Source organism: Mustela nigripes, chromosome 1 (genome assembly GCF_022355385.1).
Source record: "Mustela nigripes isolate SB6536 chromosome 1, MUSNIG.SB6536, whole genome shotgun sequence".
Taxonomy (NCBI): Eukaryota; Metazoa; Chordata; class Mammalia; order Carnivora; family Mustelidae; genus Mustela; species Mustela nigripes.
The window spans coordinates 85285177-85394760 of NC_081557.1; the positions used below are offsets into that span (position 1 = coordinate 85285177).

Here is a 109584-nt window from a genome sequence, read left to right on the forward strand (position 1 = left end):
CACTTAGCATCTATATGCATACCTCGGGCCATCTATTTGCATACTTTTACAGTACTGTGCTCTGACGTGGTTTATTAAATTGTTTTACCTTCTTGAGGAGACTGAAGGCAGATAGCCAAGACCAAGACAAAGAGAGCAATATTTTCTGTAAAGGCAAGTGCAAGAGAAGAGAAGGGCCTGATGCAAAACTCGTGCAAAACCGTTCAAACCCGATAAAGGTTGTCCTTCCAATGCGGAGCAGTGGGGAGAAACCGCGATCCCCTCTTCTCCATCCAGCATGCTTCTGAGTTTTCTGCAGTTCTTTTTACCTGAAAATCTCTTCGTCCCCCACCACCCACTCACTTGCTCACTTTCCTAGGCTGGAGATAGCATTGGGGTGTCAAGGAGAGCTAGAGACCTTGGCCTATCTATCTGGGCAAAGCCATGTTGATGGCTGAGTGGTGGGGTTCTAGTCCAGTCTTCAGGCTCTGGATGATGAGACCACCTTCCTGGGGTGGCTGCTTCTGACCCAGGAGGGGCTGGTGAACAAGCCTGGATCCAGAGAGGTGGATGCCACCGGGTCACAGAGCCCACAGTAAACACAATCCCCGAGTTCAAAGTATCAGGCAGGCAGTGCTCAAGTGAAGCAGACACTTTGTCAAAGAGGGGGAGGCTTGCCCCAGAACTCCACCCCCAATCTACACCTATGAGCTCTGCGCTGGACTGAGTTCCCAAAGCCGGAAACAAAAGTGCTAGGGGGTTGGGGTGCTGAGATGGTCCTGTTGGGAGGCAGCGCCCTGGGAGCTGTTCTTTCAGCACCCTCTGCCTGTGCTGAACTTGGGATCTGGTGCCCCACAAATGGCTTAAATCCGACCTGACCTTGAGGCTGAGATGAGTCAGTGTAGACAGGGGCTAGCAACACATTTTCTCTGATGCACCAGGGTACTAAAATATGGGATTTGGCACTGTCCCTTGCTCCAGGGCCAGGCAGCATTCAGGTAAGAGACTGTAAGAGATAGGTTTCCCTCACCAGAAAATCAATCAGTTCAGGAATGATGCACCCAGAAGGGCTTTCCAATCCCTTATTTGCCAAATGAAAGACATCCCCTCTGTGGACTTCAATTTCCTCTTCTGATAAGGAGATATTGTACTACCTTCTCTCCTCTGATGCTTCAGATTTCCGGTTCTGGGACCCTGTGTTTTGTCTCCTGCTGACTGGGGTCACCCAGCTTCCATTACACCAGAGGCTAAGCCTGGACAGATATCCAGGGTCCTGGCACCTGGCCCTGCTGCAGGACACGGAGAGCAGACAGGAAACTGCATCCCACCATGTGGCTCCTGCCCCATCCTAATCCCCTGATTTGCTCCCAATCGGCCTCTCAGCAAACACAGGGCCTGCCAGCGTCTAGGGGCTTGTCACCCTGTTAGCGGATTTGTTCCCAGAGACAGCGCAGTTAATTGGCCCTTTATGTGGGGATCAGGGCGTATTTGCTCAGGGTTCCCTGAGCGGAGGCTGCAATTCAGCCCACAGGCAAGGCTGTTTCCGAATCCCTCTCATCCTGGTTTGAAGGTCGGACAAATAGTGCGGCCACTCTCCTTCCCTAGACTCTCCTGGTCTGGATCTCTTTTTCCCCCTCTACACCTCCCACCTTCTTGGCATGTTCTTTTTCCTGTCCCTACCTTTCTTCTTTTTTTTTTTTTTTTAAGATTTTATTTATTTATTTGACAGACAGAGAGATCACAAATAGGCAGAGAGACAGACAGAGAGAGAGAGATGAGGAGAAGCAGGCTCCCTGCTGAGCAGAGGAGGATGCGGGGCTGGATCCCAGGCCCCTGGGATCATGACCTGAGCCGAAGGCAGAGGCTTAACCCACTGAGCCACCCAGGCGCCCCCCTACCTTTCTTCTTGTTTCTCTCTGGTCTTTCCTTCTCGGTACTCCTCTGTATCTCTAGAATACTCTCCCTTTAAACCTACTCAGACTGAATGCCAAAAGGAGGTGTGTACTCAATTGGGGGTACACTGGGAAATAAATACCTCCCAAGTTCCCTTCCCCTGCCCTAGTGTTCTGAGAGCCCTGGGCCTAGAAGGAGGTGGAACAGAGAGAAAACAGAGGGGTCACCCCTTCCAGTTCTTCTGCAGCCCTCTCTTTCCCTTCCTTTCTTAAGGTCAGATGGGCAGCCGAGAAGTTGGCCCTGCACCTTTCCAAGTCCAGCCTTTCTCTGGACTGTTTCCATAAGCCATTTTAGAAGCAGTCTGCCTCCTATTTGTCTCCTCACCAGCCTTGCCTCCCCTCCCACAGAATAACAACTCTGGAGTCTCTCTCTTGCATAGACAGAGTAAGTAACTCCCTGCATCTACCTCCACTTCCTTACCTGTCGACGGTAGGTGCTCCTATAAGACATACAACACTCCGAGTGTATGCACTGAAATCGGGAAGCCCTTGTCTGGGGGTCCACTCAATTTATAAGTTTCTACCTTGGGCTGAAGGAAGAATCAGAGTTGAGTTCAGGGCCCCTCCCTTCTACTACTTCAGGAGACTCTTTTCCAGAGTCTCATCAATAGTAACGTCTGTACTTTAAAAAGGGTAAGGAGGGGTGGTTCAGTGGGTTAAGGCCTCTCCCTTCAGCTCAGGTCATGATCCCAGGGTCCTGGGATCGAGCCCTGTATTGGGCTGTCTGCTTGGCAGGGAGCCTGCTTCCCCCTCTCTCTCTGTCTGCCTCTCTGCCTACTTGTGATCTCTCTCTGTCAGATAAATAAATAAAATCTTAAAAATAAATAAATAAAAAGGGTAAGGAAGAGAAGAGGAGGTTGGGAAGTTGGCAGAAAGTAGCAGCAGGCAGAGAGGATGGAGATAGTTTGTTCTGAGAGGGTTATGGCATCTAGAGGGAAGAAGTGTGTGTGTGTGTGTGTGTGTGTGTGTGTGTGTGTGTGTGTTGAGGGAGAGAATAGTCACCCCAGGCCGACTTCCTTGGCCTAGTGCCAGCAAACAGGCCAGAGGATGTGATGGGGAGTTTTCAGGGACTAAGCTGGGGGCTATATGGGAGGTCTTGGTGGTCCCAAGCCTGAGTGCCAGCTGGTGGATGAAGTTGCTGGCATGTAATTGCCCAGGAGGGCAGTCTGAGGACAAACCCCCCATCTCACACTGAATACTGCGACTGTCTGTCTCCCCAGTGTGCATGCGTGCACACACATACCCCCCACCCCGCCCAGCCCATTTACATCCCCCTGGAGCCTGCAGCCTCCCATCACTCTCTCTGCCTGGACCCCTTCCCAGGGCGCTGGTACACATTGAGCAAATGTGTGTGTTTTGGGGGTGGGGGGGGCAAGGAACTAACATCTGTCCCCCACCCCCACTAGGCTTTGCCTGTGAATGGCCCAGCAGGGTTGCTGGCTTCAGAGTGGTGATGCCAGGGGGGGCAGTGACCCAGCCAGCAGGGGCCAGAGGGCCAAACGGGAGGGGGGCTCTGAGAGCAAAGAGCAGACACCCGGCTGGAAGGCGGACAGCAGGAGCCTGCCCCTGGCAGGAGCCAGGGTTTGTTGGCCCAAGCCCTACAGCTGCTGAGATAATAAGCCAGGCCCCCTGCCCAAGAGTACCCCTTGCCCCACAGGGTTCCAGTGGAAGAACCTGCGGGGAGACACTTTGCAACACACTCCACCAAGTATGGAAATCCAGAGGCAACTGGGTAGAAATATCCAGACCCCAGTACGGATGGAACAAGGTCTGGAAGAGAAAGAGATTTCCTGGGTCCCTTTATGAATGGTACACAGCAAGCACTGCATAAAGATCAGTTTTGTGAATACATCTAATGAACTAGCCAGACCTCACGAGTGCCCGAGAGCCGACTAGCTTCTCTGCCTCCCCCTCCCCTCCTTCTTATATTTGTTTCCTAGGGCTATTGTTACAAAGCACCACAAACTAGCTGGTCTCACACAGCAGAAATATATTCCCTCCAAGATCTGGAGGCTAGAAGTCTGAAGCCAGTGTGTCCGCAGGGCCCTGTGCTGGCTGTCAGAAGACTTAGGGGAAATCCTTCCTTGCCTCTTCCGGCCTCTGGTGGGTACTGGCCCTCCTTGACATTGCTTGGTTTCTCATGCAACACTCTAATCCCTGCTTCTGTCCTCACGAGGCATTCTTCCCTGTGAGTGTGTGTGTGTGGATGTCTTATAAGGACAGAGGTCACTGGGTTAGGACTCATACCAATATGGTATGATCTCTTCTTAACTAATTCTGTCTCCAAAGATCCTATTTCCTTTTTTTTTTTTTTAAATATTTTATTTATTCATTTGAGACACAGAGCACAAGCTGGGGGAGCGACAGTGGGAGAGGCAGAGAGAGAATCTCCAAATCAGCTCTGCACCAAGCATGGAGCCTGACGCCATGCTTGTGCATGTGCACAAAGATCATGATCGGAGCCAAAATCAAGAATTGGATCCTCAACCAAAGCATCCTCTAAAGCCACCCAGGTGCTCCAGAATTCCCCACCATTCTTAAGTCCTTCATCCTTAGACCCATTTGCCTGGGGGTAGCTACTAAAGGTTTCCTGTGTATCCTTCCAGACTGAAAAAGCATACATAGCTCTATCCTTTTTTTTTTTTTAAGATTTTATTTGTTTATTTGATAGACAGAGATCACAAGTAGGCAGACAGGCAGGCATCGAGGGGAAAGTAGGCACCCTGCAGAGTAGAGAGCCCAATGAGAGGCTCCATCCCAAGACCCTGAGACCATGACCTGAGCTGAAGGCAGAGGCTTAACCCACTGAGCCACCCAGGCGCCCCATATCTCTATCCTTTTAAAAACACAAATATGATCAAACTATGTACACTGCTTTGAACCTTGTTTTTTTTTTAACTTATCAATATTTTCAGGGCATAGTTTCATATCAGTATATATATCTCCATCTTTTTTACTTTAATGACTGCTTAATATTCCATATGTATATATGTATGTATGTATGTATAATATACTTGTAATCCGTCCCCTATTTATGGAAATTTGGATTGTATCTTTTTTGAAAATAAACAGTGTTACAAATAAACATACAGGGTGCCTAGGTGGCTCAGTGGGTTAAAGCTCTCTGCTTTCAGCTCAGGTCATGATCTCAGGATCCTGGGATCAAGCACCGCATCGGGCTTTCTGCTCAGCGGGGAGCCTGCATCCCCTCTCTCTCTGCCTGCCTCTCTGCCTACTTGTGATCTCTGTCTGTCAAATAAATAAATAAAATCTTTTAAAGAAGACAAATAAACACACAGATATCTTTGTGCACATGGATAACTGCAGGATAAGTTCTTAGAAGTGAAACTATAGAGACAAATAATAGCTGAGAACAGCTAATGTTTATTGAGAAGTTCTATTCATTCACGTAGTCAGCAGACATTCATCAGGTACCAACTGTGTGCCAGACACAGTTCGGTAGGTAGGGGCTACCTGTCTGAGAAAGACAGACAAGGAATCTGGTGTGAGCCCTCTGAAGACGTAATCTTGTATACTTCCCACAGGAGCCTATGACGTAGTACTGCTATCTCCGTTTTTCAAATGAGAAAATTGGGCATAAGAAAGGATAGTAAGTGAAGTAATTTTACTTAAGTAAACTCCCCAAAATCACACAGCAAGACTTTTGAGTAGAGGAGTGACATAGCCTGACTTATTTTTATTTTTTTAAAGATTTTATTTATTTAATTGATGGACAGAGATCACAAGTAGGCAGAGAGGCAGGCAGAGAGAGAGAGGAGGAAGCAGGCTCCCTGCTGAACAGAGAGCCTGATGCGGGGCTCCATGCCAGGACCTTGAGATCGTGACCTGAGCCGAAGGCAGAGCTTTAACCCACTGAGCCACCCAGGGGCCCCTGACTTATTTTTAATAGGATTTCTCTGGCTGCTGTGATGGGAACAGACAGAAGATAAGGCAAGGGTAGAGAAGGGAAAACAGCTGGAAACTTTTTGCTATAACACAGGCAAGTGATGACGGTAATAGGACCAGGGAGGTACCAGTAGGAAGGGTGACAGCCAGATTCTGGATATATTTTGCAATTAATGCTGACAAGATTTTCCTGAGATGGGGAAGCTCAGATTCGATGGAAAGTATTAGGAAATTAGGTTTGGGGCATGTTAGGTTTGAGATGATTATTAGGAATCTTGGTTGTGTCATCACGTGGACAGTTGGATGAACTCGTCCGAAGCTCGAAGGAGCAGACGAGGTCAGAGCCATGAGTTTGAGAGTCCTCGTCACGTAAATGGTACATAAAGCCACAAAAGTAAGTGAGATCATCAAGGGAGATAGAATAAAATGGACAGGCCCGAGGACTGGGCCTTTAGCTACTCTACCTTTAGAATGGAGGAAGCTGAGGGTGAAGCAAAAGAAAACTAAGAAGGGGCCAGAGAGATGAGAGGGAATCTGGAAGCGCGTGATGTCCTGGAACCCAATTTAAGAAAGGAAATACCAAGTGACAGAGGAGGGGGTCCACGGTAAGTGTAGTAAGATCAATTAGGATTAGGATGAGGACAAAGATTAACACTGGATTTAGTAATGTAGATGCCACTGTTGGCCATGCGGAAAGCAGTTTTGGTGCACTGGCGGAGGCACAATCTGATTGGAGAGGGTCCAAGAGTCAATGGAAGGAAAGGAATTAGTTTTGCCAAAATGGGAAGATTTGTAGGGAAACAGTTAAAAAAATATGTTAATATATATTTATAAACAAATGGGAGAAATATGTTTATGTGCTGACTGACATTATCTAACAGAGAAAGGAAATCCATGATACACAGATGAGAGGGGGAGAGTGCTGGCGCAATGTCCTTACGGGGGAGACACGATGCAGTCTGGTCCATAAGTGAACAGGTTCATTTAGAAACCACAGTAACAGCCACAGTGACAGACAAAGGGTAGGGTGTCTGGGCACATACAAATAGGTGATAAGAGCCAGTGGGCGTTCTCTTCTGATCGTTCCTCGATTTCCCATGAAATAGGAAGCAAAAATATCAGCTAGAACGGAGATGGGGGAAGAAGTGTTGATAGTTTGAGAAGAGAGGAGAGTGTGTAACAGTCGTGTGGGACAGCAGGAGACTTAACACACAAGGAAACACAGTGTAATTGCTAGGCAGCATTAGAGGACCGCTTGAGGTTAGCAGTCATGAATTAAAAGTGAGACAACTGGGGCACCAGGGTGGCTCAGTCGGCTCAGTTAAGTGTCCAACTCTTGATTTCAGCTCAGGTCATGCTCTCAGGACCCTGAGATTGAACTCCCACTGTGGGCTCCATGCGGGGGGTGGAGCCGGCTTGAGATTCTCTCTCTCCCTCTGCCCCTCCCCCATTCGCTCTTTCGCGTGTCAACAAATAAAATAAAAATAAAAGTGAGACAATGGTGCATGGTTTTGCATTTTTTTCCCATGTCCATTCAGCTGCGTGGGTGCAGGCACAGAAGAGGTAGAGAGTTGAATTCTCCCATTTTTGTGGGTTAGCCAGAAAAGCTTAAAGAAATGAGAGTCGGGTAGGGAAGTTGAGAATGTATGCCAGAAACTGATTCTGATGATTGAGTTAAAAGGGAAGTAGAGCCTAGAGTTGATAAATTGAAAAAAGTGACACTGAAAAGAAGCTAAGATCAATGGAAAGAATCGATCAAGGGATTGTCCTCATGGGATCTAGAGTTGGTGGGAATTAGAATATCAGAAGAGGTAATAAATAGGGAAAAAAACAGGAGATGGTGGTTGGAAATGAGAATGCCCGAAATTAAGAGCAAGAAGTGGTTTGGCTATTGATTAACCAATAACCAGTCCTGATTCCTACAGGATTATGACAAGGTCTGCAGGGTATGAGTGCAGGAACAAAGACCTAGGGTAGAGCGGACAAGATTGTGGTAGGAAAAGTAAATAAACTGAGCACAAAGGATACTGGATGGACCATCTAAGTGGTCATTAAAACCACCAAGAATTAAAGCAGAGGAAGAGTGGGTGAGAGACGGCTACGCAGCAGCTAAAACCCTCCAGGAACAAGGAGGAACAAGGTGACATGATCCTGGAGTAGCTAGTGGGTGGTCCTTAGATGGTGGTCAGTAGAGTCTTATGACAGACTGAAAGTTGGGGAGTATTTTTGGGAGGTGGCAGAGAGGGTGGTTCAGATTCAACAATAAAGAGGAAGGAGTAGACTTATCCCCCTTTAGGACCAGTGGTATAGTTTTGTGGAGGAAAATCCAGCCTCGTTTTTAGGTCCTCTAGTAATTTTAAAGTTTTCATCATGTAGATCACAAATGCTCCTTGTTTGTTGATTCCAATGTTTGTTATCGTCGTGTTACAAATGTACACAGGGTCTTTCTTTCGGACCCCTCCCTTCTCATATCCCCCTTGAACTCTGAGCTGAGTGCGCCTCTCCTGTGAGTTTCTGAGAGGGATAGCCTCAGCTCTGTACCTCCTGCCCCGCTTGCACGCCACTACCTTATCATCTCTCATTCTGACAATGGCAAACTAATTCCTGCATCCGGTCTTGCACTGAGAATCCATTCTCCACACTGCTGCACACTCCTATGGTTGTTCAACCTCCATTTAATAAGTGCCTACAAAGTACTGAGTTACATGCTCAACTCTAATGTTCAAATCTGATCATGTCCCTCACTCACTCACAGATTATAATGGCCCCTCAATTCCTGCAGGATAGATCCCACACAAGTGGCACTGAGGTATGGCCATAGACTGGATGCTGTCTGCCTTTCCAAGATCTGCTCCATCACCCCAACACTTAGCCCCTCCCTACTGGCCATCCATATCCCACCACCAACTTACCTTACTTCTGTCAGGGGTGGTGTTTCCCATCGCCTATTCCTGAAAAGGCCTCTCCCCTCCATTCTCCACCTGCTGGGTTCCTTTCATCCCAGCCACCCAGCTTTAGTCACCGGATTAATGAAGTCTTCTCGGCTCTCCCATATAGATTGCAGTGTCCTCCCAAACCACTTGATTTATTCCCCTACTGTATCACTTAACCTACAATGTTTTAATTATTTGCTTATATTCCCACAAGGTCCAAGTTCCCCTTAGAGAGAAGAGACTCTGTCTTATTTATTTTTGTATCACTGGTGTCTAACTTAATGGGCAGTGTGTAGTCAATGCTCATCTAATGTTAAGGAAAACATGAATTACTGTAGATAGCATTTACTGTAAACGTACCATCGCCAGGGCTGTTCTAAGTGCTTAATTCGTGCAGTTCTTCTAAAACTCTATGAACAGGTACTGTTGTTACCCTCATTTTACAGATGGGGAGACTTAGGCACAGAGTGATCAGATAACTTGCCTAAAGTTACTTGGTTAGTAGAGGATCCAGTATTCCAACTTGGGCCAAACCTACACCTGTCTGCTTAGTCCATCACATTTCTATAAAAGACCTGCCTCTGGGGTGCCTGGGTGACTCAGTGGGTTAAAGCCTCTGCCTTCGGCTCAGGTCATGATCCCAGGGTCCTGGGATCGAGCCCAGCATCGGGCTCTCTGCTCGGCGGGGAGCCCACTTCCCCACCTCTCTACCTGCCTCTCTGCCTGCTTGTGATCTCTATCTGTCTGTCAAATAAATAAAGTCTTTAAAAAAAAAAAAAAAGACCTGCATCTGAGGACAGCAGAAGGAAAACTCCCCCTGTTCCTCCCTGCAAAATTCTACTCTTCTATATAATTCTAGTAACAGAATAACTTCTACAGTCACATTGTTGAGTATAATCCATTAAGGCATCCAGGTCTTTTTCTCCCACTGTTTTTAGTTCCTAAATTTCTTAGTTCCTGGTACCTGCCATTATCAAACCCACCACTCTTCATATTTACTCACTTCTCTAATTTCTTTTTTAAAAAATATATTTATTTATTTGAGAGAGGGAAGGAGAGCACAGAGGGAGAGGGAGAAGCAGGCTCCCCGCTGAGCAGAGACCCTGCCCTGGGGCTCAATCCCAGGACCCTGAGATCATGACCTGAGCTGAAGGCTGACACTGAAACACTTAACAGACTGAGCCACTCAGGAGTTCATTTCTGTAATTCCTGATACTTTTACAATTCCAGGGAAGTCAGAAATGGACTCTGTTCTTTATGTCTCAATCTGTACATTGAATTTATGTTCATTAATGTATGAAATTCATAAAGGAAAAGACTAATTAAGATCTTCAAATCCCCTGCACCCAACAGAGGATGTTCCATTTTTCAATTAAAGAGGACTGTTCCCTTGCCTCTAATGATTTACATTCAGAGGGAAATACTTTTGCGTTAAATATACATGTGAACGGTTTCCCACCTTACTTTACCAAGTCTTTATTTTTCATGTTTCTTTGGTTGCATTCATAGACTAGTCTATGTTTACCTTGAATACTAGACCCATCTCCTTTACTTGCAGGGATCCCTCTGCTCTGGAGTCCTTCCTTCCACTGTTCTATACTGATCCTTGGTTGTCCGTACCATAAGGGGTGCCTTTTCGTAACATATCCTGGAGCTCAATTCCTTGGAGGGGAATGACCAAGATCTCTTTGGGCTTCCACAGAAGGACAGTCTGACCTAGAAAAATTCAACCTCTTCGTGACCTCATTCCCCATCTAGATGATGAGTAGAGATTTGACTAGATTTTAAGAAGCAGCAGAAAAGTCACCATTCTTTCTTTTAATAAGATTTTATTTATTTATTTGACAGACAGAGATCACAAGTAGGCAGAGAGGCAGGCAGAGAGAGAGAGAGGAGGAAGCCGGCTCCCCGCAGAGCAGAGAGCCCAGTGTGGGCTCCATCCCAGGACCCTGGGACCATGACCTGAGCTGAAGGCAGCGGCTTTAACCCACTGAGCCACTCAGGTGCCCCGAGAAGTCACCATTCTGACCAGTAATAGGAACCGAGGCTGCCTTTCCTTCCTTCTTTTCATGTGGCCCTCTCCTTTTCCCATGTTTCTCTCCCCTTCAGTCCTCCCTACCCCCCTCCTACTGCCTGTTTATTTTTAAACCTTACCTCCTAGGTCCTGATTGCATAGCTCATAAATATTCAACATTTCCTAGAAGCAACCTCTGAATGATATTTCACTGCTCAGTGTTATTCCTTCATCTAATCAGAAATGGGGCTAGACTTTCCATAGGGTCACTTGCCTCTGCCCCTGAGCCCCGCTTATCAGAATGGGGGGCCTTATTTTCCTCTCCATGATCTTAATCATAAAGAGATTGCCCACTGTAACTTTGGAGCCCCTCATGGGTTCCAACCTTGATAGGCCCTGAGACTCCTACGTCTAAATGTGAGAATTCTCAAATATTCCATGATGAGAAGTTTTGCCTATTCTAGGGCAATAGAAGAGGAGAAGAGAACTGGAGTTATGACCAGGGTAGAAAAATTAAAAGCACTGTGCTTGGCAAATATTTTCATTGTGTTGAATGATTTCCTATATGCATATAAAAATGGAAAGAAAAATAAGCCAAAATATAAGGAATGTTTGGTTAGGTGTGAAGGGCATTTATATGATTTTTCCATCTTTTCTCCTTTTAAAAATATTTTGTTCGCTAACAGTGGAAAATATAAAATTATCATTTCAAAGGTGCTAAGTAGAGGAAGGAGGCAGGCAGATTATGGTCCAGGACTGTCCTCAGGACAAAAACTCCCACTTCCGGGGGCCCTCAAGAGCAGCCCAAGCCCAAGGCAGAAGCCAGTCTCACCTTTCCTCCACTGGTTTGGAAAAAGGATCAGCAAAGCCACCACTCTTTGCATTGGGGCGAAGGAGGGAACAGAGACACAGAAATAGGAAATAAATGCAGGGAATCAAAGAATGGTAGGTCCTTTTGCAAATATCCTCCCCAAACCTCCCTTTATGACATCTTAACCAAATCTCATCCAGTCCTGGCTTCAATCCTTCCAGAGACACAGGGCTCAAAACCTGATGGGGAAGCGGAGTCTGAGTGGAAACAGCTCCAACAAAGAAAAGAGGTCTTGTCTGTGGGTATCTGCCACAGTTCTAGCTCCCAAAATAATTGGTTGGGAAGTGGTTCAGAAGACAAATAGGATCGAGAAACAGATGGAATCAACCCAAGAATCAAGGAAAAGAAATCTCTAGCTAAGGTTCTAATAGTTGAGACATTGGAGACTCAGGGCCAAGCTCACCTTTTTTTAATTCCTCCAAAGATTTTATTTATCTATTTGACAGATATCACAAGTAGGCAGAAAGGCAGGCAGAGAGAGGGAGAAGTAGGGTCACTGCTGAGCAGAGACACCGAAGTGAGGGCTCGATCCCAGGACCCCAAGATCATGACTGGAGCTGAAGGCAGAGGCTTAACACACTGAGCCACCCAGGTGCCCCATTCAAGCCCACCTTTTAATGCTCTGCCCAAAACACGCAAGAGGACCTATGTTGGCAGAGGTTGGGGCTAGCGTGGACAGCAATGTCCAAAAAAGCAGCTTCATGGCCCCCAGTTTGGTCCTATTTTGGCACGGCTTAGGTTGGAGAAGGGAGTGGGAAATATTCTAGGGCTATTTCAAAAGGCTAGGGCTGCTGTCAGAGGAGAGCCGTAAAAAAAGTGTGTGTGTGTGAGGGGGGAGGGTCGGTGTGGGGACAGGGCCCATGTGTTTTGGGCTCTATTAACTAACTCCCTTCCATCCATCACAGCCTCCCCCCAGGGCCGCTGCAGCCCTGGCAGCTGGGTCACCCCGGGGAGGCTGGGCTGGGGGTCCCTAAAGGGAGCCAGGCTTCAGGCAGAGCAGCGGAGACACATGTGTGCCTGGCTGGGTTGGGGCTGGCGCCTCATTGAGAAGGGGGCTCTCCAAGCTGGGCTTCATTAGGGCAGTGGCACTAATAGGGGAGGGGGTACAGGGGGCTGGGCTGACAGCCAATTACTTGCTCGTCTGCATTATGGATTAACCCATCTGGGCCTGGGAGATTGGCTCTGAAAGGGGCACAAAAGGGGGGGCGTGACCACAATCACACACTGAATTATCCCGTCTGAGCGCAATTGTCCACCAACAAACGGGGCCTCAGGATGGGTGACCCCCTTGGGTTCTCTCCATCTCCCACCCCTCGCCCCACAGGAAGAGCCAGAGATAAACCACTGCCTGGTTAAAAGGCAGGGTCTGGGACAAGGAGAAAAGGGACGCCATTCCAGAGAAGCAGGGAATTTAGGGGAGGAGGCTGGGTTTGAGATGAAGTCAGAGAAGCCAGGAGCCAAGCAAAAGTTCCCTCAACAGACTTTTCTACTTCACTCCTGGGCCTCAGAGGGAAAGCCTGACAGAAGAAACTCACCTATCTGAAATACTGAGCAGAATCAGAGGGCCTCAGTAGAGGCTAGGGGCCAGGGATGAAAGCAAGAACCCTCAGAATCAGGTGTTTTACACTCACCCGTCACCCCTTCTAAGGCTAATTGATTCCAGACATAAGGGGCCCTCAGATGGGGTCTTGGAGGACCCCTGCCCTGCTCTGGCATCTCTGATGCTCTCCCAGTGGGAGTGCCCGCACCCTCCCCCACGCCCCCTTTTTCCAGGAATAAGCACGCTTGCTGGGTGATGGAGAGAAGAATGGGAGGGGGCAGCAGGCAGGGGGCTCTCTCTGGCTAATCCCCTCATTACCATCTCATAATCAGAATCACGCTTTCAATGTAAATGGGGATGTTAAATATTGGTTTCTCTAGACACAAGCTCCTTTGGAGAAAATTACTGATGCTCCCCCTTTTGCCAGTGCTGGCCCATTCCCACTCCCACAGTGAGGGGGGTGGCGTGAAGTATGAGTGAGGGCTGGGGGCTTAAGAGTCCAGGGGTTGGTGGGGAAGGTGGAGGGGTCTGACAAGAGGGGACAGAGTGATTGGTTTTTGGTTGGCCTGACCAGCCTCCATTTTCCCGACTCTGTAGAAGAAACTCATCCGGAGGAAACTGCTTGTTTCAAGCTCACCAAGACCTTGTTGGAGCTGACTGGCTTCCGGTCTCAAATCACTCTTGACTGGAGATCAGTATGGAGTTGTAGAGCCCAAAGTCATATTACTGGGGTAAGGGAGTGGTATTCATTAGGGAGCTCGGGCGCTGTTGTCCGTTACTGGAAACTCCTGGCAAACCCCTGGGAAGGGACGTGGACTTTCCTTCCAACCATTTCCAGATACAGAGCACATCAAGTTACAAGGGCTCTTCAAGGCAGAGCTTCATGACTGTCCTTTCCCATCAGCCCCATGAAATACGTATGGCAGTTATCATTCCCAGTGGGCAGGCCTGGAGTCCTCAAGCAACCCAGCCAGGTCCACATGACTAGTCAAGGGCAAATCCATGCTGGAACATGGTTCTTCTGAGTCCAGCCCCCTCTGCTCTGTGCTCTACCCTTGAAAAGTGAGGCCATTACTCCTATGCCACTCATGGGGACACAGAGAACACTTGGTGTGGGGACACAGAGAGCACTTCTGGTGACCACAGAAGGGTGTGCATGGAGGGTAGGTATGGGGGGTTCAGGCAGAGGTCATTTTCTGCTCTTCTCTATCTGTGTATGTTAGAACACAAGGCCTCAGATTGCTGGGGAGATCATCATACTGTCTGTTCTCTCTCTCTCTGTCAGGGGCTCCATCCCTCACTGCTTCCTCTCCACCCTGGGTTCAAAACTGGGAACGAAAAAATTCATATCATAGTGGCTTCTTCTCAGTTTTGCTTAGCATTTTACAGTTTTCAAAGTCCTTCCCGGAGTCAGAGGATTAGATCCTTACAACCACCCTGTGAACTTGCACCATCACTTCCTGCTTCAGGACACGGGTTCCCACGTCCCACGATAGATTTACTTGCCAGCCCTACTGTTCAGTAGGACGGTGACCTTGGGCCAGTGGTGCCGTATTACCTGCCTTGGTGTCCTTATCTGTGGAACACAGATGATTATAACAGAGCCTACTTCCTAGAGTTGCTGGGAACCGTAAATGGGATTAGGCATGCCTAACGCTTAGACTAGGGTCTAGCTTATACTAAGTTCTCAGTCGAGGTTAGCGATTGGGGGGGAGGGGGAGGTAAGGAGCGTGACCCAATTTGACAGACACAGCAACTGAGGCCCAAATGACTAGGAATTCGTTTAAGGTTGGTAAGGGCAAAGCTGGCTCTTCGTGCGGTGGGAACGAAGTCTGCAGGTGGTCTGGGACTTCTGCCCGACGACGTTCCTCAACGTGAAAAGAAAAGGTTGATCTCCCGAGGTCCTCTGTTGTGCTGTAGACGGCGAAGGCAGGCTCTCTTTCTGCTTAGCCAGGGTAGGCCCACGCAGAGGAAGGAGAAGCGAGCTCCCCACTGAGGCCAGCACGCGGCGGCGGCGGCGACCCCTCCTCTCCCCGGGCCGGAGGCGCTGGCGGGAGCCAGGGGCACCATGTGGTTTGCGCTAAGCCTCTCCCGAAAAGAGAGGGCGGGAGATGCCTTCGGAGAGCCCCCTCCAGGGCCTCCGAGACGGCTTCCGCTGCTCCGCTCTCTCCGTTTAGCTTTCTCCTCATTAACTCCCCGGCCTCATTAATCAGCCCCGATGAAATGCGCCCCCGGGAACGCTGCCCGCCAGCTTCACCGTTTGGCGCTTTAATTATCCTCCCAGCGGGAGGAGGCGGGGTGGGCGACGTGCGCGCGGAGGCACGCGCGCTCTCGCACACACACTGCCCCGCGGTGTGCGCACACACACCAGCCCGAGGATGGCCAAGCCCAGGTAGGTCCTGGGTCGTGACCCAGCCAGGGCAGCAGATACCGGGCTCGGTGCCTAGGATGCTGCATGGGCCCCAGGTAGCGGCCAGCGTCTCCGCGGCATCTGTCCAGTGAGTCTACTACGGACCTGTCATTTGCATGAAGTCTCCTCCCTCCGAGGGAAGGGGTAACTTCTGTCCCCCAAACCCCACCAACCTTCATCTCTCTCGTTTAATTTCATTTACTCATCACATCCTCGCTGAGCGCCCGCAGTGTGCTGTGGTTTGGGACGTTGGACACATAGACGCAGTGACTTCAGGGACTTCCCAAACCATCCAGGAGGGACAAAAGAAAAAAATCCAGTCCAACTTGAAAAAGCAACACCAAAAACCCACCATGGCAAGGGGAGGTTCTTAAAGGGAGCACAGAACACCGCATTAGAGCAGATCGGGACAATGGAATGCAGCTGTGGCCTGCCTGGAAAGGTTTTCCTAAGAGGATCAAAGCTTGAAGCGGGACTTCAGCTCTAAGTGGGAGTTAACTGGTGAAGGAGTGGTGCCTAAAGAATCAAACGGCAAATACAGAGGACCAAAGCTAGACTGCACTGTGTGTGTGCAGAGCTCTGTGTGTGGGTAATTTGATCCCGTTGAAGGACAGGGTCCAGACCAGGGGACAGCAGGAGGAAAGGAGGCAGATGTGCTAAGACCCAGGTCAATAGGGGCCTTGTACGCTATGGAGAGAAGGTAGATTAGTTTTAACCTAAAGGCAATGAGGAGTTACAGAAGCATTTTACAGCCAGCCGGGGACATGGTTAGACTCCTGTTTTGGAAAACCTCTTTTCCAGCGAGGAAGATGATTTGGAGGGAGACAGGAATGGAGGGAGGAAGGCCAATTAGCAAGCAAGGGGACTGAGTGGGTGTGGGAGCGGAAAGGGGGGGGGGATGTTTCAAATATTTCCCAAGTTTCCTCTGCAAAGGTTTTGGGAATTGGGAGGAATATGATACTGAGGTATTCCAAGGTGTCTGACTCATTTCAGATTGGAGGGAAGTCAGAGTCCAGATACTTCTCCCCTCATGGGAAGTTTATCTGCTAGTCCCAGGTAAATAATTTACTTCATCAGTTCTCTCATCTGTAAGATGAAACATGGGTTTAATCAGGCTTACAAACTCAAACCTACAGGGTCCAGGAAGATTAAAAAAAAAAAAACAAGATCTAAGCAGACCAGGGCGAGAACAAATGCCCACTGAGGGCAGTCCCTTCAACCTGAGGCTACTCCAGCCAGGCCAGAAAGGGTCTCGGGCTTGACAGATCATCTACAGGACAAGCCAGAGCTCAGTATTTTTAATATGGTATCTCCTAATTTAAAAACACCCATGCAATCAAAACATGTTGGTGTAAAACACATCACATGTATTGAAATCCATGAAATTATATATATATATATATATAAATTTTAAGTCATTGTTCCCCTTCAGAGCACGCTAAGTAATCAACTACTTCTCTAAAGTATTCCAGATAATAAATGAAGAAGGAATCACAGAATTAGAATGTCACAATTTGGCAAAGTCTAATGAAATAATGGGTCTAGGCAATGATCATTGTTGGTTGTTAATATAACAACAGCAACAACACCACGACACAAGGAGCCATTTGCTCTGGGGACAAACAGTATTGCCTATGAAGAATTCGTGCAAAAAAAAATCAGACATTAATTGATCTAGCTTCTATATCTAGCAACCTATTTACAGAAAATATAGGGGCAGAAGAACATGTTAAATGGCACCATGGGGATACATTCAACAAAATCCAGACTGTGGAAAATTCTACAGAACAAATGACCCAGTTTTTCAACAAACAAATTGCAAGGGGGGGAAAAGAGATTAAGCAGTGAACATCAGGTTAAAAGAGTCATTGACCTGGACAGATTCACTTGGATTCTAATCTGAAAAACAATACCAAGAAGACAAATAATTGAGACAGTTGAGGGAGTTTGAACATTGATTATATATAATGATACATGGTTGATAATGGTATCATCATTATACTACTAAACAAGTCCTTACCTTTTAGAACTACATTGAAATATTTACAGAAGAAATATGATTTCCAAGATTTGCTTCCAAATCCTGAGTGGAGAATGGGGGTATAAATGACAGGAGATTGCCTTTGAATGTTAAGTGCTCAGTCTGGGTGATAGATACACAGGGCTTCATTCTATTATTCTAATTTTGAATGTGTTTATTATCCACAATATACTCTTATCCACAATAAAATGTTATATATCTATAAAATAGACTATATATATGTGCATATATATATACATACATACACACGCACATGCATGCATATATATATACATATATATACACACTGATTTTAAAAAATACTTTCTGGGCCAAAAGGTGCTGTTGCCTCCCCTGGGTTCGTGGGCAGCCAGGTTGTGGTTCCATTCACCTGTAAATTGCCCATGATCTAAACCATCAGTGGTGAGAACCTTTATTACTAGACCTCATTTTCCCAAACCTTTTTCTGGTCCCTTTTCAGCTCCTTTCCCAGAGGTGCCCATCTCCCAGAGAAGACGTGATGGTGTGTAGAGAGGAACATTAAAAAGAGCCATAAACACTAGGACCAGTTCCCTGGGACCAAAGACACACAGGATGATGATGTGTGGAGCTGGAAGTTAGGAGCGGTCACACCCTAGCAGGCTTCCTTAAAACCCCTGCCTGCGCCCTTCTATCCTGGCCTCTTCCCACTGTTTCACCTCAACCTTAAAGGTGCACACAACATCTGGCCGACCTCCCACCTTCTACCTCTGCGTTCCAGAACCCAGACAAAGGCATCCACTGCCCAGGAAAAAATAAAAATAAAAGGCGGGAGTCTCCTCGGGGCAGTTTGCCTTAGAGAAGACGGCTGTTAATGTGGGGAGTGAGGGAAGACCTCTTATCCACAGACACGCGTGAGGGACAGTGTTGGACCCAGGCCGTGTGTGTGTGCGCGTGCAGTCTCTTCTGGCTGCATTCCCTCCTGCCTCCACCCCCACTTTTCCCTCCGCAGTGGACGACCCTTCCCCCCGCACGTGTGTGCGGCGCTAACTGCTCATTTAGAGCCGAAGGGGCGGGCTGGGAGAATGAATTACGCGAGCCCCGAGCAAGTGGAGGCTGCGGGGCCGGGACGCTGGGCGCCGGGCGGGGGTGGAGGGGCGACGGACAATAGGCAATCAGCGGACCCGTGCGCGGCGGGTTGGGGGTCGGGGGAGGAGGGAGACGCCTACAGGGAGGTGCTCCCTGAAGAGTCCCGGCCCTCCCTAGCCCGCGGGCATCTTTTTGTCCCTTGGCTCCTCCTCCTGCCTGGCCCTGGGGGCCCAGCTTGGCACCCTCTGTAGGCGTTTGGCGAGGGTCGCTCCAGGCCGCCGCTAGACCAGCGTCCTCGGTGCAGACCTCGCCCCTCCGCCCTCGCGAGCGCGCAGGGGTCTGCGCGCAGTGTCCTCCCCTGCTCCCACCTCTTTCATCAGCCGCTCCCTGGCCGGTCCCGGTAATGAGCTCCTGGCCCCCGCGCCATTGTGTGCACGTTAGAGTGAGGTCGGGTCTCCGCGGTGCGGTGGAGGGTGACCGCGCGCGCGGCTGCGACCCCCGCTTCACACCTGCTCCCAGCCCCCAGCCCGGGGCCGGCGCGGGTGTGTCCTCTCGCTCCCCGCGGGAGGGGTCTCAGCTGGGGCTGCACTTGGTAAAGAGGCCGTGGAGAGGACGGCGGCGGCCGGAGGAGCAGCTATAAATTTGGAGCAGATGTGGCCTGACAGTCACCCAGCCTGGGGAGGTGGGCGGGGAGGGGTGTGGGGGGCTCCGTGCCCCTCCCAGGCCCCATCTTCCAGTGTGCAGCTGAGTTACCAGCACCTGGCCCGAGGTGACCCGGGACTGCGGACATACGGAGCCTGTCCCCCGACTCACACCGGCACTTGGGCTCTTTGTGTGCCCACGTGTGGGGGAGGAATGGAGGTCAGGAGATGCCCGAATCAGCTTATTCCTTTTCCCCCTTTAAAAGAAAAAGTGTTTTTGTTTTGTTTCGTTTCGTTTTCAGAAGAGACAAGCAAAGTCTGCACCCCTGGCTCTGAGCTGCCACTTTTCTGCCAGCAGCTCCAGGAAAATGAGGAAAAATAGCAGAAGCAGGCTTCAGTTGTTCTTTCTACTCTTTTTAATCAGGTGCTCATTTTGTGCAGGAAATGCCAGGTCAGGAGGCACAGGCAGACAGGATGGTGGGGGAGGGCGGGGGGGGGGGGGGGGGGGGGGGGAGGGGGGCGGCAGCGGCAGGAGACTGGGAAAAGATAGCAACACACACACAGAGTTAGGGACCAAAGCCTGCCCTGAGTACTATATATACAGCAATACTGTACCTTTAAATAGCACTTCCTTTAGTTGGTAGTATTCTCTCCATTCAACATAGGGAGCAGCCTGCAGTGTGTCCCCAGGAGTGTGGTGGAGTTAGCATTCAATGCAGGCATCCCCATACTAGTGTGTCTGTGTGTTGGGGCGGCAGGAGTTGCAGTAGAGGGCTTACCACTATACCACACTGCCACGGAGCTACCCAGTGGGCCTTCCGTGGACCTGGGAGAGTGAAGAGACTTGGAGCTGAGCCTGGGTAGGGGTGGGCACAGCCTTGGGTCAGCCTGCCTGGCCCAACACTGTCTGGGCTCCCTATCTAAAGCAGCACGAATTGAAGGAGGAGTCCGTGAAGTTTCCAGCATGAAGGTCATGGTACCATAACCAATCTGACAGAGTAAATTTGGGGGCTAGTGTCCACAACACAGACTCCAACCTCAGTTGGCAGAAACCTCTACAATGACTCTGTGGTCCCTCCTTGTGGCTGCCCCTCTGCCTTCCCTAACCCTGTGGGGCTCACTCTGAGTGGCTTGTAGGATCCATTGCTCTTTCCCACCCTTCCACTCTCACTGGTCTCCCCGGTCCATGCCCAGATGGTTTACTAGACCAATGGTTCTCAGACTTTAACTTGCATCAGAATGCCCAGAGGGCTCATTAAAACACTCCCAGCTTCTGATTCAGTGGGTTTGTGGTAGGGTATGAGAATCTGCATTTCTAGAAGTTTCCCAGGTGATGACAATGCTGATGCTTGGGACCATACTTTGAGACGAGAAGATGGGAAGCAAAAGTAGGGGCTGAATACTGAAGTATTGTTCTTGTGGTACTGGAAATGGTTACTGGCAGTTCAAGCTCCCAAGGATACTGGGGTCTCCTTTCTCTGTAAGGGAGAGATGGGCTAAGTCCCCAAGGAATTGTGGGCATGGTTTGGAATTAGCGCAGTGCCTGTGACTTTCCTGGGGACTTAGCACTCCCCCTAATGGACTGTAACGATTCTGCGCTTTCTTCCACCTTAAAAATGGAAGCAAGAATGACCCTAATTTATATTCCCAACCTAGTTTGGTCATCTGTTAATCTCTTTGTCATTAGGGTGCTGTCATATATGTTTCTATTTGCAAACTAATTAGCACAGGTTTTTGGTGCTCAGTAGTGAATCAATGAATGTGTATGAATAAATCAATTATGCTTTTTTTTCTCTCTTTAGGAGAAAATTAACACTTATAAGTCCCCTCCTCTTCACTCCCCTCCCCCAGCTGTTCTGAAACAATTTAAAGTTGATTTAAGGTGTTCAAATTCCAGATATTTGCCCAAAAAATTCTCTCTGAGGTGTCAGTATCGTTATCATCCATTAGAAGCCTTTGGCACGTGGCAAGCAAGCAAGATTTAAGCCAGAAACTGAGCGTGGATTTGCAAAAATTGAATTGACAGAGGGAGGGAGGGAAGGATGGACAGAGTGGGAGTAGGGAGGGAAGCAGAGAGGGAAGAAGGGAGTGAAGGAGAGGAAAGGGGAGAAGGAAAGAGGGAGGAAGGAGGAACGGAGGGAGCTCCGAGGAGTCGAGCGAGTGGCATTTCACTTCTTACCACCAGGTGGCAGACCTTTCCTCAGGAATGTGAACAACCCTACATTGATTTGAAGCTGGGCCTAAACAAACTTTTTTCAAATCAGAGCTAGGACAAAAAGGGTGTTTCTCTACTTAGAAGACTTGGGAATTGAGGCAGGAGAGCAGTTGCTTGTAAATACCTTTGTAACTGCTGCCAGGGTACTTGAGCGATTCCCTGAGCTTCCTTAACAGTCAGAAAGGGATCAATGAGACGTTCCAGTTTTTCCTTCTGGGAAAGATGTACACCCTGTTGCAGATGTAAGAAAATGGGTTACTTAACTAAGAAAAACACAAAAAATGTGTTTTTTGGTTTTTTTTTTGTTTTTAGAGGAAATGAGGTTTTTTAGAAGAATGAGGTTTCTGGTACCATAAAGACACGTGGCAGCCCTAAACCACTTTATAGGCACATTGTTTGGCTTCCTTCTCCTGGCCATTGTTAGGGAGGTACTTCTCTCTTTCCTACCATCCGAGAGTGCTTTATTCTGTTGCTCATATTGAACTTTTCTCAAACAAACAAACAGCAAAAAAAAAAAAAACAAGTTTTATTCTAACCCTAGAATCCACTCAGGGGCCTTCTTATGAAATTCCAGCTTGCAATCTAATGGACACTTGCATGGTCTCTCTTACACCCCAAATGATCGTGAGCCTCAGATGATACTCAATAGTCAACAAAACCTAAATCCTACAATAACTAAAGCAAGAGATACACACTTACAACAAGAATATATGTATTGGGGAACCGGGTGGTTCAGTGGATTAAATGTCTACCTTCAGCTCAGGTCATGAACCCAGGGTCTTGGGATGGAGCCCCTCATAGGGCTCGCTGCTCAGTGGGGAGCCTGCTTCTCCCTCTCCCTCTGCCCCTCCCCCTGCTTGTGCTCTCTTTTGCTCTCTCAAATAAATAAATAAAATCTTTTTTTGAAAAGGATGTATGTATGTATCTCTTATAGCAGGACCTAATGAAAGTTTTGGGAGAAAGTAAGGTAAAGATTTCTGTTGTATACATCTCATCTCTGGTGTGGGAACAGCAGATACTGAGAATATAGTATGACCAACGCCAAGGTCAGAGCAGATCTACTCCTTACATAGAAAACAGGAAACTGTATATACCAGTATCAGGCTCTCTAACACAGGTGGGATATTATCCTGTTAGCCTGCAGGGGTCCTTAAGTCTCTCAGTTGATCAACATGAGGACTTCTCCCTCATTTGGGAGTGCTCAGATCCCAGGTGCACACTGAGGGTCTCAAACTAAGCAAAGCTCCCCTGCCCAGAGTTCTTCGCTAGTCAGTTCTCTGCCTCGGGCTCAGCTCCCTTGTTCACCTTCAATATTAATGGATATGGGTGGTAAATACAGAGACTATGGAGAAAAAGTATTATTTAAATAGTACACATTTGTTGTGTGTGTGTATGTGTGTGCGCTCTATGTGGGTGAACAGAGTCACTCAAAACATATTTATGGAATGCCTTTGGGGCACATTGCATAGCACTTCACCCGTCATTGAAAATCCATTAAAACAATTACCAGGTCATGCTTGGAAACTTTTTTCCACAAAGGAATTTGCTTTAGTTGCTCAGTTAGCAGAAACTAATTTGAGATGCAAATTTAACAGCCCCGTTTGCACTAGGAAGGCCTTACGTAAACCATCACACAGTGAAATAATATATGTGAATTTATTCACACTTGTATCTGAGTAGATGGACTTAAAAGCTACAAAACAGGGGCGCCTGGGTGGCTCAGTGGGTTAAGCCTCTGCCTTTGGCTCAGGTCATGATCTCAGGGTCCTGGGATTGAGCCCCGCATGGCATTGGGCTGTCTGCTCAGCAGGGAGCCTGCTTCCTTCCCTCTCTCTGCCTGCCTCTCTGCCTACTCTCTCTGTCAAATAAATAAATAAATAAATCTTTTTTAAAAAGGTGCTACAAATCTAATGGGATAGTGTTCATGTGAGGGAAGAATAACTTTAGAAGTTAGTGAAGCATCTTGTACTAATTCTCCAAAGTTAAATGTTTACCTGGAAGGTTATGCCCTGGTTATAGGCCATCTAAGGCCACCAATAAATGGAAGTGGGTTCACATCTGTAACACTTACGGAATGTCCTATCTTCTTGACTCTCATACCAGGAAACTAGACTCAAAAAAACAAAACAAAACAGACCAAACCCCTAATTTTTACTGAGCTAGTGTTGATCAAGGCAAATATCTAGACTCATTCAAACCAACATTTGGTTTTGAAATTAATTTATAATTGTTTTTTCCCATTGCTCCCTTTAGGAGCCTTTATTAGCATGTGTATGTACACCAACTTGGTTCTGTCTTCTTTCAATTAATCATTTAAAGGAATTTCCATTGCCTACATAAGGGACGAAAATGGAGCTTTCCCCCACATCTTGAAAAGCCTAAGTTATCTAGCAGAGAGATGCAGTTTGAAGGAGTTGTGGGCACTTGTTAACAGTTCCCAGCTGCAGTAGAACCTCCTGCCATTCTATTCCTGTCCCTTGTTTCGTGTCCCAAATCTCTGCAACCAGTGCTTAATCCAGTGTCTAATCCTTTTTAAGGCAGGAGGAGAGACAAAAAGTGGAGGTGGGCAGAGGGTCTTACTCTGCCTTGAAAAGATACATTTTCTAGCAAATGGCGGAACTGACATAAGGGAACTGAAATAAGGAAAGCAGTACAGGCATAAGCTGGCATCAGACAGTCTCGGGTCTAGGGTGGAGATCCACCACTTACCAGTGATAAGATTTGGGGTAAGGAACTTGTCTGAGCATAGGCTAACTTCATTGTAAAGTGAGGCTTTACATTTACATTATTTTTACATTATTACATTTACATTATCTTTGAAAAAGATAATGCATGGGAAATGCTTCATATTCTGTCTACTAGAAAGCATCAGTGAATGAAAGCTCTTCGTATCTCCAGACCCGAAGCTCCATGATGATAGATGCCTGTCTAGTTCACTCCTGTGGCTTCGGGTGGGTTCTGGCAAAGCTTCACCTGACAGAGTATGAAAGGACCAGCAGAACAGCAGAAAGCCCACTGAACCATCAGTAAACCAGGGTCTTGCATCATAGGAACTTTCTATTCTGGAAAAAAGCTCTGTTTCGAGAAAGAGTCAAAGATGTTCTAAATTGTTGGTCCATTAGGTGGGGTCCTTCCAGAGGTGGATACTGAGACAAAGATTAGAGAGCAAGGAGCTCATTTCAGAGAGAGAACACCGGTAGGAAACGAGAAGTGTGGGAGAGAAAGGAAGGACGTCAGTAATCCCATCAGGGAGCTCTGGGAGATGGCACAGGACACATCTCCGAGTTTATACCATGTGAGGAGCAAGGAAGCCAGGATATTTATTTACCAATTCTCTATCCAGCATTGGTTAAGATCTGCTGCTGGGAACATTAAAAAGAATGGAGGTGCAGCAGAGCCCTTAACGGTCTATACGGCAGATTTCCTAATGGAGCTTGCCAGACACTGAGTGGCATGGACACCCATGACAAACAGCACTCTGGAATCTACTAGTCCTGTGACCCAAGCAGCAAGGCCACTTAAACTGCAACCAGAACTTGTTGCAGCGTCTAGTCTTTCTCTGGCTCCCTGTCAAAACTTGTTACTTTATAGACAGATGGGAGCAGTATTCCTAAATGTGTATGTATCACCAAAGTTTGAAGAGGTCTACCCAGTACTGGATCTCTGAGTGGTAGGAAAAGCAAGGTACTTGTCCTCAAACGTGGTGTGGATGTCTTGGGATTCTTCAGACAACTGGTCTCCTAAAACCTTCACTGATATAGTAGACTACCCACCCCCGCTCCCGCCCCAATCATTTAGGATTTATTCTCAAGTCTCCCTCTGGTATTCCAGTGATCCAATTAACATAATGCCATCAAAATAGGGGAGCTTCATGGTGTTCTGTGTTATATATATAGTCTTTTGGGCAATGATTTGAGGCTGCTGTGAGAAAATATCCTTAAGATCTCAAAAGCTCTACTTGAAACAGTCCTTTAGGCATTACTTAAATTATTCAGGGGTCTGAACAAGGGTCCTTACAGCCATACCCCTGGTTTGATTTTTCACTTCGAGAGATTTTTACCAGATGGGAGAACTGGGGCAAGAGTTATATTTTCCAAACCAGCAAATCCTTGGGCTTCTAGATGTCCTCTAGAATCTTCTAAGTTTCATAGTTCCTTCTGTTGCTCCTCTCTCTCTTCTTGTCCATTGTTACGCAGCTAGAAGAAGCCAAAGTGGCACTTTTAACATTCTGTCTGGAAACCTCCTGAATCATATTTTTTAAAAAGGCTATGAGGTACATTTTTTAGCTTTCAAGTTTTCACAGGCAACATTTTGCCAATAATTGCATCACCACATAACATGAGTTGTCTCCCCCTTCGGCCTCTGATAAGGATTTTCTCACTGCATTCCCAGCCTCCAGCAACTGTTTGTCCACCATTCCTCCAGTCTTTGCTAACAGCCTTTTTGGGGTTTTTCCAGCTTCTAACCACCAACTGGTCCAAGGGCAGAATTCCAAGAGCATGAGAGTGGAAGTTACAAGCCTCTTGAGGTTAGGCTCTAGAACAGCATCACTTCTGCAAGCCACAGGACCATCCAGAGGTTAGGCTCTGGAACAGCATCACTTCTGCAAGCCACAGGACCATCCCAGATGTAAGGAGTCCAGGAAAGACTCATCTCTTAGTGGAAAGAGTTATGAAATACTGTGACAACGCCTTTCAGCCTACAGCAGACATCTTCATAGTTAACACGTGGATACATCTTTAGAATTCTTAAAATTGAACTCGCTGAGTCAAATGCAAATACCTATTGGTGAAATATTGCCAAGTCACCCTTCCCAGAGGTGAGACAAATTTTTAACCTCACCAGCACTGTATGATGCCAGATGAGGGTTCTCCAGATCGTACAACACAATGCATTTTCCAAATTATTTTTTTGCCAACCTGACAGGTAAAAATGAAATCTTCTTGTAGTTTTAATTTGTATTTGGCGTATGATGAGTGAGATTGGACATATTTTCCTGAGAGCCAATTGTATTTTCTTGAAAGCAGCTAGTCATATGTTTGCCATTTGGTTTGTAGGCATGACTTATCATGTTTCAAAGCCTTTGAGAACTTGCATATGTTAGTAGTTGGAGACTTGGATACCAACTCTGGGACAGGTTCTCTTAAGTCTCTGAAATAAAAGATTCCTAACATACTCAATTTGGGTCTTTCTGACGGTAACAAATTTTCTCTCTTGGGGAGGGCCATTCATAGGAGGAGATCAATATGTCATTGTTTAACTGGAGAAGACCCAGGTTCCTAGATATTTTCTCCTAAATCTTGCTGTCCCAAAAGGAGAAGATCACATAGGTGGGAGAGAATCCTGAGTCCTGTCTAGAGGGACCCAGTTGCCTTCAGTTTCCTACAAGGTGTTAAAGGAGAACTGATCATAAAGATACCTCCCTGTGCAAGTGATGTAGACCATTTCTGCAGTTTGTGGGTCCCTGTGTGAAGAGCTCTGCAATGAAGCACAACACCTGTGTTTGAGTCTAATGACTTTGGGCGAGTATTTCCCCCTTCACTTCAGTTTCTTCACCTGTAAAAGGAGGGTGACACTACCTGTTTTGAGGCTCAAATATGAAAGCAATTTGCAAAGGTAAGATATAAAAATATATGGTGTTATGTTTACCTAGAGGTTCTAGATGCCATTCAGGATCTAACGCAGGATGTGGAATCTCAGTAAACTAAACCACTGTTGCCTGTAGGACACCACTATCTTTCCCAGCCTGAGATATGGATACTCCTGCCTAAACTCTTCTAACACCACCATGAGTAGTCAAACTTGAGGTTAAGCGAACAGTCCTCCAGGCTGCCAAGTGTGTCTAAGACTCCAGGTACTTGCTGCAACTTTGGGGACACCTAGGTCCACCTTTACTTCAGATTGGCTGGCTACAAATTAGGGGGCTCTCATGACCACCATCAGGTTCAATAATTTGCTAGAATGATTCCCAGAACTCAAGACTTATGATTGTAGTTTTATTATAATGAAAGGATACGAATTAGAGCCAGTCAGAGGAAGAGACGCATATGGCAGAATCTAGAAGTGAGAGCGTTCCAAATACAACCTTTAGTGTCTTCAAGAACGTGCTTCGCTCCTGCCATTAATGTGTGGTAATAGGCAAGCTACTGCCAACCCCAGACACTCACCCACATGCTTTGTATATTCTAGAAACAGCAAGGAAGCCAGTGTGACTGGAGTTGGAGACTGCAAAAAGAGATGAAGTCAGACAGGTAATGGAATGGAAGCAGGAAGACCACACAAACAGTTCTTAAAATCATCTAGGCAAGAGATACTAGTGGCCCAGAACAGTGGTAGAAGCTGCAGGAAGTGATATTTTGAGTAATTTGAAGGTAGACCTAACAAGACTGGCAGATAGCTTGGACACAGAGTGAGAAAGAGTCAATGACAGTACCATCCTTCTGAGGCTGAGCAACGGGGATGAGGAGGAAGCCTGGAAGGAACAGGTTTGTAGGGGACGATCAGGAGCTGTTTTGTACACACAGTGTGAGAAGCCCATCAGGTGACCGCATGGAAATGTCAGTCAGGCAGCACATTACATGAGTGTGTGGCTTGGAAGAGAGGCCTGGCCTGGAGATGCTTTTGAGAGCCACCAGCCTATGGGGAATTACTGAAAACTGTGAGACTGAAGGAGATCACGAAGGAAATGAGTGCAGATAAGAAGGACAAGCGGTCCAAGGACTGGTTCTGAGACACCAGCAAAGGAGACCGAGGAGGAACAATGAAGGTGGTGGGAGGAAAACCGGGAAGCAGGGGAGTGTCGTGTTCTGAACGCAAAGTGATGAAAACAGCCGAAGGTGGGAGACGGGATCGATTGTGTCAAATACTGCTGGCAGGTCAAGTAGGATGAAAATGAGACTCCACCTACAGGATATAGCAACAAGGAGGGCAACGGTGACCTTGACAAGAGTGGTTTCATTGAGTCCATGGAGCGTCAGAGCCTGCATAGAGTTGGTTCAAGAAAGAGGTTGGCAGGGAGCAGGAGGAAGGAGACAGGATTTGAACAGGAAGTACTGACAACACTTTTGAGAGGGAAGGAGAGAGAGGATGGCTTCTGGAATGGTAGTGGAACTCTGTGGTTCTTCTCTCCCACAAAATAGCCATAACAAGTGAAAATTATTTCTTTAAAAAAAAAAACAACTTTCAGTTTCTGGAAATTGTCCTAGGAGCAAATAGCAAAAGAAGAAATATTTATTCAAGAACAGTTTATCAGATCTGTTTGAACGAGAGTCTGTGGCACCTCAGCCACAACCCCCTGCCTCTCTTGACCACTCTCCCATCTCAGCTTGATAGAAACTCAGCATGGCAGCAGTGGCCTTGAAGACAAGGCCCAAACTCCCCAAACCCCAGTTCCCCATCATAGATTGTGTTATTTCCCTGTGCATGGTGGCCACCAGAATGTTCCAGACCTCCCAACTCTGTGTTGCAGACATTAAATGCCAGGGATATGTTGCCAAAAGGTTGGAATCTCTCTTCTTCCCCTGAGCCCCCATTCACAGGTCAGAGGCTTTACCCAGGTATGACAGGCCTAGAATACTGGGAGCCCAATCTCTCTCAGCTCAGTTCACTCGTAGAACAGAGGCTCTACATGGCCAGAGGTAAGCCAAGAAGACCAGATGGTTATGACCCTGACCCTGTGCCCTGGAGAGGCAGGTCACTCTGAGATACTTGGACCTAGATAGTTAGAGCTGTCCCTGCCACCAGCTCTAATGCATAAGTGCAAAGATTTGGCCCAGAGAGAAAGGTAAACCATAAGAGTGCCAAGGCCTTCACCAAGTGAACTGACTTTATATGGAACAGAGTGCAGGAAGTTCAAGCCTAAAGGCACTCTTAAAAACAATGGAGGTTTAGGTGGTAAGCAATGAAAAAGTTGGTAGCTCCATGAGGACAAGAAGCTAAACTCTAGGCTGATAAGTTTATCAGAGAGAAGTAGGGAAAGAGTCAGCTAAGAATAGCACTTCTGGAGTGAGGACAAACCTCCAAAGCTTACCTCAGAAACTACCCCTGCTGGGGTGCTCAGCTGTAGAGGCGCCTGGGTGTAGAGATTACTCAATAAAATCTTAAAAAACAAAACAAACAAACAAAAACCACAAAAAACCAACTAGGCCTGCAGAGGACCAGACTTAACTAGTTCCCGCTGTGGGGCAATGTGGGCCTCACTTCATAATAGAAAACAGAGAGAAATCAGCTGGCAATCAGTGAAGCCTGACTGTCCAGTGTGAATATAGATGTAAAAATCCTAAAACAAACAAACAAACAAAAAAAACCAAAACACACACACACACAAAAAACAAACAAAAAAAGCAAAAAAACAAAAACAAAAACATAAACAAAAAATACTTATAAACTGAATCCAACAACATATAGAAGAAATTACAACTCATAACCAAGGGATTTATTCCCCCAAAGGCAAAGTTGTTTAAAGACCTGAAAGCAATTAACATAATTCATTATATCAATAGAGAAAAGACAAAAATCACATACATGATCATCTCAATAGAGGCTGAAAAAGTTCTCTGACAATATTCAACACTCCAGCATCCTTTCATGATAAAAACACTCAACAAACTAGGAATAGTACAGAATGTCTTTAACTCGATAAAGGACATCTACCAAAACTCAGAGCTAACATCATTATTAATGGTGGAAGACTGAATGCTTTTCCCCTTATGATCACAAATGAGACAAGGATAGCCACTCTAGCCCCTTCCACACTGTACTGGAGGTTCCAGCCAAAGTAATTCAGTGAAAAAATGAAGTAAAAGACATTCAGATTGGAAAGGAAGAAGTGAAAACATCTCTATTTTTTTTTTAAGATTTTATTTATTTATTTGACAGAGATCATAAATGGGCAGAGAAGCAGGCGGTGGGGGGGGGGGGCGGGGAGGGAAGCAGGCTCCCTGTGGAGCACAGTGCCCCATGTGGGGCTCAATCCCAGGACCCTGGGATCATGACCTGAGCTGAAGGCAGCTGCTTAACTGAATGAGCCATTCAGGCGCCCCTAAATATTTTTTTAAAAATAATCTCCACATCCAATGTGGGACTTGAACTCACAGCCTCAAGATCAAAAGTTGAATGTTCCAGTGACCGAGCCAGCTGTGTACCGCCAAATATCTGTTTTTAGATGACACGATCTTGTTTGTGGAAAACCGTAAAGAATTCACTAAAAAATTATCAGACTAAACAAGTTCAACAAGGCTGCCAGCTACAAAATCAATCACATACATCAGTAGAATTTCTAGACACTGGCAATGAACAATTTGAAAATGAAATTAAGAAAACAATCCTATTCAGGGGCACCTGGGTGGCTCAGTGGGTTAAGCTTCTGCCTTCGGCTCGGGTCATGGTCTCAGGGTCCTGGGATTGAGCCCCATGTCTGACTCTCTGCTCAGCGGGGAGCCTACTTCCCTTCCTCTCTCTCTGCCTGCCTCTCTGTCTACTTGTGATCTCTGTCAAATAAATAAATAAAAATCTTATTAAAAAAAAAAAGAAAACAATCCTATTTGGAGTAGAATCAAAAAGAATAAACTACTAGGGTATATTTAACCCCCAAAATGTATAAAACTTATACTCTGAAAACCACAAAAATTGTTGAAAGGAATTAAAGAAGACTTCGAGGGACGCCTGGGTGGCTCAGTTGGTTAAGCGGCTGCCTTCGGCTCAGGTCATGATCCCAGCGTCCTGGGATCGAGTCCCACATCGGGCTCCTTGCTTGGCAGGGAGCCTGCTTCTCCCTCTGCCTCTGCCTGCCACTCTGTCTGCCTGTGCTTGCTCTCGCTTCTCTCTCTATGACAAATAAATAAAATAAAATCTTTAAAAAAAAAAAAAAGAAGACTTCGATAAATGGAAAGATATTCTTTATTCATTGATTGGAAGATTTAATATTGCTAAGATGGCAAACTGATGTACAGACCAATGCAATCCCTATCAAATCTTTGCTGGTTTTTTTGGGGGGGGGAGCGGGGAGCACAAATTAACAAGCTGATGCTAAAAGGACACAAGGGGCCGAGAGTAGCCAAAACAATCTCAAGTGAGACTAAAATTGGAAGACTCACTCTTCACAATTTCAAAACTTATTATAAAGCTACAATAATGAAGACACAGTGCTTATGTCAAAGTGATTGATATGTAGATCAGTGGAGTAGAATTGAGAGTCTAGAAATAAATCTCACATTTACAGTCAATTGATATTCGACAGGGGGTAGGCAAGACAATTCGATTGGGAGCAAATAGTAGTTCCCACAAATAGTACTGAGACAAATGGATATCCAGATGCAAAAAAAAAGGGGGGGGGGCGGAGGGAATTGGATCTCTTCCTCACAAATATTTAATATGAGACAAAGACATTGAATAATGTAGTCATACAGGAGAGTGAGAGAATGAATGAGAGAAATGAAATGATTGCTCAAGCATATCAAGGGGCCACTTGAGGTCAGCAATCAGCATTTGATTGAGAAGCAAACCAGTCAGCCTGATTGGTCTATTTCTCCAACCACAAGCAGTGGTTATATGGTTATATGGTGCAAGGTGCATAGGCAGACAGTTGGATTAAACAGGATTGTAATTTTGACAATGAGTACTATAAAGACAGAAATTAATAAGTGAATGGAAAGGAACAGTCCTCACTTAAAGGGCTGAAGTGGGAAGCTATGGAGAGCCACAGTTGAGTTAGAGCAGGAAGGTATAAAAAAGGCTCAGAGAGGAAACCAAGGACATTAGGGAGTTTTTCTTACCACTGATCACAAACACCAGAGGACACAGGAGCTTGAAGGGGTGCGTAACAAAATCAGAGAAGAGAATTTACAGAATCCCAGCGTTATTAATTTCGAATGCATTTAAGATGCCCTTGTATTCCTGGGCTTCCTATGTGGAGTGACTTAAACAGGGGAAAAGGGCATGAGGTTAGTCCCTATAGTCTCGAGTCAGATAGAGATGGCAAGGCTGTCACTGCTGGTCTGGGTCAGGGCTGGGGACTGAGAGACCTTCCTTAGCAGCTATCTTTCATTAAGGGAACTTCATCATTATCTTACCTATGCTCCAGAATTTCCTAAGAGCTAGGCCTTCTGTCCCCATTTGGAAACAAAATTGACACAGTCCGCCTTCAGTGTTACCATGTCCCACAAGTGCTATAGCAATGGGAGAGAGGGGAAATGGTTGCATTACTTCTTCAAATACTTCTTTTTAAAATAACTGGGTCTTAAAAGGAAGAAAGAACAAAGAACAGCTTGATCATTGCCAGAGGGGAGGAGGGGTAGAAGAATGGGCAAAATGAGGGAAGGGGAATGGGGAATACAGGCTTCTAGGTACGGAATGAGTGAGTTATGGGAATAAGAGACACAGCATAAGGAATATAGTCAATCGTATTGTAACAGTGTTGTTTTGCAACAGATGGTAGCTACACTTGTGGTGAGCAGAGCATAATGCTTAAGCTTGTGGAATTACTCCTTTGTACCTCTAAAACTAATGTAACATTGTGTGTCAACCACACTCAAATAAACAAATTCATTAAAAAATAACAAAGAAAAAATAACTGAATTTTTTTGTTTTCTCAAATATCACAAAACCATCATTTCTTTTTGAGAAGACAAAGATCAACAACAAAATGAAAACCAGAATTAGGTATTACCAGTATTAAAACCTGTTGCGTATGATTTCAGCCCTTTAAAAATTAATATATTACAATGGAAGCTTATTTTTCAACAAATTACTAAGAAACCTTTTTTCTTAAAGCAGTTTTAGGTTCACAGAAAAATTGAACAGAGGGGTGCCTGGGTGGCTCAGTGGGTTAAAGCCTCTGCCTCTGGCTCACGTCATGATCCCAGGGTCCTGGGATTGAGCCCTGCATCGGGCTCTCTACTCTGCAGGGAGCCTGCTTCCTCCTCTCTCTATCTCTGCCTGCTTCTCTGCCTACTTGTGATCTCTGTCTGTCATATAAATAAATAAAATCTTAAAAAAAAAAAAAGAAAAAAATTGAACAGAAAGTATGGAGACCTTCCCACCCTGCAGCTGCTCCTATTACTAACACCTTATTTTCCTGTGGTATATTTGTTACAACTGAGGAACTGCTATTGATACATTATTATTATTATTTAAGATTTTCTTTATTTACTTGAGAGAGAGAGAGGGAATGCACAGGGAGACAGTGAGAAGCATACTCCCCACACCCCAGCAGGAAATCTGCTGGTGGGGGGAGGGCTTGATCCCAGGACCCTGAGATCATAACCTGAGCCGAAGGCAGACGCTTAATGGACTACGTAAGCCACCCAGGCACCTTTCATATGTTATTATTAATTAAAGGCCATAGTTCACATTAGCATCTGCTCTCTTTGTTGTCAAGCTGTAGGGATTTTGACAAATGAGTAAGGTCAGTATCTATCTACATGTATGTCAGTATCATATAGTGTATTTTCATGGCTCTAAAAATCTGTGCTCCACCTCTCTCTTCCTCCATCCCTCCCTCTCTCCTGCCCAGCCTCTGGCAACCGCTCTTCTTTCTGTATGTCTCCATAGCTTTGCCTTTTCCAAAACATCATATAGTTGGAATCATGTAGCTTTTCAGACTGGGTTCTCTCACTTAGCAATATACATTCCTCTGTGTCTTTCCATGGCTTGATAGCTCATTTCCTTTATTCGCTGTGTGGTTGTACCACAGTTGGTTTTTCCATTCCGATGAAGGACTTCTTGGTTGCTTCCTGATTTGGGCAATTATGACTAAGGCTGTCATAAGCATTCATATGACGATTTTTGTTAGATTTTTAAGAGGTTGGAACCATTGTCTTGAAGTCCATTATTTCATATATTTTGTCTAGTTTTCTAGTTATTTAAGATAGGAGGGTATTAGTCTCTGTTACTCCATCTTCATTGATGGTGAAAGCCTGCCTGACACCATTCTATGTGCTGGCTCTATTAGAAGCAAATAAATTGGACACTACTTGGATTCAAACAGTTTACATTTGGGGGAGAACAGACGATAAATACATGAAAGAAAAATGTGCATAAATAAATGATTTTGGAAAATGTGTATTGATAAAATAAAATGGTAATGTCATAAAAGAGGCACTAATGGCTTCTCTGGGGAGGTGACATCTGAGGAGATGGATTATAAGAAGGAGGCTGTCACTTGAAAGGTTAAAATTGTTCTAAGACAAGGATCTATGATAACTCTAAAGGCCCCCAAACAGATATAAGCTTGACTTGTTTGATAGCACACATACAATGCCAGTGTGGCTGGAATGTGCCTGAGGTGGGAGATGACGTTGGTGCAGAAGGTAGGCTGAGCTTCGATTAAAAAGGGCCTTGGAGACCATTGTTCTCATTACCTCTCACTGCCTAACAAATCACTCTAAAAATCAATGGCACAGACCAACAATCATGAATTTTGCCCATGAATCTGGGCATGCTGGGGCCAGCAAGGCAGCTCTTGCTAAAGCTCTCGCATGTGTACACAGTCAGATGGTGGCTGAGACGAGGATTATTTCAAAGCTTCTTCATTCACATATCTGGCTATGTGGACAATCAACTGGAGGCTGGAACATTTCTGGCCCCTTGGCTTTCCCTCTATAGATACATGGTTTCTACATGGGTTAGGGTAGCCAATTTCTTACAAGGCGGCTACAGGTTTTCAGAGCAAGTATATCCAGAGAAACTGGCAGAAGCTTCAGGGTATCTTGAAATCTTGAAAAGCCTTGAAAAATCACACAGTGTCATTCTACCATGTCTGATTCATTGAGGGAGTCACAAAGATTCACCCAGGTCAAAGGGAGGGGACATAGACTCAGCTTCTTCTTGGATGATGTCAAATAATGTGCGAATACGTTTTAAAACCACCATAGTCGCTGCAATGAGTTTGGATTATATTTCTACAGTAGGAAGATATTGGTAAGTTTTTAGCAAAGAAAGGATGTGCAGTCATTTACAATTTTATTAAAATACTGTTTCAGCAAGATTACTAGATACAAAATAAACATGCAAGAATCAGTTATGCTTTTTTATATCAGCAAAAACAATTAGAAAATAAAATGTATGAGATGACACCATTTACAAGAGTGTTAAAAGAATACACCAACTACCTATGGATAAGTGCAATAAAATGTGTAAGATATCTTTGTAGAAAACTATAAAACCTTAAAGAGAAACAAAAGACTAATGAAGGGGTACCTTCCCAAGGAAATGTTCCAAGAGATATCATTTCCAAGGACTGTAAGACTTACAAAGATGTCAGTTTTTCTCACGGTGGCCCACAGATTCAGTGCAATACCAATCAAAATACCCACAGCTTTTTCTGTAGAACCTGACAAGCTAATTCTAAAATATATATGGAAATATTAAGGATCAAGAATAGCAAATCACTCTTGAAAAAGGAGGAGGAGGAGGAAAAGGAAGAGGAGGAGGAAGGACTTTCTCTACTTGACATAAGACTTATTATAAAGCCAGGGTGACTCATTATTGTGCTGCAAGGAACACAGAAAAATAGACAAATAGACCAATGTAACTAAAGAGCCCAGAAACAGACCCATGCACATATGGACACTTGCTTTATGTCAAAGATAGCATTGCAAGAGAAGGAGGGAAAGGATGGTCTTTTCAGAAAATGGAGTTAGAATAATTGGGTATCCACATGGGAAGAAGGAAGACAAGAAGGGAAGGAGGGAGGGAGAGAGAGAGAGGGAGGAAGGCACATCCTCTTGCACATATGCGCTGGGAGACATGTACAAGAATGTTTGTAGCAGCATTATTCATAATATCCTAAATTAGAGACAACCCAAAAATTCAACAGGAGGATGGATAAATAAAATGTGACATAGTCATAAAATAAGAGTATTTTACAACAACAAAGATGAATAAACTGTAGCTTCATATGGAATAGATGAATCTTAATTAAAAACATAATATTGAATGAAAGAAGGGAGATACAGACTACATGCGATTTTGCTTACCAAAAAAAATCAAAACCAGGGAAAACTTTTAGCAAAGCATGATACCGTGATAACACTATAAAGAAAGACAAGTCAGTATAGTGGTTATCATTAAAAGGGAGATAGGAATTAACACAGGGCAGGAATTATGGGGCAGAGCTTCTGGAGTGTTTCTATTTCTCTGACCTGGAGGGTGACTATGTAGTATTTGCTTTCTAAATAAACCATACAATAAATAAACCATATAGTAGTAATTGTACATTATAATAAGACATGTAATAGTTGTACACATATGTTTCATGTACTCCTCTATACTCATGTTATATTTCACAAGCAAAAGGTTGTATAAAACCAAATTCACCTTGTCTACCACGTCAGTGGGCAAGTATGCAAGCAGGAAGTCCAGTTGTCCAGTAAAGACATGATGGAGGCTTGGACTAGAGCTGACAAGTAATCAGATTTAGGAACTATTTCAGAGGTGGAGGTAACAGGACTTGATGTGGAACATGAAGGGGTAAAAAAGCTGAAGCAACAAACACACTGACAGTCATAAAAACACAGCAAGAGAGTGTACAACAGAATTAGCGAAGCTTTGGAAACAGAACACATTAAAGTAGAGTGCTAAATTGTAGGAGTGGGTATTAGACAGAGGGCTTCTGTCCAGCTGGTTAAGAGACGCTTCCTAGAAAAGTTGGCAATGCAAGCACTGGACACAGAAGATACACACAGTCTCTTCAACAAATGGTGCTGGGAAAACAGGACAGCCACATGCAACAGACAGACACGGGACCACTTTCTTTCACCGTATACAAAAATAAACTCAAAATGGATGAAGGACCTAAATGTGAGACCATCAAACTCCTAGAATAGAACACAGGCAGTAATCTCTTTGACATCAGCCATAACATTTTTCTAGATATATCTCCAAAGGTAAGAGAAACAAAAGCAAAAACAAACTCCTGGGACTACATCAAAATAAAAAGCTTTTGCACAGTGAAGGAAACCATCAATAAAATAAAAAGGCAACCTACCCAGTGGGAAAAGATATATGCAAATGATATATCCAATAAAGAGTTAATATCCAGACCATATAAAGAACTTCTACAACTCAACACCAAAAAAACCACAAATAACCCCATTAAAATATGGGCAGAGGAAGGGCTCCTGGGTGGCTCAGTCAGTTGAGTCTCTGACTCTTGATTTTGGCTCTGGTCATGATCTCGGGGTTGTGAGATTGAGCCCTGCTACAGGTTCTGTGTTCAGCAGGTGGCCTGCTTGGGATTCTCTCCTTTCTACTCCCTCTGCCCCTCCCCCTGCTCTGGCATGCTCTCTCTCTCCCTCAGATAAATATATATATTTTTAAATTGCGCAAAGAACCTGAACAGACATTTTTCCAAAGAAGACATACAGATGGCCAACAGACACGTGAAAGGATGTTTAACATCACTCACCATCAGGGAAATGGAAATCAAAACCACGATGAGATAACACCTTACACCTGCCTGGATGGCTAAAACAAAAAAGACAAGAAGTAAGTGTTGGTGGGGATGTGGAGAAAAAGGAACCCTCATACACAACTGGTGGAACATAAATTGGTATAACCACTGTGAAAAACACTGTAGAGTTTCTTCAAATAATTAAAAGTAGAAATACCATAAAATCCAGTAATTCTACATAGGATGTTTACCCAAAGAGAAAAGGAAACACTAATTTGAAGGATATACACCTCTATGTTTATTGAAGCATTATTTACAATAGCCAAGATATGGAAGCAACCTGAGGTACCATCAACAGATGAATGGATAAAGAAGAGGTGGTAAATATATATAAAATGGACATTACTCGGCCAAAAAAAAAAAAAAAAAAGAGATCTTGCCCTTTGTGACAACATGGATGGATCTAGACAGTCTCATGCTAAGTGAAATAAGTCAGACGGAGAAAGACAAATGGCATATGATTTCATATATATGTGGAATCCAAGAAACAAAGCAAGCAAACAAACAAAAAGCAGAAACAGACTTCTCAATACAGAAAACAAAGTGGTTGCCAGAGGGGAGGGAGGTGGGGAAATGGGCAAAACAGGTGAAGGTGGAGTGGAAGAGGCTTCCAGTTATGGGATGAATAAGTCATGGGAATAAAAGATACTGCATGGGGAAGAAAATCAATGAAGGAAAAAAGGGAGAGAAAAGCTGAGAAATTCTGGGCACAGATTGTGGAGGAAGTAGAAAAGGGAGGTATACAATTAAAGGGAGGACTTGACAGGTTTTTGTGTTTTTTTTTAAGATTTTATTTATTTGTCAGAGAGAGCGAGCACAGGCAGACAGAGTGGCAGGCAGAGGCAGAGGGAGAAGCAGGCTCCCTGCTGAGCAAGGAGCCCAATGTGGGACTCCATCCATCCCAGGACGGCGGGATCATGACCTGAGCCGAAGGCAGCCGCCCAACCAACTGAGCCACCCAGGTGTCCTGAGGACTTGACAGTTTATAGGTCAATTACCATGTATTGTTCTGTATTCCTTTGCACATTATTTTGAGACATTGTGCACATTATCTCTCAAGTAGGTTTTAATCTACTTATGCTATCATTTGAATCCACAAAAAAAGGTACAGTACTTCAAACACATTCCATACATTCTGATTGAACTATGAAGCCTTGAACAAGTCCATCACACAGCCCCTGGAAGCCAGAATCAGCCATGGTAAGCCAACAAGACAAGCACGTGATGCAGGTTGCCTATATAGCAATGTCTCCACACTGTGTAGTACATATTAATAGCTTTTATGTTATTGAATTAATTTTAACCTCAGGATATTACTGGAAATTTTATTTTTGATACTTTTTCTCATTGGATAGACTGATGAGTGTGGGAATAAAGGGGGGGGGTATAGAGAAATAATGTCTAGAAACAGAAGTTTGTGGGAAGGGAGACTTTCCAGTCAACCCACTTTATCTAGGAAAGCTTCCTGCATGAGTCAGAGTTGATCTGAGAATCATCCAGAATTAACAATAGGAGGAGGGAGGATCTTTTTCAGGCTTGTGGGAAAATGAGAGCAGGATAAGCAGAGATATTAAAACTCCTCAGAGTCTCTGATCTTATTAAAAAAAAAAAAAAAACTTACTGTTGGGCTGAATGAGAGTGAATTGTGCTTTGACAGGTGTTTGAGATGCCACCAGAGCCCTTAAAAAAGCTGACAGGGAAGACACCGGAAACTAGTGATGGAAAGCGACAAAGGAAAGATTCTCTATTAACTAAAAGTACAATAGTCCTCTTCATCCATAGGGGATTGTTCCAAGACCCCCGCGGATGCCTGAAAGTGCACACAGTCCCTAACTCTACATGTACTATGCTCTGTCCTGTGCATACATAGATATGATAAAATTTAATTTATAAATTAGGCATGTTTAGAGATTAATGACAATAATAGACCACTTAGAGCAATGTGTTGTAATGAAAGTTATATGAATGTGGTTCCTCTCTACCGAAATATATTATTGTACTGTACTCACCCCTCTTGGGATGACATGGGATGATGATAAATTGCCGACATGATGAGATGATGAGAGCCGAATGACAGAGGCATGGTGAAGTAGCCTTAGGCTACTGTTGACCTTCTGGACCGTAGATGAGAGAATTATTTGCTTTCGTGACTGTCTTTGGCACTGGTAATTGAAACCCTGAAAGTGAAACCTCACAGAAGATGGGACTACTGCATAGCCAAAATGAGGTAATAGCGCATACAGTGTTTATTATGAAACAGACACCATTCTAAGAGAATTAACTGTATTAACCCATTTACTCACAACAGTGCTGTCAGGTCATCCTCACTTTATAACTGAAGAAACCAAGGTACTGAGAGATTGCTTAAATAAATTGGCTGAGGTTACTGATCTGGAATTTGAAGCCAGGCATCGACTCTAGAATCCATACTTTCTTTTCTTTTTTTTTTTTTTTTTAAGATTCTATTTATTTATTTGAGAGAGAACGAGAGAGCAGGAGAGGCAGAGAGGGGCTGAGGGTGAAGAAGCAGCAGACTCCTGCTGAGCAGGGAGCCAGATGTGGGACTCCATCCGGGACTCTGGAGCCATTGAGCTGAGCTGAAGGCAGCTGAGTAACCCACTGAGCCACCCAGGCAACCCTAGAATCCATACTCTTAACTAAGGAGCTGACTATATCTTTTTTCTTAGAAAAAGAGGAAACGATGGCATAAATTCTGGAACTTCTTTGATTCCTCATACTGGTAATTTAAAACTATGGTGGCATTGTAATGTGAAATACAGACCCTCTACTTCTTCCCAATTGCTTATTCTTTTTGGCTTTCTAACCATCTTTCTCTCGGGTGATTCTGAGTTTAAACGTAGCCAGTCGATGCCTGGCTTCAAATCTGAGGATCTATTAAAAAAAAAAAAAAAACAGACTAATGTATATTTGCTTTTAAAAAATCGCATGGTTTATTCATATTTGAAAGAAGGTCCACTGAGGCTTTTAAGTTAAGGATCCAAGATAAACAATTAAGAGTTTTGGCTTTCAAGAGTAATGAAATACCTTTCAGCTATGTATTGGATTTGGGGTGCTAATGTTGATTAAATTGCAGCATTTGGAAGAGTATTCAGTAACGGTTAATAAACTAATTAGTAGAGGTCACAAGAGTTGCCAGAGACAGTCTTTTTTTCAATCTCCTTACACTCCAGAGTGTGAAATACAGTAGGAAAATGATGCAACTTCCAAATTAGGAGGTTGGGGAATGGTACCGGAAAGTAACTTTTCTGCCGGGCTCCAGAGTTTGTAACATATTTAAGCTACAAATTAGAAACGCGATAATGACATCTCATTCTTCTACAGACCGTCCGAGTTACCCAGGCTAACCGGAAAACACATCTTAACTGGAGTCAGAGTTGCAGCTCTTCAAATAATGCACTTGGGTTTCTTGAAAAGCCACAGCTACCAACTCTAACCCCGGTCCACAACTGCTTTTTTAAAGCCTCCCCCAGAAATGCACTCCTTCAGCCTTGGCCCTTCCTGGATATACCCTCCGCAGCTTTCCCCAGTCCCCGCCCTGGACGTCAGCCTCTGCACCCCGAGGCCAGCTTGGAGGGAGGAGACGCAGAGAGGAGGGAGAGAGGAACGAGAGCGAGCGAGCGAAATGGTCAAGTCCTCCTTAACTCCTGGCCCCCTCGCGGGCCTCACCCCTCCTCCCGGGGGCTGAGATTGGAGAGGAAGTGGGAAGGCTCCAATCTGTTCCTCACACCAGCGCCCTCATGCCCCCACCCTTCTCCTCCGCTCGGGGCTTCGGCGCGCCTCACCCCCGCCCCTCGCCCCGGGAGAAGAGCGCGCGGCGCGGTAGGGCTCGCGGAGAGAGGCCTGGGGGAGCCGACAGCGCCCGCTCGGCAGCAGGAGCCCGAAGCCGCCCGCCCACAGGCGAGCCAGGCCCGAGGGCAGCCCCGGAGACCGCGGCGGCCGGATGCGCGGGCGCGTCACTTCCGGGCGGTGCAGCGGCGGCCGCTTGGAAGATGGCTGCGCCCTGTGGCTCGGAGCTGCCCGCCAACTCGCCGCTAAAAATCCCGAAGATGGAGGTGCTCTCCCCGGCTTCTCCTGGTGGCCTGAGCGACGGAAATCCATCGCTGTCCGACCCTTCCACGCCTCGGGGTGCCTCCCCGCTCGGGCCGGGCAGTGCAGCGGGCTCGGGGGCAGCGGCGTCCGGGGGTCTCGGGCTGGGGCTGGGGGGCCGCAGCGCCGCCTCGTCCTCGGTCTCCTTTTCCCCTGGTGGCGGCGGTGGCGGGGCTGCGGCAGCCGCCGCCGCCGCCTGCCGGGGCATGTCGTGGACGCCGGCCGAGACGAACGCGCTCATCGCAGTATGGGGCAACGAGCGGCTGGTGGAGGCGCGGTACCAGCAGCTGGAGGGAGCCGGCACGGTGTTCGGCAGCAAGGCCCCTGGGCCAGCCATGTACGAGCGCGTGTCCCGGGCCCTGGCCGAGCTGGGCTACGAGCGGACCCCGTCCCAGTGCCGGGAGCGCATCAAGGTAACCGGCCGCCCGGCCTGGGGCAGCGAACCAGAGGCAGAGAGAAGGCGGGGAAGCGGGCCTCGGGGGCGGGGGCCGGTCTGAGCGCAGGGCTCCCCTCCGGGGCCCGGTGGGCGATTCGCATCTCCTCCGCCTTTTTCTTCTCTCCCTGGGAAGGGGGCTTTTTTCCAGATGGCCGCCAGCCCGTAGGTTTCCTGAGTTTGAAGTTGGGCGTGCCTGCCGCCGCCCCTCTTTCTTGCCAATTGAGGATGTTCCTGCGCTCTGAAGTTGGTAGTTTCTCATTGTGCGCTGTGCGGCAGTCCCCGTGTCGCTGGCGCCTCTCGCCCCCACCGCCGGGGCCCCTCGCTTTGTTCCAGGCCGAGGGGCTCCCAGGCAGAGGCTTACCAGCCGGGGCGGGATTGAGGAAGGGTAGAAGGGGGGGCCGGTGAGCCCCCAGTTTAGGAATTTTCAAATGAGTGGCTGTGCAGAGCCATGCAAAAAGCGCTTTTGGACGACTGGCCTTTGTGTCAGTCGCCTTGCTTCTAACTTGAGCTTCGAAGGACGAATAAGACTTGAGATGCTTTGGAGAATTGGAAGGGCTTGATTGCAGTCAGATAGTGTATTGTTATCGTGGAGTTAGGGGCGCAATTAAAGTTAGCCTGGCTGAGAGTTGGTCTGGAATTTGTGGAGTGTCGATGCCTCCAGAGTTAGATTGGCTTGAGGCCCTGCTATGTTTCTGACTAAGCTCCTTCACGAAAGCCAGTTTTTCCCTGCTTTAGTTATTTTGCCGGATGTGGTGACAAGTACAGCTCTCATTGTGCATCTGGCTATCTTTGTGTATCTGAATGTTTAACTACAGAGGCTTAATTTGGGCTAGAAATTTTTTATCACCAGCCAGGTTATCTTTTCGCTGTTTCTAGTGACTTTTAATCTAGGCTTTCAGATTTGTATTATTGGCAGCTAGGGAGTGGTTTTATAGGTAAGCTAGTTCCCTCATCATAGTGTCTGCTAAAACATTCTGTTAGGACTCTTTCTCCCAGTTTTCAATGAACTACTTCTTGTTAAAAGTCAAAGTTATGTGTGTACTTCTTTTCTGGTAGGGTTGACACTTTTTCAGAGCTCTTTGGGGGTAAAAATCCAGTGAGAACAATCGCAATCACACTAAAATCAGAGATTGCTCCCAAGTTGAGGAGATCTTGGCTCAAGTAGTGTTCATCCTGGGGTAATGTTTCTTAGAAAATTTGGGTCAGAAACAGATATTTCAAACTTACTATTGTTCAAGGAATATGGCACCCATTTCTCAATTACAAAATTGAGTTGGTTTACTTGATAACATGTACCTTTAGGTCTTCTTTTGTCCCCTCTTCCCTGCTCCTCCTCCCCAATTAATAAGATGGCATTAAAATAATTGTTTATAGACAGGACTAAAATAGTACCTAATAGTAGCCACTGTTTCATTTTTCTATTAAAGAATAGTTGTAAGTTCAATTTCAAGGTTATCAGGGTTAAATTTCTGGAAGCGTTTTTGCACTGTGCTGATTAACATCCACCCATCAGCTTTTCTTGACTTTAGAAGTGTACTTAGGCATTTGTAATGGTTTCAGCTTGATCGATTTTGCCCATAGAAACTTCCCAAATGGAAAAATTGTTGTGCTGTCAAAACCTCACTGAATAGAAATCCCTCCATAAAATTGTTTCTCAAGTAGCCAGGAAATATCTAGTTGGGTTGCATCTTTGTCTCGTTATGAGAAGCATAACCTAAAGCAGGAACAGGAGATTAGGCTTATCTGAAGATTTTTAAAAGAGGGTCAGTTGCCTGTTTTCAAACAGGTAAGACCAAATTGACCTCAACCTCTTAGAATTTTTGGAAAATATGTTGATGATAATGGATTCTCTGATCAACAGTTGTAGTTGATGAAGGGGACAGATAACTCTGTGTGTGTGTGTGTGTGTTTTCTCTACTTGTTAAGTGATTTCAACCAAGGAACCGATTACTTCATTATAAGAATGTTGGTCTTTCCTGCCAGAATTATAAGTACCATAAGGCAAGTTCTGGTTTCTCTTATTCAGTAATGTATCTCCAGGGTCTAGCACATAATAGTCACTGGATACGTATTTATTAAATTTACCAAATAAAGTCTAAAAGGAGAATTTTGAAACGTATAGAAATCTAGATTAGTGTTACTCAAGCTTTAATCCAAAGATAGACTTTGAAACCCCGTTTGAAAAATTTTGCATTGAAAACTAAGCTCTGTCCCTCCAGAAGACTTAGGTTAAATGTAATGTTAAGCATAGAAGCAAATGTTGTCACTGAAATCATAGCCTTACCCAGTTATGAGGTGGATGTCCAAGTAATCCAGAATATGTTTATGAAAATAACGCAACCTTAAAAATATCGTCAGGGAATCTCAAATCCCTGAAAACAGATCTTTAGATCCTAGTTTCAAAAATGCCATGTGTGGTTCAGAAATCTCTTCTTTAACTTTATTGTCTTGATGAGAACTGCAAAAACAAATTCAACCATCCTTTTTGCTTTAGATTTTGTAAAATAGAAAAGAAGTGGTACAGAAGATACGGACCATAAGGAACTTACTCAACAGACGAATGTGCTCACTTAAATGTGAGCTCATGTCAAAGGTTCTCAGGGAAGGAATATCATTTGTGTCAATTAAATTTCTGGCTGAATGTATCTGGAATATTTATTAAAACTCAGTTATGAAAACTCCGTAAATGATTTCTTGTAAATTTGAAAGGAGGGAAGAAGAGATATACAGTAACTTCGGTTTTTCCTTGAAACTTTACTTTAATCCTAGTTTCAGCGTGTTAATCTCATCACAAGAAGGCATCAGAAAGCTGAGTGGTAGCCCAGCCTCTTCCCTGGCCATCTTCCTGAATAAACTGAAAGCATATCACTACCCTTTTCTGGACTGTGTTTTAGATTTCCTGTCTATTGAAATTGTAAATTTTGAAATTAATAACTCTTGGATTTTGCTACCAGAGTACTATTTTTCAATACCATCCAAGTGAAAATGTGTATTTCTAAGTGCACAGGATTTTAGCTTAAAGTAACATAGAAACATTGTTTATTGCTGTGAAGGGCTTCAATTTGAAGTCTGACATGTCCAGTTACTGGTATTTATTCAGTCCTTTAGATGAAATGGGTATGTTTGAGACTGTCTTACTCCACAGACTGTTTGGTTCTGAAGTTTTGTTGCTTTTTTTGTTTGCTAGAGGGAAATTTGTCCACTAACAATCCCATTGTCCACTCTAATTTTAGAGTCAGATAAACACATAATAAGGTGGTTTTCTGTCTGGTCCTTGCATGATTTTTCTCTTCCTCTAGAGTATTTTTCTCCCTCTCTCCATCCACAAATACTTAAGTGCTTTCTATGTGCAGGGCTGTATGCTAGAGGTTAGGATAAATTTTAAAAAATTGTAATATACAGCCCAAGAGCTTCCAATGTATTTGAAGTCTGTATACATGCAGCAAAGAGTTAAAAAGCTCTACAACACAAGGGCTGGTATGTGATGCAGTATTTGATTAAGTGTCATATGACTAAAGCAGACAATAAATGCGATGACTTCAAAGGAGGGAGAGATCTCATCACAGTCCATACTGTAGTAGTTGAAAGATCTATCTAGACTTGGCATTCATTAAAGCATTCACTTCGGGGCCAGATGCTGTATTCACACTTCAGTCAGTTAATCTGATGCACTGCAAAACTCATTCTCAAGTCCCATATTTTTGGGTGTTCTCCAAAAATTTGCCTCTTGAGAGTTGGCTTTATGTCTTTGAAACAGATGTGTACTTCTAGCTCTGCCTCAAGATGAAATGCAAGGTGTTGTATGACCTAAAAAGCTTTTTTTTGCTGGATCAGTACGGGTTGCTCATAAGACAAATTTAAAAGTGGTCGGGAGTCTTCTGCCTAGCCAACAAAATGATCAGTTTCTTCAGGGATATTTCTAAGATTTATTCATTAGTCATTGTCATAACCTTTAGAACAAATTTCGTACTTTAGCAGACAAATAACATATAGTACATTTGGTCTTTCACTTCTGGCTCTCAAGCTTTGTCATTATTTGTTTGCCAGAACCACTAGGGTAAAGTGACATGGAGCCAGAAGATATCTTTGTCCCTGTATAAGCATTGTAATAGCCTCCACCCATCTCTGAGGACTTTCCTCTGATGTTTGCAGCCAAGATGGTACCTCTGTACTATCATTGAAAGATTTCCAAGAAATACGGAGTATGGCTCACATAGTTTGTAAGAAGGATTTAGTCAGATTTGTTTGCTTCCATTTTTTGACATATTCCTTTTTTGTTGTTCCCTTGCCCCTGTCACCCAGAAGCTTGTGTGTTCCAGAATGCTTGTCTGCATGTGAATCTGATATAGGCTTGATGCGTATCTTTAGAGAATAGACCATCTTAGACTACTGAACGTACTCTTACAGTCTTTCCGTTTAGGAGGTAAGCATCTAACAAGCACATATTAAAACTTAGGAGGAAGAGGCTTCCAAGCTTATTTCTTGGCATTTTGGGAAATCTAGTGAAGACTGGAGTGAAATTATTATGGATCCTTCATTAAGAGGATGTGTAAAAGGAAAAAAGAACTTTGAAAGCACATAGTACAGTGCTATTTAATAAAACTTTCCATGATGATGGAAATGTTCTATGTCTAACGCAGTTCACTATGATAGCCACCAGTCACTTGTGGCTCTTGAGACATTGGAATGTGATTAGTGTGTCTGAGGAATGGAATTTTAAGTTATATTTTGTTTTAAATAATTTAATCTTTTTAAAAATATTTTATTCATTTTAAAGATCGAGTGAGTGGGGCAGGAACAGAAGGGGATGGACAAACAGGCTCCATGCTGAGCACAGAGCTTGACATGGCCCTCGATCTCATGACCTTGAGATCATGACCCGAGCCGAAATTAAGAGTCAGGTGCTTAACCGACTGAGCCATCCAGGCACCCCTTAAATTATTTTAATTTTAAATTATAAGTGCCACATGCAGTTAGTGGCTACCATATTGAACAGTGTAAGTAAAAAGTTGTTATTTAGAGTCCTAAAGAAGTCTATTTTATGAAACAGTTCTCGTAGCTACATACTCACACTTTTAGGGAAAGCACAAAGTTCGTTTTTCTTGTCCTCCCTGTTACTTTACTTCTGCTCAGAAGTAAAGTAACTTCTATCAAGAAGTCAAGAAAAATGGTCCACTGAATTAGGGAGGAAAAGCGTTTAGTGCAAGGAATAATGTGTTTTAACCTCAGGTGGCTTAGGTAAAGTTTGTCCTATTCTTGGTTCTCTAGGATAATACCGTCTGATAGAACTTTCTGTGATATGAGTGTCTTATTGTCTGCACTGTCCATCAGTCACTATGCAGTAGCCACTACCCACAGCTGGTTATGGAATACTTGAAATGTGGCTACTGTGACTGAATTTTAAATTTTATTTGATTATTAATTAATTTAATTTTAATTAATTTAAATAGCCATATGTGTGTAGCCACTGGCTATTGTATTGGCCAGAACAGCTTTGGAACAATGGTATTTAAGCTTTTTTGTTTATGTACTCCCAAGAATTTTAAAGCTGACATTAAAACTTTTTCATTCTATATGAAAATCTACAGAAGTTAATAGGATATAGGAAATAGGAAATCTAGAATGAGGTGAATAAGATGGAGATTTGCTATAAATTTACTCAGTAATGTACTCTGAATCAGAAAAATCCATACAAAATTCATATCTGTAGATTTCTATCAAATGCATCTTTCTATCAAAAGTACAAAATAATGTACTCTGAATCAGAAAAATCCATACAAAATTCATATCTGTAGATTTCTATCAAATGCATCTTGAAAATATTGATGATCAGACAGTGTTCCACTTGTATGTAAAGATGTAAAGGTACATGTAAAGATACAGTATCACTAACCTATTTTGCTTTGGTTATTCTAAATTAAGGGGCCAAGCTTTATACCTAAAAAATAAGGACCTAGACTGGGAATGCCAGGAATCCCTAAGGTTTTAAGGGGCCTTCATTAATCATTTAAGAAAGAGTAGAAGATACCCCAGTGGGAGGCCATTGCTTTAGAACTCTGAGCATCTTTCTGATATCTTTCTTGGCAGATATAGTGGGACTGGGCCCTTGGAGTCCACTGCCCTTAGGAAATGGGAGAAACTTTTGGGGCTTAACTCTTGGCTAGAATGCAAGAATCCATGGGAAGATTTGGAGATCTTGCCCATTCTCTTTCATCAGACTCAACTGACAGATCACAGCGTTTCTTCAAATACTAAAGTCTGAACTAGGCACTTAACTTTTTTTTGTTTTTTTTAATTATTCACTCACAAATATTTGAGTACCTTGCATGGAAGGTTCTAGACGTGCAGCAGGGTACTATCCACCATCAAGTGTCACCTTCCAGTGAAGGAGTCAGACTACGAAAGCACCAGTGACGGTGTTGTGAGTAAGGTCTGTCAGCACATTGGCATTATGTTCATGGTGCTTTGGACTCACACAGGAAAGGCATGTCATCATAGACTCTCAGGAGGTGGCTCTTGGAGGTAAAGACTGAGCAGAAGAAAGTAGAGAGAGATGAGCGGTTGGGGTAAAAGGCCAGAAACAGCAGAACCTAGGACAGTGCAAACTGCAAATACAGTAAAATATATTTTGTTCATGAATCCTAAACTGGAAACATCTAAATGCTGTAGTTCCAAAAAATTTTTAAGTGATAAGTTGTTAAGAAAAAATGCATGGCTTTCAGGTGCCTTGTTAGCACAGAGGATAGTGTGTCAGTCTCATAAAAAGTCATGCCTTTCAGTTGAGGAACAGTTTGCCATAGGGCATGGTATTGGTGAAGGTAGGACTTAGAATGTACAAATGACTAGTTGGTGGTATCCTAAAGAACCAAGAAAAGTGAAGAGCAGGTAGTTTTGGAATAATAGTAATTTGCACATACCAATTCTAGACAATTTTATGTGTTGATGAGTAACCTTTTTATAATGTTGGATTATAGTTGTGCAAATGCCTGTTATATACCTCATTCTTTTTTTTTTTTTAAGATTTTATTTATTTATTTGACAGAGAGAGAGAGAGATCACAAGTAGGTAGAGAGGCAGGCAGAGGAGGAGGGGGAAGCAGGCTCCCTGTGGAGCAGAGAGCCTGATGTGGGGCTCCATCCCAGGACCCTGGGATCATGACCTGAGCAGAGGCTTAACCCACTGAGCCACCCAGGCGCCCCATGTTATATATCTCATTCTTATATACTGGAAAGAAAAACTGAAGCAGTACATCTTTTTTTTTTTTTTTTAAATTAAAATTTTAAAAGATTTTATTTATTTATTTGACAGACAGAGATCACAAGTAGGCAGAGAGGCAGGCAGAGAGAGAGAGAGGAGGAAGCAGACTCCCTGCTGAGGAGAGAGCCTGATGCAGGGCTCAATCCCAGGACCCTGGGATCATGGCCTAAGCTGAAGGCAGAGGCTTTAACCCACTGAGCCACCTAGGCGCTCCCAAAGCAGTACATCTTCTGAACATACAATAAGAAGGCAAATATTTTACCCTGTGGCCTAATATTCCCATGATACATATGTGTAACTGAAACCCTTTCTCAAAATTATAATGATTATAGCTAAGATTTATATAACATTTGCCACGTGCTGTTCACTGTTGAAAGTGTTGCACAGACATTCCTTTATTTAATCCACAAAATGACTCTCTAGTTAACGATGTACAGTATACTCTGGTATGTTCTGTTAAATGGGAGCACAAGTATCCTAGCTCCGAATCCACTAGGCCTTATGTCCTCTTGAGTGTCCCAAGTATACGGTATCTGAAAGGACCCAACACGTTGTCCTCTGGTAGGCTCCCTTTCCCCAGTCTACTCCCTGCATCGTCCTCCTCCTCCTCTACCACCTCTACTTTGCAGCATAACCTCCCCTTTCACCCCAGTCCCTCTGGTGCCTCTCATCTTTCCCTCCCCCAGCCACAGTCTCAAGTTCCCTCACCTAAAGCTGGTGCAAAGAAAACCTGGGTGGATGGGGGTGCCCTCTCCCACTGGTACTGGGCAGCTGGCTTACTCCTCGGGGACTGGCAGCTCAGGGTCACATTGGTCCCCACACGGGGCACACCCAGGAGACCACAGGATGGAGGAGCTAGAGGAACTGAAGCAGGGAGACAGGTTAAAAGCTCAACCCCAGGGGACAAACAGATCCCTCCCACCCACCCCCAACACATCCTCCCCCTTCTGGCACTCTGTCTGCCTCCTCTAACGTTTACACTCATCAGCTCTTTGGGAGACAGACCTGCCTGGGCTCCCGTGGAGCTGGGGAAGGTGTTGCCAAATGTGTGCTGCTCACTCACCCAGCACACTGAGTTCTAAAGTTTTGCTGCTGTGGCTCCTTTTGATGCCTTGGTGGTCTTTTTTTTTATTATTATTTTTTTAAAGATTTATTTATTTATTTATTTATTTGACAGACAGATTACAAGTAGGCAGAGAAGCAGGCAGAGAAGGGAAGCAGGCTCCCTGCTTAGCAGAGAGCCAGATGCAGGGCTTGATCCTAGGACATTGGGATCATGACCTGAGCCAAAGGCAGAGGCTTTAACCCACTGAACCACCCAGGCGCCCCAGAAATAGCAGAAAGGTGATCACAACCTACTGAAATTCGGATTTCCCAACCCAGCTCACTAATGGGCTATAACCTACAGTTAGGTAAAAGATGAGAAGATACTGAGGTGAGATCAAGATATTTCCAGTCATTGTGCTCTTAGCTTAAAGGTATCAGAACTTCAGAAACATCATAATTTGGAACAGGTCACATCCCAGATATTCTGGTGAAATGTTTTACACTGTGTAATTCTAGATAGCTGGAGCCTAGGGTTGGTGGAAAGAGGTGGACGGAGGTGGGCAGTGATAAGAAATGAGACTGGAGACATAAACCAGAAGCACAGATCATTCAGAGGCTTTTTGCAGTAAGCTGGACTAGAAGTGCAATAAAACAATCGTTATGAAAACAGAGAAGACAGTAGATTTCAGATACACCCAAGTCAGCAGGGCTTGTTTGGGAAATCTGAAAATTCTAATCTCTAGGGTATGATAGATCTTAACCCCACACACAGCTTCTACCAGCTTACACGGGATCTTTGTCATAGCCTCAGAGATCATCACAGTGCCTCATAACCTATGTTTTTAGAGTTGGTTCTAGAACCAATGAGATCCAACTAACACACCATTTTAGCAGAGCTCTATGTTACCTTGAGGATATATTCTAGACTCTTGGATTCTCATCTCCCTGAGCTTTAGAACTGATGATCCTGCCCTTTTTTCCCCCTCCTTTTTCTAACATTACCAGAGGGCAACAACTAAAAGTCCCATCTCCAATTTCAGATGTTAATTGTCGTACAGGCCCTCTGAAGTATGCTCATATCAGGTAGAATAGCAGCTCCTCCCCTCTCCTTTTCGAAGGTTATATCTATGTAATGTTTAAAAAGGTTTAAATATGGGAGGAAAAATGTCTTGACTTTGAAAAACAAAGACCAGTACCACAAAGCTGTAGATTTGAGACAATTGATTGTTAGGATTGCTATGATTATCAGGTTCTCTTTTATCTTATTTCTATGGTGAGTTCATGCAGTTTGGTTGTCCGCCTGCTAATGACCATCGCAAAAACTTCATTCAGTGTTCTGGAATGAATGCAAATCTGTGCCTCGTATGCATATGTTACAAATTATCTGGAGTTTGTAATCTATGCGGAGTCTTCCCCCTGTTGTTCTGAATCACTGGAAAATGGGTATTGGAATAAGGCATGTATTTAAATGTTTTAATTCTTACCTATTGTGGCTGAGAGAGTCCTTGAGAGCCAGTGGAAATCCTTTTTTTTTTTTTTTTCTTGGCACTAATCAAGCAAGTGTTATCTTGTCACTTAGTGGGATGTATTGTTATTCCTTAGTAAAATACAAATCTGTGTTTATTCTCAGATACTTAAGGAATAACAGCCATTATTTTATTTTTATATATGTGTTCTTGGCTGTATTCATAAATTACGTATTTTGAGCTACCAAGTAATACTTCATTCAATATAAATTGATACAATAGAATGGAAGTTATTTACTTAGATTTGTTTTCTAGTTGCATATTCTCAGCCTATGTAAGACTATTTTGTTGTAATAGCCTGAATTTTTGAAACTCACAATATTGTTTCTCTAATATCTACCTTCAGATTTCATTTATTCGAATAAGTCAATTATGTTTGTAATCGATATTAATAAAATCAGAATAAAGTTCGTATCTATCAAAAACTGCTTTTATTATTATTATTTTAAATTTACAGATACTTTCTCTAAATGGAAGGAGCTGGTTTATGATTTAGAAAGAAGAGTGTGTGATAGGTCAAAGAAAATCTCACTTTATATTTGATCTCTCAGTCGCCATATAAAATATTAAGGAAGTTTTATTCATTCATTCATTCATTCATTCATTTAGCAAAAAATCTTCTGAGCTGCTTCTGCATGCCAGGCATTGATTTAGGTGCTGGAAATGTATCAATGGACAAAATCAAAGAAAACCCCTTTCAAAGAGCTTACATTCTTATAGAAACCAATGTGATATTTAAAATAATGCAATTTAAAACAATTAGCACAATAGAAAGAAGGCCAATCAAATATATTACTAGGTATCAACCTTATTGACCTTACAATGTTTGGGCTTTTTTTCTTTTTCTTTTCTTTCTTTTTTTTTTTTTTTAAGTAGGCTCCATGCCTGGGGCTTGAACTCCTGGAGATCTAGAGTCGCATGCTCTGCTGACTGAGCCAGCCAGGCGCCTTGGAATGTTTGACTCTTATCTTTCATTGTATGTTAGTCATAGAGGTTCAGTTTGCCTTTTCTGTATTAAGAATGAGTATATGGTTTTATATGAGACCTTTTTATTGTAATATGTCCAGTTGTCACTGAAGTTTGCCCCATGAAGCAGCAAACTACAACATTGTTAATATTCATTCAGTCATTAGAGAATGAACACCCTTAACTCAGTCTTTTGCATAACCAGGTAATGTCCCTTCTCTCTTTTGCAAATTAGGAGACATGGGTAATAGTTGGACTTTGAGGGATCAGAGGTGTGCCTGTTTTTGAACAGTATAAAAGAGTATTTCTCCTTTATATGGTAATATACAACCACAGTATAAAATTAAGAAAAATCAGTGGAGATACTTTAACTTCATGGTAGCATAATTCTATATCTGTGAAATGTTATTTTGCAAAAAGTGGTGAATCTAATTTAAAAAAAAAAAAAAGATTTACTTATTTGAGAGGCCGGGGGGGTGGGGGTGCGCGAGGGCAGGAAAGGCACAGAGGGAGAGGATATCCAAGCAGACTTTCACTGAGCACAGACCCTGAAACCTGAAGCAGGGCTCCATCTCACAAGCCATGAGATCAGGACCTAGCCAAATCCAAGAGTCAGATGCTTAACCGACTGAGCCACCCAGGTGCTCCATGATTTTAATTCCAGTAAGTTTTCATGCACCAAAAAAAGAATGAGAGATCCACATGCTTTTTGTTCCATTAAACTCCAAGAAAATATATGGGTCATTCATACTTATTTGATTCATGCTATTCTGCCTACTGCTTCTTGTAAGCAGGTTGCTCGATGAGTAAGGCCTATTCCTGTAGTTAGTTAGGATTCTTTGTCTCCCCTTTTCTTTATATGTCTGTGTTAGTCACCATATTCTCACCAAGACTACAGACCTTTGAAAATAGTTAGATGATTGGTTTATATATATAAAGAGGAAAGGCAAGCAAAAAGTTAAAGAAGCTATGCTAGTATAGCCTGGTGTTTCTGAAACTTGAATAATTCATCTAAAACATGTTTATGCAACAATGTTACTTAATATGTAACAAACCTAAATCTAGGTATAACACTTGCTGATCTCACATGTTATCAAACAAAAATAACTTTAAAATACTTATACATACCAATAAAACTAAGAATCAGAAAATCAAGCTAGCATTTCTTTAACCTTGGGTGATGTGGTTTAGCGGAAACTTGCTTTCCAGACAAGATTCTGATACGGACTGCTACGATTTGTTATTCTTACCATGTGCTTTGTGATAAAACTTTGGGGCTGTCTTTTTCTATTTGAACTAACCTTTATTTATAAGTGGTCTCCATGTGGTGTGACTTTCATTTTTGTTAGAATGGCTAATATTTATTGAGGACAAGCTATTCAGTAGATACTATTTTAAGTGATCTGTATTTTTTCATTGAACCCTCACAACAATTCTATGATAGAGGTACTATTATTAGCCCCACCTAACAGATGGAGAAATTGAGGCACAGTGAGATGAATTCACCTAAAGTCACAAAGCTAGCAGGTGGTGAAGTTGGACTGAGCAGTCTGTATCCATGCTCTTAACCACTTGTTTATGTTAACCCCTTTATGAATCATCAGCCCACATTTTTAAAAATGTTGACAGTTGAACTGTTTTTGGCAACAGTGTGATCATAAACAAATGCAATAGCAAAGACACATAGCAACACGGATGTTATTATGCTCATATATGTTACTTAACATGGAAAACACGTTTTAAAAATTCTTGCAGGTAATTCATGGTGTCCTAAGATTATAAGCACAGTGAAAAACATTTGACTTGAAGACCCAAGGAAGAGTTTACAACAGGTGTTGAAACAAATAGTCTTATTGTCAAAGATTCAGTTCACTAAGATCTTTATATAAATGATGGTATTTATTGAACTACGAACTCCTCTTAAAGGAAGTTAAGTTTGAACTGCAGAAGGAATTTACAAAGTAGAATTACTTTTTGGCAGTGAAAGCAGGTAAGGATGTGGGTTACCAAAAGGAGGCCATGGAGTTTCATTACCTAAGCCTGCCATCACTCACCTAATGTGTAAATGGTATAGGTACTCTTCTTAGAGATGATGAGGATGAGATGAGCTGTTTGTAATACATAATGTAAATGGGTCAAAGAAAGTAAATATGCATAGGAAGAAAGCTAAAAATAGAAAATAAGAAATCAGTGCAGGGAGTAACCCAAGTAAATACGGTTACTTCCGCTAACTATTAAAATGAGCTCTGTTATAAACTTCTGGCAACTATGGCAGAAAGGTAAATACAGTGATTTTCTTTACTTTTCAATGTCTGCTGAAGAGAGGAATACCGGGTCCTAGTTTTGAATCCTTAATCTGCGTGAACGAAGCTCTGATAGAGACCTTGGATAAGTTCTTACCTTGCCCTTAGTTCTCTATTCAGTTAAATAGGGATGTATCACGTGTCTTTCATATACTTGTGATACACTCCTCAGACCCTCCTCTAGGAGTGAGACACTAGTCAGTCTACCCCCACCCCCCCCCCCCCCACCACCACCACCACAGGCTGCTTGGAGCAATGACTGGTCATGGCTTCCTAGTGAATTCCTGGAAGGAAGTTCTTTTTGCCCAAGGGAGCTGTCTGTCCCAAGGTCGGCTCCTTCTCCAGGGGCAGCCTGCATCCAGTGCTGAAATACAAAGATACAGCCTCCTTGCCCCAGTTCAGGACGACTCTGAAGGCTCATCCCAGTTCCCTCACCTCACTTTAGGTTAGCTGAGGCCTCTGTTACAACCTGTTTGTCTCCCCAACCCTGTTCCGGTCAGTCTCTCATAGGCGTTCTCAAGAGCTCTCCTCCATAAGACTGCTGCCCTGGCTCCTGAGACTGCTTCCTGGGACCCTCTCTTTTAGCATTAAAGTAAACATTAGGAATAATAAATATAAACTGCTTAGCCCAAATCTCAGCATACAGTAGGCACTGAGAATAATGGTAGTTAATGGTTTTTACCTTCATTGCATGGGACATTGAGCCGCATATGGAAAATGTTTGATTTTTGTAAGCTACATTTTTCATATGGCTATTACTTTTAGCAAGCCTCATAAAGGTAAGAGTAAAATATAAAAATGCTACCAAATGAGCTATAGAAAGTGTTATGATTGCTTGAATTTCTTTCTAACAACTTTCTAAATAAGTTCAGGTTGCCAAAGGACAAATGCATAAACTTAAAACATGCTTATTTTCAGGGCTTTCATTGAAAAGGTATTTGTCAGCATATGAAGATGTGTTCTGTGCATGTGTTTATGATCTGTAGTTTACACCATGGAAATGCAAAAGAAAAACCCCACTTTTTGAAGTACATTGACCCCTGAACAACATGGGGATTAGGGCACCACCCCCTTGTGCAGTCAGAAGTCTGGGTGTAACTTTTTTTTTTTTTTAAGATTTTATTTATTTATTTGACAGAGATCACAAGTAGGCAGAGAGGCAGGCAGAGAGAGAGAGAGGAGGAAGCAGGCTCCCTGCTGAGCAGAGAGCCCGACGCGGGACTCGATCCCAGGACCCTGAGATCATGACCTGAGCCGAAGGCAGCGGCTTAACCCACTGAGCCACCCAGGCGCCCCTGGGTGTAACTTTTGACTCCCCAAAAACCTAACTGCTAATAACTTACTGTTGACCAGAAGACTTGCTAATAATATGAAGAGTTGATTGACATATTTTGTATATATATTATGTACTGTATTCTTATAATAAAATAAGCTAAAGAAAAATATTTTGAAAATCATAAGAAAGAGAAAATACATTTACAGTCATGTATTTGTCAAAAAATAATTTATGTATTTAAGTGGACCCTTATAGTTCAAATCCGTGTTACTCAAAGTTCAACTTTAATTCAGTATTTACCCTTTTAAAAACAATTGTCTGAATCTTGTCCCAGATTCAGTCAAGACTAATGCTTGTACCCAGATACCATGATGGGGGATTTCTAATAACCTTTCTTTTTAGATGATTTTGTCTAGACGTCACAACCAAATATGCCAAATTTACTAAGGGAAAGAATCTGTGGTATAGATTATCTTTGCATAATAGATGGTAGTTTTTGGTAAGAAAATATGTACAAACCTTTCATGGTTCACATGAAAGGAGTAAGGTGGCTTACTGTATTTTTAATGGGGGGAGAATTGCTTTGCACCATTTTCCTTTTAAACACTGGTCTCATTACTAGCAGGAAGTACCCTGTGTTTGGGAAGCAGTACAACGTTGTAATGCTAAAGCTGTGTGAGGTGTTTTTGTAAGTGTGTGTGTGTGTGTGTGTGTAGTTCTTAATTATGGACCAATTAGTGTCCAATGCAGGATGTTTGTGTGGGAGGCCTTTACAGATGAACGGTTTCCCCCTGCTATCCTAGAAATATTTTAGATAACTCTCTTGAATATGTTTTCTTTCTTCTTTTTTTTTTTTTTTTTTAGTTCTCACATATTCACAAAAGTTAACATTTTAAATATCATCTGAATGTCCTTTGAGGTTCTGCCCCAGAGTGTGAAGTACTGAGAAAAAGATTTAACAGAGATGCTAATACAGCAGCTTCAGAACTGATGGAGGAGGGCAGGTGAAAATAACCTAATCCAGGTGAATTCTTTACCAAACAACTGATTTTCCCCCATTTAGATGGGGAGAAAGTTCTAGACAAAGAGTGGTATGTGACCATCTTTGATGGCTGTAACTCTCTGTGGCTGCTTATGTCCAAAAGAGTTCAATAGTTCAGGAAGCCCTAATTTTTTGACCTGTCTTGTTCTCAATAGAGCAGCACTTGAGGATTTCATGCCTAGAAGGATTCTCGTATCCCAAGAAGCCCTTAAACATGACCACACTTCCTAGGTCCCCTTGTACGGTGTTGCTGCCAAGACGAGATACTGTATGAACACCCACATGACTTACCAACAGTATAGAATTGAAAATGGATAGTCCGTGAACATAGTTCCTTGAGCAATGGAAGATGTGTTTTCAGCAGTTACATTGCCCTCCTTGAGGGTTTTTCTTCTTCATAATCTGAATGGACAAGACCCTCACCTGCTAGCACGGAGAAACCTAGAAAACATAGGGGAGCTGATGCTCACTGAGGATTAAAAATCTCCTGAAGAGTCTCTCCCTCCTGAAGCCAGGACTGACCAGTTATAGACACAAAAGTGAGTCACTCGTAGCCAGAGTTGGAATGTGGCGCAAGCTGAAAAAAAATCCAATCCTGGCCAGTTCCCCACAGAAACTGGGGCTCCAGAGAGGTAAGATCTCTTGGTTTGTGGTGGGCCTTCTGTCTGGCCCTATCAGAATCCAGGAAACAATTGAGTGTTTTTTCCTTTTCTATCTTTGACAGAACTGTACTCTATATCCTTGAATATTTTATTTATTTAATGTGTAAGGCATAAGAAATGATCAAATTTGGACAGAGCAACAGAGCCCTATTTGGTGGGTGGACCCCTCCCTCACCCAAAGTAAACCGTAACAGCAAGCATGGTAGATATTGTTAAAATAGCCCTTGCCCTCTGCAGCTATTCCCTTTGTTACGAAGGGAATTTGCTTTGCTAATTATAGCTGTATCTATGTGTCATACCCTTTTCTGCTCCCGCTTTTTTCAAGGCGGAACCTTAGCTACCTTGGATTTATTGATTCTATACATATAATACAAAACCGTGGTTATACAATGAGTTTCCTGATTTTCTCTGCTAAGAAAAAAAAATTGCTCTTCTTGCAAGTGATTTACAATGTGAAAATTACCTTAATTCATTTACTTAATAAATATATTTATTGAACCCTTATGTGATAGGCACTATTCTGGGCATACGGGAATCGTGAACTAGGCAGACATAATTTCTACCTCCCAGAGTTTATGATCTAAGGGAATAGTTCTCTTAGGGAACATTCATATTTGCATTTGGTACCTCCCCTTCCCCCACCCAAATCCCTTTGGAAGGAATACTTACTTCTCTTGGGTCCTTGTCTCCTCAGTTGGTAAGTGAGGAAGGTGGACTACATGATTTTTGAGGTTCTTTTCCATTCAAAACATCTATAATATTTTGGAAGATGGAACCTGGTTTGCTCTTAGAGCCTTGGACAGCTCCCCCCACCCGCTGTCAATCAGTGTATTATAGAAAGTTTTACCAAAGAGATTTTCTGGCAAGGATAGTGATATAGACACAAAGTATCAAGTGTTCAAATGACTTAAGGACAAAGTTTAAGGGTCATTCTTCTTAGTAATTAAGACACTGCCAACCATGATATGAACAATTCCAGCAGAATAATAGATCAGACTTAGTCCCATCGGGTTAAGGACAAATTAGTGTAGACATTGCCAATTTCTTTGAGACCCTTTGGTCTTTAGGCAGTATTAAAATGGGAGGATGCTAGAGCTTAGCCATTGTGACTACTAAGGAAAGTAGTTAAGACTTATTACACTTGTTTCTAGATCTGTGAACGTCCCTGTTGTAAGTTGTTACCTTAGTAATTTATCTAGCATCTGTAATGATAAGTGAATCAGATAATGAATAATCACATATTATGTGATTCAATTAATAATCAGTATAATTTATGAATCATTTAATATTGCCTAATTACCACCTTGGAAAAAGATTTCTTCTCTAGCAGGTGGGAGAAAAGTCCTACATGTTTGTGATGAGTAAATTGATATCCTTGTATGTTTTTACTGCTAGGAATTGCTTCTTTCAAAAAGCAGGGGAATTTGGCTAATTATCTCTTAAAGGAAATATTAATGCTGCTTTATCTAAAGGAGCAGGATACGGAGCAAATTGGTTAAATTGTACTTTAACTGGTTGTCCCAATCTTTCTTGTAATACCTAATACACAAATTAAACCTACCTTATTTTAGGGCTTCTGACTAATACCTGTTCTATTCTTTGATGGAAGAAACAACACCGTGGTATAGAGCAGCTTTTTAACCCAAGATTCTTGTATGGGCTTTCAGAGTCCATGTTCCCCTTGAAATTGTATGAAACAATTTCATATGTGCGTTTTTCTGGGGAGGGGATCCATGACCCAAAAAAGTTAAGAACCTCTGTTCTGGAGAGGAAAAGGAAAAGAGAAATTTAAGAATAGAAAGATCTTTCACTTGCCAAAACCTCCTCTGTAGCGCTAAGAAGTGGGAGAGTGTGAAAGTGATGTATTTTTGGTCTTGGTTTTGATCTGTTGGGGTTTGGGGTTGATTTTAAAGCGTTTGGGTGATTGGCAAATGCACTTGCCAGATTTTGATGGAAAACCTAAGAAAATAGGTAGTAAAACTTCTGCAAGCCCCCAGAGGGATTTCACCTTGAGTGACTTCCTAATCATTAGTTATAGTTCTCTGTAATAGACATGCATTTGTAGTAATATATGCTATACTTAGAATATCTCTCTTACTGTATGCAGAAATGTGTTTATTTGCTTATGTCTCCTGTTTCGGGGTTTGTTTGTTTTTTGTTTTCCCCCACCTTTTGTGCTCCCAGTAAGCAACTAACGCAAATTAAAGAACTTTTGAGTTTCTCTAAAAGATACTGGAAGAAACTCAGTGGTTTTGTTGTTGCCTCATTAACTAAGAGCAGCTTGCTGTAACAGTTACACTACAGCAATAACATTTTTAGAAAGATTTTATTTATTTATTTGAGAGAGAGCGTGAGCACAAGGGGAGTGGGGGTGGGGAGGGAGGCGCAAGGGAGAAGCAGACCCCCCGCCGAGCAGGGAACCAGATGTGGGGCTCGATCCCAGGACCCTCAGGTCATGACTTGAGCCAAAGGCAGACGCTTAACCCACTGAGCCACACAGGTGCCCTAAAGCAGTAACTTTAAAGGAAGAAGATAGATGTATTTCACAAAGACCTTTTTGCTTCAAAACTCATGTGTGCTTAGGCTAAGGTATTGTTTTTAACACTTTTATAAATGACTAGTTTGGCGATTTTCCCCCAGGATGATTTCCCTTATCTTTTGTGGAATAGAACATGTGATTTTTAAGACTCTGACTGCAAATAAGTATATTCTTTATAAGTAACCATTTGGGTTTAAACATCCATTTGGGTTTAAAACATCTCAGATTTATCCTATTTAGTTGCTAGAGGGTTAAGATCAACTCTGTAATCCATTTCTAGTGTTCCCAGTTCTACAACTCCATTTGAAAATCTGTTTCAGTGCTTGTGTTTTCTTATAACATTGTTTCCTGCTATACAACTAAGCTGTCCTGCCTCGCAGTTTGATTTTGTTTTTCATCCGACATCCTAGATGGATCATGCCAGTGTTTCCTAAATGACACATTTATGTGGCCTTATTTCCATTCCTCCTTATTACATACCCTGTCCCACCTGTAGTAAGTTTGGTTAGAACAGTGGTTTTGTCATGGTGATTATTTTATGATTGTATGAAATGGGGCAAATTTTGAGACAATGATTGAGCCAGTAGCAGAATTGGTTGGCATATGCCCATATGATTATTTAGTTTGCTTCCCGCTTTGCCGTAGCAGGGAAGAATTCAATTCCTCCCGCTTCCTGAAAGTCAGAGGAGGAATTGGAGGACACAGAAGTGAAAGACACCTTATTTTTTACCCCCAAAGTAGCTCATGTGATGTCAGGAAGGGCTTTGATGAAACCACTGGCCCTACTTATAGATCTTATTTTCCAAGCCTTTCATTATTTTATTTGCCCTTTTCTGAACTCTACAATTTCCCTCTCTTGTAGCTGGTTCGATGCCCAGAACTGAATGCTGTGCTCCAGCTGTGGCCTCACCGGTGCTGAATAGAGAGGAAGAGCCACCTTCATAGCTTACATGTGATTCCTCTGCTTATACAACCCAATACTGGATTTACTTACTTTGGCAAGATAGCTGCATTGTGCACTGTATTTAATGTTACGTGTACTGTAACCCTGGGTCTTTCTCTGCATTGCTGCCGTTAAACCCCCAATCCTGCCAATCTAGAACTCCTGCCTTTGTTTACCCGCACCCCCTCTCCCGTAGACCCTTCTTACATTCATCCACAATGAATGTCATCTTTATTCTCTCATTTCCTTTCACTCCAGTCTTAAACTTTGGTGAAACTTTCCCTCTGTCTATAAATTATCGGTTGTCAGCCATCTTACTTTCCTCCCTGCTTTGGTAATGGGACAATCTTTCAAGCCTTTTCTCTGGTTCTTTTCCTGTTGGAGTCATTAGCCACTTGGCGTTTCTTCCAAACCGAATACCTCCAGACTCTTCTGATTTGACCACCTGATCAAGTTGTTACCTCTCCTCTAGTTCTTCTTTCCAGATTTTCTTGACTCCTTCTGACCTCTATCCCTCTGACTTCGTTCAAGATACACTATTATCTCACTCCTCTTCCCCAGAAGGGAGATTGTATATTGATTTATGAGGAAATTTCTAGTAATAAGGAAAGTGTTACTCTTCTCCATTGTGAATAGACTGGTCTTTAATAATTTTAAGCAAATTCTTTCCCTGCCCCTACTCCCTCTGCGAGATCATAATTAAAAAAAAAAAAAAGTTAGAAGTTAATTTCCCATACATTTCTAAGACTAGTGAGCTAAAGAAAGAAGGAAGGGCAGTGAGGTGGGTATTTGTGTTGGGTAGGAAATGGCCTTCCAAGAAAGCTAAACTGAGATTCTTGTTGGGTTTGGCATGGCTGTCTGAAATGGGAGGTGAGACTTTGTTTTTCCTAGATTCTGGAGCATTCTCTTAATCTCAGATTTAGAGTAGGTTTTTCAGTTGGCTTATTTAGGACTGTTGACACAGACACACAGTTATTTAATTGCCTGCTTTGGTTCATCATTTAGAGTGTGGGAAGTGTAACTTTTTCTGATTGGAAGGTCTCCATATGCTCCTTTTATCCATTTCTAAAGTCCCTGCAGTTCCACTGAATTCCAGTGTCTCCTGTAGTGGTGGTCAGGTTCATGTTTGAGTTCTCACTTTTTTTTTTTCTATCTTAGTTGATGTGTCCCTATTCAAACAGCCTCTCCTTGGATCTGTGGGTCTTTTACTGAACTCAGAAGGTACCTCTTATGTGTACTTATGTCTTGAGAGAGTTAAAGTCAATCTGGAAATCTTTTTAACATTATTTCAACATATCAAATTCCTACCGTATGGATTTAGGAATTACGAAACATTTTTCCTTCAGGCTCCTGATAGATATTTTACATATCAGCACATTACACTATTAAAGTGTATTACAGAAGTACACTATGAAGAAAGAGGTGGCAAGATCTCTTAGCCTTTTTTGATGAAATATAGAATGTATCCTGACTATTCTTCGGTCTCTAAAATCATTAGATATTACTAGTTTCCTTATTCACAGTTATTTAAGCCAAGTAAAATTGTAAGCTCAATTTGGTGGTTTCAAAGAAAGCCAATCTTTTCTGTGGTTTTCCATCATGTATATAGTCAACAATTGGTGGCTTTGCTTTATGCCCATATCACATCCTGAGAAGGCTGGCACCTTTCTTCAAAGGAACATCAGTTTTATTCCTTGACTTCTGAAATAACCCTCAGTGACAGATCCCACTGGGCTCTTCTGTGTGCTGCGTGCTTTTCTCTGGGCAGCCAGTAAGGAGTGAGTGGTGGCATCTCCATTTATGGCCTTGGAAGGGTGAAAGGGACATGGCCGGGACTCTCCATGTACGGTCTTTGGAGGAGTTGAAAAGAGTGGTTGGGGTGTTCTTGGAGGCAGAAACAAGACATTGTGAGATAAAAATAAATTGGCAGGAGATGTTTGCAATTCAAATTCCAATCCCTGCAAGGAGGGCAGAGGGCACTGGGAAAGGGGAGTATATAGAAAGTCAAATGAGATCTGCTGCAGGCATTTGTCTCCTTCCATTGGAAGAGTTGCCCTGTGACACATTTCCCAAGTTCCTGCCTGATTTTTTTCTAGAAAGTTCTGTGTTATGTAGTTGTGACTATCTTTTACAAAGAGAAAGAGAGGGAACACTTTTTTAAAGAGTGTATTAATCAGAAACCTCAGTTCTTTAAGGCATCGTTGGAGGCACCAGAAGAGATCTCTAGAAAGAGGCGGAGAGAGGCAGGTACTTATGCAGGGGGTAGGCTGGCTGGTTTTCTGATGGGGAGACTGCTCACTGCTCTGTTTATGTCTAAGGAAGATCATCCTGTGTGTCCTGCTTTGATTATTCCTTTTGCCCATCTGGATTTCTGGTCTCAAAGGACAGATCTGCAAAGTATTTGACAGTGTCTTGTCGTTTGTCAACTGTGATTTAAAGATGCGGAACTTTCATGGAGGTTCTGTAAAGATTATTAAGAGTTGTTTCAGTTTGGTGAGAATATGTGACATATTGGCTTATGGAAAGTAATCTCACATTTAGGAGAAACCTACAGTCTGGCTAACATGTATACATTAAGTCTGAGGTGAATGGGTTTTGTAGAGTTGAGTCAGAAAGTATTTGAGAGCCATCAGGGAAAAAGGGTCTTGTCTCTCTCAAGAAAATTCTGAGTGAAATCCAGTCAAGGAGAAGGGAGGTGCGAAGGAACAAAAGCAGCAGAGATGAGTTAGACAGTGGATAGAACTGAACTAAATGTGGATGCTGGGCCTAAGTCCTTGATTTATCCTTTAGAACATGTAAGACAGAGTTAAGGAAGCAGGGTTAATGATCAGAAGTATGCATTGAAAGACCATGAAGAAAATGGAAGTGTTGTGCAAGATAATAAAATCGTCCGGGTTTTCTCTGTGGACTCACATAGTGATTTTTATTTGCTGTGTGGCACGAGGCAGAGAAGGAAGTAAAATGATCCCTGTCCACCTCACTTCCCCCCCGTGCCCCCCAAAAAGGAAATTATTGGCCTTCTTTGTTGGTTTTAGCTGGCAGTTTGTGTTGGTTGAATTGATGAGTACTGGCTAATCGTTCAATGTGGGAATGAGTGTATTGTTTCTGGATGGTTGGTGTTTGAGACCGGGGATCTGTAGCATAATCAGTTTGACCTCTTTCAAATTTTAGCAACCTCCTTAAAGATAGAGTAAGTTAGTTAAGGACTATGGACTTCGTAAGTAATATGTTTTACTAGCTGATTCATTTAGACAATTGTTTTGACCCTGTTTTTCTTCTTAGGAGTAAGGAAGGTTATATTCTTTGCTTTGGGAAATTCTTCTTTCTGTCCTCCCTTCCCTCACTTTTTCCAAATTCTGGGCACAATAGCAGCTCTTTTCTCTTCTGTGGCAGGTGTGCATCCTATTGGCTGGCTGGTATTTCTTGTTTTCTTTTTTTTTTTTCTTATTCTTTTTAAAGGGGGGGTGGGGGTATAAAAATATATGTATGGGGTACATGCAATAATGTTGTAATGTTTCTTGTTGTTTAATGGATGATTAATTGCAAAATAATTGTTTGAATTATAACATGTTTGAGTAAATGCTAAATTAGTTTTTTTTCTAATATAATAATGAATTTGAAATCTAGCATTCCTGTAACAATGTGTCTATGTTTGTCTGTCTGTGTCTGTCTAATAGTAATTAATATCTGTGGTCCGTACCTGGAAGAGGAAGTACAGCTTTAAAGGAATAACAAAAGACTTTGTGTCTTAGACCCTTCGCAGGTGTTACAGTCGGGTGAAAGAACATGGTGTTGGGAAAAGAAAGAGCAGTTACACATTTGAACAGTTGGAACAGGTGTTTGGTCAGGGAGGATGGGATGCTCAGCCCTGCCAGCCTGTACTTATTAACAGTAGTGGCTTGTACCAGGAGCTGGAGTCAGATGGCAGCACTATGGAGGAGTATTCACAGGAGGACTGGGGAAACCACAGTCAGGATCTCCATGGCTATCCAACAGATCAGGAATTGGGTAAGAAAGCCAATACATATGATTTAACGTGTGTGTGTGCATGCGCGCACGTGTGTGTGTGTGTATGTACCCCTTCACATGTGCACCCACCCTTAGTCGCTGTCCTAGCCTCTGGTGCTGCTCCCACTGTCCACATGAAGCACATGGCCAGCCTCCTTGGGGCAACATGGGCATCGTTGTTTTGGCCCTAAATTGCCAGCTAGAGCTTGGTGTGAGTCATTTGGATGAGGCTACGAACAAAATTCCTAAAGATGCAGAATTCCTAATCAGGGACAAGTGAAATCCTATGCAATTTAAAATATCCTGCACCTCCTGAGTTCTAAGACAGCTGCCAGGAGTGTTAACTCTTGGTGCAACTTCTCTGGACATGACTATCTTTTCCTTGCTTTATCCCAAATACTTTTCTGCTTATGAATTGGAAAAGGTCCCCAGCCAGACTTTAGTCTGAACAACAACAAAAAAGAAGCCTCAGTTTATATTGAAAAGAGCTGATGTTTGAATTTTATCAGTGATCATACTTCAGAATTCACTAAGAATCCCATCCAAGCAGTAGCTGGAATGATTTAGATTAGCATTAAAAATGGAAAACAAAACTCTTGGCCATCGATTTCAAACTGGGATGGCCTAATTGAAAAAGAGGTATATGTAGTTGTTTTTGCAACAATTGCTCCAGTTTGGGCTTTCATAATTTGGAAGTCTCAACCCAGTTTCTGGTGCAGGCAGTGTGGTTCAGTAACAAGTTATGTGATGAGTGTTCACTTCTAAGTAAACGTTCTGACTACCCAGTGAGCTGCTCAGGTAGCCTCCAAGGAAGCGTAAGTAGGATTGGCATTGTAAATGTGCTTCCTTAGCTCACGGTAGAAGTCCACAGGCCAGGTGTTACAGAATTCCTGATGATAGAGAAATGCTAATTTCAAAAGAAAAAGGATTAAATGCTAATATCTCTTACAAATGCTATATTTTTTTAATCTCTCAAATATTGGAAGGGAAAAGGAGAGAAGAAAGAGGCTATAAAACTATAAGATTAACACAATGCGAGAAACTTAAAGATTGGGAGACTAAAAAGGGCCGATGCCAAGTTATCGCCACCCTTTAATTTCTAAACGGTAATAAGGTCTAAATGGCTTTGGCATCCCATTACTCGGGTTTTGCCCTAGAGAGTTAAGTTCCACCCAAACCTTTGAGAAAAAATAACATGCAGAGTATATTGATCGTGATATTGGGAGAATAATTGCTCTGTAAAACCTACATAGAAAATCTGAGTAGGAGAGAATCATTTTTCATTCTCGTTTCTTTAAAAATCATGTTTGCCGTGAAATTAAGCTTTAAGCTCCTAGCTAGAAATCCACTGGTGACCTTGAAGAATTTTATACTTGTAGAGCTGGTTTCTGATCTTGCATATAAATGTATGCATCTCATTATATAAGAGTTATATTTATAAATCTGGCATTGGACAGTGTTTGACACTGGAATTACAGCCTTGCATTCAAAGTATGAAATGAATAGTAAACACGGTTACTTCTCTACCTAAATGTGTGCTACTTAGAAAAATATAATTTGTTTCAAAAACCTTGCTTTTCAGATGAAATACCTGTCACAAAGAGAGCATTAAAAATAAAACAAGAGTCTTCTGAAGAGGCACAGTAAGTAGATGCTTCTTTCTACAAAGTATATTAACCTAAATTTAATGACCGTTGGGAAGACATAGAAAGTCACTGCTGTCATTAGACATGTATGGAAAATACAGCCATACCATTGAGGGAGCAGTTGTATTCACAGTGTCTCATCTGTTTAGCTTATGTTTGCCAGTAGTTAATCTACACTGAGAATTTTGTATACGACATGAAGAAATAAATGTGTTAGCACAAAAACAAGTGTGTCAATGGTGTTTGCCTGTACTCGAATGTGGCTATGTAGGTAGGTGTTTCATTACGTTACAGAGATGACTCGCAGGGTCCTGAGTTAATCTGGGGTTGCCTACGATGCCAGAAAGGCCAGAGGGGCACTTGCATGCCTTATGATATTACACGGTGGGGATCAAGAAGCAAGCTCCTAGGTAGCCTTTTTATCCATTTGGAAAAGAAAGACATTGACAGACGAAAGATGAAATCCCGGGCTGGGGTCCTTCTGCTGGCTACGTCAGTTCAGTTCTGTCTTCTGTAAGGAGACCACAGGACTCTGAGTTTCAGTGATCCTATGTTTGTAGTTCTTTTATTTATTTATTTTTAAAGATTTTATTTATTTATTTGACAGAGAGAGAGAGACAGCAAGAGAGGGAACACAAGCAAGGGGAGTGGGAAAGGGAGAAGCAGGCTTCGTGCTGAGCAAGCAGCCCAGTGTGGGGCTCGATCTCAGAACCTTGGGATCATGACCTGAGCCGAAGGTAGATGCTTAATGGCTGAGCCACCCAGGTGTCCCTGTGGTTCTTTTAATTAATTTTAAGGAAGTCCCTCACTAAGTCTATGACATAAATATATTAAAAGATCAATTTAGGGGGAAAGTAGAGGAACGCCATTCTTTTTTTCGATCTGGTCATCCAGAAACCCTGATAGCACCCATTTTTTTCTTCTGTACTTCATTGTGCGCATGTGAACTTGGTGTTTGAGGGGACGGTGGACAAAGGGGGAACAGGCAAGATGGAAAGAGCTGTGATAAGCAACAAGCAATATAAAAAGGAAACTTGTTTTCACAGAGCCAACCACCACCACCACCACCCACTTTGCAAATGCTTCTTTTTCAGAGTATCTGTAGAACAAAAGAATTCCCAGTATCAGCTGCTCCCCTGTCAGGGGAAAGGGTGAAAGTTTAGGGATCAAGAATTATTTCTCAAAATTACAACCACTCCGCACGCCTCAACAAAGAAGTTTATGACTCAAGTCAGTAAGCCTGGGGCTGTTTCTTGTTGGGAAGTAGGTCTGTTTTCCAGTTGGGACATCAGAATGTCCCAAAGGAAGGGAAACTCTGATGTTGAATATTTTTTAAAAGTGCATTATTACTAGTCCGTCCCTTCAGGCCCTGAGTCTCCAAAAAGGCCATCGTCTCTCCTTTACTAAAATGACCCGTCTCTCCCTTTCAACTGCTTGGACCTGGAGGAGAGGCCCAGGTGACCTAACTGGAGATGAACTCAGACCTCACAAAATGGGTGTCCCTACCATCTGCACTTTTCCCGTGGTTAGAATTTCAGAAATCAGGAACTAAAATAGATCCTTCTCTGGAGCCATTTAAAAACCTGGGTCTCATTTTTACTGTGCTCTGTAGTTTTGAAAATGTGATGAGTCATAGGCCCAGGGATCTCCAGACAGACATCAGATCAGCAGGTTCTGTAGAAATGGACCACTTGCTGCCTCTGCTCCAGGTTTTAGCTCACACAGTGAGAATCTTTAAAGTGGTTCCTAATGGGCCATTTATTTTCCAGTGCAAGTTTACTCAGAATTATTCCTTATGGATGATTTAAGGCTAAGACAATGCTGAATAAAATAACTTCATCTGGGCATTGGATATGTTTTTCTCCAAGTATAAGTGGGATGAGCCTAAGATAGTGGACATAGTGTGTAGTTAAACATACCAACCTTCAGGGTGCTTGGCTGGCTCAGTTGGTTAAACAACTGCCTTCGGCTCAGGTCATGATCCTGGGCTCCTGGGATTGAGCCCTGTGTCAGGCTCCCTGATCCTTGGGGAGCCTGCTTCTCCCTCTCCCTGTGCCTGCTGCTCCCTTTGCTTGGGCTTTCTCTCTCTGTCTCTCTCTGTGTCATAAATAATCTTAAAAAAAAAAAAAACTCTCTTAAAAAAAGAAATATATATATATATATATGCTCCATCCTTCATCCATAAAGTAGAGTCACCTAACCTGCTCATTTAGTTGACAGATATTTGCCAAGTGCCTACTTCATGGCAGGCACTGGGATGTTGATCAGTGAGCAGAATCAATGAAAATCTCTGCCCTCTACCATCCCAACTCCTTAGCCTGGTCCTTGATATCGTTGTAGCATTTCAAAAGAGGACAAGGAAGGATGGTGGCTGTATAAGAGAGCTTTTCTTTCAGCATTCATGCAGACACACAGTCCTCTATCTTTACCTCCTGAGCACCAAGCCGAAAGTGAATGATCACTGAGTGCCTTTGTGTACTCTGAGAAGGAACAGTTCTCCAGCAATGCAGTGATTTTATCGAGATGGCCACTCCAATACCTGAGAATTTCTGTGACAAACTAAAGAGTGGAAGATAAGTCTAGGGCAGTCTCTGGCTTCGAGAAGCAGCAGGCGACAAAATCTTAGCATTTTGTCATCTTGCAGAGAACGCCAAAGAGAGTAAGAGGACAGACGGAGAATGAGTACGTGGGAGGTTCCCCAGTTTGTTCCCCAGACTCTTCCCCTAGAAGATACAAGGATTTAATAGGAAACTTTCAAGCATTGTCTCCTTCCAAGAAGTTGTACACCCTCTTCTCTGCCTGCGTTCAATCGTACATAAGGGCGGTCTTTGAGTATTTTTGTAGCTTAAACCTATGACCGATGTAGACCGTAATAGATTGTTACTAAGTTAACATTTAACAGACTTCCATCTTTCAATGTCAAAGTCTTTGCCATACCTGAGAAACAAACTTGTAATTACATATGCTCATATATAGTGCATGAATTATCGTAAAGTATCAGTTCCGGTTTTAGGAGTTAAGCAGCATCTGAAACAAAAACTTCCCAGCACGTTCAGCCTTACTCTGTTAACTCTCCAAATCCAAATTGAAATAATTTCTATACTTTTGCTCCCCTTGAGCAATAGTCCCCATTCATTTTTCCCTTCTAAGTTTGATGTAGACTTTTTCCATCTGAATTCTCAGATCTTAATTCTGTGATTAACTGACAATTCTTCGACATTTGGGAGTAGTATGAGTTTCAGACAACCGGAAGAAAATATCGTTTTGTTTCTGCATCAGGCCATTAGACATAATTGGTTGTGCATTTCCTACAGCAAACACACATGGGCCAAAATTACTGAACTCTAAGAACTTCCAGGTTAGAAATTAAGCTCTTCATTATTTTAAGTGATGCAGGATGCCATTTTGAATAGAGCACCCTTCGCCTGCCTTTGGTACTTAGATTGGAAAGCCATCCTATGCATAGAAATAGCCACTTTATAAACCAGCCAGAGAAAGAGAGATACCATATGATTTCACTCATCTGTGGAATTTAAGAATCAAAACAAGCAAAGGGAAAAGAGAGAGATAAAGCAAGAAATAGACTCTTTAACTATAGAGAACAAACTGATGATTCCCAGAGGGGAAATAGGGGCCAGGGATGGAGGAGTGCACCAGTCGTTAGGAGCACTGGGTGTCGTGTGGAGGTCTTGAGTTCCAGGATGGTTCGTCTGAAACCAATATAACAATGTGCGTTCACTATACTGGAATTGATTAATAAGTTAAAAAATTCTAAATTCTTGATTTGGGTTTCTAAATCAGGGACTTACATATCAATAGTTACTAAGTTTAATATAGCCAGACTCTAGAAGTCATGGAAAGCACTTTATCATTAATTGCTAGAAATTTCCTAGGAAAGAGTGTTTCTCAGATTTTAATACTATGTTCATCTTGGCCTGCACTGTCCAGTACGGTAGTCCCTAGTCACATGTGGCTATTTATTTATTTATTTATTTATTCTTAAGATTTTATTTATTTATTTGACAGAGAGAGAGACTGCAATAGAGGGAGCACCAGAAGGGGGAGTGGGCAGAGAGAGAAGCAGGTTTCCTGCTGAGCAGGGAGCCCAATACGGGGCTCGTTCCCAGAACTCTGGGATCGTGACCTGAGCCGAAGGCAGATGCTTAATGCCTGGGCCACCCAGGTGCCCTAACATGTCTATTTAAACATAATTTTTAAAATTATGACTAAAAATTTCATATGTCACTCACACTGATCACATCTTAAGTGCTAATGGCCACTATATTGGACAGCACAGATTAGAACATTTGCACCACTGCAGAAAGTACTGGTGCACCGTGCTGAACTAGACACCTGAAGAATTTGACTTTGTATTTCCCTTTCTAGGAAGAGAGACATCATGCAAAATATCGTCCAGATTTTGGAATCAGTACAATTGAAATGGGAACTGTTTCAGAGCTGGACGGACTTTTCAAGGCTTCATCTTTCTAACAAACTGGCCATTTTTGGAATCGGTTATAACACCCGTTGGAAAGAGGATATTCGTTACCATTATGCTGAGATCAGCTCCCAGGTGCCCCTCGGCAAGCGACTGCGGGAATACTTCAACTCCGAGAAGCCCGAGGGACGGATCATTATGACCCGTGTGCAGAAAATGAACTGGAAAAATGTTTACTACAAGTTTTTAGAGATCACCATTAGTGAAGCTCGGTGCTTGGAGCTGCACATGGAAATTGACTGGATACCCATTGCCCATTCCAAACCAACTGGGGGGAACGTGGTTCAGTATTTATTACCGGGAGGCATTCCCAAAAGTCCAGGCCTTTATGCCATTGGCTATGAAGAATGTATGGAGAGGCCCCCATCTCCACACCTGGAGCGACATTCTCTGGACCCGGGAAAGGAGGGCCGGGTTGACTTGGAGACCCTCTCGGCGCAAGCCTCGTTACAGGTGGAAATTGAACCCACCCGAATAATCTATTGCTACCTCGGGATTGCTGAGGTTAGGACTCTCCAGCAATGCTTATTTTTACATTTCCAAGCAAATACCAAAACCTTCAGCAAAGATTGGGTTGGTATTAATGGGTTTTTGTCCCAGAACTGTATTGTGGATCCCGGAGTCTCCCCCAAATCTATCTATATCAAATTCGTAGAAGTAGAGAGGGATTTTCTTTCCGCCGGCTCTTTAGTTGAGTGCCTGGAAAAAGCCATTGGATATCCCTTAAAATTTAACAACTGAACGTCATCCTTCATAAGGATTTGGGCTCTTACCTCCCTCTTCTCTACTCACTCTGCATTCCCGAGACTGCCCCTTATCCAGATGCTGCCATCAGACTCTTCACGGAAACTCTTTCCACAGTCGGGCCAGTACAACTGCAACTGAATTATACCAGACTTTGGGCAGAAAAAACAGACCTCACCTGAAAATGCTCATTTTGAGCAAACAAGATACACAGCGAACTTGCATGGTGGGTCAGCTGTTCTTTTTTTAAAAACAAAAGACAATTTTTAAATGGATTTTAGAGCCCTAATATAAACAAATGTAGGTACATTCCATATTGGACAAAACTTATACTTTGAGTTTCATATGAAATTGAAAAATTGTATTTTTTTCACAATGTTTCATTTTTACACATCTCTATGTCTCTATATAAGTATTATTTACAACCCTGAATAAATAAGCAATAGATAATGGCAAGTTAAATCGCGAGTCACAGTAAATAAGACTGTTTTTCAATATCACCCTTAGCTACTATTGTATATAATTTAGAGTTTCATTTTTTTCACCAGCCAAGTGTTTTGCTATTCCCAATCAGTGTTGCCTGCAAAGACCTTTGTTTCTGTGATGTATCAACTTTACGGTTGTGTTGCCATTTGAACTTTTTAAAAAAAAAATTATTAAAGTAATTCTTGGCCTCTTGGAGCACTGTTTGAGCTTTTTTGTAGCAGGGCATAGGCACACCGGTGGTATGACCTATGCAGACTTCACTGCTCACAACATACAGAACAAAGGGAGCAGGATATCTTCACTCTCTGCACCCCGCTGACCAATGTCATTATTTGTCAGAGCACCAAAGTCACTGGATGTTGCATTTTATATTTCTTTTTGAAAAATGGGATATTCCTTCTGACCCTACGTACGTGAATTTGCAAGAGATTCTCCTTCATCTTAACGCTCAGTCATCAGGGGCCACTCTCTCAAAGAGTGTAAGTGGGGAATTATTGTCATCATGCTGTTTATAAAACAGAAAATATAACAGAAACATCCAAAAACTTTTTTTTTAAGTGATCCACAATAAAGCTTCCTATCTGTCCATTAGGAAGGCAGCTTCCTTGCTCAGGGATTTCTTGGCATCAACTAATGAACACTCCACTTAGAGGTTAGCACTTTTGGCTAACAGCTAGTTTACTGGAAGGGCAGGCAAAGATCACTTTGGTCTCATGGCCGGGACTTGTTAGCTTGATGGTGTATCTTCAATGATTCCCCCAAAATGTCTCAGGTGCTCTCCTTTAGATGGACTGCAAATCCAGGTAAGAGCTATAATTTCGCCCATCTTTTTTATACTATTAAATATAAAATTGCATATTGATTAAAAAAAATAGTCTTCTTCTTCCTACAACCTGAATAGCCTTAAATCAGTGATTTTCTCATGCTGATACCTCTTAGTTGGCTGACGCTTATATTCTGATGGCTAGAGAGCTTATAATCAATGGGATGATTTTATTAATGTCTTATTTAATGTATTTTAGTCTAAGGAGTTGACTGTTGCTAAAAACGGATGCTAGTTGGGGCCCCTGGCTGGCTCACTTGGTAGAGCATGTGACTCTTGATCTCAGGGTTGTGAGTTCACGTTCCACATTGGGTGTAGAGCTTACTTAATAAAACAAACAAACAAAAATATAAGTGGATGCTAGTTCAGGGAGAATATAAATATTCTTGGAATTTAAGTGTAGCACCTCTTCTCTCTGGGCACAGTAGACGGGTATGGGCCTTAGGAAATTCTCCTGACTTTGCTCTTCTTTGGAACTTGGAATTACAGACCATCTTTTAGCAGTAATTTCTTAACATTCAGTGCTAAATGCTGCAGGAAAAAGCATTACCAGGAGTAGCATACAGCATCCCCCCAAACTTTGCCGCCAACCAAACCCAAAACCAACATGCTTCGTGCATTTTTTTCTATCCCACTTTCTGTTGCTGTTGAGTTACTTAAGCTGGGGGATCATTTTGTGAGGGTATTTCAGATCTACCCAACATTACTGAGAAGGGGGCATTACTAGAGCACCATGGGCAGCATGGAGAAGAGGACCAAGGCTGGCTGGATCCAAGAATCAGTGTGTTTACCACTCAGCATGGGATGAGTGAGAGTAGGGGCAAGAGGACAAAACAGACTGGGAAATGGGAGCTTGGAAAGGAAAGGAAAGCTTGGAAATGGAAAGCTTGCTGATAACTGAATATCCAGTTTCTCTGGCCAGAACAATCTTGAGGAGAGGGTAGCAGGGTATCATGTAACTAATTTGAGCATTATTAAAGATAAAAAAAAAAATGGACCTTAATGAAGCCTTAGAACTGAGTCAAGGGGGATGGAGACACTATGTTCATGCTTTGAGAAATGAGATGAAGTACGATCGGAAGAAACACTAGTGACCTGCATGTCTCCAAACACAGGAAACCATGAACTTAGCTCTCTCATTCAATCCGTTTATGGAAGCAGTCCCCAGGCCACTCACGGGTTATCTGCTAACGTTCTCATTTTACACAAGGGTAGACAGCTGTGTTCATCCTAAAAGGCATCCTGGCAAAAACTTCCAGAAAGGAACGGAGCTGCTCTGCTAATTTCTGTCACTCTGACTGAGCCGGGGTCAGTGGAAAGAAGTGGTTGGAATAGGAGTTAGAATGGAAGATCTTTTGGTTGGGGTGAGGGCATTGAAAGAGTCCTAACGGGATGGCCCCTATATAGCACTTGGTAGGAGTGAGCACAGCCCATGTAATTAGATGCTTCGCCGTTCTTGGGATACAACCAAGAGACTTGGTGCTACCTTTCTTGGAAGGAGTTACTGATTTGGTGTAACTTAACCCTAGTCTGGAAATGAAGGAGGAATGTTTACAGGAGGTGGTTTGAAGCATAAACTAAAGGAAAATTTGAGTGTGACAGAATAGAAAAACTAAACCAACAGCCCCCAAGTACACACACACACACACACACACACACACACACACGCCCTCTCTCTCTCCTTGACAATCCAAGTTTGCAGGCCCTTGCATAAGGGTATGAGATTAGCAGTTATCTGTTTCTGTTGCCTTTGCTGCCTCTCAGCTGCCAAGTACTGGATTCCAGGGTTGCATGAGCGGTCTAGTGTTTGCATAGGTATTTCTCGAAGCCACTGCATGGCAGATATTTGAAGAGCAGTCAGGCAAGTCGCACGAGGCAGAGGCATCCTACAGGGTGTGTGGGGCAACTCTGTAGAAAAAGACGTTCCACGCAGGCGCCCGGACCACACCCGGTGTTAAAACAGAGCGGGACTGTGTGGAATAAATGGAATCGGAGGCCTGGCTGCTTTTCTTCCCTGTCAACTGCCACCCAGAGCAGGCAGCGCCAAGAATTGGTTGTTATGCTTTCTGCCGCCGGTGACCTTTGCTCGGTGGTTAAGCTGTGCCCCAATGTTTGAAGCATCTGTATTTGGGCTGTTGGACTGAGAAGCAAGAACTGGTGCGAGCCCGGCTGTGGCGGAGCTGCGGCCGCCAGAGGGCGCAGAGGTGCCTTTGGACCAACTGGAGGTGGGGGGGTGCGGGGGAGACGGTTAAATTAAATTCACAGCGAACGAGAGCTGGTCCCGGGAATTAAAGGATCAGAGCCGGCCTGACGACGGATGGGGGGCAGCGAAGATACGGGGATAAAGAAACGGGGGGCTTTGTGGGGTCTTTCTTCTTCCCACAGCCGCCCCCACCTCCCCAATTAGCATAAGGCCCATAAGCCATTCTTTTCGCTGGGAGCCGGGCGCCTGTTGCCTCAGTTTCCTGCTTAGCTCCTGGGGCTTTCTTAAGCCAGTCCTTTCCCTGCTCGGGAGCTGAGACACAAGACCCAGTGACCGGGGGCCTGGGTTTTAGGGAGTTTCCGAGGACGTGCTGAGAGCCCCTCTCCGCCGCCCGCAGGTGCAGACGGTTCCCGCACGACCCGGCTGGCGCGGCTCTCGGCCTTCCCCGGAGCAGACAGTGGGGGCCCCTGCGGGGCTGGGCGGAGGCGGGCTGGGCCGCATCTCTTCCCCGTCCGGTTCCGGAGAACCGGGCCCCCTCCCGCCGCTCCGCCCCACAGCCTGCGGAAGCCCAGTGGCTCCGGGACAACGCAGCCCCCTTCTTCCTCCATCAGGGAGGCCGCCCCGCTTAGGCGGAGGACGCGGTACCCCCAAGCTCGGAGCGGTGGCCAGAGTCTCGGCCGGCTCAGGTGTCAGAGATGCGGGCGGCTCCTGGACGTCGGAGAGTCCCCCAAACCTCCCTCGGTTCCCCGTCTTTCCCCCACCCCCGCGGCGGAGGGGGAAGGGTATGGCCCCAGTGTGGGAGTTCAGGCCCCTTCCCTTTTCCCCTGGCCCCCCGGCCGGCTGTGGGGGCACCGAGACTTACCGGACCCCACCCTGCGTCCTACCAGGGTGGAGGCCGCGAGATCCGGCCGTCGGAGCGCAGGAGCCGCCCCCCCCCCCCCCCCCGGCCGGGCCCCCCCCCCCCCCCCCCCGGGACGGCCCCCCCCCCCCCCCCCCCCGGGAAGCCCGCGCCCCCTCCGCCCCCTCGAACGCCCCGCCCCCCCGTCCCCGTCGGTCCCCACCCCGCCGCCGGGACACACGCGCACAGATTCTGGCTAGAGCCGCCCTCGGTGTCAGTGGCCAGACTCCTGCGCCCGCCCCAGCTGCCTACCCGCCTCAGCACCTGTCGCTCAGTGTGTCCCGGAGCCGGCGCCCCTTACTCCGTCGGGGCCAGGGAGTGCCATGGTTTCCCTGCCCAGGCCCCCTGCGACCAGCTTGCTGCGGTTTTTGTTCCTGGGGCTGAGTACCCTCGGTGAGTGAAACGTGCTCCGGGAGGGAACTTGAGCCGGGTAATGGGATGAATCCGACCCTGAGGAAGGTGGTCTTGGGCACGATGAAGGAACTGGATGGATGGGGCCACCCCCCTCTGACTCTTGCCCTCCTCCCCCACACTCCCTCTCCCCTCTACCCACCCAGGGCATCACTGGCTGGGGTTGACTTCTATCTCCACTGTGTCCCGACAACTACCACTTTGGGTGTGGACTCTGCCCGGTTGGAGAGAGGGTCAGGGCATCTGTGTGGGTAGACCTCTCTGGGAGTTGTGCGAACCATTCCTCACCAGCACTCCCCACCTCCACCCAGCAGGGCCAGATGAGCTGAGCGGCTAGATGAGACACAGGCTAAAGAGCTTAAGGACTTAACTCCAGCCCCCTTATGTCCCCCCACTCCACACAGGAGCTGATATGTAAGAACCCCAGGAATCCCCTGGATCCCAGGCTTGGCAAACGCACTTCACATCAATTCCCCAGTCCAGATCCTCCCTCTCCCCCCTCCAGCTTCCTGCCCTGGGAATAAAGGGAGGTGCCCCAAAAGTTTGACCGTGAGGTCACTTGGGACACAGGAAACGGGGGAGGGGTTTGAATGCCTAAAGGAGCAGAATTGTGACCCCCCCCCATGAGGTCCACCACCCCCATTGGTTCCCAGAGCTAAACGGACAAAGGAAATAGAGAGAAGTTTCCTCAAAGAGTCAGAGAAGAAGGGCGCTTCCTTGGAGCAAGTGCTCAAGGAGTGCTGAAGGCTTCCAGGAGCTCTCAGGAGCTGGGGATGGTCCATTGTGACATCTGAAGAGTAAGGGCCCAGCAAGAACTAAACCCATTGTAAGCGTCTTCCTCTGGGGCTGTCTTGCCATCTCTTTTCAAGGATCTCCTGAAGGGTGAAGGGTGAGTTTGTCAAGGTCAAATTTAACTCATTTCACTCAGGTTGGAAATCACAGATACAGAGAGACAGAGTGAAATTCATCCACAGTGATGGGGACAGAGACAGGGACCAGCTAACTCTCACCCATGCCCCCTTTAGCCTGATTTGTGCTGGGAGAGTGTTGGGGCATGAAGTGATTAGGGTCCCTAGACAAAGAGGACTTCGAGCAGCACACCCGCCACACCAAAGCCTGGACAGATTTCTGTCCCTGTAGGCTCGGTGGGCTTGCTCTGGATCCCTTCACTTCTTGGCTGCCTTCTCCCAAAGGCAACCTCAGCACCCCTTTCCCTTCTGCATTCTATCCCCAACTCCCCCATCTCTCTGCTGGGGCTTTTGCCAAGCAAGGGAGAAAAGTCCCAGTTCCTTGCTTGGACAGTGTCTGCACCTCTCCTGCAACTTCTCCTTTTCCTATCCTAACTCTGGCCCTCAGTTTTCACAAGGACAGCCCAGGCCCAACCTCCCTACCAGGCGGCCCAGGGGGTTGCTGACCTCCACCAGCCACTCAAGAGTTAACTGGCACTAGGGCCCAGGGCCCTGGGGGCAGGCACCAGCTCTGCTGGACTCTGAGGCACTGGGCTGTCAGGGAGGCCCGGCAGCTCCACGCTCCTCTCCTCGGTGGCTCTGCGCTGGCTGCTGCCCCTGGGGCGTGAGAAGCCCAAGCGGGGAGTTTCTCAGAGAAAAGGCGACTAAAAATAGTAGCCTCGGGGAGCAGGCCCATTTTTTGTGCTTCTTTGGGCCTTGCCGGCTCCATCACTCCGGTCTCGGAGTGGGCCAGAAGGGTCCCTTTCTTGGCCTGTTCCTGTGCCCTTCACTCGGACCCAAACACTCAGTTGCCCTCTGCCTGTGGTACCGTGGACCCTGCCAGCGAAAAGGGGCTTCTGCTCCCATTGACACCCAGGCCTGAGGGTGCCCTAGTTTCAGCTCTTAGTTTCCCACTGGGGCGTAGGACAGGGAGCATTTGCCCAGACCCCAGTGTGTCCATCACTAGCTCTTTTACCGCCGCCACCTTTCCCAGTGAAAAAAGGTCAATGCAGGACCTGGGGGAGGTCGCTGGGGGCACCTGCGGCGAAGGAAGCTCAAGCGTCTCCCGGGCCCCAGGCAGGTTTCCCGACGGGAACTGTTTGCGGCCTCTCGGGAGTGCGCTGCAGAAAGGCCGGGGGAGATTCGGCACCGCCCGCAGGCCTCCTGTAGTCCTGGCCTCCCGAGACCCGCGTGCGGGCCAGGTCCGCTTGGGTCCCCAGGGGGGAGTCACACTCCTTGAGGCAGAGTTTGTTTTCTCCTGTAGAGCCTCCGGTCCAGCGGCGCCCCGGTCATTGTCTTCTGGCTTATCACCGGGCACAAGTTTCCTGCCCAGCCCGCAGGGACCCGCCAGGAAATGGATAGGGGGGTGCTGCGAAAGCCAAGGAATAGGGGTGGGGGTTCTGGAAAGACGCGCAGGCGGAAAGCGGTGGGGGTGGCTCGCATCCTGGCCGGATCCGCGCCCGGGCCCTTAGGGGCCTGCAGCCCGGCTCCAGGTGGGCGGAAAGCCCAGCCTGCGTGCGGCCTCTGTCCGCGCCTTGGCCGCCTGGTCATCACGCGGAGATGGCGTCTCAGACTCAGAGTGCGGAGGCCAGGGGCTACGGTGGCTAGCCTCCTGGGGCCTGGCCGGTACAAGCCCAAGGTTATTCCTCCCAAGGGCTTAGGATTCCGCTGCTCCATTGCCTCTCTGAAGGGCAAAAAGTGAATGTTTCTGGACCTCATCAGCAAGCACTGGTTCCACTGTCCTCTTCTCGAAACCGACACCCCGGTCCACCTCCTGAAAGCCAAACACACGCAGATTTGTACTTGACTGCCAGGAGGCCTTCGTTCGTGTTCCAGTTCTGCCCGGGATTTCCTACGACATCATAGGACCCTCCCAGATCGCCTGGACCCCCAAAGGGCCCCTTTCTGGGCCTGCTTTCCCAGGGCAGGCCCTGGGTCGGGACGGAGCGGGAGGCGGGGGAGCGCGGCGGTCAGTCGGTCGGCTGGAGCGCTGGGCGGCTCCAGTCTCTTTCTCCGAGCTGTGAGTTCAGAAGGAGCCGCGGGTTAATCGCTAATCCGGCGGCCTCCCAACCCCCTCCACCCGTCGGGTTGAGAAGCAGGAGCGGGGAACGCTTGCGATCCTGACCAGCGTCGCTACACCCTCTTGGCTCCCTCCCTGGGGAAATTGAGGGAGCAAGTGGGCTACGTAGAGTGAAGATTAAAAGTATTCAACACGCCCTTCCTCTTAGAGATCTTCCTCTCCCCTCGCCGTGGAAATCAGCCCCCTCTTCTTGGTGCTCTGAAATCTGCTCCTCTGGATACAAATAAATGCACAGAAATGGGTCCCTACCCCTGTTAGGAACCCACAGGCAGGCCGAGATTACGGAGAACACGTTCTGATGAAAGCAGGACACTAGGTCAGCAGTCCCTGGGCCTCGAGGCTCGAGGCCTACAGAGGTGGGACTCTGCCGGAGTCTTCCTCTCCCCCCGCTGCGCTGGGCAAGATCCGCAGGTGGAGGAGCCAGGAGCCCGTCCTCCGAGCTCATGCCTCTGTGCTCTTGTCCCCAGCCTCTCCCTCACAGGCCCAGCTGGAGCTCCACGTGCCCTCTGGCCTCACCAGGTTGAAGGCAGTGGAAGGATCAGAAGTGGTGCTCCCAGCGTGGTACACCGTGCAAGGACAGGTATCTTCCTCCCAGCGGTGGGAGTTGCTCACGGTGATGTGGTTCTTGGAGCAAGAAGGGAAGGATCTGAACCAGGTGAGGGAGGGCTGCATCTCAACTGGAGGCTACACGCTGTGGCTGAGCGTGGGGAAGAAGTGGCCAGAGCGGGAGGGTTCGCCAGGGGTGGGGGATGGGGAAGGAATATTCAGGAAAAAGTAAGGTCCTCCTCACCAGCTCAATTTTTGCTCTGACCTTGGAGGCCCCCAAAGAATTTTCTTTTCCCCAACTTACCCTAGAAATCCAGGACACAAAACACAGGAAAGTGGAAAGGCATTTTGCTTTGCTTCGGGGGAGGGGCAGCGAGGATTGGGGTTTGAGGACCAGGGAAGGGTTAAGGCAAGTTTCTCACAACTTGAAAAAGCTGAGCATCTTCCTATTTTCACCTTCTTTGTGCTTCTGGGCGCTGTCACAGGCCACTTCTCTTCCCGAATCCGTCCCCCTGCCCCTTTACACAGGGGCAGTCTCCTTTCCCAACCTCACATCTATCCTCTTTCCTGATATCAGACTTCTTCTCAGAGGTTATTTACCCGGAAGCCAATGAAACTTCATTTTCAGAGCCCCTTATTTGCTTGGGATCTCCCAAGGCTCTGGAAAGTATTTTCTAGAGGTCCTTTGATAAATAGGAGTACATATGAGAGAAATCTAGATTGCAGGGGTACATCCAGGGTTTCACAGAGCCTGAATTTATACATGGGGAAGGGGGGACATCTTCAAGAAGAAGATGATAAAAAGATTTAAAAAAATCTTTGACCTACCCCCTGTAATCTAAGTTTCTTTCATAAATACCTTCTGTTTACATTATCCCTCACCCATCATACCACCTTTCTAAACACCCCAAGAGGGAAATGAAGAGACAAAGCACTGGGGAAGAGGACCCAGGGGCAGGGAGAGAGAGGGGAGAGAGACAGTGGGGGAATGGGGAGCTGAGGCAGGTCAGAGGAGGTGAGTGCAGGGGAGAAGCACTTGAAGACTGCCAGTTTGGGGGAGGAGGGATTAGCTGAACCTGTGGGCACAGGGCACACACGGAATAACGGGGAGGCATTGTGTCCCACACCAGGTGCTGGCATACATCAGTGGGACCACGTCAAGCAAAAATGGGGTATCCCTGGTCTACTCCATGCCTTCCCAGAACGTGTCACTGAGGCTGCAGGACCTCCAGGAGAAAGACTCTGGGTCCTACCGCTGCTCTGTGAATGTGCAAGACCACCAAGGCATCAAAAGGAGCCACAGCAGCAAAACTTTAGAACTCAGTGTGCTGGGTGAGTGAGAAGCACACACTTGGCAACACCTTCCCCAGCCCCATGGGAGCCCAGGCAGGTCTGTCTCCCAAAGGCTGAGTGTAAACGTTAGAGGAGGCAGACAGAGTGCCAGAAGGGGGGGGGGGGGGGCGGGGTTTGGGGGGGGGGGGGGGGGATCTGTTTGTCCCCTGGGGTTGAGCTTTTAACCTGTCTCCCTGCTTCAGTTCCTCCAGCTCCTCCATCCTGTGGTCTCCTGGGTGTGCCCCGTGTGGGGACCAATGTGACCCTGAGCTGCCAGTCCCCGAGGAGTAAGCCAGCTGCCCAGTACCAGTGGGAGAGGGCACCCCCATCCGCCCAGGTTTTCTTTGCACCAGCTTTAGGTGAGGGAACTTGAGACTGTGGCTGGGGGAGGGAAAGATGAGAGGCACCAGAGGGACTGGGGTGAAAGGGGAGTTCGTGCTGCAAAATTCTGGGCTGAAGGAGGGAGTGGGGAGAAGGGATGGAAAAAGAGGGCCCAGCAGGTGCAGGCTCTGTGTTGGGGACTTTCACAGGCTGTATACTTGTGTCACTGAAGAGGCTCTTGAGCTAGATAATCTGCATTAAAATTCCAGCTCTGTCGTGTACTAGCTGTACTTGGCTCTGTGCTTCCATTTGTAAAACGGGATGTCATAGCCCTGATTTGAACCCACTAATTATAAAAAATGTTTTGGGACAACTGGGACATTTTCAATATGGATAATTAGATAATTATTATTAGGTATTAGATAATTCCGTTAAAGGATTATTAACTTAGCAGATGTGGCCGTGGTATTATAGTTATGTAGTCGATGCCCTTATTTTGGGGGGACTCATGGTGAGCATTTATTTTTAAGTGTCTCACAAAAAGAGGGAAATGAAGTAAGTATAGCAAAATGTTAGCAAACTACATTGGTATGTGGAATTTCATTTTGTCCCTCTTTCTACTTTTCATTTGATCATTTTTATAATAAAAATTATTTGTATTTTTTAAAAGATTTTATTTATTTATTTGACAGAGAGATAGAGAGCACAAGTAGGCAGAGGAGCAGGGAGAGGGAGAGGGAGAAGCAGACTCTCTGCTAAGCAGGGAGCCCCATGAGGGACTAGATCCCAGACCCTTGGGATCATGGTCTGAGCCGAAGGCAGCTGCTTGACTGACTGAGCCACCCAGGTGCCACAAAAATCATTTGTATTTTTTAAATAGTGCTCAAGCTCATAGGTTTGTTGTGAAATTTTCGCAAGTTAGTTCAGGTAAGAAACTTAGTCTCTGACATAGAGTAAGTGGCCAATAAACTTTAACTGTAATAATGATTATTTAATATAATCCTTTCAACACCATCAAGGAGGTCATATTACCCCTTTTACAGATCAAAAAGTTGGGACCCAGGGATAGCAAGTAACCTGTTTAAAGTCACATGTCCTATTCTGGACGGCAGGTTTTCTGATTCCTAGCCTACTGCGTTCTTTCTCCCACACCGCCAATCGGAAATAAAAGCAAACATGGTGCTTGGGTTTTTCTGGGCACCAGTTCCTCTTGGATGCTTTTTAGATATCAATCAGGACACTGACCTGTGGAAATGGGGAGGGTCATCGAGTTCGCAGCATGATGATTGTCACAACTTTTACCACTGTGAGGGAACAGACAGATGAGTCTCCCAGAGAGTCAGAGAGGACATTCCAGAAGGGACAGAATTTTTTCCATTGGGAAAAAGGGTCCCTGGACTGATGGCCCAATTGTGTCCGCAGATGCCATCCGTGGATCCTTAAGCCTCACAAACCTTTCCAGTCCCATGTCTGGAGTCTATATCTGCAGGGCCCACAATGAGGTGGGCAGTGCCCAGTGCAATGTGACCTTGGAAGTGAGCACAGGTCAGTGAGGGGTAAGTGTGGTTAAGGAGAAGATTGGACACCGGTGGGGGTGGGGTTGCAAGAGGAGAGGAGGCCTCCTGCTGAGGCCTCTCACTGTTAACAGGACAAAGAGCTTGTCCCGGTCAATGTTTCTACAAATGTCTGGTCACTGCATTTTCTGCTTGACAGGAAGAAGAAAAAAATGTTTATGGCCGCAGTGGGGTAGAGGGATTGGAGGGGGTGGGGACCAGTGTCTACCCTGGATGTCTGCCCCTGACACCAAGGCTTTTCCAGGGCCAGGGCCTACGGTTGTTGCTGGAGCTGTTGTGGGCACTCTGGTTGGACTGGGGCTGCTGGCTGGGCTGGTCCTCTTGTACCAACGCCGAAGCAAGGCCCTAGAGGAGCCGGCCAATGATATCAAGTAAGTGTGTCTGGTCTCTGCCCCAGTGGAGTTCTCCTAGCTTCCCTTGGCTGGGAGTTCAGGCCGCTGTCATCTAAGGGAAAGGTGGGCAGTGACTGAAACGTCATTCCATTGGGGGAATGTTAAGGGCGGGGAGAGTGAAAAGGTGTCTGAGCAGGGAATAAGACAAAGCAGGTAGAAATCCTCCCTTCTTGCCTCCTCCAGCTTCTGACCTCTTAATCACTTCTTTGATCACTAGGGAGGACGCCACTGCTCCCCGGACCCTGCCTTGGCCCAAGGGCTCAGACACAATCTCCAAGAACGGGACCCTTTCCTCTGTCACCTCAGCACGAGCCCTCCGGCACCCCCAAGGTCCTCCCAGGCCCGGTGCACTGACCCCCACGCTCAGCCTCTCCAGTCAGGTCCTGCCCTCACCCAGGTTGCCCAGGACAGATGGGGCCCAACCTCAGCCAATATCCCCCAGCCCCGGTGGAGTCTCTTCCTCCGCTCTGAGCCGCATGGGTGCTGTCCCTGTAATGGTGCCCGCCCAGAGTCAGGCTGGGTCTCTGGTGTGATGGTCCAGCCACTTATTACCCAAGCCATCTGGTTTCTCTCCTTCCTGTAAGGGTCAGCCCTAGCTCAGAGGCTTGAGTCTTGGGGGACCACCTTCCAGACCCCCAGTCCTCCACCCACATCTTTCTCTACTATGGGAAAACTGAGTCTCAGTTAAGATCCAAACATCAGGAGGTAGAAGAAGAGGAAGTGGACCTCAGATTAGGAAGAGCGCCCACCCCCTTCCCCAGTCCTCCCTATGACTGCAGGGAACGCTGGTCTGGGTAAGGACTGCTGGCCAGTGAGTCCTCCAGGCCCCCTCCATCTGTACTCCTCCATATCTAACAGCACCGTCACTCCCACTTCAGCTCCCTGCATTCATATAACCTGTCCTGCTGTCTTGGTTGGGTTTTGTTGGGACAGGGGATAGGGAAGGTATTTTTTTAAACTAACTTGAAATGTGTGTTTTTGTTTTTATTTTGCAAATTTCAATAAAGATGCATTGTGTTTGTATGAAAAGTACCAGTCGAGTCATATTGCCTTTTCAAACCCTGGAGGGCTTTTCCACACAACTTCCTGGAACAGCTCTTCTAGAGTCATTAAAAGGGTCATTTGTGGGGGCGCCTGGGTGGTGCCACCGGTTGAGGCTCAGATCCTGATCTCAGGGTTGTGATCTCAGGATCCTGAGATCGAGCTCCAGAGTCTGCCAGGGATTTTCTCTTCCTCTCCTCTGCCCCTCCTGCTCGTTCTCTACCTAAAACAAATAAATCTTAAAAATAAATAAAAGGGTCATTAGCTCTCAGGTATCATGGGGAGGGCTCAAAAAGTCTGAGGCCAGGAAGACCCTAACCCACTCGGAGCAGGAAAGGGTTGAAACCTGGTGCCCTTCCTGCTAAGGGTGCTCACAGACTTGGGGTGTCGGTGCTCTTAATCTCCAGCTTCCTCTTAAGGGTAGGAGGGAGAAACCTGACTTTTTCCTCCCTCTCCCAGACCACTGAGTCCTTAACATACACATCTTGCCCTCCAGTGCAGTGTGGGAAAGCTGGACATAGGACAGGATGTAGGCCTGTGCTCCAATTCTGCCACGCCTGTCCTGTCAAGGGTGGGGTCTCCTCCAAGACTCAGTTTCTCTGCCCAGACAAGGAGTGCCGAGACAGGGAGTGGGGAGGTGGCTGTGGTTTCCATGGAGACTCCTACCTCAGCAAGCCTGATAAAGGTGCCAAAGAAGGATCTCAGACAAAAGAAGGGTTAGGAAGGATAAGAATCTCTGAAGGGGTCAGAAAGGGTCTTCTGCCTGGGCTCATGCTCTGGAACACCAAAGTAGTGATGTCCATTTGCCAACTCAGGTTATTAAAATGCCTCCCTCTTCTTCCAGGGCCACTCTCTGTTTACAGATCACTCCAGATCTGATCCTTTCCCATGAGGTGCCCACCCAAGCCCTGCTCTTTTCCCCGGGACCTGACAGTTTCAGAAACAGGGGGGAAGAGGAAGGAAGAGGGAGTGAGGCTAGGATGATTCCAGTATTGGGGCTGGAGGAGGGAGGAGCATTTCCTTACCTGAGGGCAGCGGCCTCTCCCCTTGTTTGCTCTGAGATAGCCAGTCTCGCGGCTGCCCTGCACGAGGAGGCTGCCCTTTGGGCGCTGCCTTCCCTCACCCAGACCCAGACGCCTAGACCGACCCCCAGACAGCTGGACTCGGTCATGGCCCGGCTTCCGGGGCCCATCCTCTGCGGGGCCCTGCTGGGCTTCGTCTGCCTGGGCGGTGAGGAGGCAGGGGGCGGGGGTGGGGCCGGAGGTGGGAGGTTGGGGGGTGCTGAGCTGGGGGCAGAGGCCTGGCTTCCCGGCTGCGGGTGGGGAGCCGGCTCAGTCCCGCGGGGCGGGCCAGGGGTGCTGTCGGCGGGATGGGGAGAGGGCGTCGAAGGCCGGGCGGGCGGGTGAAAGACACAGTCACGAAAACCTGCGGGCAAGTCCGGCCTCCCCGGCAGGGTTTAACCACCACCGGACTATTGTTTTCTTTTCCCTGACAAACACACCCTCATACCTGGCCCAGTCTCGGTCCTTTTACCCACAAAAACCCTGCCTAGATGTGTGCTCCTCCCTCCGGAAACCTCCGGTTTCGAGAAGGGAGTGATTGAGGGCCCGGAGCTGAGCTCGGGAGGAGGGAGGGAGGCCCCCCTACCCAACCCTGGGCCTTGGAAGCCGCATGTTGGGCCGGACCCCCACCCCCACCCCCACACCCCCACCCCCGGATTTGGGGCCGGGCCTCCACTCCACCCCAGCCCCGGGCCTGGCTCCGCTCTAGCGCTTCTCCCGCCGGCCTCCTGTCCCTCTTCGTCTCGCAGGCCCCGGGCTAGCGGTGGAGGTGAAGGTCCCCGCCGAACCCCTGAGCACCCCCGCGGGCAAGACCGCAGAGCTGATCTGCAGCTACAGCACGTCGGTGGGAGACAACTTCGCCCTGGAGTGGAGCTTTGTGCAAGCTGGGAAGCCTATCTCTGAGTCCCATCCCGTGAGCTGAGAGTGGTGGCGCTGGAGTGGGGGTGGCTGGGAGAGGCTGGAACAGAGGGCCCACCCAGGATGAGGGTGCTGGTCAGAGAGGTTGGGTTTGGGGATCAGCAAACCCAGGATGCTTGGATGAAAAAAATGAGTGGTCTCTTTCTAGATGTTCTTAAGACCACAGTCTGCATGACTCCAAATCCCATATATGACTCTGTATATCCAACCTCTCTCACTCTCTCCCCTAACTCCTACAAGCAACTCTCCTATCCCTGTTTCGGTTAATAAGCCCACTGACACTCAGCTTTGGTGATTGTTAGTAAGATCAAATGATGTCCCTTCCAGGAATGTTTGCGTTAATCCACTCCCCCGGCCCCCGAATCCCTGCAAATTGAGACCCATGCTTAGCTGAAAGCAGTAAAACTAGTTCATTTAGCACTTGGGGAGGGATGGTATTTGGGAACAGATAGATCTTGCTTGTTTTGGCTTCAGAGCATTAGCTTCCCTGTCTGGTATAAAAAGAGGGGCCCCTAATACCTTCTTATACCTGCTTTCAAAAAAGGACTGTAGAGTTGACACCAGGCAGACAAAAAACACGTTTGTGTGTCTTCTGCTTCTCCCCAGATTCTGTACTTCACCAATGGCCATCTGTATCCAACTGGTTCTAAGGCAAAGAGGGCCAGCCTACTTCAGAACCCCCCCACAGGAGGGGTAGCCACCCTGAAACTGACTGATGTCGACCCCTCAGACACCGGAACCTACCTCTGCCAAGTTAACAACCCTCCAGATTTCTACACCAATGGGTTGGGGCTAATCAACCTTACTGTGCTTGGTAAGGCAGGCTGGGGACCCAGCAGCCACCCGTGTACCCTGAAAGATTGCACTGGTCCGGCTAAGTCCTCCCTGCCCCCCAAGCCCCTGATTCTACCCCAAGCACACACTGCACTGGGGACCCCAAGGGGAAATACCTCCTTCCCAAAGTCCTCCATCCTCCACAAAGATGGAGGAAGAAGACTCCTCCCTCAGTTCTTAGTCACAAAAGATTCAAGAGAAAGTCTTTCTCATATATAGATCTGAGTTATGCCCCCCAATAACCCTATCTTTGGGGGGACATCCCATTTGTAGCTCAGATTCTGTCTCTCCTTAGGTCAGTGGCAGAGAAAGGGAGTGACCATGAAAGGAAAAAGGGCCCCTGTTACTAGGCACCAACCTTCTGTGCAGAGTTTCCAGCTCACTCCAACCCAGAACCTGCTCAGAGATGAGCAGACAGGAACTATTAAAGAGTCTGGGGATGTCTAGATGGAAACGTGAGAACTTAGGAGGTGTGTTACAACTGCTTTCAAGTATCTGAAGGCTTGTCCTATGGAGGAGAGATTTTTCATTTCTCTTTGTGAGCAGAAATTGGGACCAAATGGGTAGATATTACATTAACACAGATTCTTGCTCAACATGAGGAAGAATTTTCTAACAATCAGAATTTCCAGTAGTGGCAATCATTTCCTGGGGAAATGTGGAATGTGGACAGAAGTGGACTACTATTTGGTGGGAGTGCCAGAGCAGGAAATCTAGCACTTAATGGGGAGGCAGGGCAGAGCTAAAAGATGGCTAAGGTACTTTCTTTGATTTTTGCAGTGCCCCCTAGTAGTCCGTTGTGCAGTAAGAGTGGTCAGACCTCTGTGGGGGGCTCTGCTGCACTGAAATGCAGCTCTTCCCAGGGAGCCCCCCGGCCAGTGTACAACTGGGTACACCTTGGATCTTCCCCTACACCTTCTCCTGGCAGCATGGTGCAAGGTAAGGGCCTGAGGCACCGGGCAAGAGGGGACTGAGGTCCTGGGCAAATCTGATCTCTAAACTCCACGTCCCCTCATTTCTCAGTTCTGTGCCTGTGGGTCTGAGACAGACGGCTGTACCTTTCCCTCTTCTTTCCTGGTGTCTGTATTGTTCCCTCCTATCTGTCTTCCTGCCATCTGTAGCTCTGTGCTCCTGGAAGCATTTCTCGTTACATGCACTCCTGGGATGTTGGAAGACAGTGGAAGGTGAGGGGGGTCTTTTATGATTCCCACTTTTGAGGATTTCTTAAGGGTCATGGATCACTTCCAAGCTTCCCAGAGAGGAAGCGGAGGCAGAGTAGCGAGGATGGGCTTGAATCATTTAGTCAGTGTCTTGGGAGGAACCAGAGAAAGAGTAAGAGCCTTGGCTTCTCAGCCTTCTCATGCTTGTTCCAGTGCCCTGTCGCTTACCCCAGCCCCAGCGCACTCCTTTATCAATACAGAGAGCCCCCCACCCCATCATCTGGTGTGTGTTCTGCCTTCTAAAGGGAGGGTAAGCAGCTTAGTGAAACATTTGGGGGAGCTTTGGGCCACCCCAGAAGATACCGTTTCTAGCAATCAAGCCTTCCCTCCATCCCAGTCAGGAACCTGCCATCAGCCAGTAAGCATCTCACTCCGATTCCGTGAATGTGCCCTCTCCCTCTCCCCTGAAAAGGCAGCTTTGCAGGGTGGAAAGAACACAGAAGTGGCAGTGGCTTTGGCACTTCCTTTCTGGGTCGCCTCAAATGATTACTTTCCTTCTCAGAGCCACCATCCCCCCTAATAAAGGAGATTAGTCCCTTCCTGACAGGATTGTGGTAAGGATGAAATGAAATATGCTTTCATCATAGTAGGCGCTCCCTGTGAGTTGAATGAATGATGGGACCCTTCCTCTTTACCCTCCAGATGAGGTGTCTGGCCAGCTCATTCTCACCAATCTCTCCCTGACCAATTCTGGAACCTACCGCTGTGTGGCCACCAACCAGATGGGCAGTGCGTCCTGTGAGCTGACCCTCTCTGTGACTGGTAGGGGATGCTGGGCAGAGGTCTGGCTGGCAGGCCCAGGCTGGGAAGGCTGCATGAGACATCTGAGCAGGGGCAAGGAAGGTCTGCTCCTCTGAGTTCCTTGTGTCCCCTTTAGACCCATCCAAAGGCCGAATGGCTGGGGCTGTGATTGGGGTGCTCCTGGGTGTGCTGTTCCTGTCAGTCGCTGTGTTCTGCCTGATAAAGTTCCAGAAAGAGAGGAGGAAGAAACCCAAGGAGACATATGGGGGTAGTGACATTCGGTGAGCAGGAGGGTTGGGCGGGGGAGGGGTGTCACAGAAAAGGGGAAAAGGAGAAAAGGGCTTGGGTTATGAGTAGGTGACTTCAGCCCTCAAACTCTGACATCTTTCAGGTTGTTTGGGGGTAAGGAGTGCTGCTCAGCTCTGGGATTTGGTGGTGGGGGTGGCAGGTACAGCAAGTGCACTTGCGTGTGAGCAAGGCACAGGGTGGAGGACTTGGTTCATGGCTTCCCTCACCCTCCTCATACTTAAAAGAATTTTCAGTTTTTAAGGCCTTTTCGTATACATATACAAGAGTTGCGTTTGTCCTGAGACTTCAACTGAGTTTAGTTCTGTGTGGGAAAAGCTGCCTTGGTCACCCACGTGAGCGTGAGCGGTCAGTCGTGGGGTCCAGAAGAGGGCTCAGAGCAATATTTCACCACGTGTGGTATTCAGATTATCTGGACAAAAAACACCAGGGGCTTCTTAAACATTCAGATTCTGGCTACTTCCTATATCCCTCCTGAAGCAGTGTGTGTGTGTGTGTGTGTGTGTGTGTGTGTGTGTGTTCCCGCGCACACGTGATGGGGCATGGAATCTTCATTTCAACCCAAATTCCACAGATGATTGTCATGCACAGTAAAAATCTCAAGTCTTTAGGATAGAGAATTGGTGGGGGTCCCTTGAGGGATACCCCCAGCCTTCACTAAAAAATTTTCTTCTATCAGGGAGGATGCCACTGCGCCTGGGATTTCTGAGCAAACATCCGTGAGAGCTGATTCTAGCAAAGGGCTCCTGGAGAGGCCCCCCTCTGCCAACAGTGTGACGACCACCAAGTCCAAGCTCCCTATGGTTGTCTGATCACCCCCTCATCCTTGCGGAGGAGTATCAAGAATTAAAGCCTTTGGGCACCATATTGTCTCGCTCTTCTTTCTGCCGACATAGCAAATTCCTCTAGGCGGCACAAAGAATATCACCAGTAGAAGAAGGAATGGGCTTGGAGTCCTAGAGGAGGTGCTGTAGGTGGGAAGTCTGGTTGGCTCCAAGAAAGCAGGTTTTTAACAAGGTCCTCTTCCCCTATTCTCCCCCTCCTCGCCTCAAATTTCAAGTGAAATTTGCTCAAGCTTCAGGTGATGGCCTTGTGCACCCAAACTCCCTTCCCTCCGGCACCCTCTGAATACTTGGACATTCCTCTTTATTGTTCACATTCCAACCCAGCACGGTCACATGCACACACGGAGATAAAAATCCTTCGGGCCACAGCCCCAGGAGCCCGGCGGGGGCGGGGCTAGAGGGGCGGGGGCGGGGCCGCGGCAGACTCCTCCTACCGAGCCTCCCAGGCGATTGGCGTTTGCATAAACAACAGGAGAGCTGGAGAGGGGAAGCAGATTACAGGCAGGCGTGGGCTCGGGTGCGAAATAGGTACTTGGTACTTTCCCTCACGATCGGAACAGGAGGTATTTAACACCATAAAAACCCTCTTTCCCTCTCTCCTCACCCCAGAGCCAAAGTTCTGGGGCTAGGCTGGGGCGCGAACAGCACGGACACGCAGAGCGCCCCCTTTATCTGAGTACAGAACGAAAGGACTTTTCTTTCTTTCTTTCTTTCTTTTTTTTTTTTTTTAAAGTGTACTTGGGCGACGCTTAGGGCGCCCTCCGCAGTGCGCGCAGGGAAGTGCACGGAGGCTGCGGAGGCAGAGCTGCATGCGGGGTGCGGTCAGAGGTGGGCGAGAAGCAAAAGAAGGAAGATATGAGAGCGCGGCGTTTGGGGCTAGGGTGGGAAGGAAGGGCGAATAGGGACCATATTAGACTGGAGGGCTAACTAAAAGGGCACGGACTTAGCGACTCCTCGACGGAGCCTGCCTGGGAGAGGGGGGTCTCTGGGGACGCAGGGAGGGCTCCTGAAGCTGGCAGGCTGGTGGGAAGGAGAGGATCACAAACACTGCAGGGAAGTCTCGTCACTGCGAAGGGGACGCGGCATCCATCTCTCCTCGGCAACTGAGGACAGAGAAGGTCTGAGCACCTGCCCTCCCCGCGACTTCCTCTCCCCCTTCCTTCTCCCTTCCTGAACCAGGACACCGGGGCGGCGAGCGCCAGGGGGCCCTGGTCACCCAGAACCCCCACGCGAGCCACTGAGCCAAAACAAGCCCGCGGCCAGTGCGTGTGTGCGCCGCACGGTGTTTATAGCCTCAGGCCGAGTTTGTGCAGCCAAACGCGGGTGGCTGCGTTTCTGTGTTGGTCCAGGTGTGTCCCTGTCGCAGCCTCAGGCGTTCTGATGTATCAGAAAACCCGCAGGCTGGGAGGGGGTGAGGGCGGACAGAGGGAAGGGTGAGGGATTTGGTCCTTTCCTCTCCCCGCCAACCTCAGGCCTCCCACCCGCTTCCGAGTCGTATTCATTACCTTTGAAAATGCTCAGTTCTTCGTCCAGGGCGGGGCAGAAGGGAGGGAGGAGAGAGAGGAACAGGTGAGCTCTCGGGACCAGCAGCGCCCTCAGCCTCCTCCCGGCCACCCACCCCAGGTCTCGGATGTGAGTCCCCCACCCTTAGCTTTCTCTCCACCCCGCAGCCCGCCCGGAGTCTTCGGGTTCCTTCGTGGGGGAACCGGGGCCGCTCTCAGCAGGCCCCAGGCTTGGGAAGGGGGGAACCTGCCGCCCGCCGCTCCCTGCCCGCCTCACCTGGTCTAGTCTCCGCTGGGGCCGCCGCCCGCGCCTCCCCGGGCGCCCCCAGCTCCGCCCGTTCCCCCGTGGCCCGGGCCCTTCCGGCCGCGCTCTCCACTCTTTATCTTCTTCCGCGCCATGTGGCCCCGGAAACTCGCCTGGATTTTGGCAGCGGCTGCGTTGGCGCCAGGATCGTCCAGCGGGATGTCTAGGATGTCGTCGTCCGGCTTGGAGCACGCGCTCTCCTGGGGGCGGGGCAGGGGGGTACTCGTGGGGTGACTGGGCTGAGACCCCGCGAGGGTGAGATAGGAGTAGAGCCGTGAGGAGCCCGGGATGAGGGGGAGCCCCCTCGCGCGAGTGGGAAGCGCAGAGAGGGGAGCTGCGGGTGTGGAGAAATAGCTGAGCAAGGGCCGTGCACGCTGCTGTGTGTGTGTGTGTGTGTCCCTTCTGGAGAGAGGCAAGCAAAAAGTTAGGGTCAGGGTCAGGTGAACAGCTGGGTCTCCAACTCGGGAAAGAGTCTTGCACGGTGGAATGGGGTACAAGACAGCCAAATAGCCCTAAGTGAGGGAAGGGTCCATCACCATCCGCTGAGCTGGAGAGCAGCAGAGCTGATGGAGGATGGGCTGGGAGGAGCAAAGTAAACAGCGGCAGGGACTCCCGGACGTGGCTGCTCCTCCCACGTCCTTAGAGGGTGCCTCCAGCTCAGAAGGGCCCCTTCTGAGTCCAGGATTCCCTGGGACAGGGTGTAGAAGGATCAGGCCAGTCCCTTCCCTAGCTAAGATCACATCAGGGCTCAAAGCTGGAATTAGGGTGAAGGTGGGGCTAACCCCTGGTAAGTCAGCCTCCCTCCACCTAGAGCTAGAGGCCTGGAGACTGCTTTGCCAGTGATTCTTCCTTTTCTAGTGCTCCCCTGGAGGTACTCAAACAGCAGAGAGGAGGTGGTCTGGAAGAAGCTACAGAGAAAAGGCTTCACTCCAAAAAAGGACAAAGGAAAGATAAGGAGGAGCAAGAAGCCCTTGGTGTTGTGTGCTCCAGAAGAAAGGCGTTATGACAATAGCTATCCATTAAGTACTTCTCTTGTTCCAGGCACAGTAACACAATGTTTTACAGACATTATTTTATTTAGTCCCGGCAAAGCTATGACGCACCTTTTATTGTCATCCTAGCTAATAAAACTGATGATTCAAGTGTTCATAAACCTTGCATGAAGTCGTACAGATAGTTACTAATGGACCTAAGATTCTGACCCTTGCATGTCAGAGTCCAGAGTATATCTTCAACCCCTATTCAGTAGGATAAGCAAAGGCAGTCAAGAAAATGAGCCAAACTCTTCCTCGTGTTACCTAATGCTTTCTTGTCTTAGCTCCTTCACTTGCAATCAAAATCATCGTATCTACTCTATGGGTTGTGAGGAAGAATAAACAGCATGATATACATCCACTGTCTGGCACAATCTAGTTGCTCAATAAATGGTAGCGATTATGATGATTCTTTTAATCAATAAGTTGATACGAAATAGTTGTTTCTGTTGGCCAAAAAAACCCCCAAAATTCAATTTCATATGGATCAGCCTATAATAATCATATCCACCCCCGGTCTTCAGGTTTCTGTCTCCCACAGCCTACCCTAGCTGAGACAAGCAAAGGTTAGGGACTTGATGGTATTGATTTTAGAGGTAAGGCTCTGGAATGGAGAGGGCCTCAGTCTCTGAGCCCCTTTCTTGCTTAATATTATGCAAAGCACTAATGTGGGTTGGGATGTAGATGGTTACTATGGAGTTAAAAAGGCATTTCTCTTTTGATCTGACCCTCTGGTTTCTGGGCATTGTCTTTAGCCCCCCCCCCCCAAGGACTTCTACTGCTTTAAAAATCATACTTCACAATGCTGAACTTCACAGTTCTGCCATTTGTGCTCAAGATGCCCACAACTGATTTAAATGCAGTTAAACAGAGTTATTAAGAGCCAATATGGTTGTAGACAGGATTGGCATTCTTTTTGTCTTCTGCAGGTCTAGCTCTCTCTCTTTCTCTCTCTCTCTCTGACCTCTTATTCTCCATCTGTAATCAGAAACAACTCTTTTGAGTTCCCTGATTCTCAGAGCTCACGTCTCTCTTGGAATATCCTTAGGGAACAGTGATTTAAAACCAACCAACCAACCCATCCCTGACCCACTTATCCTTGGCCAGCAGCTAGGGAGGAAGGGGTCTCTTCCCCAACCACGCTGTGGCCAACATGCTGTCTCTACCCACCTCAGCCAGATCCAGAATGGAAACCTGGAACAACAGGCAGAGCTACCCAATACACAGCTCCTCCCCCAGAGCCGCTCCTTCTCCCTCCAGCTTAATTCTCAGGGCAGAGCTGCTAAGTGGCCTGTCCACAGGCAGAGCCAGAGAGAGAATAAATGGAATCCAGGAAGGGTCTCGGCTCTGGGCTGGTGCCTTCCAAAGCCTGAGAGCTCCGTATGAACCAGAGGTGAGAATGTGCTCTAGAGGGTCAAACAGGAACCATGACTTCTGGTCCCAAGTGGGCATACCACTTCACCTCGGGGAGGGGGGGGGGTGTCTCAGTTTCTTCAGCTGCAACTGGAACTTGGCCTAGAGGGATAAATCCTTTAGGTCCCCAATCCTAAAGGCCTTAAGAATTATCCCTGCCTGGGTGCCTGCATGGCTCATGGCTCGGTCAGTTAAGCATCTGCCTTTGGCTTAGGTCATGATCCTGGAGTCCCAGGACTGAGACCTGCATAGGGCTCATTGCTCAGTGGGGAGTCTGCTTCTCCCTCTACTCCTCACCTCATTCTTGCATTATCTCTCTCTCAAATAAATAAATAAAGAAAATCTTTTAAGAAAATTATCCCTGCCTATTGCTTACTATAAGCTAGGCCCTATGCTTTGCATACATTACCTCACTTAATCCCCACTTCAGAGATCAAAAACAGCCTCAGAGACATTTTGTAACTTAACCAAGGCCACAGAGCTAACTAATTGGGATGGGATTCAGAAGCCTCAGGGCAGGTAATTATTTCTAGGAGTTCAGCTAGATCAAGTCAACCAGACTCAGTAAAAGAAAGGAGTGGGATCCAAAAAAATGTCTCTGCTTTTCATATTAGGTGAGTGGAGGGAAGTCATATATATGTGACTGTGTAAATCAGCAACTGGTACATTTGAATCAGCAGCTCTGCATCTTAAAAAAAAACAACAAAAAACAAAAAACTGTTTTCTTCTCATTTCTGTTTGAGCCTCCTTACCAAGGGACAAGAAGGAAATAAGGCAGGATTAAGTGTTTACCATACACCAGGTCAGATGGTCAGCAAGGAGAGCCCCAGAATGAAAGATAAAGAGGGCTCTGCTTTGGGGTAACTGGCTGGCTCATGCAAGAGGGGGTTGACATTGAGGGGGTTGGGCATAGAGCTTACTTTAAAAAAAAAAAAAAAAAAAAAGACAGTCTTGCCTCTAGACCCCAGATGCACTCTGTTCTCTGCATGTCCCAGGTCCCTTCCAGCTCTCAGTCCACCTCCACAGAATGGGGATGGGGTAGGAAGAGGCTCAGTCCCAGCCTTGTACCAGCTCTCTGCCCCGGCCATCTGCCCCTGCACCTCTTCTATTTTTTCTTATCTCCCCCGCCCCACACAATCTGACCATGGTGCTATCTCTTGCTTAGTCTTTTAGCCCTGCAGATCTGGGACAGGGTATCACAGGGTTGTTTTGATGATTAAATATAAAGTCAGACACATGGTAAACAATCACAAATTGACCAATATTATTGATGTTAATGAATCAAAATCATAATAACAACCACAATGATTCACCTCTAAGTTCTTTCTGCCTCTTGGTACCCAGACATAGGGAAGTTTCACCTCTTATAAACTGGGTTATTCTTTCCTTCCAAACCCCACTTTTTTTTTTTTTAAGATTTTATTTATTTATTTGACAGAGAGAGATCGCAAGTAGGCAGAGAGGCAGACAGAGAGGGAGGGGGAAGCAGGCTCCCTGCTGAGCAAAGATCCCAGGATCCTGAGATCATGAACTAAGCCAAAGGCAGAGGCTTAACCCACTGAGCCACCCAGGCGCCCCCTCACTTTTTTTTTTTCTTTTGTAAGCCATAAGGTGGAGGGTGGGGAGCAGGTAAAGTCATAACCTCTGGTATCTTTAGCTGGGTTGACTGAATGACAAAGAATGCAAGGACTTTGGAGTAGCCTTTCTCCATATGTAGGGTCTAAAAATAAATAGTAATTAAAATTAAAAATAAACACATTTGATATATGTATGATCACTGTACTCCTCTAGTGTGCAAGGAGCCAGGTCCTGGGCCAGGCGTTCTCATACCCAAGTCACCTTAACAGCAACCTACTTTGGCATCAGGCACTCGCAGCATCCAGGTCTCCGTGTGGGCGCTGACAAATTGCAGACACTTCCTTGCCTCGCCAGCAGGGCTCTCTCGCGGTCACTTCACCCAGCCCCCTCCGGGGCTAGAAGGCGTTGGGGGACGGGCCAAGCCCTCCCCAGAACCACACTGACTAGGCTCTCTGCTGCCCATCATCAGTCCTAAGCTAACCAATATGAACTGACTGTCCCCCCAAACTCCGGCCTTGCGCTGTACAGTGCACGAGGGTCACGGAGATCATCCTGTCTGCCCACCCACGGTGGCGGCAGTGGGATGGGGAATGGATGAAGGCGAAAGCTAGAGGAAAGGAGACGGAAAGGAGTCGCCGCAGCTTCGCTACAGTTTACAGCGTCTCTCTGGGGGAAGTTCCTCTTCTCGTCTAACCTGCAGCTTCGCAGCTGCGGAACCCTGCAGAGTCCCCGGTCCAACCTGGACTGCCAGGCGGATGGGCGTCCAGACGCCCCCGCGAGTTAGGGAGCATTTTTCCTAGGGCTTCCAAGTCAGGCTGGTACCTTCCACCACCCACCACCCACGTCTCAGCAGGCACCCCTTATTGCTCCTCGGTCTTCAGCACCCTCAAATGCACTTCCATCCCTTACTCTCCCTCCAGGGGGTTCTTGGGAGCCCCTTGCCCCAGATCAAGCTGAGTGCCGGTCCCCCCGGCCCTCTAACTTACGGTGCAGCAGTCCATGCTGGTGTTGGGGGTCCTTGGCTGGGGTACAGGCTGGCGCAGGGCGGGGGTGGGGTCTGTGTGGTGCTGGGTGGGGACTCTGGGGCCTTGGGGTGCCCGCTGACCAGCACCGAAGCAGCCGCTCTGCTCTCGGGTCCTCTCTCCCGCGCTCCGCTCCGCTCGCGAATGTAACCTGAGCCCTTCGGTGGAGAAGCCAATCAGGAGAAGCCTCGGGCAGGGCGGGCGGGGATTCTGCAGGGAGGACCACGCCCCCTCCCTGCTCCCTCCGCCTCGCTCCCGCTCCTGCCCCAACCCCCCCCTCCGCCTACACACTTCCATCCATTCCTCCTACACACCCCAGCCTCCCAAATTCAACCCCCTTGTTTGCTGAGGCGGCAGACTGCCAGGCAGATGTACGCCGCCGCAGGCAGAAGGAGGCCCCGACATCCCGGGCACAAACACACTCACATCTGGGCACAACACCCCTCCCACCCATATGTGGAAAACCACGCACCCCTCACCCATCTCCCCACATTTCCACAACTTAGAGTCCCAAATATGGCTCCCTCTAACTCCTTCCCTCCTCACCCTCGCCAGTCCTCAAAGAAAAGCCCCCTAAGACGTGCGTTTAAGAAGTCCCATCCTCGCTCTGCTAGGGAATCAAGAAAGCTGTCAGTACAGAACCTGAGGGTGAGTACACATTAAACACAAAAGCTCACAAGCCCCACATGTGCATAGATGGCCCTGCCCGGCTGGCTAAACCGGTCACTGCTACATCCAGACTCTACAGATACGACCTAAAAAAAATAACTGTGGGCGCCTGGGTGGCTCAGTGGGTTAAGCCGCTGCCTTCGGCTCAGGTCATGATCTCAGGGTCCTGGGATCGAGTCCCGCATCGGGCTCTCTGCTCAGCAGGGAGCCTGCTTCCTCCTCTCTCTCTGTCTGCCTCTCTGCCTACTTGTGATCTCTGTCTGTCAAATAAATAAATAAAATCTTTAAAAAAAAATAACTGTATAGATCTTGTACACACGCTGTGCAGATAAATGCAGACGGTGCGCCGCCTACACAGGTGGGTAATCACCCTACCTGCTATGTCCCCATTACCTATTATCTAACTATCTATCTACCATCTATCTAATGTATGTATTTATGCATAGATACTAACTTGGGAGAGATACCCTTCCTTCCCACTCCGCAGACCAGAATCTCCCTAATGTCTTTTTAAAAATTAATTTATTTTAGAAATAGAGAGAGGCAAAGAGAGAGAGAGAGAGAGAGCAAGGGTGGGGAGGAGCAGAGGGAGAGGGACAAGCTAAGGGGGGGTGGGGACCCGATGTGGGGCTGATCCCATCACCCCGAGTTCATGACCTGAGCCAAAACTAAGAGTCCCTTGCTCAACCTGCTGAGCCACGCAGGCAACCCTCCCTAACCTTGATCCATTGCTTCAAAATAAAACATGAAACTGGCCACTCTCACCTTGTCCCTGGGAAGAAGAAAAATACCTGAAACCCTAAGTATTGGGAAATAGAAAAAATCGTTGTCTTTTGGGGTCCATGGTGGAGGAAGGATGTGGGCTTTGTGAGAGGCTGGAAAAGGGAGATATGGGACAGGCATGGTGGAGCAGCAGCATCTGTGGTGACCAGGGCCCCCCAGCCTGTCAGGGTGTAAGAGCTGGCTGCATGCTGTGTTAAGTGGATAGGGTAGGCCACATCTGAGGAAAATATAGTCTCTGTCAGCTAAGGTCCCAGAAGAGGGAAGGCTACTCAGGCAGGCTGAGCAAGGAGGAGCAGAGCAGAAACAGAGCAAGGAGGGGACAGTGTCCTGTGGCTCTGCTTGGGACAGGGGATCCTGAAAGAGCACTGCAGTGAAGCCACAGCCCCTGGCCAGTCACAGCATGGCTGTTGCATGCTTCCTTCCTACCTGACTGGGCTACAGGCTTTGCTTGGCAAAGGGAAAATGAGTGGGAGGGAAATTCTGGTGGCCACTCATGGTGGGAACAGGGTTAGTCAGCTTGGTCCCCCAAATTGGGCTGGATGCTGGCTGGGATTCCAGGGCTTGGGGTATCGGGGTGTCTCTCCCAGCATGTTTGGGACCCACCCACCCTTGTAACTGAAAATCTGTTCCCCAATCTGTCTCTGGCACATGTTCTATCCCCCCCACCTCCACCAAATGGCAGGATGTCCTGGGAACTCAGCCCCTTGCCTAAATGAGGGGCACATCTGGGGCCTTAGCTTATGCCGGTTCCTGTTGGACTTCAAATCTAGAATCCAGAGGCGAAAAAGAAGGAGGAAATTGGGGACAGAATGGATATCAGGCCTGGACTCTGCTTTTCTCTTCCCAAATTAGAGCTGAGGAATTCGGGATTTAGCGAGTTTGCAGTAAAGTCTCCCAAGTTGCTAGGCAACATCCCTCTGCAGGCTGCGCTGCCTCTGGGCCCTTCTTCCTGCTGGTCAGAGCTGAAGGGGGGGGGTTCTCTTTACAACATGCACCCCTAAACTCCCACACAGGCAGCACAGCCCTTCCCTCTTCCTAAAAGCTGCCCTTGTGTGGGGTGAGGGCGTCCCTGAACACTGGCGGGCCCATGGGAGAGCAGAATGGCAACTGTCAGTTCTATCCTCAAAACAAGCATTTCAGCAACAGCCCACTTGAGGCGCCCACGCAGAACTGGCCACTGAGCTTGCCGTGGGGGATGGGCAGTCTCCAAGGTAAGGAAAAGGTAGACAGAGAGGAAGGCAGAGACGAGAATCAGAAGACAGACACAACTCAAATAATCCAGAGGAAGAAGCAGCTACATGTACAGCCTCATTTAAATGACACACGCGCGGACCCAGAGGCACAGAAACAAGCCCTGCTCACATAACCACAGAGACACAAACTGTGGGCCCGTTGCCACCCACTGATATCCAAAGATATGCATGACAGTGGACCCCTTTTCCATCATGTATCAAGGGCATGCTTGAGGCTTTCTTGGTGAGGACCTCCTCTTTTGGACTAGGTGCTGAGGGTTCGCCAGCAAGTTGGGCTGGGTGGAATTCTGAGCCCCTGCTCAAATAGATGAGCAAGGAGAAGGGACAGGAGCTGTGTGGAATGTCTGGGTCTGGTTGCTTTAAGGAGCAGGCTGCCTCACTCTGCAAAGCTCAGGAGCTTGGCAGAGGAGTACCAGATGACACTCCCCTTGAGGGACTAGACTATCTGCCTGGCTGAGGACCTGGGTGCCAAGGTCATCTTTTGGAGGGTCACCTTTAACCAGCTGGACTTGAGCCCTGTAGCTTTCCACCGTGCTTCTTCGAATTTCATAAACTCTGCGGCCCCCACAGTTACTGAAGGAGAGGAACTGGCAGCCTGGAAAGGAGGTGAACTCTGGAGGGCCAGGTTAGAGAGGGAACCTGGGCATGTAGGGGAGGGGGGCTGCATCCATCAGGGAGCATGGCAGGGGAGGGGCACAAAGTCAAAGCCAAGGCCAGCAGAGGAAGAGATTTGAGACAAAAGAAAAGATAAGGGATGGATTAGTGGGAAGATTCTGGGGTCCAATACGGTTCCATCTGGGGACAGATGGTGGGGGATTTGGAGAGAGTTGGTCCTCGTAAGCAGAGAGAAAAGCCAAGGCACATGGCAAGCTATTTGCCAATACTTGCGGCTTCCCTTCCTTGGAGTGGGCATTTTCTGAACATAACATCCCAGCTCAAGCCCACAGAGGCACTCCAAGATAAGATGGGGGTGGAAAGTCGGAGGCCGATGCCTCTGGTGGAGCTGATCTGGGGGTTTCTTAGGTCAGGATTTCACCCATTTGAATGGAGGGGGAGGGGGTAGCAGGAAATTCAGTTTTCTCTGCAAATATTTCAGCTTTTGCTGTAGTAGTATTTTTAGCAACTTGGTTGGCAGAGGAGGAGCCCGGGTACATTTTTAAAGGGGCCTCTGCCAGACTGGAGGCCTCCTCCCACCGTTACCCCACCCATCCTAAAGGAGGGGAGAAGAAAGCACCATGGATGGCTCAAGGGGTGCATTCAAATCGGGGTTGCTGGGCATTCGCTGACCTTTGAGTGCTCCTCACCTACAGTTGGTAGCAATCATCAGCAGTATCACTATCATAAGTAGCATTACCCAGAAAAGAAAATACTTCTTAAAACTTCTGTTGTGTGTGGGGGACTCCTAGGGACCCAACAGAGAGGGTTTAAGATACTTGGAAAGACAGCGGAAGGATCCAGCACTCCTGAGCGTCCTGTGTTGTGTTCACCACATCAGCTCCGTGCTTCCATTTCATTCTTAAAACAAACTTGTGACTTCCGCCGTATGTTTCCTATTTACAGAGGGAGGAGCAAAAAGGCTGAAGAACTTGCCCAAGCTTATATCATCATTCAAGGGAAAACTCTAGATCAAAACTCAGAGCAGAATAATAATATTGGAATAGAGCTTTCCCAAGTGCTACCAAATTCACGATTTAATTTGGTGCTCATGAGAACTGCATGGGAAAGTATTGGTATTTTTAACCCCTTCTCCTGAGGACAAAGTAAGGCCTAGAGAGGCGAAATGACTTATCTGGAATTAGCCCTCAGGTGAATTGCAGAACGAGGGCTAAAATCAGGAGTTCTAACTTTGAATTCTGTGTTTTGACCTCTAAGCTGCTCTGTGCAACACCTAGACCTTGCAGTGGGCTCCTGGGAGTGGGCGCTATAGTGGTTAGCAAATCAGACATAGTCTCTTCTCTCTTGGCTCCAACAGTCTGATGATGAAAGTACATATGTATATGTGTGCGTGTATAAATAGATATAGACGTGTATATGTATCTACTTGTGTATATATATGAGATAAATTTAAGTAATAAATAGTAGATGCCAAATGAATGATGCAGAGTAAGCGTTATGGGAGTTGAGGTGTGGGAGAAATGATTGAGAATTGGGATGATCCAGGAAGGCTTTCTGGATGAGGGGGATAGAGATGGGCAGAAGGACATCTTAGGCAGGAGTAAATGTGAGCCATGCATTGCATTTAGTGTCTCTGTGCTTAAGCTACCTGGTCCAGAAAGGCGCTGAGGACAGCCATCCCCATCTCCTCCCTGCCACTCACAAGGATGTTTTTTGTTTTGTTTTTAGTAGGATCAATGCCCCATGCAGGATTGAACTCAGGATTCTGAGATCAAGACCTGAGCTGAGATCAAGAGTAGGAGGCTTAACTGACTGAGCCTCCCAGGGACCCTGCCCCAGCGAGGTTTTATGTTTGAAGCTCAGCGTCCTGATTTTACCTATGGCAACATCTTGAAACCCTCCAGGACCTGTAGGTGTGCTGCAAGTGTGTGCGTGTTCCTGCTCAAGGCCCTGCTCCTCCTGCTGTGGCCGGAGGCTGCTTTCTTCACCTCCACCCCCTTGTTCTCTGGGCCATTGTGGTTCAAAGTCCCGGATGTGGTTTTCTCCCTGTTCCTCAATTGCCCCAATTGTCTACTTGTTTTGTTCCACTCCACTTCCCTTTCTTCAGTTTGCTTCCCCACCTTTCCTTACGAATCACAGCTGGTGATGGTGTGTGTACCTTCTGGGCCTCCACATGCCATCTGTAAACATTGGACCCACACAACCATTCTTACAACAAGGGAACAACCATCTTGATAATATTTTAATGACAAACTCCAGCATAAACCTGATAACTCCCCCAATTTGGGTCCAGAAAAATGTCTGTTTGAATTAGTTTTTATAAAAAGACTTAGATGAGGTGTAATTCTCACCTGATTTTTTTAGTCCATTTATGGACCCTTATTTTTGTGGTTCAGCCAGATATTCAGATAAAAGACATTCTTTTTTTTTTTAAAGATTTTATTTATTTATTTGACAGAGAGAGATCACAAGTAGGCAGAGAGGCAGGCAGAGAGAGAGAGAGAGGAGGAAGCAGGCTCCCTGCTGAGCAGAGAGCCCGATGCGGGACTTGATCCCAGGACCCTGAGATCATGACCTGAGCCGAAGGCAGCAGCTTAACCCACTGAGCCACCCAGGCGCCCAGATAAAAGACATTCTTGATTCCACTAGCAATATGCGTCAAGGGAGGCTGAGGCCATTCTCCTTGTCATCGTCTACCTCAGGACAGAGCAATAAACTCTCATCCTGGAGAGGGAGACCCTCTTATAATAATTCAGAATGCACATCTCGTGGAGCCTGTGTATGAGGCAAGGATCCTAGCCTTCCCCTTCTTCATGCTCACACTGATTAATCTGAGAGCCTGGAGGGCTGGTTTTGATCTGGATCCTCTGGTCAGGGCTCTCATTCATCTGGCATCTAGCAATGTACTTTTTTTTTTTTTAACCTTTTGTCTTATTTTAGGAACTTGAAACTCTTGCAGAAATTCAGTAATACATAGTGAACCCCGCTGTACCCATTACCCACGTTCAATAATTCCCAGCATGTCACTGAACTCATATAACCTGTATTCCTTATGATTCCCCCTATTACCATTTCGTTTATAAACATTTAAGTATGTGTCCTTGAAACATACAAACTCTTTAATACTTATTTTTAAAGTGTATGTCCATTAGCCTGGAAGCCCCCTAAGGAAAGGGACGAGACTGTTTTCTTTACCACTGTAGCCTTCATGCAGTGTCTGGGACATAGTGGATACCCAGTAAACATTGTTTGAATGATTGAATGAGGAAAGGCTGAATGAATCATACCATTACAGGGAAACAAGGTGGGGAGGGCCTGGTGGCTTAGTTGCTTGGACATCTGCTTTTGGCTCAGGTTGTGATCCCAGGGTCCTGGGATCCAGCCCTGCTGTCAGGCTCCTTCCTCGGCAGGGAGCCTGCTTCTCCCTTTCCCTCTGCCCCTCCCCCTGCCATGCTCTCACTCTCTCTCTCTCAAATGAATAAATAAAATTAAAAAAAAAAAAGGAAACAAGTGGTAAAGAAAAAAGTGCATATTTCTGTGATCAGGTATGATCAAATTTCTTAGAGGCCAGGTGTGTTTTCAGCAAGCACTCAGTGGGCGGCCCTTAAAGAGGGAGGCAACTCTTCACTTCTCTGAGATTCAGTGTTAGGCCTTCCATTCTGAGGAGCTGAGACATAGACCCTGTGCTCCTCGGAAGTCCATGCTGAGGTGGACATTTTATGGGAACAGCATGAGAGATGGAGCATGAGAAGGGCCTAAGAGCTTGGGAAGGAGCCATGCCTGTAAAGCAGTTTATTGAGTTTTGTGTTTCTATTTCTGTTTTATTATTTCTTTCCTTTATCTTGGTTAAGCATTTCAACCTTGTCTGAGCTATGAAAGGGGATATTTAAGGAAGAGGTCTATCCACAGTCTCAGGGGAGTCCAAGGTGGAAGAGCCAACTTGGTTGCAGCCGCTGTTTGTGGGGTATCTTACAAGGAAATGTCCCTCAGCAGGTAAGAGTCCAACTGTGTGGTCTTGTTGCCCTGTTCCATGGAGAGAGTCTCTTCCCATTGATAACCTTAGAGAGTTTTGTTATTATTATTATTTTTAAAGATTTTATTTATTTATTTGACAGACAGAGATCACAAGTAGGCAGAGAGGCAGGCAGAGAGAGAAGGAGCAGGCTCCCTGCTGAGCAGAGAGCCCGAAGTGGGGCTCGATCCCAGGACCCCGGGATCATGACGTGAGCCAGAGGCAGAGGCTTTAACCCACTGAGCCACCCAGGCGCCCTTGTTATTATTTTTTTTAAGGGGGATGTTTCTTTTGTTGAGTGATCAGACCATGGTTGATCCCAATTCTCTTGAATAAGTTTATATGTTAATGTTTTCTGCCTCCCAGGCCAATCCAGGGGTCTGATAGGTAGATGAAGACCAGCCAGCCACTCCCATTTATAAGGAATTAAGGGCCTACCACCTTTCACTTTCCTCAAGTCAGTACAGATCAGCCACGTGGCTAGAGATGCTGTTACCAAAGATCATCTTCTACTGAATCTCCATTTGAGCTCCTGTGAGAACAGTAAGTGTTAGTATGGAAAGGTCTCTTAACCATAAATTTCCAAAGGATGGAGACATTGACAGAATTTCCCTAGCAGACTGTCATCTGTTGGGGCCAAGATATGGGGGAGCAGATATTAGAATTCAGCCATTGAAAAGCCTGGGTGGCAGACCATCTGCAGGAGAAAGCTTCCTCAAAGGCATCATCCAACATGAAAGACATGTCACACACCCCTGAAATTAGATGACACAGGAATTTAGTCATTGGTTCAAATGTCTTTCCTAATGTAAAAATGAGAGTAGCTCTGTTAGAGACAGCTTAACCCTGTCTCTAACCTTGGACAGTGATGTTGCTTTGCTTGAATTTTTTTTTTTCCTTTGGCCAGATGAAGCACTGAAAGTAAAGGATTATTAACTACAAGCTTTTGTTATTCTGTAATTTGGGCGGAGCATTTAAGTTTAACGAGGTAAGCACTGGTAGTTATTTGGGGTTGGTACACTTTTGTTATTTTTGCTTTGCCTGCCGTGGGATTGTGTGTTGGAGTGGGGTGAGTGGGGAGTGCTGGAACATGAGCTGTTTTGGGACTGGGTTGTTAGTGGAAATGTTCCTGTTGCTTAGACAGAAGGCATGCCAGGTAAAACCATCCTGTCCTTTTGACCCTGAAGCCTTAAGGTCTTTAAGTAGTCTTTCTACAGGTGTTCAGTGTTCACAAATACCTCGAATACGGAGGTTCTATACCAAGTTCTATACCGTAGACACAATCCTATGGCATAGCTATTCCTCAGAAGCAAAAGAGTATAAAGCCTAGTCCTTAAAAAAGAGAGAGTGCTTTTTTTTCTACTGGGAAGAGCGTCACGGAGCTATGCTATGTTATGATTTGTTAAACATATGTCAGATCATAACAGTAGGAAAGTTCCACATTTGGGATACTATGTGAGGATGTGTATAGATCTTACTAAAACCATCATGGCAGACGCTGTTGATTTCCTAGCCAATATCTACGCATTTCCCCTTCTTGCTTGCTAACAGAACGGCAGTTTTGCTGGGAGCAGTCATGGGTCCGGACCTGACTTTGTGCCATAATCAGTCTCAGCCTGTTTCTACTTCAGCTTTTATGACAGCTAGGGCTGGTCACAAGAGGCAGATATGGCCAATGAGATATAAGCAAATTTCTGCTGAGAAATCTTCTGGGAAAGCTTTTGCTTTCCCGAGAGGAGGAGGCAGATGCAGCTGGCACCACCAGCCCCCTTCTTTCTGCCTTAAATACAGAGCGGTATCCGCTAGCTTTCGACCATGCAGCAAGTCAAATACTGAAATCACCAGGAAAAGTACTTCCTTTATATTTAAGCCATTGTCATTCAAACTGTCTGTGCTTTACACAAATGAATCCCTAAGATGACATCATAATAAAGAGAGGTTCAAGTGCAGATCAGGGCACCTGTCGTTGACAAGAGGAAGACTGCATGCGCAGGTTATTTCCAGGGATTCTTTGATGACAGACCTGAAAATTCTAAGTTAAAATAGCTAGTAATTCAGGCACAAGTGTACGTGATCTCGTGCAGCTTGACTTCCTAATCGGTTGTCCTGGATTGGCTCTGCTTAATTAAAGGAACCATTGTAGGATTCTAAGTGACCATTTATAGTTCCTGTAGTCACGCTCAAAGCCTTTGTCCCTGGCCTCACAGCATTGCTACCACATCAAACCTCTCAGTTGTCCCATGACTGGTGTGTGGGTTTGCTATAATTAGAATTACTGACAATTAAGGAAAATTCCTTTAAGACAGAGACAAGAACCCAGAGACAGATGAGGACTGGATGGGTTCAGGCATTTTATCTCTAGCGAGACGGCTGATCTGTGCTGCTTTTTAAAAAGTTCCAGGTTTTAGACCCTCGATTCTTCATAAATGGCAGCAACAGGCTGGCTTTTGTCCACCCGACAGGCCACTGGTTTGGTTTGGTAGGGAGAAGTCGTTAACATATGAGTTTATTCAAGGGACTTGGGATTAACCTTATCAGACCATACAGCGAAGGGAGGTCCCCCCGCTTTTGGTAAAAATAAAACCTTCCAAGGTTAGCGCTGGAAAGAGAAAGATTCAAGGCAGAGCAGATATTCATCCAGAATCTCTGTTTGTGCAGCCTTCAGAGCACGCTTCTCTCCTCTCCTCTCCACCGTCCTCGCGGCACAGTCCGTGCGTCGGCATGGAGGGGCCTGTCTAGTCGAGCTGATATTCTGAAGGGCTAATTAGATATCCTGAGGACGAAGGTTCTCTACCAGTTCTTCGGCTAATGAAGGCATGTCTCCTTTAAAGTGGGCATTACTTTTGGGTGCCTGGGTGGCTCAGTGGGTTAAAGCCTCTGCCTTCGGCTCACGTCATGATCCCAGGGTCCTGGGATCGAGTCCCTCTCTCTCTGCCTGCCTCTCTGCCTACTTGTGATCTCTGTCTGTCAAGTAAATAAATAAAAAAAACTTAAAAAAAAATAAATAAAGTGGGCATTACTTTTAACCACTACAAGGGGATGCTTTGCCCCTAGAAGCAGAAACCTTGGGCACACTGTGAGGGCACTTATTATGATTATTATAAACCAGTACCTATATGCAAGAACTTTTTTTTTTTTTTTAAGATTTTATTTATTTATTTGACAGAGAGAGATCACAAGCAGGCAGAGAGGCAGGCAGAGAGAGAGGAGGAAGCAGGCTTCCTGATGAGCAGAGAGCCTGATGCGGGGCTCAATCCCAGGACCCTGAGATCATGACCTGAGCCGAAGGCAGTGGCTTAACCACCCAGGTGCCTGGAGAATGAGCCACCCAGGTGCCTGGAGAACTTTTTCTTTTTTTTTAAAGATTTTATTTATTTATTTGACAGAGATCACAAGTAGGCTGAGAGACAGGCAGAGAGAG

At 46.1% G+C, this 109584-nt stretch overlaps 4 protein-coding genes across 10 annotated transcripts; 3 read left to right on the plus strand and 1 right to left on the minus strand.

Annotated features, from left to right (window-relative positions):
• Nucleotides 1–40962: 40962 nt before the first annotated feature.
• On the plus strand, nt 40963–73698 carry MSANTD2 (Myb/SANT DNA binding domain containing 2). 7 transcript variants are annotated; one of them, XM_059414531.1, is made up of 4 exons: nt 40967–42519; nt 65856–66111; nt 67694–67754; nt 72144–73698. In XM_059414531.1, exons 1-4 carry the CDS (start codon nt 41758–41760, stop codon nt 72994–72996), a joined length of 1932 nt encoding a protein of 643 aa, XP_059270514.1. In that variant the 5' UTR covers nt 40967–41757; the 3' UTR covers nt 72997–73698. The 7 variants fall into 7 exon arrangements, with proteins under 7 accessions (XP_059270566.1, XP_059270549.1, XP_059270558.1 ...); XM_059414539.1 differs by having other exon boundaries at nt 66012–66111; XM_059414548.1 differs by lacking the exon at nt 40967–42519 and adding an exon at nt 62024–62112 and having other exon boundaries at nt 66012–66111.
• A 3941-nt stretch (nt 73699–77639) lies between these two features.
• On the plus strand, nt 77640–86044 carry ESAM (endothelial cell adhesion molecule). The gene is made up of 7 exons (XM_059414595.1): nt 77640–77802; nt 81315–81502; nt 82524–82725; nt 82929–83084; nt 84469–84591; nt 84865–84991; nt 85230–86044. Exons 1-7 carry the CDS (start codon nt 77733–77735, stop codon nt 85543–85545), a joined length of 1182 nt encoding a protein of 393 aa, XP_059270578.1. The 5' UTR covers nt 77640–77732; the 3' UTR covers nt 85546–86044.
• Nucleotides 86045–87102: 1058 nt separating this feature from the next.
• VSIG2 (V-set and immunoglobulin domain containing 2) lies at nt 87103–92000 on the plus strand. The gene is made up of 7 exons (XM_059392206.1): nt 87103–87283; nt 87864–88027; nt 88639–88846; nt 89647–89805; nt 90729–90848; nt 90964–91108; nt 91813–92000. Exons 1-7 carry the CDS (start codon nt 87223–87225, stop codon nt 91943–91945), a joined length of 990 nt encoding a protein of 329 aa, XP_059248189.1. The 5' UTR covers nt 87103–87222; the 3' UTR covers nt 91946–92000.
• Nucleotides 92001–92253: 253 nt separating this feature from the next.
• On the minus strand, nt 92254–98986 carry NRGN (neurogranin). The gene is made up of 4 exons (XM_059392221.1): nt 98796–98986; nt 93758–93984; nt 93484–93501; nt 92254–93081 (listed from the first exon to the last, which is right to left on the minus strand). Exons 1-2 carry the CDS (start codon nt 98808–98810, stop codon nt 93763–93765), a joined length of 237 nt encoding a protein of 78 aa, XP_059248204.1. The 5' UTR covers nt 98811–98986; the 3' UTR covers nt 92254–93081; nt 93484–93501; nt 93758–93762.
• Nucleotides 98987–109584: the final 10598 nt, after the last annotated feature.

Excerpts from the sequence above, each read along its gene's own strand:
- MSANTD2 (XM_059414531.1), top strand. The coding sequence starts at position 41,758 with ATGCCCCCACCCTTCTCCTCCGCTCGGGGCTTCGGCGCGCCTCACCCC. Across the intron at positions 42,520-65,855 it reads AGTGCCGGGAGCGCATCAAG|ACCCTTCGCAGGTGTTACAG; the intron begins GTAACCGGCCGC and ends TTTGTGTCTTAG. Across the intron at positions 67,755-72,143 it reads GAGTCTTCTGAAGAGGCACA|GAAGAGAGACATCATGCAAA; the intron begins GTAAGTAGATGC and ends TTCCCTTTCTAG.
- VSIG2 (XM_059392206.1), top strand. The coding sequence starts at position 87,223 with ATGGCCCGGCTTCCGGGGCCCATCCTCTGCGGGGCCCTGCTGGGCTTC. Across the intron at positions 89,806-90,728 it reads TCCTGGCAGCATGGTGCAAG|ATGAGGTGTCTGGCCAGCTC; the intron begins GTAAGGGCCTGA and ends TTTACCCTCCAG. Across the intron at positions 90,849-90,963 it reads GCTGACCCTCTCTGTGACTG|ACCCATCCAAAGGCCGAATG; the intron begins GTAGGGGATGCT and ends TGTCCCCTTTAG.
- ESAM (XM_059414595.1), top strand. The coding sequence starts at position 77,733 with ATGGTTTCCCTGCCCAGGCCCCCTGCGACCAGCTTGCTGCGGTTTTTG. Across the intron at positions 84,592-84,864 it reads GACCTTGGAAGTGAGCACAG|GGCCAGGGCCTACGGTTGTT; the intron begins GTCAGTGAGGGG and ends AGGCTTTTCCAG. Across the intron at positions 84,992-85,229 it reads GAGCCGGCCAATGATATCAA|GGAGGACGCCACTGCTCCCC; the intron begins GTAAGTGTGTCT and ends TTTGATCACTAG.